The sequence below is a fragment of the Pagrus major genome, chromosome 24 (genome assembly GCF_040436345.1).
Source record: "Pagrus major chromosome 24, Pma_NU_1.0".
NCBI classification, from domain to species: Eukaryota; Metazoa; Chordata; class Actinopteri; order Spariformes; family Sparidae; genus Pagrus; species Pagrus major.
In genome coordinates, this window is record NC_133238.1 from 11,494,909 (window position 1) to 11,605,383 (window position 110,475).

The 110,475-nt window shown below is 41.8% G+C and overlaps 3 protein-coding genes across 4 annotated transcripts; 2 read left to right on the top strand and 1 right to left on the bottom strand.

Moving 5' to 3' along the window:
• Positions 1 to 2,945: 2,945 nt before the first annotated feature.
• hpxb (hemopexin b) lies at positions 2,946 to 7,285 on the bottom strand. Its single transcript, XM_073462170.1, has 10 exons — positions 7,125 to 7,285; positions 6,234 to 6,259; positions 5,978 to 6,067; positions 5,690 to 5,847; positions 5,397 to 5,550; positions 4,859 to 5,071; positions 4,681 to 4,773; positions 4,072 to 4,202; positions 3,819 to 3,966; positions 2,946 to 3,396 (listed from the first exon to the last, which is right to left on the bottom strand). Exons 1-10 carry the CDS (start codon positions 7,187 to 7,189, stop codon positions 3,167 to 3,169), a joined length of 1,308 nt encoding a protein of 435 aa, XP_073318271.1. The 5' UTR covers positions 7,190 to 7,285; the 3' UTR covers positions 2,946 to 3,166.
• Positions 7,286 to 44,360: 37,075 nt separating this feature from the next.
• Positions 44,361 to 44,732, top strand: LOC141020384 (helix-loop-helix protein 2-like). Its single transcript, XM_073495440.1, has one exon. It carries the CDS (start codon positions 44,361 to 44,363, stop codon positions 44,730 to 44,732), a length of 372 nt encoding a protein of 123 aa, XP_073351541.1.
• Positions 44,733 to 57,669: 12,937 nt separating this feature from the next.
• LOC140992283 (vang-like protein 1) lies at positions 57,670 to 108,853 on the top strand. Of its 2 annotated transcripts, none has more exons than XM_073462586.1 (9): positions 57,670 to 57,780; positions 68,968 to 69,234; positions 77,226 to 77,352; positions 93,039 to 93,470; positions 93,945 to 94,120; positions 100,793 to 100,953; positions 104,492 to 104,639; positions 105,253 to 105,487; positions 105,601 to 108,853. In XM_073462586.1, the coding sequence occupies exons 2-9, from the start codon at positions 69,164 to 69,166 to the stop codon at positions 105,859 to 105,861; spliced, it is 1,611 nt and encodes a 536-aa protein (XP_073318687.1). In that variant the 5' UTR covers positions 57,670 to 57,780; positions 68,968 to 69,163; the 3' UTR covers positions 105,862 to 108,853. The 2 variants fall into 2 exon arrangements, with proteins under 2 accessions (XP_073318687.1, XP_073318688.1); XM_073462587.1 differs by having other exon boundaries at positions 100,793 to 100,926.
• Positions 108,854 to 110,475: the final 1,622 nt, after the last annotated feature.

A 110,475-nucleotide genomic window follows, 5' to 3' on the forward strand; every position in this document is an offset into this window, starting at 1 on the left:
ACAGATAAAACTCTAATACACTATTATAACAAAGATTTGTTATGGTACATAGTGAGTTGGCTAGCAGTATCATAGCCTCTCTGCTTTCTCATTTTCATACTGTATGTGTTAGCACTATGGGATTTTTCAACAAATTAACATAGCTTTAGTTTATGTAGATGCTAATTAGCTAGCTAGATAATAAATACGCTGACTGATGGCAAAATCAGCAGTTGTCAGCCATGAGAACCATGTTTTGTTTTGTTTTTTCTTTTAAATTTTGACTTCCTTTGTTTGAAATCAAGGACCTGTGGTTAAAAGAATAATGCTACGATTATCATTGTGTCGTAGCGGGCCGAAATTACAAAACAAAGCCTAAACATAGCGAACATCTAAACAGTAATGGCTGGATTAAGATGGAATTTGCTGTAGATGTTCATGGTCCCCAGAGAATGAATGTCATTGGTGACCCTGTGACCGGCCTACAGTGCCACTATCATTTTTGTTTTTCAGTGCCTACCTCATTTAGCACACCTGGCACAGTATAATGGCGATAGCAAATCATAGCGGGATCATTTTAACAGAAGGATTTGTAAAACGAAAACATTTACAGGAAGGATGTGCCATGAGAAGGTCAAAGCGTCCCATACTTTTGCTGTGGCGCTTTAGCATTTAATTTCGGAAGTTATCTCTCTGACATCCAGATACCACAAAAATAAGTCTGGCTGACAAAAATAACTAATGGTGAAGAGCAACACTCGCTGGCATCTCCTGGGAATGAAGAATTCAACATCTCAGCATCGAATCTCTTTTGTTTTGGGTCGCCATCAACCTTCATTACTCTCTCCAACTTTACGTCCGTTTTAATAACTGGAGATTACATATTTAAACATGCTGCTGATTGGCTAGTTTTTCAGGAAAACAAAATGACATACATATTTTTTTTTGCATTATCATAGGCCCTCTTATTAATATCGCTTGATAGCTGATTGCTTGCTTGTGCGATGAAAACCGTCTGTACTGTCTGCCGTGCATGTGTGTATGTGCGGTGGTGTTTCTATGTGTAAATGCATGTGTGTTCCGGTGTGTGTGTGTGTGAGTGTGTCCTCATGGCCTCGCCCATTAAGCCGTGCTGAGGCCAGCACTTCCTTTATGCTTGTTGAAAGTCCCAGGGATTTTGGCTGAACAAAAACCTCTCCAGGGAGTGAAAGGGCCTTGAATGCCTGCTAATGCCGTCCCGACCTCTGGACTCTTGCGGGCTGCGGCGTACGTGTCCATATGGTGCAATTATGAGCATGAATGATTTGTACTGTATATATACTGTATATTGTATTAATGAGAGAGATAAAATAACCATTTTCAAACCTCTTGGCCATACAAGTTTGGACTTTTGGAGGATGAGAATAGAGAGCTTACTTACTTCTGTTCAACTTACAATGAGATTTTAAATCAAAAATAAATTGAACATTTCTAAAACTCAAACAGAATATCAAGACCCAGCTCACTCACAGACATTCCTTAAAAGCTAACACTTAAGCAATGTACCGCACAGCCTTAATAGCCTAAATACCATATTAACCTCATTCCTGAATGCTTATTTTATTAAAAAAATAACATCAAACTAAAAGAAGCTTAAAGAAGAAAGTCCCATTCATCGAATAAAAACATGGGTGTGTTTGACTTTATTTTGTTGGCAAGAGCATCAGAAAATGTTGTTTTGTGGCTCAGCTGGACAAGTGTTTCACTCTCAGTTGTCATTTCTGCACAACTATGACTCTTTTATGTTTTAGGCAGCACTGCTGCTCACAAGGTCGACCTTGTCATCAGGAGTGGCAAGTTGGTTCTTCAAATTCCTTTTCCGACCTCTTTCTTGCAAGAAATTAAGTTTGAGTCACCAGTGATTTCTCTTAATTGAGGCTTCACACCTGGCTGGAGACCTTCTGCTGATTCTCGTGTGTGCAGCTGCACCTCGTTGCTAATAATCATTAAAAACACAATACAGGGAGGGAACAGCAACTCCTCTCAATTGTTCAATTGTTAAGCTGTCAGAGTTCGACTAAACCTTTTTTCTGTTTTTCTGTAAATGGACTCTGAAATGATGTATGCTTGTAAATAAATTGTGAGGACATATTCACCAAAAGGGTAATTCCATCAATTTTTTTCACATTAAAGTGTGTTTACAGGTCTTGGGGAGTATTAATGCATGTGTGGAAAAAATACAATAAAGCCTTTTGTGGCTCCAGAGGAATAAATTGCATTGTGGGTAATATAGGCGGCAGGTTTTGAAAAGGAAGAAGAATAAATAGGGAATAAAATGATGATATCTCTGGTTCTGCTGTATTGATTTTGATTAAACAAACTAAACAAACAAACTCTTTTTGTATTCATGACTGAATAAACTGACCTTAAAGCACAACACAATTTCACACTGTTTTACTGTGTTTTTATGTGACGGACCCTGCCACCTTTCTAGCTTCAACCAGCATCCGAGTTGTGGTAAGGTTAATTTATTTTCTAACCCTGATTTTCACACCAGAGCAGCACTTAAGTGACCCAGAGGGGGATGTGCTTACAAAAGAGGGATTTAGACCACTTAAGTGCCCCTTTGGTGTCCCATCAGGGCGCAGACATCCTGGTCAAAACAAGCACTTTGACAATCTGTAAACCTTTAGGAAAAGAGTCTTAAAACATGATCAGCTGATGGCAGCTTCTCCATATTATCAACATGTTAATATATTGAATCTAAATCTGTTTTAATACTATTTTAATGCAGCTGTTTCATGTTATAGTCAGTGTGGTTATCTCATTAGTCCCAGTGTATCACATTCATTTGTACAGTAGGTCCCCTAGTGGCCAAACTCGGACATTACTTTTGTTAAGTTCCTCATACCTGGATTTAATCATAATTAAATCAAGTGTTTTCATGATAGTGAGTGAATTGAACAAAATAACTTCCACTCCAGATGTGCAGCGTTCCATTTTTATTCACCAAACAAAAGTAAGGCATCACTCTGACGTCAGTGGTGTCAGTTACTTCTTTTATTGATGAAACTTTCTCTACATTGCTCCCCAAATCCAGAGGTTTATTTCTGTGGTTAACTTTTCTTCATCCAGTCAGAATCACTGTGTGCATGAGGGGAGAGAAAAGTTCATGTTTGACGCTGTGAACAAGTCAAAATGCTGATTCTTAATCCTCACATCCAACCATTGCTGAGGTGACAGGTTTAGCCATTGGCTTAATTCTGCCCATAGCCAGTATCATGGCGCTCTGATAGTTGTAGTACTCCGAGCCATTGAACAGATTAATTCCTTCTGCACCGCACAGAGCAGCATTGATGGGGGGAAGGGGTATTTGCAAATCTCGGGTCTGGACCCTGGGCGTGGCGGTCAGGTCAATATCACGCATTCTGTTTCCATCTGGAAGAAAAATGTGTGTAAAGAAGTGTATTAATCGCTTGCACAAACATACAGCTTATATTGATTTGATCAAACCTTTTCTGCTAAGCCATATTTTAATCGTTTTGTTAAAGGGGCACTTTGTAGTTTTGGAAAAGAAAATAAGGTTCCCAGAACACTGTTTGAAGCTAGAAAGGTGGCAGGGTCCACCACATATAAACAAAGTATGAATTTGTGTCAGTTTGTTCATTTGGTTTATTCAGTCATGAAAACAAAGAGAGTTTGTTTATTTAGTTTGTTGAGGCATAAAAAGTGAGTCAATGAAGATCTTTCTCTAGTGATTAAAATGTCTTCCCCAAAACTACATAATGCACCTTTAAAATTCAAAAAGAGTTCAACTAAAACTTGATCCAAAAAAAAGAACTGAGCATTCGTGACCTTACCTTGGATTATATGAACGGTGTGTTCGTTTGGACACACAAAAGCAGCGTCTACAGCTCCTTCAATGCCGAGCTCCTCCTTTAGGGTTTTAGGGTAACCCTCGATCAGGGTGTAGTGAGCAGCTGCTTTGTAGATGTAAATTTGATCACCCTGAAGGTGTTTGACAGAACAGGAGGGGTTTGAGTTTTAACTTAAGCACAGCTCAATGTTTCTGTGAAAGCAGGAAGACTTCTGCTTGGTTACTTAAAAGCCTACCTTAATCAAGTAGATTTTGTTATCGTAGGAAAAGACAGCATCCACTCCTCCGGTCACCTCCTTCCACGTCCTGGTGATTGGGAAGCCGTGAAGGCCGTCACGGTGGGTGTCCAGACGCATGTAGTTGAGGCCTGAGTGGATTAAACTGTTTTAGTGAAATTTTCACAGCAAACTTGAAAGAAATGATCAAAGCATAAAAAAATCTCAAAGAATAGTTTGACATTGATACCACTCTGATAAATGTGCTTTAAGGGTGAAGCTAGAGGCTAAAGGCTAGCCTATTTGTTTTAGATTAGCATAACGTCCAAAAATACCTCTAACAATCCTCTAACAAACTTACTAATTAGAGTCTACAGCCATGCTAGCAGCTCTGTGTGGCTGTGCTGAGGTACAGCTTTGAGCTAAATGCTATGGTCCACATGCTAACATGCTTACAATGATAATGCTAACATGCAGACTTTTAGCAGGTATAACGTTTATCATAGCTTGGCTTTGTTTAGCATATTAGCATGCCTTATTATTTTTTTTAAAGTATGCATTTGTTTTTTTACATACATTTTTTACATTTATTTATATATTTAAGTGCCTTTTTAGATTTTTTTACTTTACCTGAAAATAAATATGTTTTGCCTGCATCATCAGTGGTGATGGCATCTAGTCTGACCTCACTGCATTTCGGGACATGATGACCGCCTCCATGACCTGCAGTCAGATACAGAAGATTAATCAAAATACATCTGTCTGTGTTTCCTGTACAATAAAATGTGTCTGTTCATGATGAACTAACCAAAGTTGGGGCATCTCATGAAATAATCGCGGGCGTCCTTTGGGTAGGTGCCGTTCACCTCTCCGGATACAGGATGGAACCTGGTGAAGTTGTTTCCATGGAAACAGTAGTAGTGCTCCAGCCAGCGAAAGGCGGAGGTGCAGACAGGCAGGTGTGGCCACTGCTTGGTCTTCACTGTCTTTGTGCTGATATCATAAACATGAACATCATGTCCTGTGGGAGGAAAAGTATTAGTTTGAGCAACAGGGATTGATGCTTAAATCCCTCAGAGCCTAAATACACACAAAATTCTCCCAATATTTGCTAAACTACCTATTAGATATACTGTAGGCATGCTGCATTAGGACAATTCAGGTAAGTTAAATTTGACTAATTGGTTTAAATTGCAGTAATTTGTGAGTGAAACTAACGTCCTCCACTAAGGGGCAGCACCACCTTAATAATTCTGAGACTTTCATTTATTTGAAACATGATTTTACAGCATAACTACAGACTTGATTCAGTGAGATGAATATTTTTACAGTGAATGCCGACATACCCTTGAAGAAGAGAACTGAGTCAGTCATGCACTCTCCTTGAGGACACTCAACAGCAGCATCCAGATGATCGGGGACTCCTGGGAAGTCCTCCTCGATCCCCTTTGGATAGCCATCTTCCAGAGTGTGGTTATAATAGCTGAACACCTTGTCATCCTGGAGTTTACATGGAGATTAATGGCAGATATTGCTCTGTCTCTTGACTTACATTTTTAACAGAAACCTATCACAAATGGTATAAAAGGCTCCATATAAATGGTATAAATGGACCTCCATACAAATTAATGTATCATACCAGGAAGAAATAGATGTGATCGTGGTCGTCTGGGTTGTCTATGGTGTGCATGCGGAAGGCAGCGTCAACATGGCCGATGTGATGGATGTCGTCAAGCTCCTCGAAGGACTCATTGGAGAGCACAGCTGGACCACTGAAACCCTTCCACAAGTGGGCACCTGAAGGGAAAACACCAGAGTAGTGTCATTTAACAGCAATAAATATATATTCAGTTAAAAAAAGAAGATCAAATAAAAATCAGGATACTGCCAAACTTTATGTAAAAGCTCTTTATAGAAAGTTTCATACCTTTAAAGAAGAAGGTGTTTCCTTTCTCGTCAGGAGTGATGGCATCAAACTCGATGCCAGCACACCGGTCTGGCAAAGCAGCATCTCCACCTTTATTTCAGAGAGTTGTTACCGTTAATGCAGTTGAAGTGATGTGAAAATGTGTGTCATTAAACTTGCATTGTACAGAAGACGGTTGCTTAGATGTGACAGAAAAATATGGACAAACCAGTGAGAAATCAGGGTTGTGATTCTAATATGTTTATTAAAAACCCACCGTCTACCGCTGCATCTTGTGCCGGCCTGGGGATGAAAAACAAAGAAGCAATAATTACCTTCACTTCAGTGACGCACCACATTACATTCAGTTCTTAAAAATCTTGAGTCATGATGACAGAGGGGTCAGTCAGTGTCAGACAACCGAGGCAATATGATGACTTTGCACCCTCTTGTATTTGCTCAATTGATCCAACTGGTGGACTTTGTTAACAACAAACATAGTTAAGAAATGAGAAGGAATGATTCAACCTGAAGTTCACCTTTACTATAGAGTTGAGTCAACAGGAAAGGTATACTGTAAATAAAGTAATTTTATGGATTTTTAATAAATCAAGTATATACCCAAATATCCATTAAGTTACAACAAATGGGCCTAGATGGTAAATGTCAAATGACATGAAAAAAATTACATTAAAAAATCTGTAGCTGTAAATATACCATAAATTTTACTTAAATTGAAAATATTACTTAAAGTTTAATATTGTAATTGCCTTTATTAGATAAGATTACTGACAATTACGAGTAAAAGAAGTGTTGGTTCTGTAGTTACATTTACAAGTATTGGTAGTAACATAGATGTGTTTGTGACTTGACTGATGTCTTGTATAATTATGGAGGTTTTTTACAGATTTTCCAGCAATGTATCACACAAACTTTGTTGCTGCTTATTTGTATTATAAAAGTGATTACCATATGTAAAGGTAGTTTCTATATCAAGCTACAAAGCTAAAACTACATAAAAAATATCCTGAAAACCTCTTGAACCATCCACATGAAGTCAGGAGTGAAGAATCTTGGGATCAGGATATTAAAATGACAATGTCCTGACCTGAATGACCTATTTTGAGTGTTAATTCAATACAAGATACAGGAGTTAATTAATACTCACGCAGGTGCTCCATTAGCGAGGGTTAGTGCTAAGCACAGAAACAGAGTTTTGGTGAACAGGTCCATGCTGAAGTCCTCTCGTAGGACGTCTGACCGGGGGAGCAGAGCTGTAGCTGTGCAGGAGCTGAAGCTGTGCTTTTATACTGAAACTTCTGTGTGTGTGGGTGTGTGTGCGTGTGTGTGTGGGTGGACAAGTTAGGAAACCGTGTACCCATTTTTCCGTGTGTGTTTGCGCTGACAGGGTGCAAGTGGAATATTTGCTGTTGCAAAATAAGGTTTGGCATGATCATTTATAATTTACTCATTTGTTCATGTCTTTATTTTCTAGAAATGTCAGTATAACGTGCAGCTCAACTAATGTTCTCCTGCTGGTAACTATCTATCTTTAATGAAGCTGTTTTAATGAAATCTTACCAAAAAGTAAAGGAGAAGCTATAATTTGGCTTTCAATGTGAATTTCAAATCACATTATTGATCTATTTGGTTAATATTTCACTACTTCTAACTGTGTCAGATACTTTCATATGATGTTTGTCAAGTCAGGAATAGTAAACTCCCTTTGACTTTCCTGGAAATTTTTCTGGGCAAGCATGGTCTCAAGAGAAAATACCCAATTTGATAAGGTGTAGTTAGGCAATCGCCACAGTAAAGAAAGTAAATTGCAAAATTAGATGCAAATCAAAGTTTAATTCTTTTAAATCAGAGAACAGTACAAAATCCTAAAGCCCCTCCCAAGCTTAAGCAAACTAAGCTGTTTGATTTTGTCTTGATTACTGTATTGATGGATTAAATTATGGGCATAATTCACAATATTTCATCCAATACCATTCAGGCACACAGAATTATTGTCTACTTAGCTTTACCAAAGATAAATTTGAGGCAATCAAAGAAAAAAAACATTGGAAACACACATGGTAAATTAAAAGCATGCATTTGTACTTTGATCTACAACTTAAATCTTTTGGACTGAGTAGTTATTATCTACTAATCTACTATATTTGCCCTGAACCTACTGATTATGATAATGAAAATATAATCAAGTACAGTCACCATTTTGAAATCTCATCAAACATGATTCTGTGAAATTACAACAGGTACGAGGTAGAGGCTGTACATTACACTCAAAGAAAGGATATTGCCTGTTATTACAGATTTACCCATCTCAATTTATCACAGCAATTAGTCTTAACAACCCTATTTTTCTTTCTATCTCTGTCTTCATCATCCTCTGTGGTTCACTTGTAGCGGTATATCTTAATGCAGTGATTCATGCTGTCTGACACGACCATGTGGCCATCAGGGAGGAGTGCTAGGCCCCTTGGGCTACTCAGGTTATCATTCACCAGAGGCCAGCCAACTCCTTTGGACGGGTAGAAGAGAACACGGTGGTGCTGCTTGCCCCAGTCTGCCACCAGGACATCTCCATCGCTGTCGATACAGAGACCCCAAGGGCAGGTCAGAACAGGACCCAAGCCGGAGCACACCCCCAGGATTCGGATAGTGTTCCAGCCAGGCTCCAGGACTCGGATGCAAGGGACACGTCCAGTCTCATTTCCTCGTTCGGACACTGCCATAAGCCCAGTGGTGAGACAGGCTGCCACCAGGTAGGGTCTGTGGTACCCGGACACAACTGTGCGCTCCAGTCTGGCTCCAGTTTTGGGGTCCAGCTTCAGGGAAGTTAGCGTGCCACGCTTAATGTCAGCGACCAAGAACTCATCCTGACGGGTAACAGTCACCCCTCTGGGCGCATCCAGCTCTTCGTTGGTGGAACCGATCATTGTGCCTCCAAACGTTTGCAGGAGACGTCCATGACGGCTGAACACCAACACAGCTCGTTCAGCAGCACACGTCAGGGCAATGAGGCCCTTTGAGTTCACAGCCACATCAAAGTAGTTGCAGATGCGGGATGACCTTTCTGATCCCGAAGGAGACACCTGCTGCACAACATTCTTCTGGAGATCAGTCACCTGAATGCGGGCATTTCCACAATCCACCACAAAAAGCTGTCCTTTGATAGTTGCATGGACGCCACTTGGTAGGTTGAAGTCAGTGCGGCCTGATCCTTGTTTTCCAAACTGTTTGACCAGATAAGCTGAGTCGAGCGCAATCGAACCACCCTCTTCATCCAGTTCTCTCAAAGTTGGCACAACTCTCTCTTTCTTATCCTTGTACTGTTGTGATTCCTTCCCCTGGTGTAATTTGTCTCCTTCAATTGCTGACATCGACAGAGATCTGCTCACCCGGTTTAAACCTACACCCTGTGTGTCACGAGTCTGGGTTTTTGATTGTCGCTCATCAGAACTCGCCGTGTTCCTGTCAGATTCTGAGCCATTTCCTTGGCCTTCTTCAAGAGTTGAAGGTTCAGAGGCAAGACGCATTCTGTTGACCTTTCTGACTCCTCTACGCTCACCCTTGTCTCCATTAATCAAAGGGTGAAGTTTACCTGAGAGGTCAGTGGTGGAGATTGAACGACAGTGCTCCTGCTTGAGAGATCCATTGACTGGAGTGTTCACAGTGTAGGTGTAACAGGAATCGTCACTGTCCACTGGGGATGGAGGGCTTCCACTGTCCATTGAAGAATTATTTGCGGTCTTTTTCTTGGTGTATTGAGAAGGTGTATTCTGTCTAGGTGAAAGGTCTACAAGACTTTGCCTGGAAAGTGAACCTTTGCGCTTTGTATTTAGAGATAGTGCCACATCACTGCCTTTTCCATCTGTTTCTTCAGGAGGGCAGGACGGTTCTTCACATGAGACAAAGACAAGAGACTTTTGCTTCCTCTTTCCCTTCAGTGTGGGCCGCCTTCTTGCTCCATTTTGTCTGTCATCAGATTCATCACCTTCAGATTCTCCCTGACTGGAGACCGGTGGGATTGCAAGGAAAAGGTCTTGCCCTTGCATGTCCGAACACACAGACTCCACTTCCTCATCTTGGGATGACTCAGATACACCACGATGTCTTGGTATGGGGGATTTTAAGGTGGGTGATTTAAGCTCGTCCTCATTCTCTGTAGAGCTTGACAGACGTAGTTTCCGGACAACACGCATGTTCCCACTGTTTGCCTTGTTTCTTTCCTCTGGACTGTACCTTTGCCCAGCTCTGTTTGGTTGTGGTTCCTTTCGAATTTCAAGAGGGGTAATGTTTGAAAATGCTGCATCACCTGAGTGCAAGGCACACTTTTGTCCTTGGACACCACAGACACCAATCGGGTAATTCATCCCTTGCTCACATACATCAACTTCACCTAAGCTTAAGGTCTTGGATCCAGGGCTTGGTAGGAAACTGACCCTTTTCAGTGTTAGAGAGATCTCCCAAGGTTGGGTGACCTCGGCAACTCCTCTTTGGAGCTGATTTTTGTTGGATCCACCAGCAGTACTGCCCCATCTTTGTATCTGCTCTTTCAGTTGTCCAACTTTTCTAAGTTGCTGGTCAACAAGTGACTGCACAACTCGCGCTGCAGCAGCATTCTCCCTCTTCAGCTGACTGAGGTACCGCTGGGCCTCTCTGTGGTCTTGCTCAACCTTCTCAAGTAGGCGACGCTCCTCTCTCTGAGCCTCAATCACAGCATTGTCCAACTCACGGTTCACCTCCTCCACTTCAGCCTGCTGTCGCTCCCTGAGGCTCTGCAGTTCTTGTTCTCCTTGCTCCAAGTTTGAAAGGGCTTGAGCCACCCAGGGAGGTGGTGAAGTTAGAGACATGGGTGTAAAGATGGACTCCCGGGGGGTGAAGGATAGGGGCGGTGGGGAGCTCACATCTCTCTGTATTGGAGTGCTGTGTGTCAGCAGGGCAGAGAACCCAAGGAGGGCTCTTCTCTCTGAATGAGATCGCATTAACATGGTGGATGGTAGATTTTAACAATCCTCGTCAAATGGGTTTTCAATTTTCAGGACTTTTAAATAGGTATCTATAAAGACAAAGAGAAAATGCAAAAGAAAAAAAAATCATCAAAACCCTGTTACCACGGCATTAAAAACACCAATTTCAAATTAGATACACAAATATAAAGACAGACCTGTGCAACAAAGCATTAAAGAGTATTGGAACATAATTAGGGACTTTGAAAAACTTTGGGAAAAAAGTGAATGCTCATCATCGACAAGGTCATTCTGAAACAAAACTAAGGATTGTATGCGATAAGCAGTGGTGGAATAAAACTAAGAAAATTTAGAGACCAGTCACATCGAGACGCCATCACTAGGAACACATCACCAGCAAAGCCATTTGTCAAGAACAGGGGGCATTTTTAAAATTACCTTACCTGTAGAAACAAGTCTGTGATTGGCCCTGACTCAAGTTCTCCACTTAAGTTCAAATTCGAGGTACTCAACTTTACTTAAAGTAAATCCATTTTATGCAGCTAAAAATGTCAGTATTATATGCAACTTCATTCGTCTACTCTGCTACATCTCGTGCAACTTTTCATACCTTTCATAGTCAGTCATTTCCTCACCAAAACAGGCATCCTGCAATGTTTTGCAATTGAACTCTTCAGTCCCCCAGGAAATGTATTTGACCTACCTGTTGACTCAGGTGTATCACATAAACCCTTTGAGGACTTGCGTACATTTCTTTTGCTGTTCGAGAACTAGGACACATGTGCTCTCTCGTTGCAACTTTATCCATCCCACACTATATTCTGTTTCTCACGAGACTCTAAAGTGCTCTCAGGTAACCACTGTCCTGTTTTCCCTGAGGTCAGCTTTTTTTCTTTAGACTTCAGCTGTGTTGGCAGCCACTGATCACAGCGACAACAAATGTCCCAAATTGGATTTTAATTAGCAGTTTGCTGAAGGACATCTAATCTAGATCTCTATTGAGTAAGCATTAAATTACCAATCATGCTGTACTCCATCATTTAATTCGTATTTAAAGGTGCATTATGTAGTTTTGGGGAAGAAATTCTAACCAGAGGAGTGAGATCTTCATTGACTGATTTTTATTTTTATGATAACAACTAAACTAAATAAACAAATTGACCTTAAAACACAACTTCATACTCTTTTACTTTGTTTATATGTGGCGGACCCTGCCACCTTTCTAGCTTCAAACAGTGTTCTGGGGACCTTATTTTCCTCTGAGAACAGCTTGTTTATTCAGTAATGGAAAAAATTAATATTTCTGAGTTTGTATTATTACCTCATTAATATTGTAAATATTAAAATTCTGAGTTTGAATTTCTTCTCCAAAACTACATAATACCCCTTTAAAGCTATTTCTGACATTATATGGTAATTGAGTGTCGTTGCATGCCAAGTTGAGGCAGAAAGGTCGCTTCTCTTAATGTCACTCATCGTGAAACTTCAACAGTCTCAAATGGTTTCTTCCGAGTGCAGCACAGACCCTCATTGTCACTTTTGGTGGAAACAGCGGCGCTTATCTGCTCAAGGCATTGAAACTGAACTCTGTCTTTCAATGCCAGCACGAGGTATGTGAGACACTGCCAGGAGACGGGTCCCTTCCCTTTGTCTCTCTTTTATTTTTCCATATTTTTATGACCATGCAAAACGGACCATATTTTGTGTCGTCAAATGTGTGCACCAGCGTGTATACGTTAATAATGTAGACCTAGTTAGAGAGCCTTTAAGCCCCACCAGGAGCAAAACAACAAGGCTTTTGCGAGGATGAAAGGATGAGGTGTCAGTTTACCTGTGCATGCTCACAATAAGGTCCCCCTGGAAACATGTGACCTCAGAGTGTCAATGGATAAAATCTGATTCCCATGTTTTAAAGAGATGTCAAAGATGCTATCAGTGGGTGACATTTGTTGCATAGCGGTCAGGACAATTGAAATTTTACTTAAAGAAGAACTTATAGGAGAAACTAAGAGCAGGAGATCATGGAAAACATAATCTCGGGTGCAATCTCAATGTCATAACGCTTACACATTAAGGTGTCATTAAGGTAGCCATCAATCTGTTTGTCGGAATGAGGGAAAATGTAGGTAACGTGTCAGTAACAAATCCCTGTCACTCTCCGGGAGTGAGGCCACTGGGTCTTCTCATGTTACCCCACTTTAATGTTGAATGAGAGGCACCAGTTGCTAAGTTACGGGATGGCCTTTGCTGAGACTATGGAATAAATGATACCATTCATAATTGAGAGGATTATGCAGGATGTTCAGGAGCATTCCAGCGTATCGAAACCCAAACAATGGAGCCATTCAATGCAAGTTACTGAGCATAAAGCTCACAGGTAAAGGCCCCTTTGAAATGTTAATGAAACAACTTCATTTAGTTTAATAGAAAGAAATCTGAAGGCTGCAAATTGCCCCCAAAGACTTCTGTTTTTTTAAAATTCTGATCAGTTTTTATTCAGATCTTAAGCTGCAAACTATAGGAACAAAATCGTGCATATGCAAAAAATAACATTTTGTAAAAGATGTCCTACCTGAATCACAGGTGTGTGCTTCTTCCTCTGCTGCTCTCTCCGCTCTGTCCTGCAGCCTCCACTTCTTCCTCCCTCCACCTCTCTCTGTCACTCCCCCGTCTCACCCTTCTTCCCCTCCCTCCTTCTTTCCATTGCATTCTGCACAGGTTGTTGTCTATTGTGACTCAACGCAGTGGCGTCTTTATGTGTGCAGACAAACAAATTTACACTCGATTTATACATGAAAAACACACATTCTGGGTATTACTCAACTGGCCACTTACTTATACTGATTAAATATACAGATAGGCCAACTATTTTCAAATTCTGTCTTTAAATTTGACAGAACAGATCCAGAACACAGAAGGATTAAGGGCTAAATATATAAAATAAAAGAGATTTACTTTGAGATATTGAGTCTGGATCAACAAGCAGGTTGAGGTTTTTCATTCTAACTCTTCACGAACATTAATTTCCACTAAAAATGTCATCCTTGATCATGATCATGAAGAGGACCTTTAATATTTTTGATATATGGGTGGATATTCTCTACTAATAATTACTTTCAAGGAGACTTAAATCTTAAATATTTTGTTCCAGGCCTCACAAGGCTGAATTTCCATCTAAAAATTAGAATATTAGTGCAAGATAAAAACTACATTTTTACAGACTTTATCCTTAATATGTTAAATATATGGATACATATAACTACAAATAATTATGTTTTTTTTTTTAAATGGGATATTGCATTTTACAAATTAACTCCTGGAAACCTGCCTGCTAATTATTGTGTGCTGTGAATGAACTATGTTTCCCTGGATTTACAGTCATCAAATGTACAATGAATGAACATGAGTGTATTGATGCAGACACTTGCGCTCCAGATCCATTTTATTGACAGGAACAACAGTTTAACTAATTAATAACACTTACTTTTCATTATTGAACCACTAGATGTCAGCAAATACAAAGCTTCACAAAGAGGACAGCCTGTGCTGCACTGTGCTCTCTCAACTCCAATGTGCTTTAATGAAGAGATGATATATTACAGTTAGATAGTTTTACATACAATGACAGGGTTTCTTGTTTAAACCTTGAAGAAATTCAGTATACTCTGTCCGATGTCTGCTTTAGGTTTCTTGAGATCCGGGGCCCCTTTACTGAACATTAAGAGGGAGACTTGTCAACCTGGGATCTAAATGTATCAGACAGTTTTTGATTATGTTGTATTTTACTTTTCTGTGCCTCGATCTGTCTGGATTTCAGCTCTCTCTTACTTGGTTTTCAGTCACATGGACTCCGATCATCGATCCACCCGTGGACAGTTTACTCATTGTATGGCCCGACGTGTACACGTGCACTTTTTCTCTTTTTGATTTTTTTAAACTCAGTTATGTCTATTTGCTTGTTTTTGTTTTTTTTCCCTGCTGTGCGTGGATGTAACAGTCTCATACATTTAATACAATTTTTTGTATATAACAGTGCAGTATGGCTAACTACTCTTTGCTCTTCAACAGGCCTTCATGGAGGTCAGTCATATACTGTAGCTGTATATGTGCGATAAGGCAGAGTTACTGTGTGACAAGTCAAATGAGTAACTAATCCAGTCCAGAGTCCAAGGTTTATATAATACTGGATCTACTTTTTCCTTAAATTATGTTTTAAAAACCTGAATCCTGCAATAAAAAGAGGAATTATAACTTTAAGGGGTCCATCCTCTACCTAGTTATAACAATAAAACAAAAGGACAGGGCAGCTACAGACATACTGTACATACACTAAAGAACGAGTTCAAATACATGAGGTATAAAAAAGGAGAAAGACCACATCACTTCACATATATCATATTTTAATGTAAATGAATGAGATAATCTATTTCCTTTCACATTGGTTGACATGTTGCAGGTGTCTGATTTGTATGTTGTGTAGTTGGTGTTTACCTTTACATGTTGGCTTGTGTAATTCCTCTCACATTGTATTTAAAATATGTGCAGGGTGTGGAAGTTTTGGAATTAAAATCAAAGAAATTTCGATGAAATTCAAGTTGAAAGCTGAGAAAAAACATGTCATCATTGATTCAATAAGTGTTCAACAGCTGACCGACGATCTTCAGCTGCATTGTGGGATTATAAGGTGCTCTAGATCAACTGCCCGAGTACAGATTTTTGGATATTTGGACAAATTGTAGCTTGTGTTGAGTCGTTTTCCTCCTTATAAAGTAAATAAAGTGAGATTGTGTTGTCCAAAGGTCAGTTTGTTTATTCAGTTTATTCAGTCATGAAAACAAAGAGAGTTTGTTTATTTAGTCTGTTTAGGTATAAAAATATCAGTCAATGAAGATATTTCTCTTCTGATTAATATTTCTTGGCTTCTGATCCTTCATAACAAGACAAGAGAGTTCAGTTTATTTAAAATCAAACTTTAAAAACCAAGTGTTGATAAAAAAAATGTTGCCGATCCAAACCAAAAACTGAACACGCTCTTTAGACGGCACCTTTGAGCTGTGTAAAAGATTTACTTCTCTTATAGGATCCAACATCTTCTCACCAATTACCCTCACACACACACACACACACTGAGCGTTGCCCCCTGGACACAGATGGGTCCTGAGCCGTCAGTGTTGCTGGGTGTCACACGAGGTCCTACAGGCTGCCTCGCTGGTGTTGTGACTGATTATTTCTATCTTCCGCTCTGTCAGGAGAGATGGAAAATTATATGGGCCTTAGGTGGCGCTCCGTTATTGATATCACTGTTAAAACTCTCCAATCCAGCTGCTCGCCTCGCCTGCAACATCACTGCAATTAAATCTGCACGCTGCTCCCTGCCTGGCAGAGAGTAATGGGCCCAATAGTTACTGTAACAAAACAATAATGTGATTCAGCATGGCAGCGTAACAACCATATATATAAATATCAGTGCTGTATATGACAGGGGAGTTAATGGGTTATTATTGCCACTCCCCAACAACAAAGCAGGTGCTGAGTGGACTTGTTGCAAACAAACAATTAAAAAAAGAAGTCTGCAAGCTTTCTGGGATGGAATTAGAAAGGCGGTCAAGAAAAGTCATATTGCACTCTTCTCTACCACTTTGCATACAGCAGGCAATATTAGGTGATGAATATGGTAATGGTCCTCATTCTAGTGGGACTATCTCCTTTCAGAGGGGAAGATCTGGTTCGGCTGTTAGATTCGATTAATTCCTCTTCATGCCACTCCTCATTTTTGTGTCCCCCTCTCTGCTGCCACCCCCACCCACACCCCTTCCTCTCTAACACTTTCAGGCCTATGATATTAGACGAACAATCGCAGAAACAAAACGAGCTGGAACAACCAAGATGGGAACAGATGGCACGTAATTGCCTGGTGGAGGAAGCCAGGGAGTCAATTTTTACCCGTCCTGGGGGAGTTGCAGTTGCAAGAAGGAGAGAAAAAAAAAAGTGCAGGTGCATTTGTTTTGATCAGATATGGCCTAGAGGAAGCATCTGAAAAATATTCATCACACGCACATTAGGGGGAGGAATTTAACAAAAGTGTTGCGGGCGAGACCTGGGATGCAATGGTGAGCTTTCATCAGGGGCGAGGAAGTGGATGTGTGGCTGAGTCAACAGCAGCAGATGCATCACAAATTAATATCACTCTGAAGTGTTGCAAAAACTGTAAAACTTTCAGATGGTAGCAGTCTGGCCAAACATTTGCCAACCTAATTTTAGGATTTAGTGATAAAGTGGCACTACTAATAATGTGAGAACACTTTGGAACAACTGAGATAACAATAACAATAAAAGCTTCATTTTTTATGTACTTAAACTTATATTGCAAGTACACCAAAAGTATCAATTTAAAGGAGAAATAATGACATGATGTCATATATTACTGGTCTTTCAAAAATCTATCTTTTTTAAATACTTACCAATCAGACACAGTAGAAACATTTCCTCTTAGGCTGCAACTAACAATTATTTTCACTGTCGATTAATGTTTCAGTTATTTTTTGTGATTAAAACTAGTAGTTGATTGGTCGATAAAATGAAAAAAATATAAATAAATGATGAAAAATGTTGATTAGTGTTTCCCAAAGCCCAAGATGATGTCCTCAAATGTCTTGTTTTGTCCACAACCCAAGAATATTGAATTTACTGTCATAAAGGAGCAAAGAAACCAGAAAATATTCACATTTAAGAGGCAAAGGCGGGCACAGCTTACTCCTATAATGATGCAGATTGGAATAACCCCATGAATGAGGCAGAAACCCTTTAATTTCCACAAATCATAGCCTTACTCAATTCGATATATCGCATTCAACCTAATATACGTCTCTAAGGTTACGTAGATTAAACAAAAGCATCCCACCCCTGTGCCAAAAATGTAAAATTATAAATGCAAATCTACTACACTTGATCTGGCACCTAAACAGTTTGGATTAATTTACTTCAGACATAATAGAAAATGACATTATGTATACTTTTATCGTACTTAACATTTTTATATTTTATTCCATTTGCAAGTAGTGCTGAGAGGAAAAAATCAGACCCTCGTCCATCAAAAAGATAGCGGCTCTGTGTGGCTGCGCTTTGCTGACTTCAAATGGCGTCTTGTTTACTGTGTTCACGAGAAGAAATCCATATAAACACCCTCCTCTCGTGGTATTCACGACATCGCAAGAAATATTTTGACATTCTCAGAAATGTTGGAGGCCATGGACGTTCATTTTTTGATGGATGGTGAGTTAAGTTATTGTGGTTTCAGTCCTGAAGAGTTGTTCTTTGTATTTTCTGCATTGTGTTACACGCCTGCTAGCTTGCTAATCGTTAGCCTCAATTACTTCTCAACGCATTTGCCCAGCGGTGGGGTTCTCATGACTGAACTGCTTGAACGCCAAACATATTGTGTACAGGACCTTGTCGTAACCACCAGCTCACAAGTTCTATTTAAAGGCAGTATTAGGCGCAGTAGTGCTTTGAGCTAAATGCTAATGTCAGCATGCTCACACTAACTTGCTGATGTTTAGCAGGGATAATGTTTACCACGTTCAACCGTTTTAGTTTAGCCTGTTAGCATGCTAATATTTACTAATGAAAATAACAGCTGAGGCCATTGGGAATATTATTAGCATTGTAGGAAATTGGATCACAAGTTGTTGAGACCGTGACCTGATGATGGCGCTAGAGGAAAAGTCTGAGGCTCATCAAGATCAAGTTTTCCGCAAATCATCCTGAGTGATATGTGAATGTCTTCACCAGATTTCATGACAGTCAATCCACTAGTTGATGAGATATTTAGATCAACAGGAGCTCACCTATGGGATTCATCCTCTGGAAACCATGAATACATTTAGGAATCAGATGAACCATGGACATCTGTTGGCAGCAACCGGTTGGTGATTTTCTTTCTTATCAGTTTTTCTGATAGCTTAGCATTAAGGGTGGACATATATTACATTTATATTTATTATATTTACACATTTGTGTGCGCACAATGGCTGCCTTACATATCTTGCATCCGTACATAGAACCATACAAGCTAATAGACCAAGTCCACATCTGTACAACGTGTCAGAGCCGCTGTGTAGTGACATATATGCTTGTCAAGATAGCTGACGAAAGATCAGCACTATTCCAAGACCCATTTTTTCCATGCACAGGGGGGAAATGAAGTGGGGATGATTCCGATGGCTTGTTTTTGTCCAGCAGTCATCAGACACCTGAGCTGGCTGAGTGATTTTATCAACAGTCCACTGATACCAAATTTCCACACAATAATAAATTAAGTGTTTTACATCTAGTTCTATACGGTCTGAGTTCTTTGGTGTACCCTCTAGATTAATCCACCAGTAGCAGGCGTATCAATTAGCAAGTATGCGACCAATTGCGTTAACGACGCGGCCGTTTGTCTACGAGAGCATGTGGTTAAAAAACAGGTATATCTTTGGTGTAAGACTTTGACTGTTTCTCCTTGTTTACAGTCTTTGTGCTAAGCTAACCTAATTAATAATGGTTTTATATTCAATGGACAAACATGATTGTGGTATCAATTTTCTCATCTAACTCCCAGAAAGAAGGCGAATAATCATGTTTTCCAAAATGTCTTTATCTAGTCCTTTAAAAGATGAATAAACTAGTTGATGAATAAACCAGACAATTCATTTTGTGCTTTTTTTATTTCTTCAAAAATCCTTTATTTCAATATCTGTGGTAACTTAATCAGTCTGCTGCGAGTCTTGCATAAATTGATACCAGGAGGTTAACTCCCTCATGGCTACAAAGCTTGATAAGACTATTTGTCTGCACCCACTTCATCCTTGGACATGAATCAGTCACATACAGTAGTGAGATGAATTCCTTTTTCTCTGTCCTCTAAGCTCTGACCACATCTGTTCAATTACCAGCATGGAAAGTGCATTACCATTGGCTTTGTTGTTGGAGATGCTTGATTTTCTTAGTAAAAAAGCAGATGAATTTATAATGTTGTGATCCCCTCTGTTGTGAATCTCTTCAGCGGACCGAGGCCCAGGATCAGAATGAGCATTTTGATGAGCTATAGGCCGTCTCTTCTTTTTACAATCCCAAACTTGCGCTGCCCGCCCAATATCAAACTAATAAATTACAGCCCCCGTCTCCCACATAACTCACTGATAAATAAAAAAAAGGGTCTGCCATAGTGTGCAGCTGTGACCCAGGGTTACCTAGCAACAGGTCATGCCCAGACGTGATGCACAAGGTAGAGATACACCTCTAAGGAGCAGGAGAGGAGGGGAGGGACGGAGATGGAGGAGATGGAGGAGCGGGGGGGGAGGCAGGGAGGGAATGGGCCTCATCCTCACTCTCTATGACCCTTGACAGATAGAAAACGCACTCAGAGGAAACGGCGTATGATTGACAGGGATATTTGAGGAACCTGAGCCTCCCTGGTTTCTCCATTACTGTTTTCAGGCTGGACTCTGAGCTGCAAGAAGTCGGCAGAAAACTGATTTGCGTAGTTTTATGGAGCCATCGACAGCTTTTTCATTCAGCTCAGGCATATAAAGACACTTTGAATTAATTTGTACATCTGTATTTGAGATGGGGCATCAAGAAAGCAATCAGATTTTGTTGTTCTTTATTCCCCCTGAAGAGTCCCCCCGTCTCTTCCTCTGTCTCCTGTATACATGCATTAACACACACAGGAAACACATTTGCCACACTGAAGTACACAATCAGCTTTCCAACCTTGGCGCCCAGAGAGTTGTCTGATGAAAACCCTAACTGACAGGCCTAAAAAGATTGAGCAATAGCACAAGAGACGCACATCCACAGCGGTGTACAATGTCTTTGCCAGAACAGTGCGGCATGGAAATGAGAGTGTTCAGTCCGTGTGTGCCCCCCCTTCACCGCCCTTCCTCTGTTGCCTGTGCGACAAACCCTCAAGGGGACTCTGCAGCTGTGTGGGGTTAGCACATGGTCGAGTTAGGGGCCACACACACAAACACACAAACACACACACACACACACACACACACACTGACAAACACAGCTTTTAGTCTTTGTAAATATGGAATATTTATGCTGCGTAAACTGTAATAAGTTGTGCTTTAATTAGAATATTTCTCAAACACTGTTGGGAGAGAGCGCAGCTGCCATTTTGAGTGACTGTTCGAAGCTGCTCTCCTCAATATTTCTCTATTAACAATGGATCAGATGAGTGTGTTTACATAATGCGTTGGTTGTATTAATGCACCCACAGAGAATTATCGCCTGACTCCAGGTGATAATTTATCAAGCATTTTAGCATCTTCTAGCTCATTCTTTTGGTTTTGCAGCTCGCAACTTCACTGTTTCGGTTAACGCTCATAATCTTAGCGTTCATTTCGGGTTATTTATTTTTTGGGAAAAAGCTCAACAAAACTCATTAACAGCTGCACCGCACCAAACAGCTGGCAGACACAGTTAGCAGCTAGCTAGGTAAGGTCAGAAGGTGGAGGGGATGGTAATGAGAGACTGCTGTTCAGGATGCCATTCAGTATTTGTTAGCGTGAAACCACTGGATATTTTTAACAAGGGGCCATTGTTTGAGACAGCGTCTCAACATCTGTAAAATGAGAAACCACTGTTTTTTCAGGATGCTATTTCAGTATTTGTTAGCAAGAAAGCACTGGATATTTTTAACGAGAGACCACTGTTTGAGCTAGTGTTTCAACATTAGTAAGTGTCAAACCACTGGATATTATAAACAAGCGACATTGTGTTGCTTGTAGTATTGAACCCACAGAGAATTTTCACCCGACTCTTAAGTTACCTCAAAAATAACAAGCATTTTAGCAACTTTAAGCTCATTGTTTTGGTTTTGCGGCTCACAACTTTATTGTTTTGGTTCACTCTTGCAATAGTATCAGTGTTGTTTTTGTCTTTTTTAGTGAAAAAGCTAAAAAGAACTAATTGTAAACTACCTGCTCAGCACCAGACAGCTGACAGACAAAGTTAGCGGCCAGCTGTTGAACATAGTGTAGCAAGATATTTATCTCAAGTGTTGGTAGAGACCAAATCGGAGCAGAAAGGCGAGAGAATATTATATTTGCATTCATCAGATGGACACAGAAACAACCCTGAATGAGCGATAATGTTGCTAGGTATCTGCTAGATGTTTAAAAAGGCAACTGTTTGCTAACAAGTCAGCCAAACCACCATAGAGGTGATAATCCGTCATGTTGTTTTTATAGCTTGTTTCCCTCAAGCAGCCAAAAAGTTCAGTTTATATGACGTGTTATTTTTATTAACTTAAGTATTGATTTGCTACTCTAGCTTGCACTGTGTACTACCATGATTGGAATCTTAAATATTAACAGCTTTTTAAAAAATGTTACCACCACGGCTAAAGATCAGGACTCTAAGGACAAGGTTGTTGGTGAGTTAGATGATGCGTCTGTCTATTCACTTTTGGCAAAGTGCTGGAGGTCACTACACTGCACTTTGTTCTTTATAGTGTTATCATCCCACCTGATACTGCATCATGACCTCCAGGGCAGCGCCACTATTATGCATGTGCAAGTACTGTAGGCCTGAGAATAAGGAGTTAGCCTTTGATTGAATCTTGCAAAACAAGAAGTGATTTCTGCAAAGACATTATTCCTTCACACTAAAACTGTTAACAGCAAACTCTCCTGTCAGTAACATAGTGAAAAAATCACCACGCTCAACCTTGCTTCGTTTCAGTGCATTCAAACCATCAAAATCTGTAGTGCCCAGCTGAACCATTTTACCTTCAGCTAAATCATAGTTTGAAGCCGGACTATGCAGACAGACATACAGACATAAGGTCTCTGGTGTGAGGCAAGGAGCCAAAGGCATGAGGCGCTTAAAGGTAATCAATAAATTCTTGACATCAATCCTAAAACAGACTGGGAGACAGCGTGAAAAGGCTAAAATATGTGTGATACGGTCATGCCATTTAGTTCTGATTAATAGAATGACAGCTGAGTTCTGTAGAGTCTGTAAATGGTACAAAGTATCTTATTCTCTTAGTCTTGGGGAGAAGAATCTGCTGTAATAATCAAGGTGTGGGAAAATACAAATATATCTGTATGTCTAAAATTTTAAGAAAAAAAAAGAAAAAGATAAATGGACAATGAAAAGAAATCTGGTGTGCAGGAATAAATTTAACTGGAGAAGTTGAGCGACCTCAGTAAGTGGTTCAAACTCCTACCAACAATAAAATATTGACATTGTATGTTTTTGCAAACCGCAGATACACTAAATTTGTATGTTTCTGTATCATATCAACATTTCTACAATTGTGGTGGTGTGGTAGTTATGGCTGCTCAAGACGTTTTTTAACATTTGTAAGCATGAAACCACTGGATATGTTAAATGAGACACCACTGTTCAAGACAGCTGCCAAGCGAGAGACCACTGTTTGAGATGTTTCCATTGGTAAATGTAAAAGCGCTGGATATTTTCAACGAGAGACCACCGTTTAAGATGGCTGTCAAGAGAGAGTCTGCTGTTTTCGATGGTGGTTCGACATCTGTAGGTTAGAAACCACTGATGATGAGATGTTGCGACATTTTCCAGCCATGTTTGTGGCACAACAGGATCTTTTCCTAACCCTAACCAAGTGTTTTTTGTGGCTAAACTTAACCAGACAATAGAGGCAGTGTCGTCAGAGCATAAAATTAAAATAATTAACACAAGGAAACGTAAAGTAGCAACATACCCATGATGTGCAGAAACATAGATCACCAACATTCATTCCAGGGATCGAGTTGAACAAGTTCTCCTCCTGTTTCCCAGAAGCTCACCATACACCAGTTGAGGCAGTGGGCGCCATGTGCATCTCCTCATGCAGTTAATGGACAGCATGCACACGGTGATAATTTACAGCCAGCAAACATGACGTATGCCATCAGAGGCTGGTGTGAGTAAAATGGGCATCCATCACAGATGCTAACAACTCTGATTAAAAATACATAATCTGCAAGCGGCCCCCTGATACCGCCGTCAAGCCATTTTGGGCCTAATTGCAATTGGTCTCCGTTATGATCAAAGGCAAGTCACACCTGCTCGCCTTTAGCTTTCGTTTCGCTGATTACACTTTCAAATTTCATCAACGTCAAGCTGATAGATATGACATTATGGGGTAAACCTGTTTACTTGTGGTCAACACCATCACAATCCCAGATCCCATCTTTCTCCTGGACTGTTCTCCCTCTGCGTCGCACCTTGTTTTTATGCTCTCTCTTTGAAATCAAATGTTTCATAGTGCGTTTAAAAAACATGGGGAAAAAGGTAAAGGGGTTAGAGAAAGAGCAGTCGTGAGGCTCACAGTCGAGCCCAACTGGGTCCCCCTCCTCTGCTTCCTCACCTTACCCACCACCTATATCTCTCGGGGTGTGAGTGAGTGACAAAGCATCGAGAGGAAGAGTACCAAGCCTTCACTCACAAGGCTTTGCACCCAGCGCTCACCCAATTTACACCTCTCCCTTTCCTGCAAACCCCACCCAGGATCCCCTGGTGACAGCACCATGCTAACCGTCACCTCCCTGCTGGCATGACTGTGTGTGTGTGTGTGTGTGTTGGAGGGTGTGTTTGAATGTGTGTGTGCAAGAGAGGGTGGAAGAAAGCGGTGTGGTATCCTTGTGGGAAGCAGTTTTAGACCTTGAAACCGGAGAATTTTTTCTGCAAGGAGAGGTCATGTTGTTTCCTCCTTTCTTCTTCAAGGGACAAGTGTGGAATAAGAACTCAGGTTTAAGGTTAGAAGTGAGAAGACGTGAAGGGTTAAAGCTTATAGTAGGTATGGGTACAACTGAGATTTGATAAAGAAAGGTTAAGTTCTGCTGTTTGTCAAGGCTTCTATGTGTTCCTATGATCCGTTTCATGATTTTTGCCTACCACCAACCGTTCCCATCATTTCAGACCCTAATTTCCTACCATTATAAGGACCCACAGTCCCCAGTGGACTTCTTTAGCATGTTTTCTCGTTAAGCTTTATGGATGTTGTTCATGTATTATTTTCTCTAGCTTTTCTAACCTTTTGTACACTGGTATGGTAATAATAAAGGTCCAAAATGAAGAGAAACTGCATATTTTTTAATTGAAAAATGAATGTCCTAGGGAAGGATGCCTAAACCTTCCGCCAAATACATTCCCAAAAGTCTTCCTAAATTCCTTTTCCTACACCTTCCAGCAGTGGTACTCACCTCTTCCCACCAATCCCCAGCCGCCTGATCCTCACCTGCCTTCACACCTGCCCCTCATTCCCTTACTTAGTACCATATACAAGCCACTTTCCCTCAGTTTCTTTGTCAGACTGTTCTCTGCCTGCCTGTTAAGACCACTTGCCTTCCTCTTTTTGGATCTTGAAGCCTCCTTTGCTTGTTTGTGCTGACCTCCCTACAACAAACAGTTCTTTTTTTCCTTTTCTTTTACTTCTAGATCCCGGTATCATTAGTTATATCAGTATCACAGTATTATTTCAGTGTGATATCCACAGGAATAAAGTCTATATTGGATGTCCTTATTCTGCATGTGCATCCAGTGCCAAGGTTAAGTGCCAACACAGAGGGTAGTGTTCCCTTTATGTGGCTAGGTGGAAAGAAAGAGTAGAAAATGGCCACCAGGAACCACTGACATCTGCTAAACTTGGTCGTCGGTGGTGCAGAATCATCAAGCTATAAATCCTTATACACTTTATATATATACATATTATTTATAAGGGAATTATTTGAACTTTACCCTCTTCACCATCTGCACAACATACTGCAGAGGGTAAAGGTAGGTCTACTGCAACACTGCCACTTTCTGTGTCTTTACCCTAAAAAATGGAGGTCATGTCCTATATCAGACTCTCACTATTTTAAACCTTATCACAATATTCCCAAACTTTAGCAATGCTGTAGTTGCCGTGCGCAGATATCTCAGGAAGTGGGAAGAAAATAATAATTATACTGGTTGTGCAAAATCTTCCAAAAACTGTATTCTTGTCTGGTGTTGGGGTTGGCTTGGACTTAACCTCCCGTTAACAGGCTTTGTTCTGTTTCTTTCAGATTCCCTGAAATAAAAGTGCAGAAAATTGGCTCAAAAATGGAGGCTAATAAAGGCAAAACATTTTTTTTTTCTGCAGCTGCTTCACAGTTTAACCAGAACTACTGAGGAAAAGCAAAACATGATGCCAATTCTAACTGAAAATAGGAAGAAGAGGAACATATTACAAAAGATGTGAACAAATACTGAAGACTGTCACTTTGTCCTATTTACTGTGATGTCAGATTAAGTTGTGTGAACACCTCACCGTCACAAAGTGGGCACATACTTTCTGCTTTCTATTTTTTTTTTTACTTCTGTTTTTTTTTCCTTCCCATAATAAGATACTTTGGTCACGACCACGCCGTCTGTCAGTCACCATCCGGTTAAGCAACGAGACAAACCATTGAGGGACACAGCTGTGAGCTGTTGCACAAAAATTAAAGCTTGATTTTACCGTTACAGCCTTAAATTGAATTTCTATCTTTAATGGAATTACGTCATAATATTTGTGCAAATACGGTTTAAGATTTGCTGTGATAAATGCAGCAGAAGAAAAGTGCGTCTAGGATGATGTCCGACCGCAACTTCCGTGCCTGCAGAGTCTCGTCTGCATCAAAAAAACAATCTGCACACTCACACTAAACCCACTCCCTCCTGAGCTAAACCACAACTTTACGTGATGAGTGAAGGGGCTAAGAAAACGTTTAAAAAAACTCACTGACAGCGTTTGAAATGATGTACCTACTGTACGCGAGGCCTGTTTAAACATCTTGACAGGATTAGAGTGGAGTTAAACTGCTTTGCAGGCGCAGTTAATTGAAGCGGATGAGGTTTTTAATAAAGCGTGCAGTGTTAGCAGCTGACAAATGGCTGGGCTGACACACAGGGGAAATTGCATTTAATGGCATCAGGTATGTGCTTTGCTGGAGCTTATCACATTACACTGGTGGGTGCACACACACACACACACACTTTCATGCAGGCACATGTGCATAAACGTACACACCTTGTTTTCATCTTCATTTGTGGGGGTGTGCGTATGCGCGCACCTTGGCCCACATAAACACACACACACATTAATTTACGCTTACCTGAGCCAGTCAAGGTGTTTTCCCTCGTGGATTTCAATTACAGCTCAGCGGGATGCCTCGCGTGGAGCAGATAGGTCGGTAGGTAGGTTGTTAGGTAAGTAGTCGGACAGGCAGAGTCACACTGGACCTATTACTGTAACATTGTAGGAGATTCAGGTTAGCTCGGGGAATAGACGTGATGGTGGAACATACTCTCAGCGGTCGCGTTAACATATGCATGATGTGTGTTGATCTTATTTAACCAGGTGCAGGGAGGAGGTGAGACGGAAACAGCACATGTACTTCAAAGGTGCGGTATGTAAGAGTCGGCAAACTGTCAAATTCAGACTCAAAACAATCACCAGAGTAACTGCTAACTGCTGCTAATTGTAGCTGCCATTAGCTGGGTAGCTCAGTTAGCAGTGCAGCTAGCAGTCTGTAAATGGTGGTCTGACAGTTGGGATAGTGTTGTTGTTTATACCGCTAGCACAAGAGCTTAAGACCTGGATGCTAACTGGCTAGCTGGTTAGCATACTAACTTTGGTATACATCTCTGCAACACAATACACAGATGTAATAGCATCACATTCTGGTGATAATTGTAGTTAATTTTTGATTGTTTCCAAATAGGATTCTTATATATTGCACTTTTAATGATTATTATCAATACATACCTTGGCATTAAACCCAAACAACTTCTTTCTTTATTTCCATTAAAAGTGCCAATTTTCTGCTTCCATTACCATTAAAACAAAGCGGTGATTATACCTTGACCCAGTTTATGAAATCCTAATATTCAATGGTTCACAGGATCGTGTGTTTTAGTGCAAACCCGTCGCAACAATGAGCTCTAGTTGCCAAATATGGAGACTAAATATTTAAGAAATAATTTAAAGGTGGCCTCTTAAAGGGTAGCTGGTGATACTGTAGATAATTGTCAACAAATCCTATAAAAAGGCTGAAACCGATAATGCAGACAGCTGCGGACTATCAGACGGACAGAGGATTTTCACGTGCTTCTACTGAAAACAAGATTGAAAATTCTGATTTAATCTCATAATTCAGACTTTTTTCTCAGAATTTTGATTTAATCTCTGAAGTCTGGCTTTGATTGACTTCAATTTAATTCTGAGATTTAAGAAAAAAGAGTCAGAATTCAGTTTCTTTTTTTACAGTGGCTCTTGTCCTCTTCCCTAAATCACATTTTTGTAAGTTGCTCCAGTATTTAAATCCTTTTTGGTGACATGCCTGACGAGCCACCGTACATACACACATCTGTTATCTGTTTTTTTATTCTAAGAGGTTGTGTATCCATCTCTCCCTGATAATATTGTGTCTGGATCCACTGGACGCAATAAAGGCAAGAAACTGTCAGAAAGGACAACAAGACAACATGAATTATTTCAAGTGATATGTCGGGAGACCGCTGCATAGATGCCCTTTAGGAGTTGTCAGTTTGATATCTCACCCAGTAGTGCACAACACACACCCACGGATGCATGCCCAACACACCCACACACACACACACAGCACCCACAGTGTGGGCCTGTAAGAAATTCCTCATATAAGAGGACAATTAGAGTGTCTCATTTTCCCCTAATATCAATCACACAGCTCATGAATAAAGACAATTAGGTCCTCACGATTCCATACAATTGCATCTGCCCTTTGAGCTCCCCCTCCGATTTGGGAGCGATGCCTCTTGGGTATATGGCGCTCTCATCACGACGACTCAGTGTGAGCCACTGCAGTCAATAATAGGAGACAAAACAGAGGAGGCAAGGGCCCGGTTTCAGACTAGATCAGATCCTCCGGACGCGTGTCACTCTTCATTAGGGAGGCGGGGTAGCAGGGGATGCCCTTAAGGTGAGGATGGCCACTGAGAGATGGGGGTAAAGGCAGGGGAGGGGAGGGGCGGAGTGGCAGCTGTGGACAATGACAGAATCTGTGTCCAAGGGCCCCTCAGGCCAAACACCAGCTCTCCTCCACCCTGAACTGATCTCTCGCCTCTAGACCCATCGCAGGAGGGAGGGAGAGAGGGAGGAAAAAGAGACAGAAATAGACCAGTCACACTCAGTGGACTTTCTATCCACACTCGCTGTACTCAAGACTGCGGCTGACATTGATGTAACACATCGCATCAATGTGTCTAATGTCATATTCATAGAAATGTGATTGGTTTACCTCAGGCATGGGTGGTTCCCTTTACAGCACAGCAGCTTGGATAATGTCAGGTATTAATCTTTCATAGCCTCCATTAAATTAAGCACTTTGATTCACTTATTACTAATTTATACTGATTGCTGCAATGTTGCCGTACATGCTGGCGGAGGCAGATACTGAAGGATATCCCTCCCTGGGGTTGCCATTTGGGCAGACAGTGATCTTTAGTAAGTTAGCAGAAATAAACCTTCTTAGGTCAAGTATTTTAACTTCAGCTGGTGAATCACATGATCTTCTAGTGGCTTCTAATCCAGCTGGAAACTCTTTAAATGCATTCTCCCTAGGGCTGAAGCTAAGGATTATTTTTATGGTTAATCAATTCATTATTGGGTCTATTAAATGTCAGTAAAATAGTAATGAAGTGGTCATTACAGTATCCCAAAGCCTGAGGTGAAATCATTAGATATCTTGTTTAGTCTGACCACCAGTCCTAAACCCAAAGATATTACATTACTATCACATCAGACAAGGAAAAGAAGCACATCCTCACATTGGATAACCTGAAAACTGAGTTTTTGGGCGACATTTTTGCTTTAAAATGGGCTTAAATGATTAAACAAGCTCCATGAACATAAAGCCGAGGAGAGCTGCAGATTCAGGTGATGATCCTCTACACTTATTAAATTGTTTTTATAGTGTCATTAGGGCCTGATCACTAAACGGTGCAAGGGCCAAGGATTTATTATTCTTTCTGTCTATGCCAAAGTAAATAACTTTTTTGAGGGGTTAAACATACTGGAAAACTCATAAAACTTTGCACAAAATTCAAACGTGGTAAAAATTGAAAGTATTTTATGGGTTTCAGTAATGGGCGTGGCAAAATGGCTCGCTAGCGCCCCCTAAGATGCAGCCCCCGAGGTTTCTTTCTCCTAAATGTATGAAATTCGGTACACATGTGTATCACACCTAGTCCTACAAAACAAAAGTCTGTGAGGCTGATATCGATAAGATAAAAATGCCTTGTGCTTTGGTGAACACTCTGGATCTAGCACCAGAATGGCGTACTCCGCCACTAACATTGAAAACTACAATCTGGAGAAATAATTACTGAATTTAAATACATTAAATGGCTATTGCAGATACATTTCGTATCATCAATAGTGTCAAAAATGGGGTTTGATTTTCTAAAATTATAGCGATTGCGACTTTAATTAATAAGAGAAAAGTTGACATTTTGGAGATAGGTCCACAACTTTGTTGTGTTGTTGCACCATCCTCTCAAACATCGCACTGATCACTGACATGTCAACGCAACTAACGTTTTCAGCACACATGTGTTTGTCATCAGCTATACATCCAACTAATAACCTCATCTAAAAGTGGACAATGGGGTCTGTGACGGAGGCTGTGGCGCTCTGCTGCCACATGTAGGTGGCACACACTCGCCTTATTAGCCAGGTCAAACATAATCAGTGATAGACACGGCAGCGCTGCTTAATTATGGCTGGCAGCTGGCAGCGGGGGCCTTCCTTTAGGGGCCGGGTTATGCCCATGCATGAACCCCCCCATCCCCTCCACGCCGACCCTCCTCCTCCACCACCACCACCCACCCACACTGCCCCAAATGAAGAATAAATCTAACCTCCCTTTTGTTTGGAGTGAAGCATGTGGCAGCCCCTTCATTTAAAAGCAAGAATAAAAATGTGGACAGAATTCGGGATTAATAGAGGGGAACGGGGCATTAAATTAGTGTAATTGCGAGCTAATATGGTGCACGAATGTGTGTGTCTGTGGGTGTGTGTGCTTGTGTGTTTGTGTGCATGAAGGTAATAAAAAATATCCTTCCAACAAGAGCTAAATCTGTTTCTCAGAACAAACCAACAAAGCACCTGAGCCATTAAAGGGCTCCGATTTTTCAATTTCATAACACAGAAAGCCAGGCAGCCTGTTTGCCGCACTTTGGATGACACGACAGATGTATTCAGAGGAGGAAGAAGGAAGCTTCCTCCCAACTAGAAACAAGGCATCCTGAAAAAGCGCCTAAGCTCCTGTCGCAAACAGCTTGTAAATCTGCACTTAAATGAGAGCGAGCCAGAGACCCACTCCTGCCTGCCTGCCTGCCTGCTGCCTGCTGCGTCATTGAAGAAATATAGCTTCATGAAGTTTGTAACTAACACAAAGGGGAGAAAGAAACGCTCACAGGCTCATATACTTTAAGATTATATTGTTCCTATCATAAAATGTTGCTCAGATCAAAACTCAAAAAACAGCTGTGTGTGGAGGAGACAGAAAGATAGACACTGCTTGAAGCCGTAAGCAGTTGTGCACTCTGATCTCCCAAGGCTGTCTGTCTACACACACACACACACACACACACTTTCCCTTGCACATGCAGACCCCCTGATTCAGCCTCCTCTGGTATATTGATCCATTTCATTCTGCCTCAATGAGATGCAGACAGCATCCCAGCGCCCAGACCGCTCATAATCATGATATAACACTCGGCTGTATTGAAACCTGACATAGGAAAGCATAAATCGGATAATGCAACAGCCGGGATAATGAGCAATATCAGGTGACATATCGACGTTGTCATGCACAGCCCATAATGAAACATAAATGTGATGTTAGGCTTGAATTGGTACACCAATGCAGGAGCAGGTGCACAGCTGCAAACACATGTTTTGTGTCCTTAACGCTGCTCCGTACGATGTGAAGGGGAAGTTATGAAAGCAAAGGAGCCGTGCACTTTTTAAGCTGGACCTTGGACAGCACTCCATTCACGCTCAATTGTCGCTCTCCGCTGTGTGTATACGTATGATTTGTGTTTATATAGAATGTGTGTGTGGTTGTGTGTGTGTGTGTGTGTTGTAGTCGTGAACTTAAATCCACTTTCCTCTCCTCTTCTGCTCCCTCTTTCCCTTCAGCCTCTCCCCATCACATCCCACCGTAGCCATGGCAACTCTCCTGATCGATCCAGTGCCATCTAATACCAAATGTTTCTCCAAACCCAAAACTTAAACAATCAGGCGGTCGTCACTGACTCGCCGGTGAGGTGGCGGCTCCAGCAGAGGAGGATGATGGGAGTGGGGGTTGGCTTTTCGGAGCCTGTGGACGGTGGGCGAGACGGTGAATTCAGCTCGATAAAATTCAAATGATCATTGTCCTCTGCTAGAAATTTGCTCTGTAGACTAATAATACAACTGCTGGTACATGGATCATTTATTTATTTTCTCTTTAGTTGGAATTTAAAAAAACATGGTATCCTGAGGCCCTGAGTACAGAAGCCCAGAACAGCCATGATTGCTGTTATCTTTTTAATTTTGTTCAATCTCTACATAATGAAATAATCAACCAGTTATCACAACAGAACAAAAGGTTGTTTCGTCTTATGCTTATGTTTATGAGGGATCAATAGTGCCATGCCAGCATGCATAAACTTCGTCTTGACAACTGTAGCAACTGATTTAAGATGAAAATAAGATGAGAGTATTGATTATTGATCAACACGTTGTATCAAAAAAAAAGATAATCATAGGCATGGCCCATTTTGGCTTCTGTACCTGAGGGCTCAACACACTGCAATTAAGCAAACAACAAACAAGCAAAACCAAATCAAATGAAGAACAATAATATTCTTTATTTGGTGATCTGTTCCGTTTTGGTTTTATTTTCTCTTAACAAAAAGCTGAATGAACCCGTTATCTTGGAAAAAAATGTGCTTTGTTGTCTCAAGATACAGAAATAATTAACTTGTGATCTTACAATTATATCATTTTAAAATAAAAATTGCAAGCATGATCCGTTTGGGCTTCCGTAGACGAGCGCTCGATACATCGCAACTAAGAAAACACATAAAACAGATGAAACAAAACCATATGAACACTAACGTTTCTTCTGTTTCTGAAGCATGTTTTTATATTAGGTTGTTTGTTTTGTTTTCATATTTTGTGATTTTGCAGTGCATTTCCGTATTTGGTGAATTTTATAAATGCTGAACATTACTAGTCAAATTGCTTAACGTGCTATCTCCATTTGCTTGTGTTTTGTCTATTTGCATGGGCTTTTTTGAGTTGCAGTGTTTCCAGAGCCTCCATGTAATACCAACGAAACAAAGAAAATAAAATGTAATACAGACTTTAGTGCCTGCCCAGCAGCTGGAGGGGGTGTATGGGTTTATGTGAAGAGGGATGTGTCACGTTTACTTTATGTCAACAGCCATGGATAGCTGGTCAGGGTTCAGGGATCACACTGTGATATTTCACCATGTCTCTGTTCCCCTAAACTCGCAGTGTTTGTATCCAGAAGCGATGCGGTCTCTCATCCCAGATCTCTCTGTCTGTCTGCGTCTTTTTGTGTCGTTGCGTGCGGAGGGGAGGACAGACAGAAAAACCTTCCGAACCAAAAGCAGAATCAAACACAGAACGGAAGAAGACGAGCAGAAGAGGGAAAACAGAGAGAAAGGGTGAATGAAGAGAAAGCTTATTACCAGAAAACAGATGGCCCCCCAATTCACAGTGGCCCCACGGGGACCTGGAGGGACAACTCTTTGCACCTCCGGGTTACCAGCGCTGCGGAGAGGGGTGGGGCACTTAAACACGACTCTGTGTGTGTGCACTTTTGTTTGTTAACTTGTAAACAAAAAGCAAATTTGTGACATCTCTGGCAGGGTGCCATTCTTAGCTCGATGCGGTTTTTAAGATTTCCCAGGAGTTCGTGTTTAAAGACTGTTTCGTTCAGATGTTTCCAAAATGGAATCTCGAAAGACAACAACAACCCGGCGTTGTTTCCCTCTGAGGGCGAATTGTCTCCGTTTTTCCACTGCGGATGCTGCGAAAACCACCGGACTTGCATATTCAAAGCAGCGGAATAATCCCTTTACGCGCACACACACTTGGCGTCACCTTTTATTTCATCAAACCCATCACTCAGCATCCACGCTGGACGAGCTAATGTCACAACATCCGTAAAATGAGATCTCACACGCGCTCAAACATTCACACCCTTTCAGCGTACGAGTGCATATGCAACTGTACGAGTGGACACACACACAAACACACACACACACACACACACACACACACACAGATGACAGGCAGTGAGTGGAAATGAAGGATTTGGAGTTCTATCCCGTTACATTATGCAGCAGATGGCGTTCAGGCCAAGCCCGGCCAGGCCTCTCCCAGGAGAGAAAGAGTGAGAGAGAAAGAGGGGAAGAGAGAAGATGGGGGAGGTGTAGAGAGAGGGGTGAGGGACAAAGCTGTTGTCTTTTTTTTTTTTCTTTTTTTTTTTAACTTGCGTGAACGCACGTGTTTGTTTCCTATTTTCTGACGGACTCCCTCTTGGGTCGCCTGTGGGACAGGATCCTCGTCGTCTCCCTCTCTTCTCTCCCTCCCTCTCCTCACCTCTCCTCCCCCCCTCCTGCCCAGCTGAGGCTACACCTGAGCCCAGCCACGGAGGCCCCGACCCCAGCTGACCCGCCGCCAAGAGGAAGGAAGCAAGAGGACAGAGGCGGGAAAAGGTGAGAGTGGAGGGAAGGGGAAAAATCGTGGTTAAGCCGAAGCTGCAGGTGAAGAAGTGGAGAAAAGCTGCATTTACGTTGTTATTTCACAAGAGGAAGATGATCCTAAATCTTTTCAGTAAAGCAGCTGTACACCTCGACTAATTTGAACAAAATTTGCACACACATGCACCGCAGTTGACTTGATCAAATGCCACAATCAATACACACACACACACATACGCACACACACACACTGATAGACACACATACAAAGCGGCCTGTTAAGTCCCCCCAGATCTTTGCCCCCGGCGCTTTTTGTTTTGTGTTTTCCGAATTAATTGAGCCAACGCTCAAGTGTGGGGCCAGATGTCACTGCGACCTGTGGGGATTATTAGAAATCTGTTTCCCTCATTGTTTATGTGGACCCCTTCAAAACCACAACGCCTCGCGCTCTTCCCGCTGAAGTTTCAGCGAGAAACAAGCCCCAAACCAGATTGCTAATGTACAAAATAACAGTCTGCGGCTCCAAGAATGGACACGGAGCCTGAATATCGACATGTGGGACATTCTGGGACTTTTCTGTCCCGCCTCCAATGACCATAGTCAGTGCCCAATGACCACCAGGGGCCCCCTGATGCCCTCCCGGTTTGGCCCGAACAGCGCCATGCTCCTTGGCAGAGCTCTGGGCCTAATGAACTCATCAGCCAGCTGGAGGCCCTGGATGCAGGGATGGGGGCCACTTGGGGGAGGCTGAGGGGCCAGAGGGAGAGAGAGGAGGAGGAGAGAGAGGGGCCTGGGGTGCTAGGTATGAGGAAGATGGAGGTGTTCGGCGGCGGAGGAGAGCTCACCAACTTGGTAAATGAGGCAGGTGCAGACGGGGGCTGGGGGCCAAGACAGGAGGGTCAGCAGCAGGCAGGAGGGAGAGGTATGGGAGGCTGTGGGGGGAGAGAATGTAGGTCTGTGCTGAACAGGATGGGATGGAGAGGAAGAGATGGAGGCAAGGACCAGATTTATGCCCCTGTGGCTCCAACATGGAGTTCAGATGAGCTGGTGATAAAACTCTCAACATGAGCAGCAGTGATCTTTTACCCAACTTTAACTTTTAAAGGTGTTCAGCACTTTTACATACAAATCTTTTAACACCAAATCTTTAAGCTCATCTGACTATACAGTATGATCATTTTCACAGACTGAATCAGTCGCTCCTCACTGTTGACTGAAAGCACCGTCAGCTCTACCGAATCAGCAGAATAGATGTTGACATTTTATATTTCCTTTTTAAATTATATATTGTGACCACAGGCTCAAGAACCACTTGGTTATGGTGAGGGAAAGATCATGTTTTGGCTTAAAATACCCAGTTTTGTGGCCACAAAGACAGCATGAATATGCACCAGTGGTTGCTAAAATTACAATCAAATCAAAATTGAATCTGCTGGCGATAACTTCATATTTAGCATACAGACAGTGAAGTGTGTAGTGGTGTTAGTCTACGTCTCTGCAAGAAAGCTAATAAGTGTATCAAATGTTGAATTTCTTTTTTTAAAATGGCAACAGACCTAAAGAACAAAAGTTAGCAGGACTTTCTCACTTTGTAACAAATCACAGCTGAAGACTGTTACATATCAGAGCTCATTCACATTTGCTGAAGCAACAGACCGGCTTGGGTTGTTGCTGCAGCTAAAATTTGAAATGCAAAGTCCAACGACTTCTAATCCATATTTACACAGAATAAAAGATGACGTTATTACATCGTAACAAGAGAGTAAAAGATGTCTTTTCTGTGTGAATTGCAGAACACAGGTGGGTCGTTTGCTGACTAATACTGCTTCCTGTCTCTCTCTGAAGTCATCACACTTATGTCAGCGTCATCAACAAGACGCTCTCATCCTGCTCGCTGCACAATCAACAAACTCATCATCCTTCCTCCCATCTCTCACTGTTCAGTCCCAAGTGTTTTCTTTGGGCTCCCAGTGTGTGCATGTGTGTGTGTGTGACGTCCATGACAGAGAAAGTGAGCACCTTTGTGTGTCCATATGTGTCTGGGTGGCGGAGAACGCGCTGGGCGCCCTGCTGGGAGCACAGATGGTGCCGAGGCCTGCCACGGCAGCGCTGACGATGGCCACATTCTCACATGGGACCCCCAGCTTTCTGGATCCCACACCTCCTGTTCAGGCCCGAACTGACACCCCCCCCTCCTCCCTTCCTCCTTCTCAACCACACACACTCACACACACACACACACACACAGGGCCAGAGTCCAGGCCACTGCCTATTTCACTACCCTGGAAGAAAAGACAGAACACAACACATGGACAAGTTGGCGGTCACACACTGCCCAGAGTGTTCCCCTGTGCGTGAGTGTGTGTCCCAGTGATGTAAGTGATGCAAATGCGAGAAGAGTTGTCAGATTTAGAGTTTCCGGGACTAAAATGCTCAGCCGCGACAACTTCTACCGTCTCACGAACGGCGTTTTCTCCCCGTTCGTCTTCATTTTTGCACACTTCCATTTTTCTCCTCTCCGGCCTCTAATTTTCTTCTCTCTCCCAGATGCCCCCTGTGGCTCGCCCGTCCACCTGAGAGAAGCCTCATACATCTCCTGACAAAGTGACTAATCCTTCCCATTTCACAGCTCCATCCCACTGCTCCCCGAATGTTCGAAACTGTGTGTACGCGTGTGTGTGTGGTAGGTGACAGGTGGGAGTATGTCACCCGAGTTCAAGGTGTTTTTTGTTGTAACAAGCGGCTCAGACAGCTGTGGGCTCTGACTGATTAGAGGAATAACTCCATTACAGACGTCTCATCAGAGCGGCTTCACTTTATGACAGCTTCTTTAAAGTGACGTCCACCTACACACACACACAAAAAGGTATTTTTATGCTCTTGGAATACAACGGGATCCTTTCTAAAAAATCAGCTTTCATATTTGCATCTTATTTCCGCTGAAACTCTGTAATATTAGACCTCAGCTGCATTGGTGATATAAGCCCCGTGAAGAATAATCATAACCATAAATCAGTGGACTGCTTCCTGTGTGTCTGCCTGTTCTCAATGATTATTCAAACCGCAGTCAGAGGGCATTTCAACCCAAACTGAACTCATGTTCCATAAAGTGGTCTTTTTAAAGGGATGTTTCACCTTGAAATGTATAAAGGAAGCCTTTTTTTTTTTTTGAAAAAGATGTAACAAGTTGGATGTGTTCATTTCAATGAAACAACCGTGCCTACGTCTGGTTTTCAGATAACCTTGGGTTTGAAATGTTCCTTTAATGCAATAATAATGGTGTTTTTGAGCGCATTGAGTCACGTGAAAAGGCCGTCAATAGAGTGCTGAATCAATACACTGAATGAGCGTGTGCGTGATTTATAAAAAAAAAAAAAAACATATTATGCGCCATGTCAAAGAGAAATTTTCTTGGTGAAGGAATGTTTTACATCATCCTTGAATATATAGACAATGTATTGCCAACATGTTCTTGCATACATACATACATACATACATACATACATACATACATACATACATACTGTAGTACTCATCTCTCTTGTTTATTCAAAGGAATGAATGTAATGGAGCTTTTTCATGTTTTTTAATAAGCATTGGTTGACACGATACATTTGGTGTCAGGGTGAAACAGAGACTAAAAATAAGACACTTGCTGTTATGTTTCTAGCAGAAAGGGACACAAGACAACAGGAAGTATAATAACAAGGTCACTTCAATAAACTAACTGGAGGTGGAACAGAAACTGGTGGAGCAACACAAATAACTCAAGGCGGCAGGAAAGTCCAGGTGAAAACAAGTCAGGGATAATCCCAAAAAATAAAGAGAAATCCAAAACGCAACCAAAGAAAACTAAGAGCAAGCAGGAGAAGTACAAGCACCGGGGAAAAGGCAGGACTGGGGGACTTGCGACTAAACAGGAGGGCAAAAACAGAAGTGTAAGTGATGGAAAACACATAGAGTAAACACATGAGGGCTAATCAACTAATTGAACAGAAATAAAAGAGGAAAAAAGACAAAGGAGCATGGAAACTGGGCAGCGTACAGGTGGACCGAATGATGATACTCTCCCAGTTGTGTCCTCCAACACCACTGCACATTCTTGCGCTAATCGCCGCAACGCCTGATTTGTTCTGAATGAGGCCTGAGTGGAGCTTTTTAGCTGAAAACAGCTGCCTGCAGCTGCTAGTTCACCAAAACAGCGAAGTTGTGGGCCATAAAACCACAACAATGTGCTGAAAGATGCTAAAAACTCAACTTCAGAGTTGGGTGATAATTCAAAGTGGGTTCATCTCTTAGAGCATCATCTTTCACATATTAGTGTTTAATCCATTGTTAAAGGAGACCTTTTTTCCTTTCCTTTAGTGTTTTTTAGTTCACATGTAGTCAAAAGATCCTGAAAGTTAAAAAGTTCAACAGAAGCTCCTCTCTCCCACAGAAAACACTGCTCCTGAAACGCCTCGTCAATAGTCCCGCCCTTAACTCCGTGACTTTGTGACATCTCACTATGTCACCATGTCACACATTTGCATAATTCATGCCGAGTGGCTGGTTTAGCACTCGAGAATTGCTTTAGCACAGCTGCTCTGTTGTTGTTAGCGGTGCTGGGTCAGGCGTGTGTGAGCTGACCAATCAGAACAGACTGGGTATTCAGGAGGGAGGGCCTTAAAGAGAGAGGAGCTAAAACAGAGCGTTTCAGATGACAGTATGAGAAAACTAACATCAATATGTGATGCAATAATATGTCTTGTTTGTGTGTTTGTCTCATTTCCCCTGGTCATGTTTTTAACGTTCATATAGTCGTACATCTGATCGCTGCCCCGCGTCACAACAAAGAGTCACTTCCCCAAACAGAAGTGTGACTTAATGTGAGATTCAGGGCACTTAAACAAAACGTCTAACACAATCCACTTTAGTCTTTTACCAGCAACGTCATGACTAAACCAAACGTCATCCCTCTGACTGAAACCACCGCTCTCTGCTGACTGCACCACCCTGCAGTTCGCCTCCCTGTCTCCACAGTCAGTACATCAGCTGTGGGATGTAATTGCAGCAGGCACAAACAAAACAGCCTTGGAGGGGTCCTTCATGTCTTTGGCCGAGGGCCTTGCGGACTGAGGAGGGGTCCGGGCGTCGCAGACCACCAAGCATCTCCACTTCTCCGTCTGTGGAGCAATTAGGGTGGTGGGCCATGTGTGTGTGTGTGGTGTGTGTCCGTGGGCTCCAGCTGTCAGGAGGCCTCTGTCTCCTGGTCCTGACATGTCTCCGATACACCCCGCTGTGAGTCTCTCTGTGTCACACACACTCCACGGACCCGGCCGGAGCCCAAGGCGAGCTGTCGGTCATCTCACACACATGTGCACATTCACTCTCTCTCTCTCACACACACACACACACAGTGAGTTTTCACTGATATGGTCCTTCTGGCACTGTTGTAGTACTTCTCTCTCTCACTCACCCACAGTGTGTGTGATTTTGTGTGTGTGTGCGCGCGGTGGCAATAAGCATGGCGGTGGCTGCGGGCCACGGCAAGTCATCCGTGCTTCCCCTTATCGTTTTAATCACCTCGTTAGGCGCAGCTAGTCCCCACACTCGCTGGCCACTGCCCCTCCTCTGGAACCATGCCCTCCTGACCCAACGCTGGTGGTGCCACCGGGCACAGGGAGGCATGATGGGGGGAGGACAAGAAAACAAGAGAGTGGAGGAAGAGAAGAGAAGAGAAGTAGAAGAGTATGAGATGCAGTAAAAGTTGAAAAAGTGCAACATTTCAACTCTAAACTGGCTCTTTCTCAGGTTACACAGGGATCACACAGAGTCTGGTGTCAAATATTTTGGCAACTGCAGATTTCTGATTCTGTATGATTAGACGATAATAATTATTTTGGGTTTTGTTTGGATGTATTTGCTTTTCAAGAGCCTGAAAAATCATCTTTGCACACCTGAAAGTGTGACAGAGAGCAGCAGGTGCAAACGTCCAAGGAAAGTGACGGTGTTCTGCACAAACTAGCAGCTTTTTATGACCCATACTGACGTTTTGCTTGTGCGTGTTGAACTTTTTTTTAGAACAATGTTGGTATACAGTCCCTTTATTCTTGTACTGTTGGACTTCTAGACATCTTCTAATTCTGGTTTTCTTCTTCTGACCTGACCGTAACTCAAAAACAAGCCTGTTTTGCTGTTATGTTAACAAAAACCAATGTAAACTAAACTAAACCTAAAACTTGTGTTAGCTCTTGCAAACTGCTAATCCATGTATCAGGAGCTCTGTCTCTTTTTTGTTAATAGGCCTGTAAAAAATTGCATAGTGCACCTTTAAATGTCTAATATTAAAACATAACTAATGTTGCACCAGTGGTTCCTTCATGAAAGAGACATTTCCCATCTGAAATTCTCACGCGGTTTTATTTTAAATAAAACTTTCAGGCTGAAACAGGTAAAATTATACAATATTTAACAAAGTAAGTAACGATTATGGAAAAGTCGAAGCAATAAATAAACATTTCTGCAACAGATCTGTTTTTATCTTCTTTTTCTCTTATTATCGTGTCCCGACCCTCCAGCTTTACATTGTGACTCTTCAGAGCCTATCAAATACTATAAAATACTACTTACTTTTTTCTTCTTTTTTAAAAATGTATATAACCCAAAATCCCAATCACATTGCCTGAGTGGGCTTTACAATCTGTACAGTTAACAACATCCTCTGTCCTTAGACCCAGAAAAAACAAACACACAGTAGATGTCGTGTGCAGAGAACAGAAAAACAAAATCACAGAGTATACAGATTTCACTGACAGAATGCCTAATAAAAGTAGATCATATAAAATAATCTTCATAAGTGAAGAATGTGTCAACCATGAGGACGACTGAGCAGGCCGAGGCATCACCTAGTGGTGCCCAAGCCACCCGACGTCCTCACAGTGGTGACCTGGAAGAGGACGCACAAGATAATTAGCACACATCACTGCATCAGTAACTTCTGATACTTTAAGTACATTCAGCTATTAACACTTCTGTTCTTTCACTTAAGTTGGAAATTTGAATGCAGGACTTTCACATTGTTGAAGCCTGTTTGCTTAAGAAATGATCTGCAGATGAGTATTTGATACAGGGAGAATCATCCAGAACTGTAACCATGGCCACAAATATTTTAGAAACATGAGTATAATAAAGAAAAGGCCTTATATGAAGAATCAAATGTGAAAAAGCACAATTAGACAAGACAAGAAATGATAGATTTTAAAACCTGATGCCACATCTGACTCACCCTGAAAGAAGTCTGATTGAGAACAGAGTTTACACACTCTTTCTCAGGCTTTCTCTCTTCCTCTCTGTAGTTTTGAAAAGTAGGATTGAATTTTAATCTTTACAGTTAAGTATATCAAACAGATTTAGGTGAAGGAATAGAGTCCCACTCTTGGGTCTAACTGTATCCAACTGCCACAAGATAATAAAACCTATCAACAGTGCATCATGGATTTGTATTATTTATATCAGGATTTATTAAAGTTATTACAATGTGAAGGAAAAAACGATTATCCTGACTGATCCTGTCTGAAGGAGAGAAAAAATGGATGCTTTTATTTTTTAAATCTCATCTCATCTCATCTTTAACCCTTAATGAAGGACTTCTGACTTCCAGGCCAATCAGATCTTAACTTGAAAATCTCCTCCTCTCCTCCTCTCTACACCTGCACTTTACAAAACACACACACACACACACACACACACACACACACACACACACACACACTTAATTTTTTAATCATTACCATTCACTGAAAACGTGCGCACGTGCACAAACTCACAACGCGGACACACGTATTTACTTGATTATTTTTTCCCCCCCTCCACCTCCATCTCCATCTCCATCTCCACCCTTTATCATGCGCACATCTCTTGCTTTTTCCCTTTGCCCACTACTCCCACGGGAGGGGAGAGCGCTCGAGGGCTGAGGGGCGTGAAGAGAGAGAGTAGAGAGAGGAGGGAGGAGGTGCGTGTGTGTGTGTGTGTGTGTGTGTGTGTGTGAGGGAGAGAGAGAGAGAGAGAGGGGGCGGTGTTAGACAATACCATTCCTCAAATATATTCCATCCCCTCCGTCCCTGAAGTGAGCCTTTATTAGTCGGGATCGTTTGGATCTTATCTCGCATATGACACTCTGCTGGAAGAAAAGGCTGCACGGGGCGGATTATCTGCGAGCTGCCGTCCGATCCGCTCGCTCCTGACACGGGGAGAGCCCCCTCGCTTATCTCGCCCCCTTCATCTCCATCTTCCACAGGCGGATGGACGAGTAGCCCTGACCGCACTTTTTTCTTTTCCTCCACTATCAGCTCCATCTATTGTCCTGCCATCGCTGGGATCAACACTTGGAGAGAGGAGAGGGGGGGGCTTGCCTGCTCCCTGCACACATCATTATTATCTAATTTTTTTTTCTTCTTCTTCTTTTTGTTTATTTAATCGACTAATCGTCTTAAAGTGCTCCGGACTGTTCTGATCTCCTCCCGCTTTGACCCCCCTTACGCACGCCTTGATTTCCCCATGTTGCAAGTTCGCGGCTGAGAAAAGTAAAAGTAGTTTGTTTGGGGGTTTTTTTGTTTGTTTTTTTCGTTAATGTTTCGCTCCCAGCTGAAGGTGCATCTCTGTCACATCTGATGGTGGTTCGGCCGGTGGAATATGAGTTAATCTGGAGTGTTTTTAACTTGGTTTCCAGACGTTTCATCCGCCTCCAAACTCTTTGTCAAGGTGAGTCTCAAATGTGGTGGGAAATAAATCTTGGCTACAAACACCTGAGAAAAAATAAAAAATAATGAATGAGTTCTTTTTTTTTAATATTCGTGCCCACATTTACGAATTTTGATATGTTTCGTGCCACTGACACGTTTATGTGGTCTCCCCTCGCTTTGTAAAAAAAAAAAAAACGCACAAAAGCTCCGCTGGTTTCATGTCCAGCAGATGTCAACATTATTTTTGCCGTCTTCTGCCTCCATGCTGTCAAGTCACTCCGACCTCAGCCAAGCAGATGTGTTCATCACACTGTGACAGATGGCCAATTCTGATTATGTTAATTCACACACACAAAAAAAAACAAAAAACGTAGTTTCTCCTCCAGAAATAATCAAAACTTAAGTTATTTATTTATTTTTTAAAGGCAAACAAATAAAAGAAAATAAATTCGAAACAAAAATCAAACAAATCACTTTAAAGATGTGATGTTTTTTAATTGTTCGGCTCTATTTTAAGGCCTTGGGCTTTAATAAATTAACCATTACCCTTGTTTTTCGAGGCATTCATTATTTATGGAGTTTAATGTTATTATGCAACGAACAGTAGTCTGCCTTTTTGGATTTATGGAGGGGGCCCTGGCACCCAAACCAGCACCCGCTATGGGATTTCTCATACTGGGGGCCTCAGGGTGCCTGAAAACCCTACAAACAATTACGCTTAATTGAGATTTATTCATTATTTTTAATTTTATTTGGGAGTTTCGATCATAAATGTCAAGAGGAGATAAACGGAAGCGTCATTTTAAGAATTTAGAAATTAAAAAATAAATAGAAAGCAGCTTAAATCAGTGTTTTAATAGTTTCTGTCCACACCACAGGTTCTTCAGGAGGAGTGACTGCCAACACCAGAGAATAAAAATGATGCTGAGCCCGGACCAGGCTGAGGCGGACCTCTCCTGGACTCAATCCGACCCGGAGTCGCTGCTCAACGGCCTCAAGTCGGCCGGCTGCACCTCGGACGAGCCGGCGGAGGGCGAGGACAGGCCCAAGTGCAAAGCCGACCAGCCCCTAAGCAGGGAGGAGAAGAGGAGGAGGCGGAGGGCCACGGCCAAGTACCGCTCGGCCCACGCCACCAGAGAGAGGATCCGGGTGGAGGCGTTCAACGTGGCCTTCGCGGAGCTGAGGAAATTACTCCCCACCTTGCCCCCGGACAAGAAACTGTCCAAGATCGAGATACTCAGACTGGCTATATGCTACATCTCCTATCTCAATCACGTGTTGGATGTCTAAAAAGTGGCCCCCCATGAGAGAGAGATGGTTGGGTTGGTGTAGGATTGGACTCAAGGCGCATGCTGGGCGTCAATTGGGTATGGCAAGGTTGGCAGCTCGGGTCGACTGATGACGGGGATTTTTTTTTTAAAGCAGATACCCGGTGTTTTTACAGCTGATCACAGCTGATCACTACTTTAAAATAAGTCGATTTGCCGTTGAAAAAAATGGGGGAAGAAAAGTCAAAGTTGCACACACGAGTGAAAAGTTACAAAGTCCAAAAAGCCGAATAAACATTTGAATTAATTCAGTTTGGAAAAAAACACATTTCATCCCAGATATAGTGAAGTTCAGGTTTGGTTAGCTGTTACAAACTGATATATGGTCTAACACCTGTGACACGAGCTCCCTTCTTGCTTCGACATCCGGAACTCCATTTGCATTTTTGCGGTTTTTAATTAAAACAGCCTGACAAAATTAAAATCCTGACAAACATCCACTAATTCAGCCTTGAAATGAGTCGAATATGAATCCATCTTGTCTCCGGCTGCTGTTACTTTGCCATACCTGTAATATTTGACTGAGCTGAGCCCCTCAGTGTGAGGTCCAGTGTTGGTTATGATGGTGTAAAGTTGTCGAAAACTGACCGCCCCACTGAACAAAAAGGCATCAAGCGCCGAGTCGTTTGAGCTGTTTTAGATGCAATAATGAGAATAATGATTATTTTCCGGTGCACAGTGAAGGAGGCTGGGCTGTAAGAGCCCCGACAGACCCCCCACCCCCCCAGTAAAAAGTGATGGAGAAAATGAAGAAACTTTAATTTGATCACCCTCACAAATGATGTATTTTCAAGTCCTCCCCTCACTGCATCAAACAGAAACAAACACTGGGGCATTTTTCAGATGGGAAACGACAAGGATGTAAAACGAGAATAGCTGCTTTAGATCTAGTTTAGACGATGTTTTCCGTAAAGGAAGGAAAAAAAAAAAGATTCAATGCGTAAGTGCCACTTATGACATATGAAATTGTGACCTTAATCATGTTTTTTTATTTAAAAGTGTATGGAATTATTTATTTAATTGTGTTGATATTTAAGGCTAATTTATTTTACGTTATGATATCATAGGCTGGCGTCTCTTTTTGTATAAATGTATATTGTTTGTTGCTTCTATATTTTAGGCTGTGAAATTGAACTTGGAAAAAGTGATGGTGTTCTACTCTTAAAAATGGCACTTTCTGTTTATCCATAACTTATTCGTTTTTGATGTATGTTTGATGTCATTTTTGTTTCATTTCTACTTAATGTCACGTCTATTGTCTATCAATAGCAACGATAAGCACTTCAACATGGGGCTCAGCTGCTCCCATAGATGTTTATTTCCCTAAATCTGTTGTGTTCAGAGGTTGCTCGGAGAATTGGGCTGCTTAAAAAAGAAAAAAAAACCGTTCAAGTTATAAATTTGTTTCACTGACAGAATAATGTACAAACAGTAACAGATTCAGAAGCAAACCTCTTTTTGTTTTTGCTGTGACCAAAAAAAATAATACTAATAATAATTTCGAGAAAAGAAAAAAAAATAGTCTGAATTTATTATCTTCAATGTTTTGATGTTTTGGTTTATTTATTTGTCTCTGCTTTGTATGACAAAAATTCAATAAGTAATTTTATAGTGAAGAAAAAAAAAACATATCCTCTATCCAAAGATTTTTTGTCTCTTCAGGGTTGTGTAGGCTACTTGTTGCTTTATGCAGATCTTTTGTAGTAGAGGTATCGTGTGACAGCTGGTTTCTAATGGACAAACTTTTCATATTTTCCGGTGTTATTTTTAATTAAAACGGAAATACTTGAAAAAAAAAACCTTTCCTGTCGTGAAACATTTTTTAAATAAAGTTGTTTTTGTTTTTAAAGCACCAAAAAAAATGAGCCAACAAGCAGCCTGTGGCGATATTCAGCTGATTGCATTGATGGATATGGCGGAGGATGACGTCAGGTTCACGCTTATGCAGGGAGCGCGTGCGTGGGGGTGACATAAGTTCTCATGCAAATCAGCACGCAGGCTTTCAGATGGCGCGCACACACACACACACACACACACACACACACAAGCTAACACACATTCAGACTACTGTACACACACAAACACACATAGACAAGGCAAGGTGAAATAAGTGCATGCAGACAGCAGAAAACTCACTCCACACACACACACACACACACACACACACACACACACACACACACACACACACACACACAGTGGTCAGCAGCTAAAGGCAGTGGTAGCCTACATGTGTGCTCCTGGCTGAAAGGCTCTCTGCCTCCCCAGAGAGGGGGCAGGTGTTACTCCAGACGAGCCAAGACAACCAAATTACTGGCCGTCTGGCACCTCCCGTGGGAAACCCGGGGAGAGAGGAGGGATGGGAGAGATGGAAATTTATGAGCGAGCGAGCGCCGAGATGTAATATTGCCAAATGGTATGAACAAAAAGGTCCAAATATTTATATTCATTTGTGATATATACGCCTATTCCCATCGATTGCACTATAAAAAGCCTTGTAGATGAGTTGCAGAGCAGGAGATGTGGAGGACGCGTGAATGCTTTTATCCAGGCTTCATTAGATTATCATGAGTGGGGTTTTTTTGCACGAGCATGGGTGGCCCCAGTGGGATTCGAACCCTTCACCCTGGAAATGCCACAGTTAAGCTGCTCCAGTTGAGCAACAGAATGCATTATGTCAAATATGTCTGATTACAAACTATCTATCCATCTATCTATCTATCTATCTATCTATCTATCTATCTATCTATCTATCTATCTATCTATCTATCTATCTATCTATCTATCTATCTTCAGGTGGCAGCTGCAGTCAGGTTTTAGCGAAGCCATGTTTCTCCTTTCAAATCTTTTTATCTGTGGAGACTGAAGGTAGCATGAAATGTTCCTTCCTTTGGAGCTCAAGGGCTTCCTGTGTCTCCTTTCTTTTTTTCTATTTGGCATCTGTCACTTTGTCAGTCATTTGGCCGACTCTCTTATTTTACCTTCAGTGTAACCCACACACAGAGTTTGTATGGCGACAAGGCTGCTTTTATTTGTCACACTCCCATTTCGGAGTTAAACTTAAAGCGAGGCACTGTAGATTTTGAAGGAAGGAAATACACAGTCTGCTTCTTACAAATTAAAAGTTGAGTTCATTAGCGCTAAAAGACACCTTTGCTAATTTCAATGCACTCAGGGGTTTTGCTGCTACAGCCTTATTTCGTCTGTAATGACTTGTCGCTCGTGGTGGCTAATGTAATATGTGCAAATTTTAGATATGATGCTGTAGAACAGCATGCTGAGTTAGTTTGCTGATTTTATTTTTCTGTTTATGGTCACATTCCACTCTCGTCTCTCTAAGGTGGCTCTAATCAATATTTTTATTATAACAATGTCAGATAACAACATGAAAACAAAGTGAAAGGGGTCATTTAATGATGAACCTGCTGAGAATGTTGGCTTCGAAGGAATTTCTAGCAAGATTCAGCTCATTGTTTAGGTGTCCAGCTGCTATTTTGCTGTTCTGGTTCACTCTCACCGCAGTCGGTTGGAGACTAGCTGGTGAAAACAGTGGAGCATTTAGCAGCTAAGTAGCAAGATGTTTCCTTCAGGAGATGGTGGAGACCAAAATCAGAGCAAAAAGTAGAGCAAATATTGGACTTGCATTCGTCCGTTGGCCAGTAACACAACAACCATCAACTTGAAATGTGATGATCGGTCAATGTTGTGTTCACAACTTGTTTCCCGCATCTTCAGGGAAGGTATAAAGAAAAACAAAACAAGAGAAATGTAGAGAAATACAATGTGTCATCATCCTTTAAAGACTATATGTCAAAAGTTACATATAGTCTCTCTTGAAAGCTGTGTTGAGACATAAAGCCATTATTTGCACCAGTTTGTTGCTGAACTGTTTGATCCAGACAGCCAGTATACGAACTGCACAGGCGTTAGCTGTATGCTAGCTAGCATTGGGATGTGTTCAGTTCAGCCTCTGACTTAACCCAGAACTCACCAGATACTTCAGTTCTTTCTGGAAATGTGCTTAATGTCACTGTCTGAACACAGTAACAGTACATTTGTTAGTTAACAGAAAACCATCAGAGAGTGAGGCCTCTGTCTGAACTCAGAACTCACCACAAACCCTGGTTCTTTCTATCATTTCCCTCCAGTCCTTCCTCTTTCCTTTTCAACTAATGTACAAATGACTTTGTACACAATCGTTACACTTCAGAAATTTGATTTATGTCACTGTCTGAACAAACAGTAACAGTACATTTATGTCACTAAACAGAAAGCCATCAGAGACTGTTCAGTTCAGCCTCTGACTAAACTCAGAACTTGCCAGAAACATCAGTTCTTTCTATTATTTCCCCTCCAGTCTTTCCTTTTTCCTTTTGTCTCTGTACGTTAATGAAGTCCAGGGATATGTGCACATTTTTTGGTCAAGTTGAAACATTTTTAACTTCATGTCACTGTCTCAATACACGGTAACAGTAACTTTAAATCTCTTAGCAGAGTGGCAAAATAAAGGCGGCAGCTTTGTTACGTTGGCACTTTTCGGCAGTTTTCATCACATTAAGAATCACTTTGAAACATTTAAATGTTTGATAATCATTTGATTTTCATTCGAACATTTGTTGTACATTATTCAAACCTGACCGGTCCAATCTTCCAGACAGCTCTGTTGATGCTTTTACCAGAAAAAAAAAAAAAAAAAGACAGAACGCCAATATGTTGCATCAACAGATTGTCCTCTTCAGAACACAAAACAAGCTCTGCGATTCTGGCATGGTGTGGAGATAGACTTCTGCTCAAGCTTATTGAATGGAGGAGTCCATCTGTACGTCGCCGTGGAGCACTACAAGGCCATTTGTGCTCCTCATCCCGAAAGCTTCCGTAGCATCAGTCCTCTTCAATTTATTCTTTACAAACCCCCAGAAGGGGCAGGGGAGAGAAAAGTGACAGGCGAAGCCCAAACTGCTGAGGGCACTGAACAGCCTGGCTGACAGTGTGGCCGGTGCATGCTTGTGTGTGTGTGTGAGAAAGTACCACGTTTCACCACAACCCCCCTCTCCACCCCCTCCACCCCTCACCCTCTTTGCACCGTGGGCTTATGTAATGGTGGAGGCCGTGGAGTGACCATATGTCAGGAGGTGTGTGCAGACAGCAGGGGATTATACAGCGGCCATTATCAATGTTTGGACATCCTTCTCCTCATCATCATTCAGGTATACTCAAAGCACGCACACACACGGCACTCTACACACACCCATTTAATTCTGAGAGCTCACTAGCTCTGTGCAAATTGGACAGGGAGAAAGAGTATGACAACAAACAGCCATATGTTCACAGTACGAGGAACAACATTTGGGGCTTTTTGTGCTGCCTCATTTTTTCGCCCTCTCCTTTATTCTCCACGTCGTTGAGTATTATGGAAGTGTTCATGTTCAAGGCGAGAACTCCCCCGTCAATATTGCAACTCTGCCTCCTCCCTCTCTCGTGGAGGTGTGTGTTTGTGTTTGAGTGCGTGATGCGTGCACATCCTTTCCTATGTGTGTGTGTGTATGTGTGTGAAGGGTGCTCGTGCAGCAGAAGTACAAAGCCTGGTCCATGTGTTGAAATGCAGCCCCCGGGATGGGCCGTATTATCCCTGCCTACTTCACCAGCAGGGTCCCGGGGCTCGAGCTGGCTCGTGGCCCTTTGTCTCCAAACAGATGGAAATGGGCAGAGGAGAGGAGAAGTGGAGAATCAGAGAGGAGGAGGAGGAGGGGGGAGGAATAGAATGGACAGAGGAAGGAGAAGGGGAGGGATGGGAGGGGAGAAAGAGTCAGTCTGTTCTCATTAAGTGCTGTATTGAAGACGACGTCCCCCCACAATGCGTCAGCAGCCGCGGATGGTCCCCCTCTCATTCAGGCTCACGCTCAGACCATCTGTACCACGGCTCTGTCATAAGGTGTGTGTGCATGCATTAGGCAGCAGCGCACAGGCCCAATCTGGCGAGTTAAAACGGCGATATTCATTGGGTTTCAATTTGGTTAAGATCTTTTAAATCCAATTGTTCGGGGCCTTTGTCGTGGACGCCTCATTGGTTGTGAGTCACCGTGAGTCAGAGGGGGGAGTTTATTCAACATCCTGCTGTCCCTCTTTCAGAGTCTCAGAGGGCACACAAACAGCCAAGATGCAGATTTATAATTACTGCATCATAAAGACATTAAGGAAGAATTATCTCAACTTTAATCCTCTGTTATTATGGCTGAAAAATGAGTTATTTGCTCATCGCTGCCCTGACTTGAACTTAATTCCCTCATTTTATCAGTACTGCAGAATGATCATGTATGAAAGCTGCCATTTTCATAATCATCTAGTCTGTAGATTATTTTCTGAATGAACTCTCGAGTCAAATCAAAAGACATTCAATCTACTCTACTAAAAGATAAAGAAAACCAGAAAGTATTCACATTTGAAAAGTTTAAAGCACTGAACTGAAACCAAAAGAAAATGCTGATTATGTATTATTATTATTTTTTCTTTTTTTTTAAGATAGATTTGACTTTTTAGTGAGCCCTTTTTTCATCTTAACAATCAAATCCAATTTTGTGTATATTATTTTTCCTGTCTCCTCACTTTGTTTGCAGGGCCTGTTGAACCGACAAGGGCAGAATTGGCTGTGGGCTATTATGAATTAGCTTAAGAGCCTAAAGGGGCACTATATATGTTACATGTTATATTGTACTTTAGTCAGGGCATATTGTCCTTTCTTGATCATATCTGTACGTAAAAGAAGAATAGAGTGTACATAGTCTGTATTAATATTTTTTCTTACTTTATTTTTCTATTGTTTAATTTTATTTTAATGTTATCCATCACTGAGTCACTGTTTTCCCTCTGCTTATGACTCTTGCACTGCTGTTACAAGTGAATTTCCCAGGTGAGGGATCAATAAAGTCTTATGTTATGTTATCTTATGTTATCTTATCTAATTACATCATAAATTTGCAGTTAATTAAAAAATCCAAGAGCTTATTGTCACAACTAGTCAACTTGAGGCCTTCAGGGCCCCTGAGGGTCTGGGGCCCTGGGCCATTTCCCTTTGTTATTTGTGACTATTATTGTTTGATTACACTTTACAATTACTCTACATGTTGGTGTATGTGGTATCTTTATTCATTTTTTATTGTGTGTTTTGCCTTTTTGCCATGCTTCTTTTTTTATATAATGTATGCAGTATGTTGGTCTTAAAAGAGACTTTTAAAACTACAATGCCACTCAGTAAACAAATACCTCTGCCAAGGCCCAACAGTCCCCTTTTGTACTAAGACATAGATACCAGCCACCTAAATACACCTGCATTTTTCATCAAGATCCATGCATTTTCCCCTGACAAATTAACAAAAATGTTTCTAAAAAACAGCCTGTCTAGCATAGTTAAAGAACAGGAGAAAAAAAATCCTGGATCTGTCCCTTTATCCAGATCTGCACCACATGTTAATGGGGTTTATTTTGGGCCTAGACCCACCCTCCATCCAAGTTTCGTGGAAATCAATTCAGTAGTTTTTATGTAATCCTGATCACAAACCAACCAACTCACAAATGGACATGGATGACAATATAACCTCTTTTGGCGGAGGTAAGTATTTCTGCTTCTGTGCTTCTGCTGCTGTGACATCTTCTTAAATTGGTTGAAATAAATATGTTAAAAATAAGATGTGTATCTTTGAATGAAACCTATGAATTTACAGTAAACTGGCCTGTATTTCATCTCCATAACCCATACAGTATACGTAGGTTTGAAATCCAGATTGGGCCTTTAAACCTAATCTGTCACACAGTGAATGTAATTGGCCCCTGAACAGAGAGTCTCATCTGGCTGACTGTAAAGATCCTCTGAAAAATCTCACCCTCATCCTGCTGTACAGGGAGCATCTCTCCCTCCTTTCTATGTGTGTGCATGCATGTATGCGTGTGGTCTCATAAACAGCATCTCTTCCCACTTCGTCTTCATTTTTACGCAGCTTTCATTTTTCCTCCTCTATTTACCAAAAACCTCTCTAAACTCATAAAGTCCGTGTCTTTGGGGAGGGATCCATCCATCTTCCCGACACCAAATTGAATTGATCTCAGGGGCCCCCACCTCGCCTTCTCAATAGGGGCCATCTGCGCGCGCTTCCCCTACTTTTGAATAAACATGAAAAAGTGACAGCACGTGCTGCCGCTGCTGCTCGCCGTCACACGACGCGCGTGCCTACGAGGGGGGCCTCGCGCTCCCATTCAGCTGTGTAATCTGATTACACCGCTTTCACTGCAGCTGATTGTTTCACACATCCGGGCACGGAGCTCTTTTGTTGACTTGTAGATGAAATATTGATTTTTAAAGACTAATTTCAGCCCAATTAATCACTTCTTGGTATTTTCTTTTCTTTTCTTTTTTTTTACCTTGAAGCTGAAATAATTACATCTAAATAAACACGAAAAAGCAGAATGACTCGTGAAAAACAAGGATTCGAGGTGAAAATACAACAAATATAGGGAACACTCACCTGTTCAGCCAGATGGAGGAGTTTGGATGTGCATTTTTGAAGCGTTCATGACATGTAATGGCGCTAAGGTGCCACATGGTGGCGCACTAATCTTAAACTACGATGCTTCAAAGCTGCTGATCCAGATATCCGAGCAGAGAATCAGCATGAAAGAGATGTTTATCAACAGAGAATGAAGCTAAATTATGATAAATTACAAAACAATTATATCAAAAGTCCCTTTTAGACATGAAAATATAATATAACTGCTGAATTCTGGAGTCTTACTAAAGAAAATGTTGATATTGTTCATGTTTATAAACCAATCTGACTACAAACATCACTTATTTTCTCTCATTTTCATAAATATGGGTACATACGATTACTGATGGAGATTAAAAGGGGCACTATGTAGTTTTGGAGAAGAAATTCAAAGTCATAATTTTAATGTCTAATATTAATGAGGTCATTTAAAAAACTCAGAAATATACATTTTTTTCCATAACTGAATAAACAAGCTGTTCTCAGAGGAGAATAATGTCCCCAGAACACTGTTTGAAACTAGAAAGGTGGCAGGGTCAGCCACATATAAACAAAGTGAACCAGTATAAGTTTGTTTATTCAGTTTATTCAGTCATGAAAACAAAGAGAGTTTGTTTATTTAGTTTGTTTAGGTATAAACAAAAATCAGTCAATGAAGATCTTTCTTTTATGATAAAAATGTCTTCCCCAAAACTACGCAGTGCTCCTTTAAACATATCCCCCATCTCCCGCCCCCCCATCCTTGACACAATACTGCTGTTTATTTGGCTCTCCATGGGGAGGGAAAGGGGTCGTGTCCCAGTCATGACCTGCATTGTTTTCTGGAGGGGATGAGATATATCTAAAGCCGTGTGTGTGTGTGTGTGTGTGTGTGTGTGTGTGTGTGTGTGTGTGTGTGTGTGTGTGTGTGTGTGTGTGTGTGTGTGTGTGTTGAGGTAAGGATGCAGTTCAAAGGAGGACAAAATATTGATTCATATACAGCCGTGTAATTGCTGGAGGCATCTGTTGCCTTGTGGTTTGAACTTTCGGTGTGTGTGTGTGTTTCTGGAGTCTGACTGAACTGGCCTGAGACCCCCCCTCTTGTCTTCTGACACAATAGAGGACGGATGGCAGGAATAACAGAGAGATGTGAAATCAATTGGTGGGGTTGTGTGCTTTAATTGATTTTGTGTAACCTTTATTTAAGCAGATATACTTATTGAGGTTAAAGGTGCCCCAGTACAGGAATTAAACATTGTGTCTATGACATGTAGCTTCTGTGATTACATTTAAAGAGAGAACATCCTTATAAACCTGAACATTTTACAGGCTTTTTATATAGTGATAATTCAGATTAATGCTCCACATCAACTGATGCTGTCAGCCAATCAGGGTCGAGCACCTGGACCGTTCTGGTTTGACGTTCAATCAAAAATAACTCCTTTCAATGGATGTTTTTGCAGTGTGACCAATTAAAGCAATAGTTCAACATTATGGGAAATTTGCTCATTCACTTTCTTGCCATGAATTACATAAGAGCCATTCTTTATTCTTTATACTTTTCAGAGGTTTCAAAAAGTAAAGAAGAAGAAAGAGCAAAAGTTAGAAGAATATGTTAAATGCATTTATGAGCTAATGCAGCCTAATAGAATTAGATGGAACATGCACATGTATTTAAAATACTTAAAGTCACTGTTTTAAGCTATTTATTTTCTTGAATGTAACCTCTTCATTGTATTATGACCCTCAGATTTCCCTCTGCAACCCATTGTTTATGTCCTGGCCCTGAGGTGGAAAGCCACTCCTCTAAACAGACTGTTTGCATTTGAAGAACAATCTCCTCGTGACTCAGAGTTTATATGAGAAATTTCTCCAAAATCAATGAATAGCTTCCTCAGGAGACACTAACATGGAAAAACCGGTGCCCCCAAGCTCTTCCTGTAATATTTAAAGTACGTTTATAATGAGTTATAGCATTTTTAGCATCAGTGTTGAATATGAAATACTCTCCTCTAGAAGTCATCTGGCAGAAAAGAGCAGTCTTTGTTTACATTCCCGTTTAAGAGGCTGCTTCAAGGCCCCACTGACTTCATTGTGTCTCTTTCACCGACTGTGTCCAGGCCAGATTGCTATCTATCACTCAGCTGTTACATTTTGTTGCTTTGAATGAGTGAGTGAGTGTATCGTTGTATCGCTGACAAGTGTTTACCTTCATCTAATTCATGAGCTGTGACAAAAAACATTGACTGTGCGTGGGTGGAGAACAGAATAGAGACCGGTGGTTTTTGCTCTTGTCTAAACATTAAAAATAAACATTTGTGGGAAAAGTATTTTGCAAACTTTGTGAATTCAGTAGAGCTTTTAGCAACGCTGTCTAACAACTTTAATATTCAACCTCAAAATCCCCATAACTGCTCCTGGCTACAGAATATGCATTCACTTCCTTCTCTGGAAAATATGACCCAGTTTGTTTCCATGGCATCATCTGTTGTATTGATTGCTGTCGATTTTCGCGTCTGACATGTGTGACATCCATGTAATGCAAATCTAAGACTTGTTGAGGCAACAGCAACTGTGTGAGATCCTGCCATTTGTCCTCCATCTGCGTGTCTGGAGCGATCGCTGATCAGACAAATGGCCTCTGATGGTTTTTGGAAGATGATTGTTCATCACCACAAATATTTGCTGGGACAGACAATTGACAGAAGAATTACAATAGTATTTCTATATATGTCAACTTCTTGCAGTATTACTAAAGTGGTTTTTGAAGCTAAGAATTCAACATGATCATATGCTTTTTATACATCAACGTATGGTAAAATTGTATGTTGACTTTGTTAAAGCCCCCCTCCACTGCTTATTTTTACTTCACTAGGGTGTTCAAGCTTCACTGTCCAGAATGATGTATGTGCAGAGTTTGACATTAGAAGGCTGTTTCCTGTGTTTGTCTGAGTTGCTACACTCCAGTTGAAGCTAATCATGGTGCAGTATGAAAGTTATACAAGCATGATGTGGACAGAGGATGTGATTTTAAGAATTTCTCATGAGAAGATTGAACTTTTATATATAAATATTTCTTAAAACATGTCTTTAACGGGTCTATAATTTTATATTTTGGCATGCTATACGCTTAATTAGTTTGCTTGCTCTTTTTGTTGTTTTTTGCCTCTGTATTCAAATACATTTTCTTTTTTTAAATAACAAAATACATCAAGCCATCCAACAGAAATACTTCTACATGTACAGATATAGATATGCATAGAGCTGCAAGCTTCTGCAACACAATACCCAGCTCTCTTTGACAATGCTCCACCCTTTCTTGTTTTAAAATCACAACTGAAATCATGGCTGAAAGTACTAAACACTATACGATTATGTGTACTATACTATACTTATCTGTACTATTCCTTTTCATTTTTGGTATGATGTAATGTTTTTAAATGAATTGTTCTTTCAGCTTTGTATCATGCAATTAGGGTATGTTTCTATCAAGTGTTATTCTTAATAAGTTTTATGACTGCATTATGAAGCATTTGTTCAACCAAAACACCCATCTCATTTAATTCATTTATGGGTCATTCTAACTCATAATGATAATAATAATGTATTACCATGTAACGTGATACTTGCTGAGATAGTCATTGTACTGGGGAAATTTTAAACTGTTGCAACCTTAGATATAATCTTTACTTTCTGTACTGTATCTGAATTTTAATATTTCATACCATAATTCTCGTGGATTTACATGTCCAGGGATTGCTAATCAAACTATCGCATTACCAAAGACAATCCGCGGCTTTTTATTGTGCCTGTAAAATATTTTATACTTTTATATTAGAGAAAATAATAAAAGTTGAATATCTAAATGAATTGTGAATGTGAGCGTGGATGGTTGTTTGTCCTTATATGTCAGCCCTGTGATGAACTTATCCAAGGTGTACCCCGCCACTCGCCCAATGTCAGCTGGGATGGGCTCCAGCCCCCCCATGACCCTGAAAAGGATAAGTGGTTACAGACGATGGATGGATGGATGGATAAATAAATGAACAAAACAAATCAGTGTGATCTATCCATCTCTATCATATACTTTTTTTCTGACTTGTAACAACTAATGATAAAAAAAACCAACCACCCTCCTTTGGGTGCCCACTTTTAGACCTGCTACACTTACAACCGCCCCTGTTCACAACACATTTCTATAATTAACCAGCTCCACCTGACGCAGGTTTGCTCCACGGACCTATAGGTTTACTCCCACTAGTGTCACCGGGGGCCCTCCCGTGTTGAAGACACCCCCCCTAGCGCCATGTCTGCGCACTGCACCCCCGTATGCCGAAGCACTGCCCCCTGTGAAATTCCTGACTGCCAGGGTGATTCCTACGGTTACCAAGGGCTGCTTCCTCCTGTAGCCTGCCGTGTGCTCTGGGGGCAAACTATTTTATAACCTCTGGATAAATTATCAACCACGGGGAATGATATCTCCGCCGATAAAGGGTGAGTAGTGTTTTTATTGATACATTGTCGGTCATATGTGTTCTGCAGATGTTAGTGTGCGGGCTCAGCAGTGTGGAGCTGTGCCTGACAGCCTCTAATGTCCTGTCTTGAGTCGTAAAGCCAACAAAAAATGTGCGTTGTCGCGTCTACCTGTGCTCACACAGTCAGGAGAAAGGCTGTGGTTGAAGGTTTTAGGCTGAATGTGTTGTGTTTTAAGCACAGACTTGGGAACACGCCCTTTGCTGTCTTGTCTACCTGTATGAAAGGGGGGACGCTTTCAACTTCATTTGAATGCCCTCAAACTGCGGTCAGACGGACACGCAGCCCCTCGCCGGGGGAAGTTGGCCGTATTTCTTCATTTTCCGCTTCAGTTTTGAGTTAGTTTCAGTGTCGCTTCGCTTGAATACACGTTTCTACGGCTCCTCTCTCAAGCAGAAACTCACAGAGCCGCTTGTGAGACCTGGTATAAAAAAAAAGAAAAAAAAAAAAGTCAACTATGTTTCATACGCTCGACTTGATCCGCATTACCCCGGCTGGTGCACCCGCCGCTCAGCTGTGACTGTAACCTGCCGCGGACGGATACGTGATGGCCCCCCCCGGTCTCTGAAAACAACCAGGAAGCCTCCCACCCCCCCCTTCCCCCCAAAAAACCACACTGAACACCCCGTTTGAAACCGCAGTGTTGCGCTGTGGGATTTCAAGCAGACGCCAGATAGGCTGCTGAGGTGAGGGAGAGCAGGAGGAGGAGGAGGCGGGGGGGCTTCCGAGGCCACGGTGAGACCAGGGAGTTTCCTGCCTCAAGGTCCGCCTGCCGGTTGGGTCACAGGTAGGGGCTGGGCGGGCAAACCTGCTCTGGAGCTCCACCACACAGACAAGTGATAAAGTGAGATACTTTATAATAATACAACCCTTTCTTTTGGGTTTCAACAATAGTTAAGCTTAGGAGCTTATTTTTTTTTTTTATTAGTTTTTATTATAATATAACTGTTATAAACTAGTTACCTTTCTGTAAAATTGGTACAAAATGAATTTGACCCATTTGCATCGAGGCAAACTTTATATAAACGATTTTACATGATAAAATCAACAACATGTGCTTATGTTGTGTTGATAAATGTTCAAATCTGCTTGTTATCTGAGTAATTAATCATTTAGTCTAAAGTAAAATGTGTAAAATGGGTCAGAGCCCAAGCTATCCATCCAACAAACCTGACCAATACCAAAATAAATTGTGTTTACATTGATGTATCACAGAAAAGGAGCAAATGTCTGGCATTTTGCTTGAAAAAGGACTTATTAGGACAATTTCCCCCTCAGGGATCAATAAAGGATTTCTAACTAATAAAGAGATGCAATGACTAATCAATTAATTGATTATTAAAGGTGCACCATGTAGTTCTGAGGAATACATTTTAATCAGAAGATAAAGATCTTTTCGTGACTGATTTTTTTTTTATGCCTAAACAAACTAAATAAACAAACTTTCTTTGTTTTCATGACTGAATAAACAAACTGACCTTAAAGGACAACACAATTTCATACTGTTTTACTTTGTTTATATGTGGCGGACCCTGCCACCTTTCTAGCTTCAGACAGTGATGATCAAATAATCTTGTTAGATGTGATTAGATTTTCTGGTGTCCTTACTTCTCTAGGGCGGTAAACTGATTTACTTTGGGTTTTGGACAAAACAAGACATTTAAGGACGGCGTCTAGGGCTTTGGGACACACTGATTGACATTTTTCACCATTTCCTTAGCTTAGATTTTATGAATCAAACATTTAATCAATCAGTCAAAAAAATAATTGACCAATTGACAATGAAAGTCTTCAGTATCAGTGATATATTGCCCAAGTGTTATTGCTGTGAAGTGATACGGAGCCGAGACGTATTTGAGCGCTCAGACTGACATCAAATGATGATGACTGTTTCTTCCTCCATAAATTATGCAAGAACCTCATTATCATAAAGTCTTGTGTGTTCTGGATGTGATTAACATTTGAGAGTTGTGTGCTTCTTATCACACATGCATTCCTCTTCACTTTCAGTCCCAGAAAAGTGGTTCTGGTTTTGCCTGACAGCTGCAGAGAGAATACTGATAACGGGGATGACACCTGTCAAGAGCTCTCGGATGTGAGGTGTGTGCTTGAAAACTACATGGCAGTGTTGCTTGCTTGCGGAGCTACATGACATGTATGATAATGGCAGTTTAAAGCATTTAAATGTACATGGATCCAGGGTCATTGTTTGACCTCTTGGCTTGTGGTTTGTTTTCACTGCTGTGTCAGGGGAAAAAAGTTAAGATAAGTTGGTCTCTTGAGGGGAAACAGGCAATATGTCAGTGTCATTTTTTTCCCTTACCGTCTTGTTAACTCTGGGTTTTTCGGATCAGCTGTGACTGAGCATGTTCTCGTGACATGTGACATCAACAGAGCCATGATTGGAGTACGTGATATGACATGAGATTAAAGGTGATACCCCTGGGGAAAGGGTGGCAGCTAGAAGTGACATTCGCCAAGATAGAACATAACCATATACCATGAGGGAATGAGAAGCTGCAGAAACCCTGGTAGTGATATCTAAATATTAAAAAAAAGCTATAAATAAGAGTGGCTTTTTTTATACAGCTGGAGTTTTAATAGTCTCCAGTGAGTAGTGAATTTAAATGCATTATTACCTCCGCTAAGGACTAAACTACCTAATGCATATCTATGAAACTTGGAGGGGAGGATGGGTCTCCTCCCAGAGCAGAACCCATAAACTCTCAGTGCGGATCCAGATAAAGAGACAGATCCAGGAATTTTGTTACACTTACTTTAACATTGAATCTTTTTCTGACATTTTTGTTAGTTTCTCGGGGAATAATGCATGGATCTTGATGAAAAAAGCAGCGTATTTACTTGGCTGAGATCTATGAGTGAGTACAAAAGGGCACTGTTGAGCCTTGGCAGAGGTACGTGCTCTACTGAGTGCCATTCTAGTCTAAATAGTCATCAATATTCTGTGGTGACATTTTGGTGCTTCTTTTTTTTGTCACATGATGAATAAATCATTTTGAATATAATCAGTTTTAAGTGATGTTTCTGCTGCCAAAGTAGAGCGGAAAAGTAAAAGTAGTCTGTACAATAATAGGCTTGGAGAAAAGAAATCAAAGCCAACTCAACTCAAGCCAAGTCTGCTAATTAACAGTAGTTTTTTTTTTTTTCACCCTGCAAAAGGATAAGCGGCTACAGACGGATGGATGGAGAAAGCTAAAAAAGTTTTAAAAATTAGGTAACGGGAAAAAAACTTCAAAAGCAGGGCATGCAGAGGAGGAGATGTGAGGTGAAGAAACTGTGTGAGTAACAGGTGTTTGCAGACGTTCTAGATTCAACAGGTTACTTATTCGACTTTAATGGCTGATTTGACCTGTTCACCAACATGGTCAGCAGTTAAGGTACTCTAAAAACCTTAAAGATCCCCCCCAGGATTGGCTCTCTAACTATTGGCCATGTCACAAAGCCTGCTCGTAGGCTCGCCTCTTGATATCAGATTGTTAAAGAGCACAGAGAAGATTCTGTGCTTTCAGCAATGAATGTGAAAAGGGGGACTTTAATGGCCAATTGCTGCAGTTTGCGTCAAAAATCACAGTGTTAATCCGGTCAAATATGAACACATACATGACACACATATTTATATATTCAGTGTGACTTCAACTTGGCAAAGAGACCATCATCTCCAATGACTATCACCAGTAAACATCCATAAGTCAGTGCAGAAATCATAGAACAAAGATGCTCCTTATTAATACAGAACTTGCCTGAGAATCATCACATTTTTAAGTTTTCCTCAGTATCAAAGGAACCCAGTCATAATTGTCTGAATATCAGTGGGTGCACTGCAGACAGATAGTGTTGATGGCTAATTCGGCGTTCCCTCAATCATGAACAGCTGGTTTATCGACTGACCACTGAGCTCCGGCTCGCTATGGTTGCCTAGTAACTCCAGCACAAAAATGCAACAGGTAAAGGCTAACAATGTGAGTCAAGCATAATGTTTGGAGTCGGACATACTTCTCTGTGAGAGCAGATGGAAACTGAAAGCAGTTCTTTCTCTGCTTCCACGTGCCTCGTTCATATCTTAGAGGATAGCTCAGGGGTTGAATTAGGTGTCACTCGGGAATGTTGATTGAATTCCACAGAATTAATGGCCCTCATTTGCTCAGTCATGGACAGCAACACAACAAGCATGTGACCCGGCCAGACTTCCACAGTGACTTGTTTTTCATGTCCCGGCATGTCTTGTGACGGAGTTACCTTCTCTCGAGCTGAAGTGAAGTCATTATGTTGCATGAGCTGGTCGTCTCTTATTATGGTGCGAGTAGAGGTGCTATCGCGGCGATAATAGAGGCAGAGCTACAAGGGCGTCATGGTTACGGAGGGACGGAGGAGGCGATGGGGACGAATGAGCTGCATGCTTGATGGCTGGAAGTAACAGAACAGCCTAATTTAATTTTTTCTGAGCGACAAAGCAGATAACAGATTACGTCAAAAGTCCCACAAAACCCCACAGCCCAGTTATCCAGAATAAGTCATTTGGTAATTATGTGTTAATCCCCTATTTTGCATGTAAACCCATCATCTCATGTTGGAGAGCTTTTCCACTGTGTAAACATAGGTCATGCACACCAGTGGCTCTAAATACTGATGAGCTTTTAATAGCATCTTTGCTCACGCTGGCATCAGTCCAAGACCACGTGTTGTCTACAAATTCAGCCCTGATGATTTCAGTCAGTGTGTTGCACAGAATTTCCTGTCGCTTTTTTAACTGTGGTTCAGTTGGAGTACTATTGTTTCAAAGGAGAGGAACCGTGAAGCGGATCAGTGTAAAAACTAGTGTTGGAATGGCGCAGGAATCAAAGAAGTGCCATAAAAGGCTGCGGTATTTCAGGATTAATCACTGCGGAGTGTGAATGAGCTGCAGGGGGCTTTTCATTTCCACAAAAAAACCCCGGAAGAGCGGATGAACGGCTTGCCTAAAAGGAGGCTTCGAATGAAAACCAAACGGATGATCTTATCTGGTTCATTAGTTGCTTAATTTGCCGCTTTACACATGGAAACTGGAAGTACTCCTCCTGCCCCGTGTTTGACTCCTACTCATACAGTAAGCGTGTCTTCAGAGGTTCTGGTCGGTTTGCAGGGCAGCACCTTGGTGGTTCAGTGACTTTAGACTATGTGACAGCAGCAGGTTCACTACAGCTCACTTACTTTACTGAATTTGAGCCTTCGTCAGTTTGTTATGAGGTCAGTATGTCCAGAAGGTTGTGAGTCAGCTATGTGCTCCCCTGGACTTTTCCCTTTAAAAGCTTCAGAAAGGTCAGGCTCATAAATTACTCTTAATCAGCTCAAGCTACAGCTGTAACATATAACAAATAAATACCTGTGTTTGCCTGTTTAGTTCACTTCCTTGGGGCTGGTGTAACAGCTGACAAATAAACTCTGGTGCAGACCCACCTTTTCAGGCATTCTGGGTTGTTGTCATGTGAAAAAAAGCAAACCAACCACAGGTCTTTGTGATATGTCTCGGCCGATACTGACATTTTGAGAACAGACTCTGATCCTTTAGATTTCAAAAGTTTCATACAGAGCTCACAGGACATCTCTGTAACAGTGATTTTTATTTTTAAATCATGTCAAACCTAGCTTGGCGTTTCTGTTGTGCAATGTCTGGTTACGTTTCAGCTGTCACATATTACCTCATACAGATATATCCACAATAAAATCATATGCTCATCATCAGTTATTTGTGTGTGAGTGTGACTATAGATGACGACCACTTCAGTTCCAGTAAAGTGCAGCCTGATTCACCGTGAGTCACCATAATTTGATTTGGAGTTTTCTACTGGAATTTGATCCGATGTCCATGCAGCGTGATGATGCAGAATGCAGAATGTCATGTAATGTGTCTGTAGTGTGAGCATGAATCAGACCAGAAGTAAAATGCAGCAGTATTTGTTATAGCTATGTCTGTACAACACTGATAAACAAAAGACCCTGAAGAAAATATAGGAACACTGACTTTGTTGTGTTCTGTGTTTAGGTAATCTGTGTTATAAAACAGCTTTTGCATAATTGAACCAGACAGGTTTTAGATGTAATAGCTCCATCTGGAATTACTCCAGCTATGGAAAGTTGTTAGTGTGCTGTACTCAACATGACGACTGTGTCTCCCATCAATCCAGACTGAAGTCTACTGTCGGCATAACACTGATGCTGCATAGTGCACTCAAGGGTAGAATGGACTCAATATGCATAATGTATCCACAGCTATTGCATATACATTGCGGTTTTAATGCAGTTGTTTTCCAGTAAATGTTGCCATTCACCCAATGGTACACCCATAAAAATGTCTTAAAGACATGGAAATACCTACACAGAATATTAAGAACAATGATGCCTGAGATGCTACATTTCATACGGCCGTAGTCAGGGTGTCATACTGTCTGTATGTCAGTGTATGCGTTTGAGCCGTTGATGTTCGAATCTGGATGGTGCGCTAACCGGCCGTGTTGTGAAAGGTGCAGTCGAGCAGCACTGATCTGTTTACGCCGGCTGACAGCAGGTGTCTCGTGGCTCTGCTGTAACTTTGCTGCGGCTCCTGCGCTCACAGATGAAAGTATTTTCCTGAGCTGTTTACGCAGGCTTGTTTGTTTACATTCCCACCTCAGGCCACTGGATGTTTATCTTGTTGCTGCTCCTTGAGTCTCCGCTCAGGTTGTTACACCTGTTCGCTTGTGTGTATTTCACTTTACAGGAGACACTTCATATCCTGAGAGCTCTTGTCGTGGCATTTGAGTTTTGTAGTAAAACACCCAGGTGTTGTATTACCTCAAGGAATTTGGCGTTCGATTGGCACTCAGAAGTCCTCCTGAACAATGATTTATGTTGAATAAAAAGGCCTTGTGAGAGAGTATACCCTTCACGCTTGATTGCTGTGATAATTTTGCTCTTCCTCCTGTCTCGCTCCTCGCGGCCAGCGTTTGCCAGGACAAACAGACAAGCCGGCAGCTCAGCAGGAGTCTTAGATTACAGTGAAGAATCTGCCAGGGTTCCCTCCCTTTACAGAGCAGGGGATTCCTGTTTCAGCTTCGGACTCTCTTTGCAAACTTGAAGTGGTTCCGCTTACCAATTTTCTGTAGCATGGCAAACACAGAAACCACATGTGAGAAGACCCGCATATCCTGTTTCGCTTCAATATAGACCTCAGAGCCTGGCCTCTGGCTGTAGTGCATGTGAAGGACTGAACTATGTGAGGAAGATGCTGAAGCAGAAAATAATTGATCAGCCTTTAACCCGGTCTCTTTACTCGCGTCTGCACTCTGACTGAACCTGAAACACGCACTCATTTAACCCTATTAATCCCTCATTTAGCCGCGTGGCCTCGCTTTTAAGAGGATTAAAATAGGTGATGGAAATGCCTCTCTGATTGTGTCCAGTTTGCTCAGCAGACATTCTCAAATCCTTCTAGTCCTTTTAAAACCGGGGTTTTTCAAATCCCCAGACCCACGGGCCAAATCCGACCCAGTTGCAAAAGATGAATTTATTGTTAAATTCAGCCCTTATGATTTTATTATTATTATTATTATTATTATTATGAAGTGATTAACTGACTGAGATAACAAATAATAGCTCTTTATTTCACATTTTACTTAAAAGGGAAAGGTTCAACATTTTGGGAAATGAGCTTATTTGCTTTCATGGACACCACTCTCGTGTCTGTATGCTAAATATGAAGCTACGCTAGCAGCCAGCTAACTTAGCGTAACATAAATCCTGGAAATGGGAAAACAGCCACTCTAATGCCTGGATTAAACTCCTATATGTTCAGTTTAAGACACAACAGATGTGTAATAGTTCTGTTTAATACTACTCTCTGGAGTACACTTAAAGGGCCAGTTCCACGAATGCACAGACGAACTGTGCAGCTTGTTGTAGCTTAGTGTCTCAACAAATTGTAGATACACAGAGCCTGCATGTACACCCTTGCACGGAATTTGTGTTACGTAAACTCTGGTAGACCCTTGCACACTCACAGAAAAGAAAATTACAATATCTTTTCAAAACTTTCTCTTATTAGCATCTCTGAGGCATCAGCACTTCAAAAACAAGTGTTAAAACAACAGATTGCTGTCCTGTTGCCCATTTTTTACATTGTTTTTTGCACAGATTAAACGATCGAGATATAACAAGTTAATTGGTGAGCTTTAACATTCATTCATATCTGACCAACTAAAATAAGGTGAATTAAAAGAAAGACATCTGTTGTAGGCAAGTTTACTTCTGAGGATTATAAAGTTGCTCATGATAACTAAGGCTTTTTGGAAACCTCTGCTTTACCTGAAGTTTTTGGTATGATCAATAATGCAGCTGGCTGTCGGAAAGAACCAGTTGAGGGAGGATTTGTCGCCATGTGAGGGTGATTCAGACATTTATAAACGATTTGCAGAACGAGCACATCCAAATATGCAGTTGCGCAACCTTCAAAGCATTTCCAAGAGTCTGTGACAGTCACGCAAGCGTGCATACACACTACAGGCTTACTCACAGATGTGCCGACACCACACTCCTCACAACTGGGTCACACTAGATGTTCAGTGCCACAATGTATTTTTGGACCCAGTGATGTGTATTTCCTTCCAAGTTGCAGATAAAGAGTGTATTTTGTGTACTAAATCTGGCTAAGTGACTCATTCTAACTGGAGTTGTGAGAGCGAGGGAGACGGTTTGCTTCGGTTTCTCACCCCCTTTAAGCGACTGGAGCCATAAATCAGCCATAAATCTTTGTGTTTGTCGTCTTGAGTGTTCCAGTGCAGGTTTCGATCGGGAGGCGTGCTGCAGCTTCAGACTATGTCAGGACGAAGTGGTGGTATGAAAGAGGAGAGTGTTTGAGCACTCTGTGTGATGGATGCAGGTATTAGAAAACAGAAATGCGTTTGTACTTCACATTAAAAACTGCTGATAGATGACTTAAACTCCAAGCATGATGTCATTTCACCTCAAAAAGCTCCTTTCATGTACAGTAGTGCTCTTAGCCAGGTGGCTCAAAGTGCACAAGTGCAGAGAGGAGAGCGTTATCGCAGCATAAATGTGATTTAGGTCTTTTTAGTTAAGTTTTAACTACCTGTGCATTTCACACCTCACATTTTTTATCTCAACCTGAGCCGAGGAGCTGTGTGTGTGTGTGTGTGTGTGTGTGTGTGTGTGTGTGTGTGTGTCATGCAGGTGTTACACGAGCTTGTTTACAGCACGCCTCAAGCTACCCATGACTCACTTCTCTGTCTCTCTCACTCCCTTTGTGCAGGTATTCAAATGGGTGCTTTTAATCTTTCGAAGCTAAATTTATCTCACTCGAACACCTCCATCTTTGCGCACTCAGTCTGACCACCCAATCAAGTGCACTCAGTAAACCTCTTTAAAAGTCTTTAAATCCTTCACTTGCTCAGGGGACCATACAAAGTATTAGTTTGTGGGTTTTTACTGGTATTGGCAAACTGTATGATGCATGAGTTGAATTTTGCATGATGGTGCCATCAGCGTTTTTACTGCTCTTGGGGAAAGAATGCAGTTTGATTTTACTGAGAATTGCAATCACCCAGCACAATTCCCAACTGTAACAGCCGTCATACAACGTTATTAAGTGGATAAAAGCATCTATCCAGCTGGAGAAACTTGAGTAAAATCAGTCAATATTCAAGCTATGGGTTTTGGGCTATTACATTAATACATAGACCGAACTATGAAGGGATTAAACAATACAAATAGCCCTAAACAATTTATGTCTTGGTCACATACAGAGACATATTGTATAAAATTCTTTAAAAACCAAAGGGTGATGGGACGCAGGTCTGAAATAAAGAAGAAGAAGGGAAACACATGGTTCAGCCTCTACAGAAAGCACTGCAGACACTACTTATGATTAAAAACAACTACTTGCCCTCATTTGCAAGTGCATTGTCAATTTATACTTTCAATTTCAACATTAATTTTTATATTTTTGTGGTTCTGTATGTAAATATACCCTTATCTCAGTGTCGGTTGTAAATATTATGCCCTTTTCAGACAGTGTATTAATAATGCAAAAACACAAGACACATTTCTAATTCTTCTGTAAGAATACTGACAGGCACAAAGCCTAATGTGTTATTTATCAGTTAATCAACTCCAGACTAACTTTTCACACTAGTTGCAGTGCTGCACCTAACTCTATTATTTAGGTGCACCCAATAATACATTCTAATTTAATTTCTGAACACATTAGTAATGATTGTTAGCTGGAATAACAGTGCAAATATATGTTTTTCTTCATTTAAATCACAGCACACGCAACAACAAATTGCGATAACTGAATTTCAGTTGCACTTGACAGATTTTTGGACCAAAACAGTCACACCCTGGAGCCCTGATAATCAATGTTATAGTGTTGATATAGACTCATGTAACACTTAAATGCTGAAAAAGTTCCATTATTTTAAAATGAAATAAGCCCGAGCCACAGGCGATTCATTTTTCAGTATGTTTTATACCATCATCTGAGCATTACTGCTGCCACAGTTTGTCTCATGAGTGTAATAATGAAAATTTTACAGACAAAATACAGATAAAAATCAACTGTTTATGAAAAGTAATAAGTTGTAGGTGAAACAAGGACATTCACTCTCCTTATTTTAGTTTCCCATCACGTCTCCCTGAAAATGGCAACAACCTCCATCATATTGAACTTCTCCTGTGAAAAAACAGCTTTTATCACCACCACGCTCTCGCTGTGCTCGTCGTCTCAAAGCCTGTCAGTGTGCAGCTTAAATTGTTTGTTGTGTGTCAGAGACTTAAAGCTGTGTCTGAACAACAGTTGTCAGCCGTGTGGGAATAAGAGCAAATTGCTGTTTCACAGTGGCAGTGTCTTTTATCTGGAACGCTCAGCTGTAACGTAGCCTCCTGAGAGCTGCCTGTAACGTAGCGTTGTCTCTGCATGTTTGTAGCTAGAAAATTGTAATGCAGCGGCAGTTAAGCACAGGCACACAGGAGCGGGTATCAAGATAGAAATATTTGTGATGAAAAAGCCTTTATGTACTTTAGACAGTCACATTCTCATCGGCTCCTCCTCTCTCTTCACACTTTGAATTCAAATTTCCCGTCTGCCTTCCCCTCCAGGTTAATGTTCCCTCACCGGGCGCCCCCAGGGTCGCTTTCAAGCCTCACTGCCGACAGCTCTCCACCTCTGTGAGCCCTTTGAGCGAGCCAACTGATCGCCTCTAGCTCGACAAGCTTCTGCCTGCGGTCCAGCTGAGCGGCCTCCGTGTTGCCTCACGCCAAGGCCCGGCAGCTGCCTGGGCAGGACTGCATCACCATGGACACAGAGTCCACATACTCGGGCTATTCCTACTACTCCGGGCGCTCCCGGGGATCCCACAGGCACGGGTAAGACGACAAAATCCTGTCAATAATTCTGTTTCCTCCTGTCTCTGCTTTGACTGGAGGGTTGGAGTGTGTTGTGTAGTGTGCAAGTTGGACGTTTCTTGCCAAAATGCACCTTGGGAGTTGTAGTTCACTTGATTTTTTTATGTACACCTTGACTTTTTCCTCAAAGAACCAGATAGTCTTGAACACAGTTGTTCATGTTTTGTAGTGATGATTCAACCAGGAGAGTTTCACGCCCATCCAAGCTGAAGGAGGGCTCCTAAAATTGTCTATGGGAAAAATAAATGGTACCTAGAAAGCTCTTCCTACTTAGCAGCTCTCAAACTACTTGACAGAAACTATTGCATCTTTTTTGTCAGTTTATTCACTTTCTCATCCCAGGATTACTTTCTCCTCAACCCTCGTTCTCTACACATGTCCACCCTCTCTCTGTCTTCCTCTCTGGCCTGGCATGTGTGGAGCCTGCAGCTCGTGTAGGCGCATTAGTCTGTCAGCAGTGAAATGGCTGTGGCTGACAGGCCTCAGGAAGGCAGCGGGAGGACAGGTGCTGAAGAGGCCTGACTGACGGACTGATAGCTCAGCGGATACGTCGAGAGCCTGAGAGGAGATGAGAGGAGGAGGCTCTTGTTCCACAACAGCCCCTCCCTTGTCACAGACAGGCCCCCTCCTGTTAATTCGCCATATATCTCTCTCGGTCCTCCATTGCCGCTCCCTCTCCAGCCACCACCTGTTGCCGTTTAAGGCTACTTTCTGTGATTCCCCTCCACACTTTAACCTTCTCGCTTTTTATCTTTTCTTCTCCTCCCCTTCATCATACCAATTTTTGCTCCCATGTGTCATACATGATGTGAATGCAGCAGCTGCCCCCTTCCTCGTTCGCTCTTGACCTCTCCTCTGCATCGCCTTCGCCCCCCCTGCACCCCTCTTTAATGGATTCCTGACTACTCTCCGAGGATGGGTAGGCGCAGGCGTATCGCTTGTTCCCTGCATTCCCCCGGGGCAGGAATGTGCCCTTGTAGCTCAAAGTTACGCCGAGCAAAAGTGGTCTCACTTTGTTGGAATCAAAGATAGAGGGGAGAGGGGTGGTGGTTTGGAAGTGGGTGGTGGCAGCGGTGGTGGGAGCTCCTATCTCCCTGCTTCTCTGCTGTTTCCGAAGCCTTTCAAGTGAGTGACAGCAAATTGGAAGGGAACATATGGGCATCCCCGCCAAGTGCCTTTTCCGCTCCTCTGCTCCTCAGCTCCTACCATGACTGTGCCAAAGACACCGGCTGGCCTCTAATTTGATATTCAAAAAACAAAAAGAAATTGTTGCCTTTTGAAAGCCCTTGCCTCCGTCGACTGAAGGTAATCTTTTTACGCCGAGGGGTGCCACGCGTGAGGCAGTTCTGGATCACTGTGGTCTAATTACATTGATGCAGGCAACAGATGCAGGCTGGTGGCGGTGTGTTCGTTACTTGTATGTATGCATATTTGCGAGTCATCCTTAAACACAATTTGTTAGAATATAATAGAAGAATGAAATGGGATTGGCTTAGGTTTTTCATTAACAGACGGTGCAGGATTTTGGAGTTGCTTCCTCTCATAGCTGGCTTTATGCCCCCATCCTGTGTCAAACAGTCCTCCTGGTGTCCAAGATACTTCCAGAAAAAAATTCCCCTGGTTCTTCTGTGTACGTGGACATGACTTTCCTGCCAGAAGCTGAGACGAAACAAGCTGATGACACCAATTTCTTCATTTGCAGGCTTTTTATTCCCTTCTGACCATGTTTAGTTGAATGAAAGCAAAACAAAATTACCCAAGAGAGCAATCTTAATTGTGCATATTACGCTGATGCCCGTGCATTTTTGTAATCAGAATGCAGAGGTGCACGATTAACTGCAAGGGAAGGGCGTAAATACGTTTTTCACACCTCGGTCGTAATATTCCATTAACACATGACTTATTTGAAGTGGCAAGCGGCTGCCGTGTTTTATTATGTTTATGTGTATTCTTAGTTTAGTACATAAAATCATCGACATTCAAATTAGGTTAGACATTTTAAATGGTTCTTATTATCTCTACCTTCACAAATGATTAAAGCGTAGTAAATATTAAAGGAAAAAATCAATTTCAATATTTTGCATCTTTGCCATAATTGTGTTCCAGCCTCACACTCATAGTCGAGGGTTTTGAGTACGGGAGTTTGATATTGAACCACTTTAGTTGTGTTTTTCTCTCAAAAGTTCCCCAAAGCTCGGCTCCCTCGCTGTCAATTTTGAGTGTTTAAATGATTCTAAAATTGCAAATCTCATATTAGCAGCTGCTCATGTGGAAAATTGGTTCTTTTGATTGGTACAACTCCAATTATAGGGCAGCAGCACGCAGCATTACACAGGACCGAGTGAGTAATTTAATTCATTCACAGCTGTAATACGGTTTAAAAGTTCCTGGATGATTCTTCTCATGAAGGAGATGTTTTATATACATCTTGTATAGATACGTACGTTAAAGTTTTTTTTTTTTTTACCAGCTTAATTAGTCTGAATACTGTGATAATAAAATGAATATAGTAGTGGTCTCAATTCAGCTGACGTGGCTCCTGGATATCTGAATTAGCTTTAGAGAAAAATACACACTCGGTGCTCTTACGATCTCTTGCAATCTCTTAATATTGTCTGTCACTACACCGTAACTGGAAGATTGTCAGAAAAATCTTCAGGCTGTATTATCATAATCCCAATAGGCTCAAAATATGGATATATACCCTGCAGCCTGACCTCTCTGGGCTAATAGGACACATCAGCAGTGGGAATGGCATCAGAATGCTTCATCAGACATGCTTAGCAGATGATCGAAAAACTTTGGAAACCTCCTCACGTAACTGTGGGTGGCTGTGACTGGCAATCCAACATTTACACTCACCTCACGCAGCGATTGGCCAGCTGTGTTGAGTTGAGAAAAGAGCTCAGGTTCAAACTTCTCTCTCAGCTCACTTTTCACTCCACCTTGTTGTGTAGTCGTTTGAAACAGCTTTCAACATTTAGTTTTTTCAAACAACGGCGTTAAGCATGACCTATTTGTCACTGGAATCTGTCACCACCGGCTGTAGTTATCTATATGAAGCTATTCCTGAATAGCAGCTTATCACACCCAGTGCCTCTCCAACTCCACTCACGTGCTGCTGGAGTGGTGACTGTATTTGCTGGAGCTTATCAGTCACTTTGAAGTAACAATTAAAGCAGAAAATGCTTTCAAAGATAAAATATGCAACACTTCCGCATTAAAAGACGTTTCTTATATATTCTGTTGAGTTGTGGACAGCTTTCTATCTCACACTTGATTCCTTGACTGCTCGCTCTTGCCCTCCTTTTTTCACCCTATAACAAGTTTATGACCGTGAGAGGACCTAACAGAGTGTGTGCTTGGTCAGTTTTTATTTGGCTTCATGACTCTACCCATTTGGCCGAGGCAGAGCCGTCCACTGGTACCTCGCCTCAGATGGCTGCATTGACACAAAGCTCTGTGTCACACAGGTGTGTGGGTCGGCCCGCCAGCCAAAGAGAGAACAAATTGGTCCACAGACAGTTTGACGTGCCATGCTAGTTGGCTCCACTTCCGTCGCCCTCCCTCTGTGTGAGGTGGAGAACGCGATCACAGCCACACTCATCCTCAGGTGTTAGAGGGAAACGGTGCTTCCAGAGTCTAATTGGCAGGACTCTGCCTCAGCTCGCCAGGCATCTCTGCCCTCACAGGGCCCCCTCCTCCCTCTCGTCTCATCCCTCGCTCTTCCAAAAAGCCATACTCGTTTCAGGGATCCTCGCTGGAAGTCAAATTCCATTAATCAAATCATAGCGCTGCACGCTGTTGGAATACCAACGACCTGGCTGCATGCTAATGAGGCAGGAAGAGGATGTGGGAAGGTGGGGGGAAGTTGTGTGAGCGTGTTGGGAGTGAGGTTTCCACACAGTGCGATCACCCCCAGAAGCTTGCTGAAGGGGGAATGAGAAAACAGGCTGGGGGAGGGGAGGGGCTGGTAGACAGAGGCCGATCTGTTCAAACCACTCCCTGGCTGCCCACAGGTCTGCTCGCCTCTCTATTTCCTGTCTGTGTGCATCCACAATTGCACATTTAAAAAATGCTTGTTGTTCACAGTTCTCTCGCATCATCTTTGCACCTTTTTCTTACACATTTTTAGTCTCGCCAGCATGGTGAGGACCAGGTGTTCCTTTTACCTTTTGTTCTTGACTCCCACAATGAATCATGCCTTGCTGATAAACACATAACACATGCCGTGCGTACAGACACACATTCACACATTGTGATTAAACCAGCCAACTTTTTTAAATGAAGTACTTGTGACTCCGCATACCAGGTTATTGCCCTCATGTGGGTCATGGGTAGTCATTTTTCCATTTCAGATTGTGTGATTTGAGTGGAGGCCTACCAAGAACAACAGCTCTATACCATTGCCCAACGAACAAATACTTAATGACACAAGAACACCCACAGAAAAGGAAAACTGATGTCAGATTAGTGAGAATGTAATTAGCTGCAGGAGTTTTCTTACTTTCCTTCAACTTGCTTTAACCAGGCCCAGATTGCTTTGCTCTGAGAGAACAGGCGGTGTAGGTGGAAATCATTAGAAATATACAGTCTTTTGTTTTCCATTAAATGTAACACTGTTACTGACAATGACAATATTTGTACGTATGTAAAACTGGTTGCTTTGCATTGAGGTCTGCTGAGTGGATGGTTTCTGTTCTCTTCAGTTGGTAAACGTAGCGTGAGCTGAGGTTCAGAGAGAGACCAGAACAGAGCTGCTAACATTAGCCTAAACTCTGATAGCACTCACACAGTGGGGAAATGTGACAAAGTGGATGTGCCAGTTGTTCATGGGGTTTTTTAACATGACCCCACAAACCAATGTAGTTAGGAAATGATGTTTCTTTGCCTCGAAATTAAGGCTCTGTTACCACTGGTGGTAGTGAACTAGTTAGCTTGACATGCTAACACTTGCAGCTTTAAATAAAATGGATAAACACACTGTTTAAACTGCTCCTCATATTTTTGTTTATGTGATTTTGGATTTGGAAAATTAGTTTTTGCGGGAAAACACGAACGTTACCTCATGTGAGGTGTCTTGAAAAACACCCAATTGTTAAACGTGACCCCTTTTGTCATTTTAGCCTAGTCATCCAAAGGAATTGGATGAATCCCCCAAACATCCGCTGGACCCTGAACTGCACATTCATCCTGAATATACACAAATATAACACGTTTTTTTAAAAAGTTGTAGTGAATTTCTCTTTTTAACACAACCACGTGCCATCTCTTCTCTTACAAAGCTATTACCTTTCCCTTACTTTTCCCCAGAGCTGCTTATTATTCTGCTGATGACTTTGAAGTGAGATCACTGCTTTATGAGCCCTGCTGCTCCTCCCAGTCTCCCACTACTACTGCACTCCTCCACAATTAATAATCATAATCAGTGGCAGCCTCTGACTGATGATGATTCCCGCTGGAATAACCATCGCTACAGTAACGGCGATAGCCATGATAATATTTAAAGGAATAATGATCGCTGTAATATACTTAAAGGCTTACATCAACTTCCTAATCTCCTGGATTTGGTAGATAAGAACATGTCAGTCACTCTGTCAGTGAAGGAAGTTGCTGCAGGCTATTGGAATTGTCTTTCTTGCACCGTGTGCACATTTGAAACCTAAGTTGCCCTTTTTTTTCTTATTTTTTGGTAGGAAATCACGTCTACTTTCAGGAGGAAGTACAAGAATAGAGGCGGAAAGTGGACTGGTTAACACCCTTTAATCAAAACACATGGAGCCAGTGTAACAGTACGAGTGTCGCAGCTCTACTGTCAATCATACCGATTCCTGCATTAGTCCTCCAGGCAGGATATCCTGTACGTTAGGGTTATGAATTGTTACTGTGTGAAAGAGAAGCGTTCAAGGGTCACATGAGTTCTGTGCGTCTGGGCACCAGATTCATTTAGCTGTGTCATTTTTTTGTCTGACTTTGGATGGATTAAAGCAGCTCTAATAAATATGTTTAGCAAACTTTGCAACAAACTGATTCTCCTTTTTTTTTTTTTTTTTGGCAAAACCCTGAAGAGCAGTATTATTGTTGAACTCGGGAATCTTTATTTTTTATGAGTATTATTTGAACTTCTCTACCACTAACATGCAAAAAGCCACCAGGTAAAAGTCAAGCTATTGTCTTTTCTTTTTAAAGAATAATTTGAAAATGTAAATGACGCTGCAGCTCTAATGTTTTGGTTCCTCTTACAGCCCTTTTAACAAGAAAGCTCAGATAAATTCTTACATAAACGCCACTTGCCAAGCGACAAGCGGCAGAGAGAGAAAGAAAGAGCCTCATATTTCCCTCAGGAGTTTGTGACGAGACCACCAGAGCTAAAAAAAGAGTGAATATTGGACTTGGATTTTTCAGAAACCCGACTTTAAACTTTAAAGTGGCCAAAAAAAATCAGTTAATGCACCTTTAAACAGAAAGGTAACAACACCCTGTGGCTGAGCGTCTTAATGGAGAGAGTGCTGTGGAAATTTGATTTGTTACCCTTCTGTTCTAATGTCCCTCATACAAAAGATGCGATTATTACCATGAAGCAACATGCTTAGAGACAGCAGGAAACTCAATTAACATTTAGCAAGACAACAGCATCTAGAAATGTCTTTTGTCCTCCTCAGACGAGCGGCTGAAATAGACTGCATGACGTCTCTTTCATTCACTGTTTGTCAAGTAATCTCTTTACAGCATCTCCAGCATGTGATATCTATATGAGATCTGACAGCGTTGGCTCTGGTCTCCGTCTGTCTCTCATTCAGTCTAAAGAACCTGGGAAACACAACTGCTGTCATACAAATTCAGCTTGAGATATTTCTGCTGCATTGGACCTCAAAACGGTCTTATTGTTTAAACAGTTTCCCAGCATTTTGTGCGCTCCAGCTATAAAATACTGTATGTAGTATGTCCAAGATGTCAGCAGCCGGAGGGGGAGGGACAGAGAGGAGAGATTAATCTGTGGTAATGGAGCTGCAGAGCAGGCACCGTGCCATGTGGCGATGGTGCTGTTTGGGCGGAGGATGTGGAGACCTGCCGTTCACGCTCTATACAGGATTAGGGCTGTAAGTGCAGGGGGTCAGTCCGGCTAATGGAGCTCATATGTTAGGGACAGAGGGCCTTGTGGAGAGAGAGAGAGAGTGATGCAGTGATGGAGGGAAGAGGGGGGAGTGGATGGAGAGAGGAAGGATGTAGAGGGAGGGGTTTATGTGGGGCAAGGTTCACACGGGCTTAATACTCGTTCAGTCATCGGAAATTAGACGGAGACCGAAACAAAGCGTGATTTGATTTGTCCACCTTCACGGAGAGCTGCTGTGGTCTTATCTGACTCAAACAGCAGCCAGCAGCTTTCACATTGTTCCTGCCGCTCTTTGTATGTTTGTTACGTTCATATATGTGACTGTTCGTCTCCGTCACCAGCTTCTCTCTGTGACTGTTTGTTGTTTGCTAAGCTCTATCGCTGTAAATCAGGATGAATTGAAAAGCAAGGAAAGAGTCAAAGGTCAAGGTCTTAATGGTTATCATGGATTATACTCGGAAAAATGATGGAAAAAGACAAAAAATACCCTCTTATTTCTTGTAAGGGTTTACTTCTGTTAAGTTTAGAGATAATAATAAAGTAGATTTAAAGGGATTAGTCAAAATCAAAGCAGCAGAGGCTTAGATATCCTGACTTTTAGTTCCTCGTATCAGTCAAGTGCATTTCCAACAATGCAACACACCTTTACTATCATCCTGATGGCTTAGTTAAGTTACTGTGGAAAGACAAAATACTAAATTGCTGTGCATAAGAGATGATCACAGTTGATGAGTCTTCATCTAACTCCGTATATAAAGTTTGTCATGTACACCTCTTGGACTTCCTTGTATCCATCAACATCAGCACTACACTAACCATGATTTTCTCTGTTTAACAGGGAGCGGAGCCGGGACCGCCACAAGCCCCGCAGTAAAGACAGCCGCTCGGAAAAGTCTGTAACAATTAACACGCCGCCTGCAGAGCCGCTTCTGGGCGACTCGGCCGTTCGGGGTGAGCAGGTCCAGGTAGGGCTGACCACACTGCACCATCACTTTGACACAATCCTGCAATCCTGATTCGCCTCACAATTTCTTCACACTCTGCTTTATGGATGCCTCTAATATACGATAGGTCTACTCTGCTAGTCTGATTTATAAGAGATTTAGAGCACAGGAGATTTATCAGTCACTAGTCAAAATGAGTTGGAATGATAATCAGCCTGGGCTGGGACAGGCCATCTGCTATTTGAGGGCAAAAGGCAGAAGGGACAGTCCACTTTTGGCGAGGTCTGGGCTGTCACTTTCAGGAAATCTACCACTGACAAATATCAGCTACAGGATGTGTGATGCAGAACGGTGCTTCTCTGGTCAGTACCACTTTGTTTTGTCCCTTTTATCAGAGACAAACCCTGTATTTCACTGTTGTTAGTTGATTAATTGATGATTCTCTCCGGTGCCATGTTGGGAGGTGGCTTCAGTGGCCCCCGCCAAAATGGACCAGACCGAGTCAAAAGAGCAGCTTAGCTTTTTTTACAGTCAGTGAAAAGTCAAACTCAACCCTCAGAAATCATGCTGACTTTGATGTCAGTGACGGCACGCTCAGAAAATGGAGTATGTGATGGATTATTTGATAAATGAGAAGTATAAGGTAGGAAATATAAACTTCAACAATAACTACTATATTTGCAGTAAATAAGGTAATATATGGGCATCAGGATGTGTTGGTTTGCCCATGAGTTCATAAAGGTTGTTCTTGCCAAATAGACAGTGTGCTGACTCATTTTCATGTCATGTAGCAGACAGCCATGTGATTATGTTTCTTGGAGTCAGATAAAAGGCGGAACAAATAAAAGACAGGTTGATCAGATAGCACCGTGTACGCTGGGCAGGTTGGCTGCTAGTTGGCATGTTAAGACGTGAAATCCTTCATGGTACTTGAGAGAATACAGGAGTTCTTGGTCCAAAACAATCACGGTGGAAGAAAAATGAATAATTGCCAATTTGTAACCTGACACTCTGTGTGGTATTTTTGAGCCGAAATGCAATTAATTTTTATATACCTAAAAGAAAGACAAGTGTAAAGCAGTAAAAGTTGTAGACCATGGATTTATGATCTGAAAACATAAATTGATTTCAGTGGATGTATTGCATGTGTGGCACATTAATAATACTGGAAAAAGCATTGAGTAATGTTGCTGTTAGCTGCAGGGCTGCCTCACTGCTTGTTCCAGTGTTTGGGTCTAATTGCTGGTGTGTCAGACTGTAAACATTTGAACATAGTTTGTGGTATTTCTCATGTTTGTTGTCACATTTTAAAGCAGTCTTGACATCATACATCACCAGTGTGTTTCATGTTGGATTAAAAGTAGGTTAGCCCTGTTTGGGACCTTCCAAACATGACCAAACAGGACTTTAAGTCAGTTTTCTCATCAAGGAAATGTTTCTATTGCGATCAGTGTTACTGTTTAGGTATATATTTCCCGGATGCAGCTATCTTATTATGTAGATTGCGCGTCATACGATTTTGACATTATGAGACACAGTGTTTCTGCCTCTAGTCAGATTTATTCAGCATGTTATTAGTGCAACTTCAAGCCCTGGCTTCATGTTACGTTGCATAAAATTGACTTCAATTAGAGCTGCAGTTAATGAAGACGTCATTTTAAGCTCTGGGAAACTAAATCAAAATAATCAGCAGATTAATTGACAATGAAGATAATCGCTAGCCCTGTCTCCTGAGATTTTTGAGGGAAAAAGAACAATAGTATCGGATCGGTACTTTGTAGTGGCAGATGTCCTGAGTTGAAATATTGGATTCAGTATTTTTCTGGTACAATAATGTTAACATATTTTAGCATTAAGCAGTGTAAGCTTTAAAGGCTGGTTCTAGTAGACTAAAACCTCGGCAGCATTTAAGCAACAAGTTGTTTTATAATTGATTTCATCTCATTGTTTGTCCTTTATCAGCGGTGCTCAAAGACATCAACTCATTCATAGTTTGTCTCCTCCGTTGCCTTTGATTCAGTTGATCACTCGTCTCTCCTGTGAAAGTGTGAAATGCGCCCAGTTCTTCCTCCAGCGTGTTTTGAAAGCAGGAATGTCAACACTTGCTGCTGCCAAGAGTCAAATGCATGCGGTGAACATGGAGATGGAGATCTTAGCACACAGACAGCCTTTGCTTACCCAACACTGACCTGCTCATTTAGCCAAACAACTGTCTGGCACAGTGGCCTGCATCAAGCGTTGGGCTCAACCTGCTGAAGGGAGAAGATGTCAAACGCAAACACGCACAGACACCCTTACGTTCACCATCTTTTACTGACCTACTTGGCGCTCACTTTCCCTCATGGCAAGACTCGTTAGCAGGGTGTATGTGAGCCTGTGTTCTTGTCGGTGTAGTGTGTCTAATTTTAACATATGACAGGATTTGCCACAGAGCACAGCCATCCTTAGTGTTTTGCTCTTCATGTCTTATTCATGCCGTGGCCTGCAGTAGTGCTGATGACAGGGCGGGGAGTGTTTGGCTTTAGTTTGAGTAATCAGGGCCACCGATTCTACTGAGAGAGAGGCTCAGCACAAATCCTCGTGTGTGCCTGTGTGTGTGCTTTGCTCTGCCGTCTTGCATATGCTCCTGCGTGGGGACATTACGTGTCTGTGTGCGTCAGTCATGTCTCAGAGTCTAACTGTGCAGCGCCGCGCTCATTACTCCACTGCCGGGACTTAATCAGAGTCTTGGCTGACAGAGCAGCACATCGCTCCGGGCAGGGATGTCCTCACAATCCAGCACAAAAGTTTCTCATGGCTGCGATGTGTCTGTGATGCCTCACCACAGGAATTATAAAAGAGGAGGGCGAGCTCCACATTTAAATGTGTCGGAAAGCACTGCCGGAGATTCGAGATTAACACCAAACCAGCCCGAGAATCATTTAGAGGATTTGCCTGCTGTCAGGAGATGGTGTTTGTGTGTGGAGATGTTTTCACTTGGCAGCATGCATTCACTAGATGCGAAAGACATACCAGAGCAGCTGCAGGCCACATTTATAGGAATAGTTCACCATTTAGGGAAATACTTTTATTTGCTTCATATTCAGCATCTGTACAGCACCAGCAGTGGGTTAGCTTAGCTTAGCATGACGACTGGAAGCAGAACGACAAATAACAGTCCTCCTGTCAGCACCTCTAAAGCTCACCAATGAACATGTTACATCTCGTATGTTTAATTTATACAAAAATTCCTTCCTTTTAGCTCATGTATATATTCCAAACCATTCCCTCCTCAGGGTGGAGGATTTATTTTCTTTTACAGAGATCCTCTATTGATTTGTTTGGGAAGAGGGTTTACTCTCTCCAAAGTTTGGTATTGTTCGAATCTTGAATTTTTCTCTTTGGTGAATATTATTCAGTGTTTCCCACACATATATTTTACTTGGACAATCCGCTTTAGATGTGACAATTAAAGCAAAGCTTTGTAATGCAGGCAACATTTCAAGCAATTCTGAAGAAAGTTGATGTTTGAGTCTCATTCTGAGCGGAGCGAATTGAATCGAATCTTGGATTTGGAAAATCATGACACCCCTATTCCACACAAAAGCCCAAATTTTGCAGGAGACTTTGATCTGCAACGGGATTTCAACTCTTTTTGTAAACTGGGTTGATCATACACCTCTCTTTATGTTACCTGAGTTCGCTTGATATGTTTGAACAGGACACTTCCAGCAGGTTGCTCCAATTTCAGGAGGCAGGCCAAAGCTCCAGGCTGTATGCTAATGTGTGAATGTGAAAAATACATCTCAGGTGCTCATGCGGCAGTAAAATCTTGAGGTGGGAACGAGTGGTATCAGTTTATGTCTATGGCAAGTTCGCCTCTGCTGTATTTTGCTGGCTGGGTGTTTGTAGAGGACAATGGAGGTGAGTAAAGCCTGGACGTTGGTATGGACCTGACGCTAAATCATGTGAGCAGTTGGGTCGATTTTATCCTGCTGTTATTGTTGTATAGAACTGGATAGTGAGAGGTGGACTGGAGTAGCTCAGGCCAGTGTAGCATGGCAGCTTTGCAGCTTAGGAGTGTGATTTTGAGCAGCATTGTACGAGGTGTCAAACAGGAGGAATGTGATATGTTTAAACCAGGAAGCATTCTTTGTTAATTAGCGCCTTCCTACCTCGACGAATGCAGAGAGAAAGTGGAGCTGGGTTTATTTTTAAATGTTCATGTGCAGTTTAGAGAAGGGAGCTCATGTTGCCTGGTGTGATTTGTGTTTGATCTCGCCTCCCCTCCGGATAACTTTAGCCCCTTATGTTGGCCAGTTTGTGCAGAGATCAGCTGCTTTCTGGCAAGAAAGTAGTTAAAGATAATTTGCCTGAGTTCTCGTTATAAGTCTTCTTGTATCCAAATTCTGTGTTTCCATCTATCAGACAACAAGCTGTTGCTGGTTCCAACCAGTAAAAGAAAACCAGTGTCGTTCTTTCACCGCGGTGCCAAATTCACTTCCTCGAAGTTGCACAAAGTCGTCTAACACCTCTCAGCCTCCCGCTGTTTCACCTTCCTCTCACCCTCTCTTTAGCTCAATTCATTTAACCCAATTAAACTCAGCTGCTCGCTTACACAAGTCACACCTCGGCATGGTAACAGGGGCATCACTCTTGGCATTCCTTTGGCGAAAACCACAGCGCAGGTAGCTCTGTGATACACCATGTCGGTGTCTCGGAAGAAGCCCGGCTCTTGCGTTCACGTCTGGGATCTCGTCCTCGTGGTGAGTGCTTCCTGGCTCGGTCTCCTGTGAGACAGAATTCCCACTGAGCTTCATGGATATCCTGCTGCTTTGTGTGTCTGTGTCTGTGCTCGGCGTAAGCTGCGTGCTACAGGCAGACTGTAAGCTCTGTGGGTGGCAAGTACGAGAGAGAGGGAAGATCCTCTTAACACTTTTCCACGGTAGATTTTGAGAAAGTGTTTTTTGGGCTGTAGATTTTTAATGTCTTTATTAGTGAGTCGACAGTGGAGAGATGACAGGAAGTAAGAGGAGCGAGAGATGGGGGGTTGTCAAGCAACAAATGGACTCGAACAGGGAATTTTGGTGCCCATCGGAGAAGTTTAATAGCATTTGAGATGAACTTTGAAGCTAAAGACTCCAGGTAAGGTCAACACAATCAAAGAGTTCTTCCCTGGTTTCTTGCTATGCTTTGATATTTTAGGGCAGCTGTGGTGTACTGTAGTGATATGTGTTTTTTAATTATTATTAAACTGATACACATTCTCAGTCAAAATAGAAATCTTACCATCAAAGTTTAGAATAACCAGCTATGTACAATTTACTCTGGTGCTGTATTTCAGTATAATTTGAGGTTCTTTACTTGAGTATTTCCATTTTCTGCTACTTTATACTTCTGCTCCACTACATTTACTTGATCATTTTAGCTACTAGTTACTTTCCAGATTCAGATTATTTAGTTTGACAGGCTACTTGTGACGTGTAACCAATCTGATAGTGTCGTGGGTGGGACTGATGGAGTAAGGATGCTGCGTCACAGCTAAAGTAAAACATTTTTAGATGATTGTATCAGCAATCGGACACAAAAAACATTGGTATAATGATAATAGCAGAATATTGGCCACAGTAATCAGTCAGGCTGATAATCAGTTCATTTCTACTATGTGACATGTGAGGCCACACAAAATATGTGGTTCTAGAGGCTAAATGATGTGGCAACTACTCACAGGGCTAGTTGGTAAATTATTGGTGAGCTAAAGTCAGCTAGGAACATACCTGTGCCGCTCTTAATAGCTCCAATAGCTCTCAGCGGTAACTGTTAGTTCAGTTAGCTTGTTAGCTTTGTTACTATTGACACAAATAGTTCACTCAAGAGCTTCAAGAGAAGCATTTTTACCTTTGACTCTTACCTATAACTGTGTCTGGCTCTCCGATCTGTCAAAGGTCAGCACTGTCGTGTGCAGTGGGAGTTTGTTATTCCACTGGAATAAATTGATTACTCCGCACTGTTAAAGTGAGTTAAATGTAACAGGGTCTTTAAGGATTAGGCTGGTGTTATTACCTCCACCAAGTAGGTTATGTTTTCACCCGTGCCTGTTTGTCGTTTGGTTGGTTTGTCGGCAGGATTACTAATGAAATACTGAATGGATTTCCACGAAATGGGTCTCAGCCCAGATCAGACCCTGTTAACTTTTGGTGCAGAATATGAGACTGATTCAGGATTTTTTCTCACCTTCTTTAACTTCTTTAACACCTTAGACTTTTTTGTTAAAATCAGGTGTATTTAGTTGGCTGGTATTTATGAGTGAGTGTAATTGGATGCACATCCTAGATTTGGCGAGTTCAAATTGTGGTTAAGCAGTTGTGGGTTATTAGTTGTAATATTTAGAGTGATGCAGGGCTATGGAGTTTAATATTGGATTAGGTTTGATTTGATTAAAGGGGACAGCGGGGCATCGGCAGTTTGAGTGCCATTGTGGTTTTTCTTGTCAACAAATCCCAGGAAAACACCCAAGCCAACTATGTGTTCATCCATTTTTCAATAAATGGGTCATGAGCATATACTTTAATTTTTTCACAAGGCTAAACCCTTTCCTAAAATAACTGGGCTGGGCACTGTATTTTCTAGCAAGAGTCAAAACAGGAGGGCATGGCGCATTTGTTGGGAACTATTTTCAGCGGTGGATGAATCCACATTCGGTGGTCTTGTGGGTATTTGTGTCAGCAGGACGGTGTATGTGGTGCCGAGCCAAAATAAATTACAGTTTGTTTTCAGATTATGAATAAGATATATACTTTGATGTGGGATACACTCCCTGTTGGTTTTGGTCTTTTCATAGGGTTTGTTGACTGTAACGAAAATATAGTACACCATCGTGTTTATCTGTCAGGTTGTGATGTTCTACTGTACATCAGCTGGTTGGATGAACAGGTTTTGTCTTACCTTCCTCACATGCACACACACACACACACACACACACACACACACACATTAACACACATACAGCCTTGCCAGTGGCAGCGCGGCGACACCACGGTGCTCACTGGGTCAGAAGCAATGGACGGAGAGTGGCGCTGAGGCAAGAGACGAGCAGAGAATGAGGAGGAGAATGAGAGATGATGCCTTGAGGGAAGGATGGATAAAGGAGAGGGAGGCAGGAGGAGGACAGGAGAGAGACAGTTTTTGGAGTATACCAATGGTACCTTGTATTTATTTATGTTGTTGTTGTTGTTTATTTACTACACTCTTCCACTCCTCTCGTGCCTCCTCCTCTATCTCTCTATCCATCCATCCTATTATCCCCCCTCCATCCCTGCTGCTGTCAGGACGTCCCATGTGATCATCTCATCACTCCCCCCCTCTCAACTCCTTTTCCTCTCTCCTGCTCTCCACGCTCCCTCGCTCTCCGCCTTTCTCTATAAAGCCCCTTACATTATGTGGCAAGTGAGCACACAGTCCCATACAATGCCTCCTGAGGCATGATGGGAGAGATTTCTATATAAAGACGGATAAAGCAGGGCCGGGCTTCAGATCAGCAGAGAGTCAGCGAGGTCAAACGCACACAGACTCACAGTGGGATGGATCGGGGGAAGATAAGCAGCGGCTGAGTGCAGGGATGATGTTTGTGCGAGCCGGACTGAGCTAAAGTTTGGTCGGTTGAGGACTTCGAGATGCAGTCGCCAACGGTGATGGAGGCGGAAGACGAGGTGTTGCAGGTGCTTGAGGTTTGCGAGGCCATAGAGGAGGTAAAGGAAGTGATCGTCACCAACATAGACGAAGACTCTCATACTGACTTACCGACAGTGGCAAGCTCTGCACCAGGGAGCAGACCAAGCCAGGTAAGAGAGAGAGGTTCATCTGGCTAAGATGCTAACTGATGCCTTAATGTTATTTTCCTCTCACAAGATCAGTTAACTTTTCTGTTTGAATGATATCCTGAACTGCAATCAAGCCACTGATCCTTCCATTGGAGGATAAGTTTAACATGAAATTCCTGTTTAATGCTGGTGAAGAGTAAAGCTTTGGCACGTTCAAAGGCTTCAACATGGTTGTTAGGCGGTTAGCTTTTTGCTGGTAAAGCTGAACTCTGTCCAAATACGCAAGTTGTAGTTTATTGCATTCCACATATCTTGCACTATTCTTGGTCTTGTTCTTCCCTCTCTCAGTCTACCATAGCAGTAAATGTTTTCAGGAAGGCTGGCGCCCAGCTAATCCAGTCTAATTGGGGTCCATATTTATCAAACAAGTAAAACAAATTTGAACTCAAGTGAATGTCAATTAAACTCCCTTCACTTTTACGCCTACAAGCTTAGGAATAAAAGCTATTTATTCAGTTTCTTACAGCTTAAACACTCTGCGGTACAAAGTTGAACACACGATATTGGCCCAGTGTGTGTACACATAGTAATAGGATGTTGTGCAACCTTTTCTTTTTTGCAAGAAAATAAGAGCAAGACTGAGGCTGGCATTGGTTGTGTTTGTAGTCGCTCTCCATACATCTTCACTCTCTGCACTTGTCACTTTGTGGTAACTTGTTATTATCGTATTTCTAACTTGCAGCAGAATGTCTAACCTGCTTCAGTTTGTTATCATGTTAACCAATTTAATATCGTTTTATCTCAACAGTATTTATTATTTCCCATTTATGTACTGTGCACTGATTCAAGCTGCAACCAAATGATTGGAAGAATTAAAGACAATCTAATTTGATAATCAGTTAATCTTTAAAGCATAATGTCAAACATTTGGTGCCTGCGGGTTCCTTAAATGTGAGCATTTGTTTCTTATCTTGGTTTTTCATTATGGTAGATCAAATATTTTTGGGATTTGGATGTTGCTCAGACAAAACAATATATTTGTCTGCAAGACATATGTGTGCTATGTGCTCTAAATTATTATGATGGGCATTTATCCATTGTTTTCTGAAGGTTAGGCTTGCAACTAACGATTGTTTTCGATCAATATCAATTAATCTGTCAATTGATTTCTCGATTGATTAGTTGTGTGGTCTATAAAATGTTGATCAGTGTTCCCCAAAGCTCAGGGTGACGTCCTCAAATGTCTTCTTTTGTCCACAACCCAAAGTATTCAGTTTACTTTTAAAAAAAACAGAAAATATTCACATTTAAGAAGCTGGAATCAGAGAATTTTGACTTTTCTGCTTTAAAAAATTACTCTTATTGATTAAACAATTACCAGAATGGTTGGCAATTACTGTAATAGTTGACAACTAATTGATGAATCGTTTATTAAACATCGCTTCACTGATGTTTAATAGATGAATTAATTGAGAAAGTAACTGACAGATAAAGAAAATCACATTAGTTTCAGCCCGAATGGAGATATTTCACACAAAAGTACACATGATTCAAGTGACCACTTAAGAGCTGCTTTTTAAGAAGTGCTTCCACACTTCAAGTACACTACTTGTGACGTGTTAATCTTCACTCACAATGCAAACAACTTTTTTAATCCTAAAATGGCTCTGAAGAGCATTCAGAAGTGTAGTTCGACAAAGTAGGTGCCCAGGTGTGTGCTGTCCGCAAATATTATTACTACATAATAATACTTAATCGTTAAATACTACTACATATCATTCCACCAGATTCTGTGTTTTGCTAAATTTGAACTTCTCGAGTCTCCTCATGGCTGCCTGTCGTGTCTGTTTCAGCCATACTGCAATGTACCTCTTATCCAGGCTGCTGCTCAGCTGTCAGTCTCCCTTTGTCTCCCAGTCATTCTTCTATCCTAAGAATTAGTGGAGGGAACTTTTTTAAGTGCTTCCTCCGTGTCCTGACAAGTTGTTGGCAGCCTCGCACGCTGTCCGCAGTTTGAACAAAGGTAGTTTTAAATGGCTGTGCAGAGCTCCTGGGGAATGCGTGTTGCGCTATATTTTACACACACACACACACACACACACACACACACACACACACACACACACACACACACACACACACACACCTTGCCTCCCAGGAGTAAGTAGAGTGCACTTGTTCCTCCACTGAGGGGCTTTTGTTTGCAGCCCACTTATAGCTCAACAACAGAAAACAAGCTTTTAGTGGACATTTGACTTACTGTGAGAGACAATAGCCGTTATTTACACTCAGGTGGAGCGAGAGCGCAGAAAATACTCCGTTGAAAGCTTTGTAAAATGCACGCTATCTGACATAGCATGTCAGTGCACGTAGCGAGCGTGCTATATATACCTGCACACACACAGGGCATCTTAAGACATGGTTTCATTCATTTACTGCCATTTGTGTTTTTCAGGCTGAGGTAACAGTTCAAGTTTGAAAGAATTTCTGCAAGTTGGTGTGCCCAAAATATGCTGGTTTTTAAAAATAAGCTGGAGCTGTCATATCATTTATCATTAAAAACACTGTAAAGGACTTTCGAGTGAGGGCCCATACCATCAGGAAATCCCTCCAATCCCAACAATCTCTCCTGTAATGAAATCTGATCCGAACAAGTGCCCATGTGCAGTTTAAATGTCTCTCTGGATGTGTTTAAAGCCCAGCCGCCGCTGTATCATATTGCAGCACTTAGTTTGCGGCCGCGCCAAAATTTCATCAAAGAAATCCCTTGATGGCACATTCTTCATCTTATCAAACCGCTTTTGAAAACCGCTCTGCTCAAACGTTTTTAATGATGCCGAAATCTTTTGGTGATGGAGAGCGTGATTTTCCTCAAGGGTCGGCTGCACATGATGCTGTTATGGATGCTTGCCTTTGTGTTAGATTACTGGTCTTTTTTAGACAGTCATTTTCATGCTCTTTCTGGTTTTGCAGGTGGCTGAACAATTTGCAAGTATTTCCTTTTAATCAGTGCCAAAGTTATTTCTAAATTTGGGTTTCTTGCCAAGGTTAAGATGAGAAGATCGATGCCACTCATGTCTGTATGCCAAATATGACGCTAGAGGAAGGAGACAGTTAGCTAACAAAGATACCACGTGAAACTGTGATTGGTCAGCTTGGGTGGCTTGTGGAAGAAATGGTGCCCATGTAGCATAAGAGGTATATTTGGTACATTGTACTCTGGTCTCCAACATCTCTCACGTATTCTATACATTTAACCATTTTAATTTCAATTTGCTTTTTTTAAATATCCCTTATTCGCCCTCAGCTATTCTCTCCCCTTGTTCAGTGGTATTTGAGAACACGTCATATCGGATGTTTCCGTTACGCAGCTATTTAAGTTTCTATCGGAACGCCTCCTCCCTCCCAGAGCGGAGGAATTGCTTGTAAAACCATGTCTGGGTTGAATAAATCACTACAGACGTAGGACAAGAGTAGACCTGACAGGTGTTTAGTTGCGGTGCGTGTATTCATGACGAGTATGTAGTCATGAGCGGAGGCTTTCACATGCTGGTTTTGTCCTGTGCGGTAATCATCTCTGGCCTGTGAACTGCCACTGACCTTACTTTCCCTCCCTCTCTGGATCAATTCCTCTCCTCGCTTTAATTGGCTGTCTTGTTATCGAACATTTCTGCCTCACCCTTTTCTTTCTTCCGCTTTGTTCCCTCTCTGTCGCTGCTGTTCCTCTCTGCTTCACCTATTTTCACGTGATGAATGGGACTGGGCCTCCTGCAAGGCTGCTGGTACTGAACCAGATCCGCCCGTGGTGATTGGTTAATCCCGTGAGGAAATGTGGGTCACTAGTGTCTATTTTTAGTTGTGCTGGCAGAGGGAAAGCCCAGGTCCAGTAGTCAGGATCCAACGACAACAACAACATTGTCTCAAATGTAATTGGCATTAGCATTAGCATTAATCCAGAGTCGGTGTCACTTGCAGGAGAGCATGATGACTTTTTGAAATCACGAGCAACTTCAACTTCAATTTGGAGTTTGGGAAATTATCGTAGTCAATTTACTCTGGATTAAGAAAATAATCAACAGATTAAGGATTATGTCATAAATATGTAATCTATAATTAAAAGGTAATTCAAAGTGCTTCACATGGGACATAACAAGGCATTAAACACATAGTTTGACTTCTTGGGATCCGTATTTGCTTGCTCTCTTTCCAAGAGTTAAGGAGACGATTGATATCACCCTCATGACTGTCCATTAAGTAATTAGCTAGCGCCAGGAGGCAATTAGTGTTGCATAGCATCAAGATTAGAAACAGGGGTAAATAACAGAAATTCAGAACTGAAGAGGTGAAACGTCTTCAAGAAACTGAAACAAGTCCAGTTGCCTAAGATACATCACTTAGTATGTGAGGGACTATTTCTTGGCCAGGTGCAGTGACGTTTTGGAGTTTAACACTTGACATGGAGTCCAGGAGGGGACACGTATGTATAATGGGTTGCTTCCTGACAGAGCCAGGCTTGCTGTCTTTTATGCTATCAATTTATGCTAAATTTAGCTTGAACCGGTCAATTTTTTCCATTTTTGTTAAAACTAAATTGCATAAACATTAATCAATTATCAAAACAGAGAGAAGCAGATTAACTTACTTTAGCTGTAGTTGCCATATCACTTATTCTAACACCTAGGCTTCTTTAAAGACTCCTTAAGGGCAATAAAGGATGAGTGTAGGCATGAGAAGCAGTGATTCATGTCTCCCCTGAGTCTTCTTGAGGTACACTGTGGTCAGAGAGACACTCTTCCTTACAACTAATGCCTATTGATTTCCTATGTCTCACATACACACATGCACACATTGAACATGCCTGTCTTCACCTGCTAGACGAAGGTCAGACAAGATTAAGACTTGAGAATCTGTCAACAGGAAAGATGGGCTGCACTCGACACCACATGGATCCTTCAGGGACAAAAACATGTATATTTAAAACATAACTGCATGTAAAGGAGTTTCCTGCATCTCCAGCGCTGCCGTGTAACTGCTTCGGTATGCCAGTTGTCATCCCTGATGATTTGTGAATCTCCCTGTAACTGAGGCTTGTGGTCTCTTTGTGGAGCACTTATCTGAGCTAATACAAAAAGAAAATAATGAGGTTTTGCTTACTTTTGTTCTCTGTAGGGGATAACTGCTTCATGTGAGTAAAAAGGCCTGTTGCATAAGTCTCTGTGGAGAGGCCTCCTCAGTCCGCCTCTTTCATTATTAATGAAGCGGCTTTCACTGTTCGGTTGCAGAAACAATCTCCACTCATGTTGACAGGACTGAAATATGCATTGTTTATGCTTGTGTGTGTGTTGCATAATTTAATCAGACATTAGTAGGCCTACTAGGCTATGTTCTGTCAGCTATAATTCATCTCCTCCATATCAAATCACAGTTCAGACATTGCCAGTGCAGTCACTACAAAACAATACAATAAAATCAATTGGCACAAGTCTAGTCAAACTTCAGGGAATTATATTCTGACCTAGTAGCATCTTCTCGTTGACCTTTTGAACTCAAGTCATGCATTCCACCGTTTGGTTTTACTGCTCATGAGATCGGCCGGTCGTGATGTTTGGCTCTTTCTAAACCAGTGCAGACAGTCAGATGAGTATTTACGACCGCGTTGTCCTGTCAAAGGTCAGATAAAACCGAGACAGTTTAGAGTGCTGGACCTCATCTGTGAAAATCTATATCGACAGGTCAACAGTGAACATGTCATCTCTTGCGAATGATAGTGCGTCTATGAATAGAAAATGCTGCATCATATGTTCATTTTGAAATACTTGGAATTTTGAAATAATAATTAATAAAATTAATAATAATAAAATAATTTGGGCTATTAAGGCAATACTCATTAGTGGGATCGATTAATTGTGAGCATTGTTAGCTGATGTTACCATTTAGCACCACTGTGCCAAAATACAGCCTCATTATCACGTCTCTAGACTGTAGGTCTTGGTAAAGATAAAAAATAAAAACCTTAATATATTTCCCAAAACAGCTGGGCACTTTCAGCAGACATTGCTCAAACAGGAGAAAATAGGGCATTTGTTGGGGACTATTTTCAGCAGTGGATCAACTCACCAGTGTAACGGTGAGGCTCATTTACTGTGTTTTTGGACAACAGCACAGAGGAATAAATCATATCAGGCTTTTGCTATCTGGGAAATGCTCGAAGGAGCTTGATCAATTAAATGTTTTTTGATGACAAAACAATACAGAATATCCCCAGCAATACCTAAAGGATTTGAGAAAATATAGTGGACCAAACATATTTTCATTTTCTCCCCATTTAATAAATGTGTGTATGCACTATTGATATCCTGTATAGCAGCGAAACATATCTTAGTATATGAGTATACTCAGTAGCTTCTTTCTAGCTTCAAAGACAACCTGAGCAATACTGCCTGAGTCCTCCATTGTTCTGCTTCATCTCGTTCTCTGCTGTTTTTAACCCCGGAGGCCAGTGGGATATTCTCTGTCCCAATGCACCATCCTCCTCCTCCTCCTGCACCTCCCAACCCCCTCAGTCTAAAGTGATCATAATGCATCTCCTGCACGATCCCCTCTCTGCTAGTGTGAGGCTAATGTCACAGATACAAGTCTTAGAATAGGGCTCATTTACAACAGTATTACTGTGTATTTGGGTGATGAAAAGAAGCTGTTCTTGAGTGTTCTTGTGGCTGATGGCAGTTCATTATCTGTCCTTTTTTTTTTGGCTGGCGTGAGCAGCACTCTGCCGCTCACAGGGCCGCGTTAGCAGCTTGTTATGGCTGCTGTGTAAAGAGTCCTTATCTTCCTTGTTCTAACGGCTCTGCTCCCACACCGCTGACCTTCATTATCTGCGGATGCAGTCGGACGCCGACGTCAGCGTGTACACCAGTTGGCAGCTCGCTCTGTTTACTTTTTCCAATTCATATCTTCTATCCTTTCTTTTTCACGTGCTTGGAAATAACCTCGCTCGCCTGACGTTTCAGTCAAAAGGGACAAAAAGGTGTTATAACACCAGAAGCTGCAGCTATAGGAACCTTTTACAGATAAAGGAAATCAACTCAAATGCAGTACAGTGAGATACCAAACTGTAATCCAGAAGCACAGTTCAGATAAAAGCTTTCTCTTCTAATATTTTCAATCCTCTGATGCCCTCTCTCATATTTTCCCCTCGAGCAAAGCAGCTATATTTGGCCCAAACCCCACTCTATTGTTGTGGTTTTGTTATTCTGCATTTGCCAGACCTGCTGAAGTCACTGGGTGCATCTCAGTCCCATTAAACACATCCTTCACTTGCTTCTTTTTTTCTCTGTGCTTGGTCCTTTCCACGAAAAAGGACATCTAGACCAACCTTTCCAGTAGAATTAAACATCCTTATGTCTCAGGCATCATGTAAAGCATCTTTTAATGCTCTGCTGTTTGTATTTGCCCATATAATTTGATTTAATGTCCAGATAATTATTATAAGAGCAGGCAGTTATTAAGGCCACATGACCAACTAGACGACTGTATTCTCTTTGTCCTGTGTACAGATCAGTTGAGACATCATTTTGGTGGTTGATTATGAAAGTAATCATTATGCACATGAGTCGTTTCTACTGATAGCAGTGCTTTTTTTAAAATTATTAACTATTTGTACATAAATGTATTTATATTTGATATCTAAATTCATTACTTAATCCTCCAGTTTATGATTAAAATGTCTCACAATTAGTAGACATAATTAAGTAGCCTGAATTATTTAACTGAAGCTTAGAGATCTTTATCATCACATGTGACTGAATGGACACTAATGAAATGTGAATATATTATCCATTGAACATGAACAAGCATTCTTTGCCAGACATGCTTGCATCGCTGTTTCAAATCTTTCTTTGTGTCCAGGATGACAACTGGGGCGAGACCACCACGGCCGTCACGGGCACATCAGAGCACAGCCTCTCCCAGGAGGACATTGTTCGCATCACCAAGGACCTTGAGGACAGCGTCGGGCTCGACTGCCGCCGTTACTTCACCCTGACCTTGGCCGTGATTCTGGGCCTGCTAGTGTTCCTGACGCCGCTGGCCTTCCTGGTGCTGCCCCACCTCCTCTGGCCGGAGAAGCTGCAGAGCTGCGGCACGGCCTGCGAGGGCCTCTTCATCTCCGTGGCCTTCAAGCTGCTCATACTGCTGCTGGCCGTCTGGGCGCTCTTCTTCAGGCCGCCGCGGGCCGGCCTCCCGCGGGTGTTTGTATTCCGGGCGCTGCTCGCCGTGCTGGTGCTGCTCTTCGTGGTCTCCTATTGGTTGTTCTACGGAGTCAGAATACTCGACTCACAGGTGAGATAAGAGAAGGGAATGCATGAAATATTACAGTAAGTGCTCACTGTAACTTAAAATATACACACAGAGAAGTATAACAGTGGGAGAGGTCTCACATAGTGCAGACACATTCATTTTTAATGCCTCTAGGAGCTCAACACAACCACAAACACAACATATTTGGTTTCCACAGTGCTATGTGTTTACTGTGTGAGTCATAATTTATAATCCCTGTTGGCCCCCTCATTCAGAAGGAAAACACACATACAAACACACAGAAGTCGGGGGTCTAAAAGGCTCGCGATCCTTTGAAATGTATTTAAATATTCATATGCTCTACATCTTGTCTTACATGTGTACAATCTCCTTTTTTTTACCCCCCGCAGGAGTGTTTTCTGCTTGTTTTTGTTAGTTTTCACACTGCATTTTCATATATTCAGTATTCTGTGTTTGTACTGTTGTAGATTCAACTTAAAACTTGATCGTTCACAGGACGAGAACTACCAGGGCATCGTGCAGTACGCAGTGTCCCTGGTGGACGCTCTGCTCTTCATCCACTACCTGGCCATCGTCCTGCTTGAGCTCCGGCAGCTCCAGCCGTGCTTCTCTGTGTGCGTCACACGCTCCACGGACGGCGAGATGAAGCACTACAACCTGGGGCAGCTCAGGTAAGAAGCACGGAGGGACTAGTTTCACTTCATGGGTGTTTCCTTCCGTAAGTATGATGTTGTACCCTCAAATCCATTGCAGACCTGTGTTAACGGTTGGTCCTGTTATCAATAGTTAACTGTTCAGGCAGAAATCAGACGCTCAGGCAGTGTTAGAGGGGGCGTAGTGCTTCTAATGTAATGTAAGAAAGTATCCAGTAATCTGAGTAACAGATGATGAGTATGAAGGCTTGTCAGACACAAAAAACACTGTAGTGGTTTAATTTACTATGATATCAGGATTCTAACTCTTTATTGCATCTCATCAGCCCAATGACAGACAGTTAAAACACAGCATTCACATTGTGAAATGTAGGAATGTGTTCTGGCAGTGTGTTAGAAAAGTTCAGTATGATTTATTGGCTAGTTATCTTCAATAATGATTCCCTGAAACAGTTGACCACTGTCGTTTTTATGAAACTTTACTCAAACTGGAAGAAATAGTGCATTTGAATCCACGTTTGGTGCTCGATGCAGCAGGATGGTGTCAAAAAAAACACTACAGTGCCCATGTTGGTCTTACTGAAGGAAACCTTAGTGTGACTCATTGATTTGCTTTTTGGCCAACACTGGAGGTTAATGACAGAGCGGAATAGAGGAATAATTACTCGATTTATCTTTTAAGTTTGGTTGGCTAACTTTCTCTCAGTGTGTGAGCTGCTACTGAGAAGGTACAGAGAAGATTTATGGCTGCGATCTAGGCTGACAACAGGAAATAATGTGGGCAAAAATGTGTAAGGAGGTGTAGGATGAGATGGGAAATTATCCGCTGTCAGAGCTCCACTTTGTAATTAAGGCTGAGAAGATGTGCAGGTGCATATTTAGATGCAAATTTTACATATGTGGCAGTTTCTGATGACTGTGGGGGCTTTAGTGAGTGCTTGCATTAAGAGTAAGACATCAGTTAATACTGAGATGTCCCATTAGCATGTAGAGATTGAAGACAGGAGTAAAAAGAAGGGACAGGACGAGAAGGTAAATAGAGCTAGGTTGACATGAGCAACCAGGGGGAGAGATGCTCCGAATGTGTGAGGATGAAAGGGAGTTGAAACAGAGAGTTGAAACAGAGAGGACATGTGGGCGAGCTGGAAAGAAACTGGGACACCTCAAGTGAGAGAGACGGAAAAGGAAGAGGGAAGTCACTGGTTATATACTCGCAAATCGGAGGAAGGAATTCATACAGGAAAGACTCTGGAAAGTCAAGAAAACTGAGGGATGAGCCTGAAGGGAAAAAAGAGCAGTGATCAAGTAGAAAAGGAAGATCGAATGTTAAGCCAGCGGTGGAAGAAAAGGCAGAGACGAGAAGGCGTGCAGACAAAGTGGCTGATCGGGAGAGGAAATCGTGCCAGGAGAAAAAAAAGGAGAGGGTGGGGAAGACTTCAGAGAGGAAACTCCTCAGAAAAGAGCTGCAGACAGAGGGCGGAGTACAGAGGGAAGACCCAGGAGACCGAGGCAGGGAGAACGCTACGGGAGGGAGAGAAAGAGAGAATAGAGAAGGAGGGATTAATAGTTAATGGGAGGGTAGTGTTAAAGAATCCTAAAATGTATGTGGGAATAAAAGAAAGCAGAGGAAAGGCGTGTGTGTGTGTGTGTGTATGTGTGTGTGTGCGTGCATGTGTGTGTGTGTGTGTGTGTGCGCGCATGTGTAGGAAAGAACAGCTCAGACTAGACCGACCAGGTTTTTTATGACCGAACTGTCTCTGAGGGGAAACAGGAAGATCCCATTTTTAGCCTAACGCAGCAGCTCTCCTGTTGCTGCCTGGTATCAATACGCAGCCCCCAGTCTCACACAGACTCCTGCTCACAGGCAACTATTAAAACGTGATGGATTTATAGATGGAGCTCTTCCATGACAGGCTGGATGAAATATAATCCTACACCTGCTTTTATATCTTTGTGTAGTTTTATTGGTGGATTTTTCATACATTATGAGTATTCATAGTGGCCAATGACGTAGCAGTATGTAAAGGTGCAATGTCTTTAAAGGTGCAATATGAAAGAGAACTAATTTTAAACATTAAAAAATCAACATAATGTTAAGAAATAACAGTTTGATGTCTATGAACCTTTTATGTTGAAGAGATATCTACTGAAGTTAGCATGCTAACCAGCTAGCCCTGGGCCTAAAACCGGAGTTTTCCACGGATATGAAAAAACAGTACAGTACTCATTGTTCTTGCTGTCATTCTGTTCTGTTCTGTGTCATTTATACTTAATGGGATCTAATGTGAAAACATACCATCAACCTGAAGCTGAACAGACAGGAAAGGGGATTTGTTTTCTTTTTGATTTTGCATTTGAAGAAGCAGGTCAGACAGCTCAGTGTGTGTATGTTTGTAATGGTCTGGTTGGTGTGATCGCTGGCTGCCTTGGGGGTGTTGTCCTTTGTAAGCTGTGCCATTCATCCCTGCTTGGCCGGCAGCAGGCCCGGCCTCGCTCTGTTGTCCGTCTGTGACTGTAAACACACAGCTAATTAGCGCTCCCTGCAGACTGGAGCACAGCATCTGGTCAGCCTGACACACATGCACGGACACGCACAAACATAAACACGTGCATGTGCGCATGGGTAATTGCACCATATACATGCAGATGACTGTGCACATGTAGCCACAGATGAATCTCTCATGTATCTCCTCTGTTACCAGGCAGAGGCGGCTGCTGCTCACATTCCTGTTTTTTCTGGCATCCATCTTTCGCCTTATCATAACGGAGACGCAGCCTGGGCCCCGGGGCCCTGATGGCTTGTCTCAGTCTGCCTGGCCTTTGATGCCAATCTGGGGGCCGGAGGAAGTCTTTCTTGTCCCCTTGTCAGACCAGACGAGCTGAATATGAATGCATTCCTTACAGCTGGATAGTTGCAGAAGGGGGTGGGGGGTTAAACACATTCACAGCTGGGGACTTCACAGTTTACATTCCCTGACTGGTCAGTCATGAGCAGCAACATCAGAGAAGCCAGTGGTCAAGTAGCTTGATCTAAAGGGCAACTGGTTTCAAACTGTCTGCAGTTGCTCTTTAAGTTGCTGTTCGGTTTGAATGGTTTTGTGTCATGTTTGCTCGGCTTAATAATTGATCGAAGTTGGGCTCGCAGCTCTGACTCAGCACTTATGCATGTGGCCACTAAACAATAGTCCTGTCTGTAGTGGCTCTGAATGCAGAGAGGGCTGTCAAGTTCCTTAGTTAACCAAAAGAGCTGCTATCAGTCCTTACGTCCCCTTTGGCGGAAATGAGCGCCACCTCCGGCCTTGCAAAATAACCAATCCTTTGTGGTGTGTTTGTTTTCCTACAATGGTCTGTCTTATGAGTGACATACTGCAGCTGAAATCATCTGAAAAGCATCATATTATCTCTCTGACTTACTTCCCCCTGAACACACCGCTGTCTCTTTGTAATTGTTTCGAAAACACACCCATAAATACTTTACAGGTGCCAGGCAACCACATGCACACTGAAAACAAGAAAACATAACCACGCGCTGCTGATTTATTCTCAATGGTTTCTTTATTTTAAGTGGACTGACAATGTTTTGCCTGTGTCTGGTAAAAGTTAATATGTGAATATTGCTGTACAGATATCACCGGCATGTTTGAAAAGTAGGGTATGCTCCCCTGAACAGTCAATGGTTCATTTAGGGGACACAAATGCAAAAAATGATATAGCTGTTTTGTGTCTGAATGTGTACAACTATCAGATAGACTTATTATATGTGTGCAAAAGGAAAAAAAAACTACCTTATATGTGCAAAATGAGAATGTGAGTTTGTTTCTTTAAAAAATTCCTCTGTGAAAAGAGGGACATAATTGTTTTTTTTTACCCTTTTCTCTCTCATTTTTCACTTTTTTCAGATTAAATTCAGCATGAACACACAGTCCCTATCTTCTTTTAACAAGTGGGGAATTTTTTAGCCCGTAAACTAATCTTAACATCTGTCTTGTAACTCTGTTAGCCCGTCGTGATGTTACTGTCAGCTCTTGTACATGTGACTATCACCAGATGGCAAAGCAGTAAGAATGCATGACGTTTTAATGCTGATTGGATGCCTGGCTGGTTCGTATCACTCAAATGGACCCATCACTTAATGCAGGATATGTGCTGAGGAACGAATTGAAGCTATCAGAGGTCAGAGCATTGTCTGAAAGTGCTTTTATCAGTGGGTCAGAGGTCAAACTGTGAACCTCCTTTGACATAATGGGAAGCGTGTGCTACAGGCTAGCATGTGTTGTTGTTCTTGTATATTGAGTTTGCTCTCTACGTGGGACACGAGACACAGTGAGGGCTCACACACACCTACTGATACATCCACACAAACACACACTACAATAAAAAAGAGTCCAGTGTTTAGCAGTGAAGTCGTGTTGTGGGTCAGTTAACAGCTGTCAGCATCTGTTATCCTCCTGTCAGCCAGATGCAGGTCACAGAGTTGTAGCAGCTACTAAATCCCTCAGGGTGCTTTATACTGCGAGTATAGTTTCTGCTAGTTTAAAGGTGCAATATGTATGAATTTTAGCTTAAAGCATTAAAAAATGTACTAAAATCATCAAGAGAATGTGAAGAAATAACAGTTCTGACGTTATGTCAAATACATCTATGTGATGTTAGCATGCTAACCAGCTAGCCCCTTGCCTGGAAACCTCTTTCTCCCAGCGGTCCAACCTCCTGTGCTAGCAGAGTAAACGCCAATATTAGCAAGGTAGCCCGGCTAGCTGCATGGCTAACTGAGCAAGCGAGCCAACAGTAGCTGCAGTCATGGATGCATAAACAGGAGCAGTTAGCAATTATGGTGATATGCTGCCCCTGTTTTTTGGAAGTATGAATTCAACAAGTGGCCAATGCTTACATATTGCACCTTTAATATTTAAACCTGATTGAATGTTTTAGCAGTGTTTTGTTTATGTATATAGCAAACAGAGCAACATGAGCAAAGATTGCTGGTCAACTGCCCCTTTAATCTTTGAAAAACAATGAAGTAACTCCAATGAATATGGATTGAAGCAAACTATTTTGTTGGATAAAACTTTAGTAAATGATTACATTTATCTTTTATCGATTTGTTTTGACTTTTGTACTTTACAGTGCTCTGGATTTATTGGAAATGTTTGGATCAGATGAGTCGGAAACGATCCTCCGCAGCCACCAGTGGAAACACTGTAATACTAATGTTAATAGTGTAGCCTGAACTTTATCTGCAACTGTGTAGGCATGCAAAAAACCAAACAATTACTTATGATTAATTAATCATTATTTGCCTATGAATTAGAGTTTTGATTTGTAAAAAGGTAGATTGTGGTAAATCCTCCCTCTTTTAAAAGTAACATAATCTCTCTTTGGATTCCAATGTAGCTCTGCTCCAGGAAAACAAAGGCAGTAGATTATAAAAGAGCAGATGATTTATGTTGCATATCATGTGAAAACACAGTGTGTTGTATTATGGAGGACAAGACCTGGCATGCTCTCTGAGCCGCAGTGTAAAGGTTCAGGATCTGAGCTGTAGCTGCTGCTCAGGAGCATACATCTATCTCTGACTGCTTTAACTTATTCCCCTCCCTTTTTTTCCCTTTTCTCATTACCTCCGAGGGGTGTGTCTGTGCGTCCTTTTTTTTCTAAAAACAGCAATCTGCTCCTCGGTTTTGCTGACGTTGAGCACTAGATTGTTCTCTGTGCACCACTCTGCAAGGTTGTTATTTTCATCCTGATGTGAACTCTCATCTTGTTTATAATGTGGCCTTAAACCCACGCATGTGTGGACTTTAATTCTCATTCCTTAATTGTTGTCAGTCCGTGTTGGTTTGGGGAACAGCTTACATCCTAGAAATGGATTTTCAACAGGACGAACTGCCGGTAAAATAACAAAATCAAAGTACAAAAAGGAAATTCAGAAATCTGATCTGCCATTTACAGTCAGGAGCTCTGACTGAAATTAATGAAGTTCCAGTGAATTTGCGATCATGTTGCTCTCAGCATTCTTCCCTTCCTGTTCCTCATGTGATGAGTCTTTTTAAATGAACAGTGTGGCTTTACTTGACCTTAAATGTTTCATTTTTTTCTTTGTATTTCACTCTGTCTGTGTGAAAAGTGTCCCTATGTGTCTCTTCTGTGTTTTGTATGACTTTGGCGTCACAGTATTAAGGGAGTTTCCCTCAAAGGCTCGAAGTGTTACTCTTAGATCTTGTTTGTCATCTCGCTTCCTCCTTCAGCATCACCTTCTGTCCTTCTCCAGCTCTCTTCCTACAGATCTCGGTTCTCTTTTCTTTCATGTTTGATCCTATTATTTTTGAGCTGGAAGGTGGGAGCCACTTGAAAGTGTGTCTCCCTCCTTGCCACCACTCAACAGATGGCTCTTGCTATCCTTGAGAAATACGAGGAGGATTTTTTATAGTTGTAGTAACTTTTCAAAGACGGTCTCAGGGCTAACACTCCCTCTTGTTTTTGCCCTCTTCTGTCTTCTTTATTGAGCGAGAAGCGGTGTGGATTTACTGCAGGGATTTCCAAGTATTTGGTGTTACAAGTGAAAGACGTCCTGTGGCTAATGCTTCTCACTTTCTCTGTCTCAACCTCCACACTGTCATAGATCTACCTGGATTTTACCTGAAATATTTCCCGCGGCTAAAGCGTACCTTTAATCCCTCTCCTCTCCAGCATTCAGCGAGCAGCTCTGGCCATCTTAGAGCACTACTACTGTGACTTCCCAGTCCACAACCCGGCGCTGCTTTCCGCCTCCAAGTCCCGCGCAGCCAAGCACCTGGCCGGCCTCAAGGTCTACAACGTGGATGGTGAGTTCCCAGCAGCCCCCGCTGAGGGTGAGTGGGATGCTTTTTGAACTTCATGTTGTGTTTTGTCTGTGCTTTTGTTCTCTTCGTGTTCTGGTGTTGTGAAGGGCTGCTTTTCCTTCTTAATGCTAGACTTCTTGGACAAAATATGCCCTGTGGTCATACTACAATTTTTACTCCTTATAATCATTGTTACACAGAAGAGGTTGTTTAAACTTGATGCTACTTGATTTAGATTTTTGTAGCGGTGCAACTAACAGTTATTTTTTTCCGTTATATTTTTCCAGAGCCAAGTCTGATGCATTTAAAATGTTTTTTTATCTGACCAACAGTCCTAAACTTGAATATATTTAGTTGACAAAGGAAATCCTCATATTTGAGGAACTTAAATTGGGGAATTTTTGCCAATTTTGCTGAGAAAATAACTGAAAAAGTAAATAAATTATCAAAATATTTGCAGATTTATTAGGCCTATCTGTTGACTGACTAATTGTTGTCATTTGATATTTCATGCGTTAATACTTGATGACTTGGATTGCTCAGTTTGTCCTCCTTTAAAGGGTAACTCCATCAATTTTACAAATTAAAGTGTGTTTACAGGTCTTGGGGAGAATCATTGCATGTGTGAAAAAGTAGTTTCAAGCCTTTTGTGGCTCCAGAGGAAGCTACATGTAATCTGATAAATTGTGGGTAATGTAGGCGCTACGTTTTAAAAAGGAAGAAGACTGTGGAATAAAAAAGGTGATGTCTCTGGTTCTGCTGTATCGATTTGATTGTTTCTTTTTAACTGTCCATAATAAGTTAGTGTTATGGAGTGCAATGCTAAACCACTGGACTGCTTTGAAAACATGGTGCCTCCATTACCCACAATGCAACTTCCACTCAAACCACAAAAAGACTCCCTAAGACCTGTAGACCCATTTTTAAGAATTATAAAATTGGTGGAGTTACCCTTTAAATGAACATATTGGTTGTATCGGATGTTTATGCCCTTCAACTACAACTTGCATACAGTTAACACCACTTTTGAGTATTTCCCAAATCATACATTCATTTTAAATTCCTCCATTGATACTACCATTGATTTCCGTGTATTTCATCCACCTTTCAGGAACTTGAATCTTCTGTGCGCTTTTCTTTTACAATTGAAACAGTAACAGCAACTAGAGCTGAAAGTGATGCTTACTGTGTCTTCTCTTTAGCTCCAGTATTTGTGGGGTTTGCATGTGTTAGCCATGTGCTAACTGCGTGCAGTTTAACATCACAGGCATTTCAAGTCTCTGCTAGTTAATTTTCATACTGTACTGGAATGTGCTGAAACACAAAGCTGCCTGGAAGGAAGGGAATCAATCTGCAAAAATATCATAATTGGTAAAATTGTTGACAGCGCAGGTGATTTGTAGCTAATGTGCTACAACATGCAAGAATACAAGTGAGGTTATTTGATATGTGCCTCTGTGCTCCCTCTGCTGCATTTTGAGCAGGTGGGAACGAGATTCGAGCCACTTTTCAGCTGAAATTTTGACTTTCTCTTCTCCTTTATGTGTCTCTTTACACTGATGCTAACCTTTTAAGAAGTCTTTAGAGCTAAACTGAAAGCCTACCTTTTCGACAGTAAGTACATGCAACGCTGCTGCTAACTAAAGCACCCTCACAGGCTGCTGGAGTTCACTTTATAAAAGCTCTTGTCCTTGAAGCCAAACGACAGCCTCCCCCCCCTACACAGAGAAGCAATGTCACTGCTCACTAACTGTGGATGTACTCACTCTTCACTCTTTGCATGCCACAGGTTGATGAAAAAGTTCAGTGGAGCTCACAACAGCTGGCGGAATGTAACACAAACCCTCTATTAAATTGTCGCTCTCCCTTAAGTGTACTCAAGCTTCACTTATTTGCACTAACTTGACTCCCTCTTCGTTTTTTCGGCCTCCATTTGTCTCCCTCCTTTCTTCTGCCTCCTCTCAAACGGTCACGGAGACGGCTGATAAATCAATAGCTATTACGCTGCCCGTCTTGTCATTTCTCTCTCGTGTCTCATCCTCCTTCATTTTCATCCTGCAGCAGCCACTCAGGGACCTCTCCGTCCTCTCCGTCTCTCTTATCTGGAGCTTTTTACTTCCCACTCCTCCGTTCTTTCTGCAGCCGCACCGACATTGTAATAAACAAGACGAACTCAGGGACAGACAATAATCTCTCCTTGATTAAAGAGTGGTGAAGCTCTGAGCGCAAAGCGGCCGTAACACTCAATTACTCTGCATTCAAATGGATTCAGGTGATTTTATGATGCCTGACAAGCGATTTGGTTTCCATATTGGTTTCTCAGCTCGAGATATTGGGAATTGAAATTAATCCCAGCGGATAAAAGGTGTTTTCTGCAAAGAAATATGGAAGATATAAAACATGAGAAGAAATAAGTGATATAAAATAAGGGTTGCAGCGGTATTCAGGTCTTATGGTATACCATGAGAGGAAAATTGTCAGTTACCACACCTTGTAAACTTGTTTATCTACAGAAAAAGTCTGTATTGCTGTTATTAAAACATAAATAAATATATTTAGTTATTTATTTCAAGTTTATATCAAGTTTAATGTCTTTCAGAACATAATATTTTGTGAAATTGTAATAAACCTTTTTGTTTTCCTTTTCTTCCTTTAAATATCAATGTTACTAAAAATAATTATTATTATTATTACTAATATTAATATTATGCTGTTACTTTTTCTTTTACTCAATTTCTTGCTGCCCAAGTTGTTTTTCCTGTAGATACATTTGTACTCTCACTCAAGTAGTTGATTTGCTGACCGCAGCCTGTTGCAGTACTTCTTCTATCTGCCTCCGATGATATTTAATTTAAGTTCTTTGTTTGATGTGTATTTGTTTTGGCATTTTAAATCTTCCATACAGAAGTGGTTAAAAGCACACATACAATATTCTAAGTTTGCCCGCTCCTGACATCCTGCACACAGCTTTCAGCTGAACAATCCCTTCCATAAATCCCGTCTAAGTGCAGTAACACCGAGAGCAGGCTGTGCTGAAAACTCCCTCCTCTCCATCCATGAATTATTCTGTTCATGCACGATCCCTGCCCCTCATTAATAATTCACCAGCTCTGCCTTCTTTTAACCTGCATTAACACCAGGCAGGGTTCATCAGCAGCCTCCTAGCCTAATTCCAGAAATGTAAACTTTTGAAGTTGCCTGAGACACTCTAATTGGACGCATCGTGCCTCCTGAAGGCACCAAGTGGTTGAAGTAAAGGGAATGTTTGAATGTCAATCGCTGTATGAGAGTGAGCAGTGTGTGTTTCAGATTCTCCAATGATCACAGCGCTTGGAACAATTAAAAATTACGACTTTGTGTGACTAAGCTCCTGGGGCTTTAATATTGCTGGTGATAAAAGGAAATGGACCGAGGTTTATGTGCTGAATAATCTACCCCTCCACTCTAAAAGCACGTTGCATTTTATGTCATCACTTAAGACTTCCCTTCCTCCGTCTGTGTCACTCCAACTAAGAGAGACACACACACATTCAGTAACCATTCCTGTCTTATCTCTTTGTCATGACAGGTCCGGGGAACAACGCAGCAGCAGGTCTGGCCCACTCCCAGTCCAGAGCCATGATCGCAGCCGCCGCCCGCCGCAGGGACACCAGTCACAACGAGCTGTACTACGAGGAGGCCGAGCACGAGAGGCGTGTCCGCAAGCGCAAAGCACGGTAGGCATCTGTGGAGGAATATTTTTAGGAGTCTAAAATTGCACACTGGACATTAAATATTAACCCAGAAGTACTGTAGTCGCTTACATCTCAACAACCAAGCAACAGAGATAGGGACCAGAAGAAAAGGGGCATCGTTAGTGGCAGAATATTCCAGACAGGAGTCCCACTCATACCAGCTCGGAGTCAAACATTAACACTAGTATATCATAGCAAACTGAATAGGTTACTTAAAGCAGAACCGTTTCTCAAAGCTGCTATATTCTGTATTTTTTATTGAGAATAGATCACACATGACACCTGGCCAATACGTGAATATGTACAATACCTGTACACTCTGTGGTCAGTACCAAACAATAGATGGACACAGTTAGCAACTAGCTGATGAACATAGTGTCGCATTTAGTAGCTAAATAGCCAGATATATTTCTCAGGAGTTGGTGGAGACCAAAAACAGAGCTAAAAGAAAGTGAATATTGGACCAGGTTGGCAGAAACACAACTCCTAATGGATGCTAATGTCTACTACATGTGTAAATAGGCAACTGTTTAACAAGTTCTAGCTAAGAAGTTAATAGTCAGATCCAATCAGGCAATTCTGTGTTTCCTCCCAGACTGGTGGTGGCAGTCGAGGAGGCGTTCACACATATCAAGCGCATGCAGGAGGAGGAGCAGAAGAAGGCTCCAGGGGACGTGATGGACCCGCGAGAGGCAGCACAGGCCATTTTCCCATCCATGGCTCGCGCCCTGCAGAAGTACCTGAGGACCACCAAGCAGCAGCACTGCCACAGCATGGAGAGCATCCAGCAGCACCTGGCCTTCTGCATCACCAACAACATGACACCCAAGGTCAGAACGCATGACGGTCACATTCACTTTAATTTGTCTTGATTTGAGAAAGATTTGACATGTTCATACTAAATGAGGTGACTTTTTCTGAATTATTCTGTCTTCCCATCCAGGCTTTCCTGGAGAGCTACCTGGCCCCGGGTCCCACCCTGCAGTACAGCCGGGACCACTGGCTGGCCCGTCAGTGGACGCTGATCAGTGAGGCGTCGGTCACCAGCGGCCTGAAAGACGGCACCATCTTCCTGCTCAAGTGTGTGGACTTCAGCCTGGTGGTGACAACAAAGAAGATCCCGTACATCCAGATGTCGGAGGAATACATCGACCCCAAGTCACACAAGTTCGTCCTGCGGCTACAGTCCGAAACCTCCGTGTAGGACTCCAAACTTCTTCTGTTTTTTTATTCCTCACCCTGTTTCGTTGCTCTCGGATGTTTTCATTTTGGGTTTGCAGTTTTTATTTTTACTTTTTTTGGAATTTTTATATATTATATATGAATCTATATATATATATTACACACGTTTGAATATATTGATCTTTTTATGTTTGATTTGGATGACAGCAAAAAAGAGATTTGAGGCAAGATTACGCCCACGGAAGTTTGACTCTACTTTGGTTGTGTGCACATATGGTATGTGTGAGTTTATGCATGTGTGTGTGTGTGTGTGTGTGTGTGTGTGTGTGTGTGTGTGTGTGTGTGTGTGCGCGCGCACTTGTGTCAACACAATCACTCGTTCCTTTTCTGTTGGAGATGCTGTAGCCAAACGAGACGGGAACATTTGAGGTTTCTGACATCCCCACAGAGACTGTGTTGTCTCGGTCACTCCTTTATTTCCATGGGACAAACGGACAGACGGACAAACCACTAAGGACTTCGATGGTGTGACTTGGATTTTGATATTTGAAGCCTGATGGAAACACATGACAACTGTCCTGCCTGTGTTTTGCCGTCTCCTCTACAACATTTGAAAGTATAAGCTCTTGTGGACGTCAACAGATTGAGAATTAAATGGATTAAAAACCAAATTAAATGCATTTGACAAAAAGTTGAAACTCAATCAGACTTTGCATTAAATGCACATTTATGTAAGTTTATAAATGAAAAGAAAATGCCTAAAAAGGATGGAACATATGATCTCAGCCTACTCATAAAGGACTGTTTTCCTCATCACTACTTCAGGACATCTTTAGCGCTCCGGACTAACACTTTTCTTGACAGTTGAGATGCCAAACTCCAACCCGCCTCATGTCCAGCTGAAGGCGTACGGTAGCACCCATGAGTGCTAATTCTAGCAGCCAAGGCGAAGACGCTTTGAGGCTGTTTTTGGTGCGCGGTTCTTCTTCTCCAGGTGCAATGGAGCAAAATCCAAAATATTTCCACTCCAGTTGGGAGCAACACACGCATGCCATTAAACACGGAATGAAGCGGATCATAAGAGGCGCTCAGAGGTGGATACATGCCCGAAAACATTTGCCCTGCCTCATCGGTTCAATAACCTTCTCAGGGCTTTCACGTCTGCTGCATCTGCCTGACATGATGGGAAGGGAAGGCAGCGAGGAGGAGAGACAGAGATATAAACAGACAGAGATAAAAAGTACTACTGATTACTTTAAACAAGAACTCCCCCACTTTGTGTTACAGGCCAGAAAATCTAGATGCCATAAATTCTCATGTAAAAACTGGTTTTCAAATAAGCACGAACACTAACAGAGTCATGTTACACTCACCACTCACAAGAATAATGTTTTCTTTCCAGTCGTTTCTTCTTTGCCGTACTCCTTAATTAATGTTAAAGGTGCAGTATGTAAGAATTGGCCCCCTGTCGACTTCAAACTAAAAACAAATAGGGGGCAGCTAACTGCTGCTAACTGCTGCTGACTGTCGGTGTTCACGTCACCGTCACAGGAGCTTTAGGCCAGGACGGGCTGAAGCTAGCTGGTTAGCATGCTAACTCAACTAAAATTCTTAATTTTAGCACCTTTAAGCTACCACCAAGAAAATGCAACACTTCCTGTTGTTTTTCACATTAAAAGTCGACCTATAAAGGGAACGCTGCAAGACTTTTTTGCCTTTCTGTCTTTATATGAGGGCCAATCATTTGGATCATTTTTTGTTTATTTTCATTTCTGTCATGCCCGTGAAATTTACAGTTTTTTATCAGCTAGTCGCTACCCCTCATCATTGGATAGCCAATCGAGGGGAGTTATAAGCCTCCAGAATTCAATGCAGAAAGTGGACATGGTAGACATGAGTCAGTACCCTTTACATCTCACAGAAGTGTTGCCACTACACTTTTGATGTGAAAAAGAAGTGTTGGGTTTAATTCATTGTATCTTAAATATGTTGGGGTAAAAAAATCAAACTTCACACTCTTGCTGCACAGATGGTTCTTTTTTCTGAGAATTTGCAATGTTTAGAAATATGATTTCATCTTTCAGGGCTCACAGGGGCTGCTCGTATCACTAGAATACACAAAGGATGATAATGAATCAACACAATGTGTATCAGTAGAGAGAGCCGCAGCAGGGCGGAACCTCCCTCCCAACTGGACCGTCTGGTTTTCCTTTACTCCCTCGTCTCGCCTCTGTTGTCTGACAAACCAATCGCAGTGAATCCCTCGAGGTCAGCCACCTCAGTGGAAGACTCGGAGGGGATTTTTCTATCTCGTAAAGCCAGACGAAACAGTTAAATTAAGCTAACGGCACTTTTAGGTCCTGATGATCCTCAAATTTCACTTTGTCATAACCGATCCGGGTAAACTCACCAAAGTAGTAGAAGAGAATCACACTGAGCTCGGTCTTCTGTGGCTGTGAGCAGGGTTGTCCCCTGCTGCCCCCTGGCTGGTAAACCTGACAGTAACAGTCTGTCTGCTTGAGGCAGCAGCAACATGCTTTCACTGCAAAAAAACATTCTTTCACTGTAAACTTGTTTCTGTTAAATCACCTGGAAAGAAAAAACACTGCTGTTTCCTGCGTAACAGCAAATCTCTTTTTTTAAACACCTGCCACTGGTCGTATTTTGTACCTACTGACAGATGAACTTTGTATGATCCCAATGTGACTGTGCCTCCTGTTTTTACACTGTATCTATTTATGTAAACAAGCATGTATGTGTGTGTGTATGTGTGTATGTATGCCATTCCAGTTCACATGACCAGCCCCCCCCCCACACACACACACCTCACCTCCTCTACATCACCACCATCTGTCACGCTGTTGCCAGGTTACAGTCCTCCGTCATGGTTTGGTTTTTTGTGGGACAGCTTTATGATGAAGACGTGACATTGCAATGTAAGACGTGTTTCAGTTTCACAGCATTAGCATTTGTAAAGAAGAAAAAAATAAACATTTTTATGAACGTTTGTAAAACTGCTGCACTGGATCAGTTTTATTAGGCCGACACTCTCTCTGAGTGTAAATCTGCTGCGGGGGTTTAAACAGGGACCAGATGTCAAATTTACATTTTTTGTATTTAGTAGGAGCACCTACACAGAACAGCAAGCAAATCTGTGTTGACGTACTGCTTTTCTATTTATACCTCTATTTGTGATTTCCTCCATATCCCAGAATGCCTCTGGGTTCATAGTAGTTTTTACTTTCAGTTAAAGGTGGCTATTTAACCAATGAATACTTTTGGCTACCCACCTTAGTTGTGAAAATGAGGTCTATGTGCTCACAATGCAACATGTTTTACTGCTGCATTGCATTCTGGTCTATTGAGGCTTTTCTTGTATTTTTGTTTGAAGCTTCTATAATGGATTTATCTGCTGATTGGGCAAACTGGTGAATTTAAGGCTCTGATACCTAAACCTGACAATATGAAGACATAATGATAAGGTGTTTTTAACATGATCAATTAATTGATTGGTATGTATTATGGTATTTCAAACGGTTATATGCTCGTAATTTTAAATTGTTTTTGATTAAATGCTTGGTTTAAGGGATTCTGAACGGCTACAGACTAAAATTTACCAAAAACCTTGAGAAGCATCCCTTACTTTAGGATTTAAGGACATTTTTCATGTTTCTATTGTAAATTGTTTGGAGTTTTCACACCTGTTTAAGGTTTAAACCCTTTAAAACTCCTTAAACCATACATATAATTAAAATAAAATACCTTGACATGTTACATTCTATATTAATTCATCCAGTAATTATATCCATGCTTGTGGGTGAAACCATAAAAATGTCCACCTTGGGTACATATTAACATTGTAATAATGAATAACATAACAGAACAGGGTGTAAATTTAGGGCCATTTTACCCTGTGCATATTATCAATTAAAAATACTACAAAATATAATGAACAAATGAGTTTAAAGTGTAAATACCTGAATGTTTCTGTCTCTGGAAAATTTTTCCCAAGACAATGCATTGATTAGCTTGTTATAATGAGCAAACTACCTGTTGTTTTTTCAGGATAATTATCCTGTTATCATGAGGAAAATATCAGAGATAACAAGAATAATGAATTTTGGATCTCGAGATAACAAATAAATATTATTATTGCAAAGTCCGCTCCTGGCTTCCGTAGAAAACAGACATTTACCATTGATGATTTCAGTTTGCTCCATTTTCCCTGAAAGCAAAACGATAAACCACATTGCTAAAGTGAGAAAGTCTCGATGTGTCCTAAAGCATTTATAAGTGGATTTTTCCTTTAATTGCTCAGCTTTAGTTTGGAGTGTACACTGTCTTTCATCACCTCTCTCTCTCGTATGCACCAGTTTCTCACAGGTGCGCCCACACTCCTCTGTCTCTGCCCATTAAACCTGTGACCCTGCTGTGTGACATGCCGGAGCAAAAATTCACCTTTTTTGGCCGTATTTTGGTGGCTTTTTGTTGTCATGAAGCTCAACAGTAATTGGCCTGCCATCAGCCTGTCACAGCGGCGTAGTCGGGGCTCGTGGGTAAATGAATGTCAGTGTCAGTGTCCGGTGCTGAAAACAAACAACCTCATCCCGCCGTGAGCAGAGGGCGCGAGGCCGCC

What these genes read in the sequence shown, in the direction of transcription:
- LOC141020384 (XM_073495440.1), top strand. Translation starts at nt 44,361, where the DNA reads ATGATGCTGAGCCCGGACCAGGCTGAGGCGGACCTCTCCTGGACTCAA.
- hpxb (XM_073462170.1), bottom strand. Translation starts at nt 7,189, where the DNA reads ATGGACCTGTTCACCAAAACTCTGTTTCTGTGCTTAGCACTAACCCTC. An exon ending in AAACACCTTCTTCTTTAAAG is followed by an intron (nt 5,848 to 5,977) that starts GTATGAAACTTT and finishes TTTTCCCTTCAG; the next exon opens with GTGCCCACTTGTGGAAGGGT. An exon ending in CTCAGTTCTCTTCTTCAAGG is followed by an intron (nt 5,072 to 5,396) that starts GTATGTCGGCAT and finishes TTCCTCCCACAG; the next exon opens with GACATGATGTTCATGTTTAT.
- LOC140992283 (XM_073462586.1), top strand. Translation starts at nt 69,164, where the DNA reads ATGGACACAGAGTCCACATACTCGGGCTATTCCTACTACTCCGGGCGC. An exon ending in TCAGAATACTCGACTCACAG is followed by an intron (nt 93,471 to 93,944) that starts GTGAGATAAGAG and finishes GATCGTTCACAG; the next exon opens with GACGAGAACTACCAGGGCAT. An exon ending in CCAACAACATGACACCCAAG is followed by an intron (nt 105,488 to 105,600) that starts GTCAGAACGCAT and finishes CTTCCCATCCAG; the next exon opens with GCTTTCCTGGAGAGCTACCT.